The sequence below is a fragment of the Netta rufina genome, assembly GCF_964035555.1.
Source record: "Netta rufina genome assembly, chromosome: 14".
In the NCBI taxonomy this organism is placed as follows: domain Eukaryota; kingdom Metazoa; phylum Chordata; class Aves; order Anseriformes; family Anatidae; genus Netta; species Netta rufina.
Genome location: NC_140137.1, coordinates 8,533,309 through 8,672,017, shown reverse-complemented (window position 1 = coordinate 8,672,017; position 138,709 = coordinate 8,533,309). Strand labels below are relative to the sequence as shown.

Below are 138,709 nucleotides of genomic sequence, written 5' to 3'. Positions count from 1 at the left end.
CTTGGTGATCTTGGGAGGCATTTTCCTGTGCAGAGAGAAGATTGTGCCACATTCACGGTGGCACAGGTGACACCTTTACCAGACTTTCTCTTTGAATGCTTCCTTCTGCTGCTTGTTTGATTTGTTTTTTTTCCTAGTGTTTTGTCTGTGTGTGTAGGTTGAGTGATCAGTAGTAGCACAGAGCCTTGTTGATGAATGTGTTATGTGTACATGGGCCTTGCTCATGTGAACCACCAGCTGAGTATTTGAGTTGGAGCTGGTGTAGAAGAATGGAGACATGAGGGTACTTGTGCATTTTTTTTTTTATTTCTTTGTTTTTGTCTGGGTAGTGGATGTAAACATAATGTTAGTAGAAGAGATGTCTGCATGGAACAGCCCATGCTCTGAAAGGAGAGGGACATTCCTTTACACATATATTTACAAAGATCCAGTATCTGGAGAATGAATCCTCTCTGTCTTTCCCCTTATCTCATTAGTAGGCCTTACAAGCTTGCAGAGAAATGTAGCTCCCTTCATGGTATACTTGGATGGTGTGGTTGTGCGCAGTACTTGATACTGGGAAATGGTCTGTTGAACTTTTCCTTTGATGAGACTTGCTTGCAAATTCTGAGGGTGAAAGTATTGAAATTGTGGAAGTTTTGAGTTGTCAGGTTGGGGGAGCGTTGTGTGAGGGGCTATAGAAGGACAGATGCTCCTTTCTCTGCTACTTTTGTTTATTTCATTCCACACACATCTGTGGTTTATGCACTTTGGAGTCTGTCTACTGATTAGTTTTTGCCTGAGGTATGTTATTGAGCTTGTATTGGGATTTTTGGGTTATCTTCTGTAGAATTCATTCCCTACTGTCTACCTTACATGCTCTAGTACTATGAATACTGAAAAACATCCACGTGTATAACCTAGCTGCATATCATTTATTCTCTTCTTAATGCTTGTATTACATCATGATAACGTGGTAAGAAAAAAATTGTCTGGTGCTATCCATGTTGCATGTGAAGAAATACACTGGGCAATCGGTCCTTTAATTATGTCCTTCAGGCTGTCATGAAGAAGGAAGGCAATCATAGCAGCTGGGAGTAGTTTGGAAATTCTTCCAGCAAGTCCGGAGGAATTGTATATGTTTACGTGGTCTAGTAGCAAATCCTTATCTCCCTTGAGAAGGTATTATAAACCATCTGAAGACAAATTTTTGTGAATAAGGGAAATGAAACAGAAGCTTAAACTGAATCTGTCTTCAGTGCTCGCAAGACTTAGCATGAGTAAGGGTCCCACATTAAGGCCTTTACATTTACAGTTTCATATGGTATGAGCTTGCATTGGGATCTTTGGGAGAGCCTTCTGGAGAATTAATTCCTACTATCTACTTTACATGCCCTACTACTACGAATGCTCAAAAATGTTAATGTGTATAACTTAGTTGCATTTTGTTTATTCTCTTCACAGTGATTATATTACATCCTGATAATGTGATGAAACAAATTGTCTTTTGATGTGTCCATGGTGTAGTCTTTGTGAATGTTGTAAAGAAATGCGCTGGGTAATTCATTCAACCTTTGCTGAAGAGGGAAGGCAATCCTAATAGTTGGAAATAGTTTGGGAATTCTTCCTGTGTGAACGTCTCTTGCTAGCACGTGGAGCCTTAGAGCACTGATCTCTGAAGAATGGAGCTGGAAGTGGTATTGCTGGCAGGCACGTGGTATGCCCAACCTTTTCCCTAGCATTGCTAAGTTCACCATTAACCCATGTCTCTAAGCTTTTTGAAAATCTTCAAGGACAGTGATTCAACTACTTCCCTGGGCATCCTGTTCCAATACTTCACAACCCTTTGAGGAAATACATTTTTCCTAACATCCAGCCTAAACCTCCCCTGGTGCACCATTTAGCCTATTTCCGTCCCCTTAACACTTGGTGCTTGGGAGAAGAGGCCAATCCACACGTTGCTGTGACCCCCTTTAAGGTAATTGTAGATCATGATAAGGTCTGCCCTAAGTCCTCTTTTCTCCAGGCTCAACAACCCCAGGTCCCTCAGATGCTCCTTTTAAGTCTACTTCTCTAAACCCTTCCATAGCTCCGTTTACTCTTATTTGGACATGCTCTAGCAACTCAGTGTCCTTCTTGTAGTGAGGGGCTCAAATGTGAAGACAGTATTTGAGGTGTGGCCTCACCAGAGATGAGTACAGAGGGACAATCACTTCCCTAGCCCTGCTGGCTGGAATATTTCTGGTACAAGTCAGGATACTGTTGGCTTTCTTGGACACGTGAGCATACTGCTGGTTCATATTCAGTCATCTATCAACCAGTCCTCAGTGGTTTCCTTCAGCCTGGCAGCTTTCCAGCCACTCTTCCCCCAGCCAGTAGCACTGCATGGGGTTTTTTGAACCCAAGCACAGGACCTGTCACTTAGCCTCGTTGAACCACATACTGCTGGCCTCAGACAATCAGCCCAACCTATCCAAATCCCTCTGCAGAGCCTTCCTATCCTCAAGGAGATCAAAACTCATGCCAAACTTGGTGTCATCTGGAAACGTAGTGAGGATGCACTCAATCCCTTCATCCAAATCTTGATAAAGATACTGAAGAGAACTGGCCCTGATACTGAGACCTGGGGGTCACCACTCCTGATCAGCTTTCAACTGCTAACCACCCGTTTGAGTGGACCACAACAATTAGCCAGGACTGATGATGGAAAGTGGCTTGGTGAGCGCTTTGGCCAGCTCCCTCTGTACCCTCATGTGGATCCCATCTGGCCCCACTGACTTGCATAGGTCTACGTACTTTAGCAGATCACTGACCATGTCCTTGTGGATTATGAGGGCTTCATTCTGCTCCCTGTCTGTAACTAGCAGGTTGTGAGGGGATGGGGTACCTAGAGAAAAATGGACTTGCTTCTGAAGACCAAGGCCAAAAAGGCTTTAAGGAGATGATTTCTTGTCACTATGTTTCCTCTCACATCTAAGAAAAGATGAAGAGTCTTCTTACTCCACATTTTCTTGTTTGTGTATTTATGAAAACATTTTCATTGTCCTTAAGAGCATTAGGCAGAATGAGTTCCAGCTGGGCTTTGGCCCTTCTAATTTTCTCCCTGCACTGCCTCACAATATCTTTATATTCTTCCTGAGTGTTTCAGGTGCATCCCTTGAATTTCACATAATGTTGGGGCAGATAAAAAAAAAAAAAAAGACATTTGTAGAGTGGCAGTGGGCAGTGAAGTCCTTCACTTTTGTAATTTTCACATTTTTGCCTCATTTTCTGCTTCCGTCTCAACTGGACATCAGTGTGCCAGAGAACCCTAAAAAGATTCTAAGATCATTTAGAATTGTTGGACTGGGGAAGCAGTTTCCTTCCAGACCTTGAATGTTTTTCATCCTGTGGAGAGAAATACTTTGAAATATTTCTCTTTCAATAAAATGTCAGTGAATGATGTGCCTTGTTCTTTCTTGTCTGACAAATGGAGAAAAGTAGGATGTTGTCTGTGGTGCAGATAAAATCTGTGAGTGTAGAGCACAGAGGTTGAGAGGCAGGCATAAAGACTGGAAAATATCTGGGTCAATGTGACTTTGAATGGGGTATGCTTTGGTTTCATACCTGATGCCAAGGCTCACACCATTTCTGTTCTGATCATGGTGTCCCTGTCCTTAGAGGCAATGATGCTTTGCTGAGAATAAACTATTTGGCAAAAAGTGCTTATGTAGTGGAGGTCTCTGAGGTGAAAGGGTGCATCTGGAGTCACCACCCTGTATGAAGGTGAAAGCAAAGAAGAGCATAAAGGTGTTGTGGGAACTGGTGTATTCTGGAAATGCTTAACTAGAGTTGCAACTGATCCCAAGTACTGTTGTTGTCTTACAGCTGCCTGTACCCCTGTATGCTTGTCTCCCATGAGGCTTTGTTCCCTTCCCACCAAGTGTCATGGCATTTTCTTCGCGTGTATGGGTGGGCATTTATTTGGAAATTAAATTGAAATCAAAACATGGCCAGAATCTAGAATCAGAAGTAATTGAGAGAGCCGTGGTACTGCTTTGCACGAATGAAACTGTAGAGAAGACAGGCATGATTTCCTACCAATTGCTGCCTTCAATTAATAGCACAATGTTGTGAAGCACTGCATACAACCATCATGTCTGATCCTCCAGTGCCATGCTGGCTAGACAGAGTTACATGGTAGAAACTGGTGTGGAGTGCTTAATGCCCAATGCCAGCTATCTGTGATGCTGGCAGCACCAGGAGAACTGGTGACAGAAGGCGTGCCTGTCTGTCTGATGTACTACGTTCTGTAGTTCTGGCTGTGCAGAAGGAACTATTACCAAGGAATGTGAATGCTTACTATGTAGAATGAGACCCACTTTTTCTGCATGACATGATCAGGAAAATACGATTGATATTTATTACTGGAGATATTTCCTGGTCTAACTTTTGCTTTTTATGTAATGAATGTACTAATATGTGTTTGATAAGGGATGCCAAGTTCAGCCCCCATCTTACAACTGCAAGACACTACAATACCCTTGCGTGGTCATGTCTCATGAGTCTTTGCTACCTTCACAGTGAATGCCTGGGGGTTTTTTATTTGGTGTATTGGTAGACATTTTTTCTGGAATTCCATTTAAGTGAATGACAGTTAGAAAAGAATCGTCAGCTCTTGTGGTCTCCAAGACTGCATTTATAGTGGGTGAAACCGACCAGTGGTGAGTGCTCCAGCTGGTTTACTCTATAGCAGGGATGTGGAGCGCATGCACAGCCTGCTCAGAGAGCTGAGAGGGGTTGCTGGTTGCTTGCTGCTGCACCCTTACAGGAAGAACTGTATTATATAGTTGTTGACATTAAAACAACAGCACAAATTACAACGAAACTGAATTAGTTGCTCATAGATTGTTGGAAAGCCGAGGAAGCTTTAAACCAAGAAGGAAGGCAAGAATGACATTTGAAATTCGTGGAGTACACAATACTTCTGCAATAGTAAGTTGAGACTAACAACTATTAACAGGCTGAATTAACAAAAAAAATAATAATCTACTTCCCATGCGGAAAAACGAGGACAGCGAGAGGAACACCCTGCCTTCACTCTGCTCCTGAGGGCCCTAAAGACCAGAATGCATTCGATATTTTCCTAGAAGAAGAGAAGGCAAGCGCACCGGCGCTGGGCCATGTCGCAGGGGAATGTGCCGAGGCGCAGTGTCCGCGGGGACCGAAGGTTTCCGCGGAAGAGGCAGGGCGGCGGCGCTCGCTGTGAGCCGTGCGTGCAGTGCCGGGCGGAGGCTGCGGGCGCCGCTGTTCACCACGGAGGAAAGGAGAGGAAAAAGCAGAGCGCTGCAGCCAGCCCCGCCCGCTGCGGCCCGGTTCGCCCGGTCGCTCGCTGTGTCGGCGGCCGTGCGGACTGCGAGCGGCCCCGCGGATCGGAGCCGAGCTCCAGCGAGGCGGAGGGGCCGGCGAGAGCGGGCGACAGCGGGGCCGGAGCCGAAGCGGGAGCCGGAGCCGCAGGCGAAGAGTCGGGGCGGCGGCGGGGAGCTCTCGGCGAGCGTCCGGTGGCGGCGGGGCCGTGTCGGAGATGTGCGCGGCGAGAGAAGGGCGCTGGGGCCGGAGGCAGCGAGCGCTGCTGTGCTGCGTGTTGGTGGCGGCGTGGGAGGCGGCGTGGGGACAGCTGCGCTACTCGGTGCCCGAGGAGCTGCCCAAGGGCTCTTTCGTGGGCGACGTGGCCAAGGACCTGGCGCGGCAGCCGGCGGCGCTCCGCGATCGCGGCGCCCGAGTGGTGTCGGCAGATAGGACGCAGTATTTCTCTCTGCATGCGAACAGCGGCCACCTGGTGACGGCGGAGAGGCTAGATAGAGAGCAGCTGTGCGAGGGCGTGCAGCGATGCGTGCTGCGCTGTGAGGTGATCGTGGAGGGCGAGATGAAAGTTTACAGGATCGAAGTGGAAATCACGGACATTAACGACAACGCACCCAGCTTCCGAGAGGCTGAAAAGGAACTGAGAATGAGCGAGACGACGCCTCCCGGGTCACGGTTTTCCCTGGTCGAAGCTCGCGACCCGGATGTGGGAGTGAATTCCCTGCAGAGCTACGAGCTGAGCGGCGACGAGCACTTCTCGCTGATCGTGCAGGCTGGAGCCGACGGCGAGAAGCGTCCCGAGCTGGTGCTGGCCAAGGCGCTGGACCGGGAGGAGGCGGCGTTTCACGAGCTGGTGCTGAGGGCGAGCGACGGCGGCGAGCCGGCACGGACGGGCACGGCGCGCATCCGCGTGTCTGTGCTGGACGCCAACGACAACGCGCCCGTGTTCAGCCAGGCGGTGTACACGGTGCGCGTGCCCGAGGACGTGCCCGTGGGCTCCACGCTCCTCACCCTCACGGCCACCGACGTTGACGACGGAATTTACGGCAAAGTGATATACTCATTTAAGAAAATCACTGACAAAGCGTCGAAGATCTTCCACCTGGATCCCGAGACAGGATCGATCAGGCTGGTAAGGAGCCTGGACTTTGAGGAAGGCGACTCCTACGAAATGGAGTTTGAGGCCAATGACGGCGGCGGCCTTTCCGATAAGACTGTAGTCGCGATCTCGGTGATGGACGTGAACGACAACGCGCCCGAGATTTCGGTGCGGTCGGCGCTGAGCGAGATCTCGGAGGACGCGCCTTCGGGGACGGTGGTGGCCCTGCTGCACGTGCAGGACCGCGACTCGGGCGCCAACGGCGAGGTGCGGTGCAGCATCGAGGAGAGCGTCCCGTTCCGCCTGGAGCGGGCGCTGGATAATTACTACAGCGTGGTGACGGCGCGGGAGCTGGACCGGGAGGAGGTGTCGGAGTACAACGTGACGGTGTGGGCGTCGGACGGCGGGTCGCCGTCGCTGCGCAGCAGCGCGGTGCTGGCGCTGCGCGTGCTGGACGTGAACGACAACGCGCCGGTGTTCGCGGAGGCGCGCTACAGCGCCCGTCTGCCCGAGAACAACGCCGAGGGCGCGCTGGTGCTGACGGTGCGGGCGTGGGACGCGGACTGGGGGCAGAACGCGCGCGTGCGCTACCGGCTGGCGGAGGGGCGCGTGCGGGGCGCGCCGCTGTCGTCCTACGTGTCGGTGCAGGCGGAGACGGGCGCGCTGTACGCGCTGCGCTCGTTCGACTACGAGGAGGTGCGCGAGGTGGGGCTGTGGGTGCGGGCGGAGGACGGCGGCGCGCCGGCGCTGAGCAGCAACGTGTCGGTGCGGCTGCTGATCGTGGACGAGAACGACAACGCGCCGCAGGTGCTGTACCCGCCGATGGCGGCGGCGTCGGGCGCGGGCTGGACGGGCGTGGAGCTGGCGCCGCGCTCGGCGGAGCCCGGCGCGCTGGTGGCCAAGGTGGTGGCGGTGGACGCGGACGCGGGGCAGAACGCGTGGCTGTCCTACGAGCTGGCCAAGGCGACGGAGCCGGGGCTGTTCCGCGTGGGGCTGCACAGCGGCGAGGTGCGCACGGCGCGCTCGCCGCTGGCCCGCGACGCGCCCAGGCACAGCCTGGTGGTGGTGGTGAAGGACCAGGGCCGGCCGGCGCTGTCGGCCACGGCCACGCTGACGGTGGTGCTGGCCGAGAGCGTGGCCGAGCTGCTGTCGGAGCTGGGCAGCGCGGCGGCGCCGGCCGAGCCCGGCGGCAGCCTGACGCGCTGGCTGGTGCTGGCCGTGGCGGCCGTGTCGTGCCTCTTCGTCGCCTTCCTGCTGCTGCTGCTGGCGCTGCGCCTGCGGCGCTGGCGCCGCTCGCAGCTGCTGCCGCCGGCCAGCGGCGCCTTGCGCGGCGTGCCGGCCTCGCACTTCGTGGGCATCGACGGCGTCCGCGCCTTCCTGCACTCCTACTCGCACGAGGTGTCGCTCACCGCCGACTCGCGCAAGAGCCAGCGGCGCTGGGCGGCCGACAGCTGCTGCAACACCCTCCCGGCGCGGCCGGCGCCCGACAAGGCCGCGCCGCTGCTCGGGGAAGACGCTGCCGGCGCCCGCGGCGCACCGCCCGACGCCCTCCCGGTGAGTCAGTCGCTCCGGACACCCCGACGCCCTCCGTCTCGGCGCTTACCTCCCTTCCCGCTCATTGCCTTTCCCTCCCCGTTCTGCTTCCCTTTGCGATATCCCAAAATGATAAGCCCTTATTATCTGTTGACATACAGTTCGAAGGTGAATATTGAGCATGGTGCAACTGAATGCTATGGATGTAGAGGAGTAAAGTTTAGATCGTGGTTCTGAATTTGAAAAGAAGGTGTGATTAGTGGTGATATAGTTTGGGCAGTGGTACGATTTTATTGTGAATGCCAACTTCTGTAGTATATATTAATTTTGATTTTATAATTTTGACAATGCCTGCAGCATTTTTGCACCATTTGATCCTTGTTTTGCTTTCCTGAAAGGCAATGCTAATCCTCTGATGCCAAAATGTTCTGTACAAAAACTGTGTATGTAGAGGTATGATTCCTTAGTATAATACCTTCTAATACCTGTGAAAATTCTCATTATTCTACCCCTATCTGCATTGGGGTGTAGTGTTTCTTCCTAGTTGTAATTCCATTTTCAGGCCTTTATTTGTAGGAAGGTTGTGCTTCCCATATTTCCAATTTTGCGAGGACTTTTACATTTGAAAATGCAAAATTTGTATTGCAGCAAATCCTTCTCTCCCTTGAGAATGTCTTATAAGCCACCTGAATACAAGATGTTGTGTATGAGGGAAACCAATTGCTCATAACACCTGTCATGAGAAAAGGCCCCATAGTAAGTCGTTTACATTTATAGTTTCATTTTCATTTGAGATATGCAGGGCACAGCATGGAAAAACTGAAGAGAGTTGATGAGCTTGTCCTCCTATGATGTCTCTACTGTACAGTCCAGAGGAAGACTTAAGACTTAAGCCATTTCTTGGTGCTCTAGGGAGGTATTTTCCTGAATGCAGAGAAGACCATGTGGTCTTTCCTGTAATTTCTGTACCACACTTTTTCTTTGAATGCTTTTTTTGCTTGTCTGATTTTAACTTTTCCTGGTCTTTTGTCTACCTGGGTAGGCTGAGTTATGAGCATAGCTGTGTTGAGGAATGTGATATGCTTTCATGGGCCCCACTCTGGTGACAAAATAGGTGGAATTTTCCTTTCCATGTAAGAATATCTGGAAGGCAAGATGCATCTTTCCCTTAACCCATTCAGCACTCACTATTTTTGGTAACAGCAAATTCCAATAGTGAATTGAAATAATGCATGAGAATGCCTGCACGGTGTTTTAGTGGATTGGAATGGTCTTGAAACAATATTCAAGGACCTCACGTTTCCTTTAGCTGCTTTTCCTTTCTACTCTGTGTGACTGTTCTCTTGCTGCATGAAGATGGTTTGAGAAGAGAAATGTCTTTATATTCTTCTGTGCTGCTGTTTCAGTGTGTGTGGTGGAATAATGGCCTGGGTAACGTGTCTTTTTAGGCTTTAATTTGTGCTGCATAATATTTGACTAGGTTTAAAAATGTTGCTTGAAGTTTGAGATTGGATTCTTGTCCGGTTTTCTTGTTCCTTTTCTGTGCTTTTCACATTTTTGCTTTGTTTGTTGTCAATGACAAAATGATGGGGAACCCTGAAAAGGCTGGAAGATCTGTTTTGATTCATGGGACTGTGAGAGTGGTTTGCATTCCCAGTGTGACTGTTTAGTGCTGTCGGGACAGTCTTTAATATCCTCATGTTTCCTAAAAAGGTCACTGGATGAAATGTTCTTGCCAGTGGCCACCATATGGGTAGAACTTGGATGTTGTGAGTGGTGCAACTGAATGCTGTGAATGCAGAGCAAAGATGGTGAGAGGTTTTTGTTTGTTTGTTTGTTTTATTGTTTTTGTTGTTTGGTGGTTTGGTTTGTTTGTTTATTTTTGTTTATTTTTTTAACGTGGAAAATAAGTGGTTCAGTATCATTCAAAGGTTTAACGTTATATGTTGCTCCAATTCCTGTAGCATTTATGCACCATTTTATCCTGGTTTCCCTGCTCTGAAAGGCAACTTTAATTCTCTGACAATAAAATGCTTTGCAGAAAAACTGTGTATGTGGTGTGATGATGCCTGCATATTATAGCTTATAATACCTGTGAGAATCCTCATTACTTCACTCCTATTTATTGTAACTTTTTGCCAAAGAGTTTCTTCATAGCTATAATTCCATTATCAGGTCCTTGTTCTCAGGAAGGTTGTGCTTCATATTTTCCTTTTCTGGCTAGGACCTTTACATTTGAAAATGCAGAGTTTGTACTGCAGCAAGTCCTTATCTGCATTGAGAAGGTCCTATCAGCCATCTGGAGACAAATATTTGTGTATATGGGAAATGAAGTAGAAGCTCAATCTGAGTCTGTCTTCATTGATTACAAGACTTAACATGAAAAAGGTCCTGCTGGTCCAATATTTTCTTTTCCTGGTGTTTCTTTCCTGCATGTAGCTTGTGTTGTCAATAGCAGCATAGCTTTGCTGGGGAATGTGTTATGTGTTCATGTGCCTTGCCCTAGTAAGCCAGGAGGTGCGCATTTCAACAAAGTTAGAACTAGTGCAGAAGACTGGAGATATCAGGTTAGTTGTGTGTTCTCCTCCATTTTTTTATTAATTTATTTTTTGTCTGGGTGGTAGATGTAGACATGATGTTAGTAGAGGAGGAATGTCTCTGTGGTGCAGAGGGGCATTCACTTACCAATATATTTACGATGACCCAGTCCCTGTTGGAGAACAGCTCCTCTCTATCCCTTACCTCATTAGAAGGCATTAGAAACTTGCAGAGAACTGTACCTCCCTTATTGGTATACCTTGATGGTGTCATTGTGCACATTACATGGTATTGAGAAATTGTCTGTTCAACTTTTCCTTTGGTGATCTGTGCTTGCAAATTCAAGAGGTGAAAGGAACGCATTGAAGTTATGAAGGTTTGAGGTGACATGTTGGGGGAATGTTGTGTGAGGGGCTGTAGAAGGACTGACACTCCTTTCTCTACTTGTTTTAGTTATTTCATTCCACATACAGCTGTGGTTTATGCACTTTGAAGTCTGTCTGCTGAATAGGTTTTGCTTGAGAAATGTTACTGAGCTTTTTGGGGAACTTTGGGAGAGCCCTCTGGCTCTCTGGAGAGTTCCTTCCCTACTATCTACCTTATATGCTCTACTACTATGAATACTGAAAGATATCCATGTTTATAAACTCGCTGCATACCATTTATTCTCTTCACAATGTTTTTATTAGGTCATGTTAATGTTATGGAAAAAAAAATGTCTTTGGAACTGTCCAAGGTGAAGACTGTGTGCACGTTGTGAAGATGTGGACTGGGCAATTGGTCTTTTGGTGAAGTCCTTCTGCCTGTTATGAATAGGGAAGGCAATCATAACAGTTGGGATACTTTGGGAATTCTTCATGTGTGAAAGTCTTTTGTTGGAAAGAGGAGCCTTTGAACACTGACCTCTTAAGGATGCAGCTGAAAGTGGCTTTTCTAACAGATGTCCTATGACATCAGTCATGGTCATAGAATCCTGGAATCATTTGGAAAAAAATCATTGCAAAACACCTCTTACATCATCTGTCCCAACCTTTAACCTAGCACTGCCAAGTCTCACATTAAGCTATGTAACTAAGAGCTACATGTAAATACTTTTTGAAGACCTCCAAGGATGGTGATTCAACTACTTCCCTGGGCAGCCTGTATGAAAACTTCACAACCCTTTCAGTGATTTTTTTTCCTAATGTCCCATGTAATCCTCCCTTGAAACAATCTGAGGTGTTTTCCTAGTGTTTTATCACATGGTTCTTGGGAGAACAGGCCAACTCCCAGTTTGCTCTAGCCTCCTTTAAGGTAATCATAAAGGAATTTTATATCTGCCCTGAGCCTCCTTTTCCCTAGGCTAGACAACCCCAGCTCCCTTATCCACTCCTATTAAGACCTGTTCTCTTGACACTTCAATGGCTCCATTGCCCTTCTTTGGACCTGCTTCAGCACCTCAGTAACCTTCCTTTAGTGATGGGTCCAAAAGTGAACTCAGCATTTGACATGCAGCCTCACCAGAGATGGGTACAGAGAGACAACCATTTTCCTAGTCCCTCTGGCCAGACTATTTCTGATACAATTCAGGATGCTGTTGGCTTTCTTGGCCCCCAGAACACACTGCTGGCTCGTATTTAGCCAGCTATCAACCAATACTCAGAGATCCCTTTTGGCTAGCCATCTTTTAAGCCAGTCTTCTCCCAGCCTGTAGCACTGCATGGAATTACTCTGACCCAGACAACGGACTTGTCACTTAACCTTGTTGGACCACATGCTGCTGGCCCTGTCTTATTGGTCCAGCCTATCCAGATACATCTGTAGGACCTTCCTACCCTTGAGCAGATCAACATTTGTGCTTAACTTGGTGTCATCTGAAAATGTGCTGAGGGTGCACTGAGTCCCCTTATCCAGGTCATTGACAAATGAATCTGAAGAGAACTGGCTCCAATATTGAGTCTTGGGGGGCACCACTTGAGACCGACATCCATCTCCATTTAACGCCATTCACAGTGACTCTTTGGGCTTGACTAACATGCCAGTTTTCAAGCCAATAAAGTGCCCACCTGTCCAAGCCATGAACAGCCATTTTCTTCAGGAGAATTCTGTGGGAAAGAGTGTTCAAAAGTTTACTGAAGTCAAGGTAGACCAGATCCAAAGCCTTTCCCTCATCTACTTGGCACATCACCTTGTACAGATGGAGATCAGATTCATGAAGGGGAGGACCTGTCTTTCATTAAGCCCTGTTGACTGAACCTGATCACCTGGTTACCCTGTAAGTGCCACATGATGGCACTAAAGCTGTTTTGTTCCACAAGCTTCCCCAGCACTGACAGGCCTGTAGTTTCCCGGATTGTACTTTGGGCCCTTCTTGTAGACGGGCATCACATTTGCTAGCCACCAGACAACTGGGACCTCTCAAGATAGCTGTGACTTCAAATAAATATTGGAAAGTGGCTTGGTGAACACTTCCACCAGCTTCCTCTGTACCCTTGGGTGGACCCTTTCTGGCCCCATAGACTTGCATCTGTCTAAGTAGTTTAGTAAGTTGCTAAAGGCTGACACCAAAAACACATTAGGGAGATCATCTCTTGTCAATGTGTTTTCCCTCCACATCCAGTAAAAGATGGAGCTTGTCTTTGGTCCTCCTTTTCTTGTTTATGGATTTATAAAATCATTTTCGATGTCTTTAAGAGCTGTAGCCACCTTGATCTCCAGTTGGGCTTTGGCCGTTCTAAATTTTCTCCCCACAGAACCTCAAACATATCCTCAGTAAAAGAATGAAATTCAAGGGGTATACTTCCATCTAATGTTGATGCAGATGAAAAAAGAACATCTGTAGAGTGACAGTGAAATCCTTCGTTTGTGTAATTTTCACATTTTTGCCTTGTTTGCTGTGAATGTTTGAACTGGGCTTGAGTGTGGCAGAGACCCCTAAAAAGGTTGGAAGATCTGTCAGAATGGTGGGACTGGGGGAGCAGTTTCCTTCCAGACCTTGAATATTTCCTTCTGTGGAGAGAACTACTTGGATATATTTCTCTTTCAGTAAAGTGTCAGAAAATTATATGCCCTTTTATTTTTTCTCTGATGGATAGTGAGAAGTAGGATGTTGTCCATGATGCAGATAAAGACTGTGACTGCAGAGTACAGTGGCTGAGAAGCAGGCTTAGAGCCTGTAAAATAGTTGGGTCAGTGTGTCTTTGGCTGGGGAATGCTTTGGTTTCATGCCTGATGCCAAGGGCTATGCCATTTCTGTTCTGATCATGGTGTCCCGGTCCTTAGAGGCAATAATGTATCCCTGAAAATAAAGTATATGGCAAAAAGTGCCTATGTAGTAGAGGTGTCTGAGTTGAAAGGGTGCAGACTGAAGTCACCACCATGTATGAAGGAGAAGTCAAAGAAAAGCAGAAGGATGCTGTGGGAACAGGTGTTCCATGAAAGCACTAATGTAGTGCTGTAACTGATCCCAAGTCTTTCTTTGGCTTTTTCTCAGATAAATGTATTGTACATGTTTGATAACTGATGCCAAATTCTGCCCTCTTCTTACACCTCTGTGTACACTGCCATGCTCGTGTCTCATGGTTCTCTGATACACTCAAAGTGAATGCCCTGGGGTTTTCTTCTGTTTTATGTGTAGGTATTTTACCAGAAAACCATTTAAGTGAATGAAAGTTAGAAAAGCATCTTCTGCTGTTGTGATCTCCAAGACTGCATTTATAGTGGGGGAAACTAATAAGAGGTGAGTGCCCAGACTGGCTTGCTAAATAACACGGATGTGGAGTGAGTGCAAAGGCTTGTCAGAGAGCTGAAGACCTGTTTATTTCTTGGTGCTGCACCCTTACAGGGGGAAATGATTTGTATCAGTTGTTGACATTGGAACGACAACAATAATTATAAATGAATGTACAAATTAAAGTGTTGAAAAGAGAAGAAAATATCCATTCAAGGATGAGTGCAAGAATGATCTCTCCAGTTCGTTCAAGTGAATATCGTTCTGCAAGAAGGTGTAATATTTATGAATAATTTAAGGCCTAATTAACACGAGTAATTTTACCTGCTATGCAGTAGAACTAAGATATCAAGAAGAGGACACTACCTTCATTCTGATCGTAACCGCCGTGAAGACCAGAATGCATTCGACCTTCTCCTCGAAGAAGAGAAGGCGTTGCAGAAGCAAACGAAAAGAAACATCTGGGCCGTGTCGCAGGGGAATGTGCCGTGGCGCCGTGTCCGCGGGGACCGAAGGTTTCCGCGGAAGAGGCAGGGCGGCGGCGCTCGCTGTGAGCCGTGCGTGCAGTGCCGGGCGAAGGCTGCGGGCGCCGCTGTTCACCAAGGAGGAGAGGAGAGGAAGGAGCGGAGCGCTGCAGCCAGCCCCGCCCGCTGCGGCCCGGCTCGCCCGGTCGCTCGCTGTGTCGGCGGCCGTGCGGGCTGCGAGCGGCCCCGCGGTACGGAGCCGTGCTGCACCGAGGCGGAAAAGCTGGCGTGAATGGGCGGCGGCGGGGCCGAAGCCGGGCACGGGAAACGAAGCGTGAGTCAGAGCGAGAATCTGATCCGGAACAACAGGGGAAGAGTCGGGGCTGCGGCGGAGAGGTGTCGGCGGGTGTCCGGTGTCGGCGGGGCCGTGTCGGAGATGTGCGCGGCGAGAGAAGGGCTCTGGGGCCGGAGGCAGCGAGCGCTGCTGTGCTGCGTATTGGTGGCGGCGTGGGAGGCGGCGTGGGGGCAGCTGCGCTACTCGGTGCCCGAGGAGCTGCCCAAGGGCTCTTTCGTGGGCGATGTGGCCAAGGACCTGGCGTTGCAGCTGCCGGCGCTCCGTGACCACGGCGCCCGCATCCTGGACCGAGGTAAGACGCGGTATTTCACACTGCATGCGAACAGCGGCCACCTGGTGACGGCGGAGAGGCTAGATAGAGAGCAGCTGTGCGAGGGCGTGCAGCGATGCGTGCTACGCTGTGAGGTGATCGTGGAGGGCGAGATGAAAGTTTACGAGATCGAAGTTGAAATCACGGACATTAACGACAACGCACCCAGTTTCGGAGAATCAGAAAAGGAACTGAGAATGAGCGAGATGACACCTCCCGGGTCGCGCTTCCCTCTGACCGTGGCACACGACCCGGACTTAGGAAGGAATTCTTTGCAGAGCTACGAGCTGAGCGGCGACGAGCACTTCTCGCTGTCCGTGCAGGCGGGAGCCGACGGCGAGAAGCGTCCCGAGCTGGTGCTGGCCAAGGCGCTGGACCGGGAGGAGGCGGCGTTTCACGAGCTGGTGCTGAGGGCGAGCGACGGCGGCGAGCCGGCACGGACGGGCACGGCGCGCATCCGCGTGTCTGTGCTGGACGCCAACGACAACGCGCCCGTGTTCAGCCAGGCGGTGTACGCTGTGCGCGTGCCCGAAGACGTGCCCGTAGGCTCCACCCTGCTCACCCTCACGGCCACCGACGCCGACGAGGGACTGTACAGCGAGATTAAGTATTCGGTCATAAAAGTGACAGCAGCAAAAACAGACAAATTTTTTCTGGATCCCGAGACGGGATCGATCAGGCTGTTGAGGAGCCTGGACTTCGAGGAAGGCGACTCCTACGAAATGGAGGTGCAAGCCCATGACGGTGGTGGCCTTTTTGACACAGCTACAGTCTCGATCTCGGTGACCGACGTGAACGATAACGCGCCCGAGTTGACTGTGTCGTCGGCGCTGAGCGAGATCTCGGAGGACGCGCCTTCGGGGACGGTGGTGGCCCTGCTGCACGTGCAGGACCGCGACTCGGGCGCCAACGGCGAGGTGCGGTGCTCGCTGGTCGGCGACGTGCCTTTCCGTCTGCGGAGCTCGGTGGGCAGCTACTACAGCGTGGTGACGGCGCGGGAGCTGGACCGGGAGGAGGTGTCGGAGTACAACGTGACGGTGTGGGCGTCGGACGGCGGGTCGCCGTCGCTGCGCAGCAGCGCGGTGCTGGCGCTGCGCGTGCTGGACGTGAACGACAACGCGCCGGTGTTCGCGGAGGCGCGCTACAGCGCCCGTCTGCCCGAGAACAACGCCGAGGGCGCGCTGGTGCTGACGGTGCGGGCGTGGGACGCGGACTGGGGGCAGAACGCGCGCGTGCGCTACCGGCTGGCGGAGGGGCGCGTGCGGGGCGCGCCGCTGTCGTCCTACGTGTCGGTGCAGGCGGAGACGGGCGCGCTGTACGCGCTGCGCTCGTTCGACTACGAGGAGGTGCGCGAGGTGGGGCTGTGGGTGCGGGCGGAGGACGGCGGCGCGCCGGCGCTGAGCAGCAACGTGTCGGTGCGGCTGCTGATCGTGGACGAGAACGACAACGCGCCGCAGGTGCTGTACCCGCCGATGGCGGCGGCGTCGGGCGCGGGCTGGACGGGCGTGGAGCTGGCGCCGCGCTCGGCGGAGCCCGGCGCGCTGGTGGCCAAGGTGGTGGCGGTGGACGCGGACGCGGGGCAGAACGCGTGGCTGTCCTACGAGCTGGCCAAGGCGACGGAGCCGGGGCTGTTCCGCGTGGGGCTGCACAGCGGCGAGGTGCGCACGGCGCGCTCGCCGCTGGCCCGCGACGCGCCCAGGCACAGCCTGGTGGTGGTGGTGAAGGACCAGGGCCGGCCGGCGCTGTCGGCCACGGCCACGCTGACGGTGGTGCTGGCCGAGAGCGTGGCCGAGCTGCTGTCGGAGCTGGGCAGCGCGGCGGCGCCGGCCGAGCCCGGCGGCAGCCTGACGCGCTGGCTGGTGCTGGCCGTGGCGGCCGTGTCGTGCCTCTTCGTCGCCTTCCTGCTGCTGCTGCTGGCGCTGCGCCTGCGGCGCTGGCGCCGCTCGCAGCTGCTGCCGCCGGCCAGCGGCGCCTTGCGCGGCGTGCCGGCCTCGCACTTCGTGGGCATCGACGGCGTCCGCGCCTTCCTGCACTCCTACTCGCACGAGGTGTCGCTCACCGCCGACTCGCGCAAGAGCCAGCGGCGCTGGGCGGCCGACAGCTGCTGCAACACCCTCCCGGCGCGGCCGGCGCCCGACAAGGCCGCGCCGCTGCTCGGGGAAGACGCTGCCGGCGCCCGCGGCGCACCGCCCGACGCCCTCCCGGTGAGTCAGTCGCTCCGGACACGCGGACGCCCTCCGTCTCGGCGCTTGCCTCCCTTCTTTCTCCTTGCCTTTCCCTCGGTGTTCTGCTTCCCCTCACGATGTTCCAGAATGATAAGTCCTTATTAGTTGTTGATATACAGTTCGAAGGTGATTAGTGAGCGTGGTGCAACTGAATGCTGTAAATGTAGAGGAGTGAAGTTGGGACGTTGGTTCTGAATTTGAAGAGAATTTGTGATAAGTGGTGATATTGTTTGGGCAGTGGTACGATTTTATTGTGAATGCCAACTTCTCTAGCATATATTAAGTTTGATTTCATAATTTTGACAATGCCTGCAGCATAATTGACCATTTGATCCTGGTTTTGCTTTCCTGAATGGCAACGCTAATCCTCTGATGCCAAAATGTTCTGTACAAAAGCTGTGTATGCAGGGGTTTGATTCCTTAGTATAATACCCTCTAATACCTGTGAGAATCCTCATTAGTCTACCGCTATCTGCATTGGGGTGTAGCGTTTCTTCCTAGTTGTAATTCCATTTTTAAGAATTTGTTTCAATGAAGGTTGTGCTTCATATTTCCCTTTTTTGAGAGGATTTTTACATTTGAAAATGCAAAGTTTGTATTGCAGCAAATCCTTCTCTCCCTTGAGAAGGTCTTATAAGCCATCTGGAGACAAGAGGTAGTGTATAAGGGAATTGCTCACTAGATTTATCATGAGAAAAGGCCCCATAGTAAGTCATTTACATTTATACTTTTGTTTTCATTTGAGATAAGCAGGGCACAGCATGGAAAAACTGATGAGAGTCGATGAGCTTGTCTTGCTATGATGTCCCTACTGTAAAGTCCAGAGGAAGACTTGAGACCTGAGCCATTTCTTGGTGCTCTCGGGAGGTGTTTCCCTGCATGCAGAGAAGACCATGCCATCTTTCCTGTAAATTTCTCTACCACACTTTCTCTTTGAATGCTTTTTTTGCTTGTCTGATTTTATCTTTTCCTAGTCTTTTGTCTACATGGATAGGCTAAGTTACGAGTAACAGCATAGCTGTGTTGAGGAATGTGATATGCTTTTATGGGCCTCGCTCTGGGGAGGGAATAGGTGGAATTTTCCTTTCCATGTTAGAATATCTGGAAGGCAAGATGCATCTTTCAACCCATTCAGCACTCGCTATTCTTGGTAACAGAAAATTCCAATAGTGAATTCTAATAATGAACGAGAATGCCTGCGTGGTGTTTTAGTGAATTGGGATGGTCTTGAAACAATATTCAAGGACCTCATGTTTCACTTAGCTGCTTTTCCTTTCTTTTCTGTGCAACTGTTCTCTTGTTGCATGAAGATGGTTTGAGCATAGAAATGTCTATGTATTCTTCTATGCTGCTGTTTCAGTGTGTGTGGTGGAATAATGGCCTGGGTAACACGTCTTTTTAGGCTTTAGTTTGTGCTGCATAATATTTGACTAGGATTTAAAATGTTGCTTGAAGTTTGAGATCGGATTCTTGTCCTATTTTCTTGTTCCTTTTCTGTGCTTTCCATATTTTTGCTTTGTTTGTTGTCTATGACAAAATGCCAGAGAACCCTGAAAAGACTGGAAAATGTGTTTTGATTTATGGGAGTGTGAGAGCTGTTTCCATTCCCAGTGTGACTGTTTAGTGCTGTCAGGACAGTCTTTAATATCCTCATGTTTCCTTAAAATGTCACTGGATGAAATGCTCTTGCCAGTGGCCTTAATATGGATAGAACTTGGATGTTGTGAGTGGTACAAATGAATGCTGTGAATGCAGAGCAATGATGGTGGGTGGAATTTTGGTTTGTTTGTTTCTGTTTGGTTTTATTATGTTGCTGTTGTTTTTTGCTTGGTTTTTTTTTTTTTGTTTGTTTGTTTTGTTTTGTTTTTTGAATGTGGAAAAGAAGTAGCTCAGCAGTGATATCGTTCAGTCAAAGGTTTGACTTCCTAATTTGTGCCAATTCCTGCAGCATTTATGCACCATTTTATCCTGGTTTTCTTTCCCTGAAAGGTAACTTTAAATATCTGGTAATAAAATGCTTTGCAGAAAAACTGTGCATGTGGTGTTATGATGCCTGCATATTATGGCTTATAATACCTGTGAGAATCCTCATTACTTCACTCCTATTTATTGTAACTTTGTGACAAAGAGTTTCTTCATAGCTATAATTCCATTTGCAGGTCTTTGTTCTCAGGAAGGTTGTGCTTCATATTTTCCTTTTCTGGCTAGGACCTTTACATTTGAAAATGCAGAGTTTGTACTGCAGCAAGTCCTTATCTGCCTTGAGAAGGTCCTATCAGCCATCTGGAGACAAATATTTGTGTATATGGGAAATGAAACAGAAGCTGAAACTGAATCTGTCTTCATTGGTCACGAGACGTGGCATGAGAAAGGTCCCCATAATACGGCCTTTCCATTTCCATTTTCATATTCTTTGACTATGAGCAGGCCACCTCATGAAAATCAGATGACAGCTGATGAACATTTCTTAAAATGAAGTCCAGATGAACTCTCTAGGGCTTATCTTGCAGCTTAAAACCTCAGTGATGTCTTGGTGGTTTAGGGAGGCCTTTTCCAGTGCAGACAGAAGACTGTGGCCCAGGTCCAGTGATTTTCTCTACCACACTTTCTTTTTGAATGCTTCTTTTTACTGCTGGTCCAATATTTTCTTTGTTGCAGAAAGAATCCTCTCTGTCCCTTATCTCTTTAGGAGGCTTTAGATACTTGTAGAGAAATGTAGCTCCCTTCATGGTACACTTTGAAGGTGTGCTTGTACATTGTGCATGAGATTGGGAAAAGGTTTGTTGAACTTTTCCTTTGGTGAGATTTGCTTGCAAATTCTGATGGTGAAAGAAAAGCACTGAAGTTATGAAGGTTTGAGGTAACGTGTTGAGGGAATGTTGTGTGAGGGGCTGTAGAAGGGCTGGTGGTCCTTTCTCTTGTTTTGGTTATTCCATTCCCCACAAAGCTGTGGTTTATGCTCTTTGAAGTCTGTCTGGTCAATAGGTTTTTCCTGAGAAATGTTATTGATATTATTGGGATCTTTCAAAGAGCCTTCTGTAGAATTCCTCCCCTACTGTCTACGTTATGTGGTCTACTACTATGAATACTGAAAAATTTCTAAATATAAAAAATATAAATGTGTATAAAGAAGCTGCGTAAAATTTATTGTCTTCACAATGTTAGGTCATGTTAATGTAGTGGAAAGAAATGTCTTTAGAGCTGTCCATGGTATAGTCTCTGTGCACATTGTGAAGAAGTGGGCTGGGCAATTGGTCTTTTAATGTCCTTCTGCCTTTTAAGAATAGAGAAAGCAATCCTAACAGCTGAGAGCAGTTTGAGAATTCTTTGTGTGTGATGTTCTCTTGGTAGAAAGAGCAACTTTGAACCCTGACCTCTCAAGAATGGAGCTGGAAGTAGCTTTCATAACAGACACGTGCTATGACAACAGCTGTGTTCATAGAATCCTGGAATCATTTAGGTTGGAAAAGAGCTCTTAGATCATCTAGCCCAACATTTACTCTAGCACTGCCAAGTCTACCGTTAAACCACATCACTAAGATCTCCATATACACACCTCTGAAGACCTTCAATGTTGGCAACTCAACTACATCGATGGGCAGCCTTGGTGAATATTTCACAGTCTTTTCAGTGAAACACAATTCCCTAGTATCCAATGTAAACCTCCACTGCAGCAATCTGAGGCCATTTCCTATTGTTTTATCCCATGGTTCCTGGCAAAAGGCTAATTCCCACTTTGCTGTAGCCTCCCTTTAAGGTAATTGTAGAACACGATAAGATCTGCCCTGAGCCTCCTTTTCTCTAGGCTAAACAACCCCAGCTCCATCAGCCGCTCCTAATGAGATCTGTTCTCTAGACCCTTCAACAGCTCCGTTGCCCTGCTTTGACCTGCTTCAGCACCTCGGTAACCTTCCTGTAGTGAGGGGTCCAAAACTGATCACAGTATTTGAGGTGCAGCCTCACGAGAGCCGAGTACAGAGGGACAATCATTTTCATAGTCCTGCTGGCCAGACTATTTCTGATACAAGTCTGGATGCTGCTGGATCTCTCGGCCACACTGCTGGCTCATATTCAGCTGGCTACTGACCAACATTCAGAGGTAGCTTTCAGCCAGACAGTTTTTCAGCCAGTCTTCTTTCCCCAGTCTATAGCACTGCATGGGATTGCTGTGACCCAAACAAAGGACCTGTCACTTATCCTTCTGGCCCCATAGACTTGCATATGTCTAAGTAGTTTATCAGGTTGCTGAACCTTTTCTCGTGGATTATGAGGTCTTCATTCTGCTTCCTGTCCCTATCTACCAGGTAGTCAGGAGATTGGGTACCCAGAGAAAAATAGGTCTTGTTGCTATAGACTGTGACGAAAAACGCATTAGGGAGATCATCTCTTGTCATTGTGTTTCTCCTCCACATCCACTAATGGACGGAGCTTGTCTTTGGTCCTCTTTTTCTTGTTTTTGCATTTAGAAAACCATCTTAGATGTCTTTAAGACTAATAACCAGCTTGAGTTCCAGCTGGGATTTGGCCTTTCAAATTATCACCACACACAGCCTGAAACATCTCCTGAGGAATGGAAGTACATCCCTGGAATTTCATTCTATCTAATGTTGAGGCAGATCAAAAAAAGAAGATCTGTAGAGTGACAGTGAAGTCCTTCATTTATGCAATTTTCACATTTTTGCCTTGTTTACTGTGAACTGGGCCTGAGTGTGGCAGAGACCCTTAAAAGGACTGGCATATGTACTAGAAAAGAACTACTTTGATATATCTCTCTTTCAGTAAAGTGTCAGAGAATTATATGCCATTTTCCTTCTGCTCTCACCAATGGTGAGAAGTGGGATGTTGTCCATGACGCAGATAAAGACTGTGACTGCACAGAAGAAAGGGTGAGAGGCAGGCTTAGAGCCTTGACAATAATTGGATCAGTGTGTCTTTGGCTGGGGAATGCTTTGGTTTCATGCCTGATGCCAAGGGCTATGCCATTTCTGTTCTGATCATGGTGTCCCTCTCTTTAGAGGCAATGATGTTTCCCTGAGAATAAAGTATTTGGCAGAAAGTGCCTATGGAGTAGAGGTGTCTGAGGTGAAAGGGTGCAGACTGGAGTCACCACCATGTATGAAGGTGAAGTCAAAGAAGAGCAGAAGGGTATTGTGGGAGCAGGTGTTCCATGAACGCAATAATCTAGGGCTGTAACTGATGCCAAGTACTGATGTAATAACCATTAGCCATGAATGTGAATGCTGACTGTGTAGAATGAGATCCAGTGATTCAGCATGACAGAATCAGGAAAATATGATAGATGCTTAATACTCGAGATATTTCATGGTCTTCCTTTGGCTTTTTCTCAAATGAATGTATTGGACATGTTTGATAAGGGATGCTGAGTTCTGCCCTCATCTTACTCGTCTGTGTACCCTGGGATGCTCGTGTCCCATAGTTCTCTGATACATTCAAAGTGAATGCCCCGGGGTTTTCTTCTGTTTTAGGGGTAGGCATTTTTCTGGAAAACCGTTAAAGTGAATGAAAGTTAGAAAAGCATCTTTTGCTCTTGTGATTTCCTGGACTGTATTTATAGGGGGGAAACTGATCAGAGGCGAGTGCCCAGACTGCTTTGCTAAATAACAGGGATGTGGAGAGTACCCAGTCTTCTCAGAGCTGATGGGACCTGTTGGTTCCTTGATGCTGCACATGTACAGGGAGAACTGTTTTATATCAGTTGTTGACATTGGAACGACGGCACAAATTATCAACAAATGTAAGATTCAAATGAATATAAATTGTTGGAAAGACAAGAAAATACTCATTCAAGAAGGACTGCAGAAACGGTCTCTGCAATTCCTTGAAGTGACTGTCCTGCACACATGGTGTAAAAGCAATAATTACTCCGAGGTCAAATTAAAACGTATAATTTTACCTGCCATGCGGTAGAACTAAGACATCAAGCAGAGGACACTACCTTCATTGTGATCATGACCACGCTGAAGACCAGAATGAATTCGATCTTCTACTCGAAGAAGAGAAGTCGCCGTGTCCGCGGGGACCGAAGGTTTCCGCGGAAGAGGCCGGGCGGCGGCGCTCGCTGTGAGCCGTGCGTGCAGTGCCGGGCGGAGGCTGCGGGCGCCGCTGTTCACCACGGAGGAAAGGAGAGGAAGGAGCGGAGCGCTGCAGCCAGCCCCGCCCGCTGCGGCCCAGCTCGTTCGCTCTCTGTATCGGCGGCCGTGCGGGATGCGAGCGGCATCGCAGATCGGAGCCGAGCTACATAGAGGTCCAGCGAGGCGGAGGGGCTGGCGATAGCGGACGGCGGCGGGGCCGGTACCGGAAAAGGGAAAGGGAGCAGGAGCGGGAGAAGGAGTCTGATCCGGAACCAGAGGCGAAGAGTCGAGCGGCGGGAGCTGTCCGCGGGCGTCCGGTGGTGGTGGGGCGCCGTATCGGAGATGTGCGCAGCGAGACAAGGGCGCTGGGGCCGGAGGCAGCGAGCGCTGCTGTGCTGCGTATTGGTGGCGGCGTGGGAGGCGGTGTGGGGGCAGCTGCGCTACTCGGTGCCCGAGGAGCTGCCCAAGGGCTCTTTCGTGGGCGACGTGGCCAAGGACCTGGCGCTGCAGCCGGCGGCCCTCCGCGACAACGGCGCCCGAGTGGTGTCGGCAGATAGGACGCAGTATTTCGCACTGCATGCGAACAGCGGCCACCTGGTGACGGCGGAGAGGCTGGATAGAGAGCAGCTGTGCGAGGGCGTGCAGCGATGCGTGCTGCGCTGTGAGGTGATCGTGGAGGGCGAGATGAAATTTTATGAGATCGAAGTGGAAATCACGGACATTAACGACAACACACCCACCTTTAGCGAAATTCAGATTGAGGAAACGCTGAGCGAAACGACGGGACTCGGGACGCGTATGCCCCTATCTAAGGCTCACGACCCGGATGTGGGAGTGAATTCCCTGCAGAGCTACGAGCTGAGCGGCGACGAGCACTTCTCGCTGTCCGTGCAGGTGGGAGCCGACGGCGAGAAGAGTCCCGAGCTGGTGCTGGCCAAGGCGCTGGACCGGGAGGAGGCGGCGTTTCACGAGCTGGTGCTGAGGGCGAGCGACGGCGGCGAGCCGGCACGGACGGGCACGGCGCGCATCCGCGTGTCTGTGCTGGACGCCAACGACAACGCGCCCGTGTTCAGCCAGGCGGTGTACGCTGTGCGCGTGCCCGAAGACGTGCCCGTGGGCTCCACGCTCCTCACCCTCACAGCCACCGACGCCGACGATGGAATGAACGGGAACGTGAAATACTCCTTTAAAGAAATTTCCACGAAGGCTTCCAAGGTACTTGACCTGGATCCGGAGAGGGGATCGATCAAGCTGTTGAGGAGCCTGGACTTCGAGGAAGGCGACTCCTATGATCTCCAAGTGATGGCACGTGACGGCGGTGGCCTATCCGACAAGGCTACGGTCTCAATCTCAGTGACAGACGTGAACGACAACGCGCCCGAGATTTCGGTGCGGTCGGCGCTGAGCGAGATCTCGGAGGACGCGCCTTCGGGGACGGTGGTGGCCCTGCTGCACGTGCAGGACCGCGACTCGGGCGCCAACGGCGAGGTGCGGTGCTCGCTGGTCGGCGACGTGCCTTTCCGTCTGCGGAGCTCGGTGGGCAGCTACTACAGCGTGGTGACGGCGCGGGAGCTGGACCGGGAGGAGGTGTCGGAGTACAACGTGACGGTGTGGGCGTCGGACGGCGGGTCGCCGTCGCTGCGCAGCAGCGCGGTGCTGGCGCTGCGCGTGCTGGACGTGAACGACAACGCGCCGGTGTTCGCGGAGGCGCGCTACAGCGCCCGTCTGCCCGAGAACAACGCCGAGGGCGCGCTGGTGCTGACGGTGCGGGCGTGGGACGCGGACTGGGGGCAGAACGCGCGCGTGCGCTACCGGCTGGCGGAGGGGCGCGTGCGGGGCGCGCCGCTGTCGTCCTACGTGTCGGTGCAGGCGGAGACGGGCGCGCTGTACGCGCTGCGCTCGTTCGACTACGAGGAGGTGCGCGAGGTGGGGCTGTGGGTGCGGGCGGAGGACGGCGGCGCGCCGGCGCTGAGCAGCAACGTGTCGGTGCGGCTGCTGATCGTGGACGAGAACGACAACGCGCCGCAGGTGCTGTACCCGCCGATGGCGGCGGCGTCGGGCGCGGGCTGGACGGGCGTGGAGCTGGCGCCGCGCTCGGCGGAGCCCGGCGCGCTGGTGGCCAAGGTGGTGGCGGTGGACGCGGACGCGGGGCAGAACGCGTGGCTGTCCTACGAGCTGGCCAAGGCGACGGAGCCGGGGCTGTTCCGCGTGGGGCTGCACAGCGGCGAGGTGCGCACGGCGCGCTCGCCGCTGGCCCGCGACGCGCCCAGGCACAGCCTGGTGGTGGTGGTGAAGGACCAGGGCCGGCCGGCGCTGTCGGCCACGGCCACGCTGACGGTGGTGCTGGCCGAGAGCGTGGCCGAGCTGCTGTCGGAGCTGGGCAGCGCGGCGGCGCCGGCCGAGCCCGGCGGCAGCCTGACGCGCTGGCTGGTGCTGGCCGTGGCGGCCGTGTCGTGCCTCTTCGTCGCCTTCCTGCTGCTGCTGCTGGCGCTGCGCCTGCGGCGCTGGCGCCGCTCGCAGCTGCTGCCGCCGGCCAGCGGCGCCTTGCGCGGCGTGCCGGCCTCGCACTTCGTGGGCATCGACGGCGTCCGCGCCTTCCTGCACTCCTACTCGCACGAGGTGTCGCTCACCGCCGACTCGCGCAAGAGCCAGCGGCGCTGGGCGGCCGACAGCTGCTGCAACACCCTCCCGGCGCGGCCGGCGCCCGACAAGGCCGCGCCGCTGCTCGGGGAAGACGCTGCCGGCGCCCGCGGCGCACCGCCCGACGCCCTCCCGGTGAGTCAGTCGCTCCGGACACGCGGACGCCCTCCGTCTCGGCGCTTGCTTCCCTTCCTTCTCATTGTCTTTCCCTCTCCGTTCTCGTTCCCGGGTATGGACGTTAGCTGCTGATGAAGGCCCAGCTTCGTTCGGCAGTGGCTTGTGCGTGGTTGCCCTTGTCTCAGGGGAGGCAAGTGCGGGCTTTGCTGCCAGCGTTATACTTTTTGCGGGGGGCAGGATACGAGAGGTGGCTTTTGCATGCATCTCCACTCTGGCTAGGCTTATCTTAGTTTCACACTTGCCATCTGTTTGTTTATTCTGTCTCCTTATGTTTATCACGAAGGATTTCATTTTTTCCTTCAGTTCTTTCTTTTCTGAATCCTTCTTGCTCTCATTCCTGAGCGGGTAGATTGGTTTCTCAGCAATGCTCAGCTTTGTTGTGCAACGGGTTGTGGATGGCTGCCTCTTGCTCGAGGGAGTGAAGCACAGTCTCTGCTGCCAGCCTTATCCTTGGTGTGGGAGGCAGAGATGAGTGGGGCCTTTTACTTGCAATTCTGCTCCAGAGGAACTTTTTTCTTACTTGCCATATGGTTGCTCATTTCTTACACAGATATGTATCGTGCAGGTTTTCCTTTTTCTGCATCCTGAGTAAATGTTCACTTTAGGTTATCAATAGTTTAAAATATATCACACCAATAATCTGTGTGCCTGGTCAGTTGTGTGTGGTTCCCTGCAAACAGAATCTTAATGGCCCCATGTTTCACTTCATTGCTCATGCTGTATACTCTAAGCAACTTTAGTGTTGCTGCATGAAGATTAATAGAAATGTATTTATATGCATCCGTGGTGCTTTTTTTTTTGTTCATGTGATGTGATAAGGGCCTGTTCAACTAGTCCTTTTAGGAAGTCTGTTTGGTCATTATAGAGATGAAGAATTAGAAAAAGACTTGTGTTTGAGAGGTGCTGTGTGTGAAACGCTGTTGGAGGAAAAAGGAGGTGCTGTGTGTGAAAGGCTGTTGGAGGAAAAAGGAGTGTGTGAGCATTGGCTTCTCAAGAAAGGAGCAGGCTTTACTAGCAGGCACGTACTATGGCAACAGTTTTGTTGTGGCTTCCTCACTTAAATTTGTGTTGTGTAATATTTGAGTAGGTTATAAAATGTGGTTTGAAGAGTAAGAGTGAAATCCATTTCAGGTCCTGCAGTTTTTGTATTTTTGTCTTGTTTGTTGTCAATGTCAAAAGTAGTCCTCAGTGTGGCTGAGAACCCTCAAAAGACTTGGAGATGTTATTAATTGTTGGACTGAGCGAGCTCTTTTCATATATACATGTAATTTGAAAGATTACTGCTATGTGATGAAAGGCTTTGATATCCTTATGTTTCCTTAAAACGTCACTTACAAATAAGCCCTTATCAGTGACTAACATACAATTAGGAGTTGGTTATTGACAGTGGCATAACTGTATGCTGTGAATGTAGTGGACTGAGGATGAGAGGATGGTTATGATGTTAGGTAATAGACGTGTCAGCACTTAATTTGATTGGGCACTCCTTTGATTTCATTTTTAATGCCAATTTCTGTAGCATCTGTTACATTTGATGTCATAATTTTGACAATTCCTGCAGCATTTATGCATGACTTTATACTGGTTTTGCTGTTCTGAAAGGCAATGCTAATCTTCTGATGCTAAAATGTTCTGCACAGAAACCGTGCATGTAGAGCTATGGTATCTAAGTATAATGGCTTTTATTACCTGTGAAAAGCCTCCTTAGTCCACCCATATCTGCATTGTCCTGCAGCATTTTTCCTAAGTTGTAATTACATTTTCAGATCTTTGTTTTCAGGAAGGTTGTGCTTCATATTTCCCATTTATGAGAGGGTTTTTTTATTTGCAAATGCCAAGTTAGTATTGCAGCAAATCCTAATCTCCCTTGAGAAGGTCCTATCAGCCAACTGGAGATAAATTTTTGAGTATAAGAGAAATGAAACAGAAGCTAAAACTGAATATATCCACTAGATCACAAGACTTGTCATGAGAAAAGGTCCCATAGTACAGCCTTTACATTTACAGTTTCATTTTCATTGGAGATAAGGTGGTCACATCATGGAAAAACTGATAAGAGCTGATGAACTTTTCTTAATATGTCCCCTACAGTATAGTCTAGAAGAAGACTTCAGAGCCCTGCATGCAGTTTAAGACCTGAGTAATTTCTTGGTGCTCTATGGAGGAATTTTCTTGCACACAGGGAAGACCATGCTGCCCTCCTAGTGAGTTTCTCTACCAAGCTGTCTCTTTAAATTCTTCCTTTTGTTTTGCTTTTTTTTTTTTTTTTTTTTTTTTTTTTTTTTTTTTTTTTTCCCTGATCTTTTGACGGGTTGTGTAGGTTTAGTTATCAGTAGCAACATAGCTATCTTGAGGAATGTGTTATGTGTTCATTGGTCTTGCTCATGTAAGCCACTAGCTGGGTATTTCATCAGAGTTGGAGCTTGTGTAGAAGGCCAGAGATATGAGGGTGTTCTCATGCATGTTTGTTTCCCGGGATTGGATGTAAATATGATTTTAGTAGGAGAGGCATGTCTGTGTGGAGCAGTGCATGTTCTTAAAGAAGAGGGACATTCCCTTACAGATATACTAACAATGACCCAGTCTCTGTTGGAGAGCAGCTCCTCTCTGTCTTTTTCCTTGTCTCTTGAGTAGTCTTTAAAAAGTTGCAAAGAAATGTAGCTCCCTTCTTGGTATACCTTGATGGTGCAATTGTGCCGGTTTGTGGTATTAGGAAATGGTCTGTAGAACTTGTCCTTTGGTGAAATTTGCTTGCAAATTCTGAGGGTGAAAGAAAAACATTGAAGTTGTGGAAGGTTTGAGGTGTCAGGTTGGGGGAAGTTTGTGTGAGGGTCTTTAGAAGGACAGATGCTCCTTTCTCTGTTATTTCATTCTACACACATCCGTGGTTTACACACTTTGAAGTCTGTGTGCTGATCAGGTTTTGCCTGAGGAACATTACTGAGCTTTTATTTTTTTTTCACAGTGATTATATTACATCCTGATAATGTGATGAAAAAAAAATGTCTTTTGGTGTGTCCATGGTGTAGTCTTTGTGAATATTGTGAAGAAATGTGCTGGGTGATTCATCCTTTAATGATGTACATGTATGTCCTTTTTGGCTTTCGTGAAGGGGGAAGGCAATCATAACAGTTGGGAGTAGTTTCAAAATGTGTGAAGGTGTCTTGTTGGAAAGAGGAGTCCTTGAACACTGACCTCTCATGAATGGAGCTGGAAATGGCCTTGCTGGCAGACACATGGTACGCCCAACATTGCTACTTTACCCTAGCAATGCAAAGTCCACCATTAACCCATGTCACTAAGCTCTACACCTACATGCTTTTTGAAGATCTCCAAGGATGGTGGCTCAGCTACTTCCCTGGGCAGCCTGTTCCAATACTTCACAACCCTTTGAGGAAATACATTTTTCCTAATATCCAAACTAAGCCTCCCCTGGTTCAACTTGAGCCTATTTTTGTTCATCTTAACACTTGGTGCTTGGGAAAAGAGGATGATCCCCACTTTTCTGTAGCCCCCTTTAAGGTAATTGTAGATAATGATATGGTCTGCCCCAAGTCCTCTTTTCTCCAGGCTCAACAACCCCAGGTCCCTCAGATGCTCCTTGTAAGTCTACTTATCTAAGCTATTCAAGAGCTCTGTTTACCCTTCTTTGGACATCCTCTAGCACCTCAGTGTCTTTCTTGTAGCGAGGGGCTCAAACATGAAGACAGTATTAGAGGTGTGGCCTCACCAGAGATGAGTACAGAGGGACAATCACTTCCCTAGCCCTGCTGGCTGGAATATTTCTGGTACAAGTCAGGATACTGTTGGCTTTCTTGGACACGTGAGCATGCTGCTGGTTCATATTCAGTCATCTATCAACCAGTCCTCAGTGGTTTCCTTCAGCCTGGCAGCTTTCCAGCCACTCTTCCCCCAGCCAGTAGCACTGCATGGGGTTGTTTGAACCCAAGCACAGGACCTGTCACTTCGCGTTGTTGAACCACATACTGCTGGCCTCAGACCATCAGCCCAACCTATCCAGATCCCTCTGCAAAGCCTTTCTATCCTCAAGGAGATCAACCCTTATGTCTAACCTAATTTGGTGTCATCTGAAAACGTAGTGAGGATGCACTCAATCCCCTCATCCAAATCTTGATAAAGATACTGAAGAGAACTGGCCCTGATTCTAAGCCCTGGGAACACCAGCCTTCAACTGCTTGCACCTCACCTGTTAGACAGGACTGCTGATAAATGGTGGAAAGTGGCTTGGCAAGAACTTCCATCAACTCCCTCAGTACCCTCAAGTGGATCCCTCCTGGTCCCATATACCTGTATATGTCTAAATAGTTTTTCAGGTTTGTGACCATTTCCTCATGAATTATGACTGCTTCATTCTGCTCCCCATGCCTGTCTACCAGGTGGTCAGAGGATGGGGTACCCAGAGAAATGTAGGTCTTGCTTCTAAAGACTGAGGCCAAAAAGGCATTAAGGAGATGATCTCTTGTCACTGTGTTTCCCCTCACATCCAATAAAGGGTGGATATTCTCTTCAGTCCTCTTTTTCTTGTTTATGTATTTACAAAATCATGTTTACTGACTTTAAGAGCATTACACAAATTGAGCTCCTGTTGGGCTTTGGCCCCTCTAATTTTCTCCCTGCATAGCCTCACACTATCTTTGTAGTCCTCCTGAGTGTTGCAGTTGCATCCCTTGAATTTCATTTTAGATAAATTTAGGGCAGATCAAAAAAGGATGTCTGTAGAGTGATAGCAAAGTCCTTCGCTTGTGTAGTTTTCACATCTTTGCCCCATTTTCTGCTGCTGCCTCAACTGGGGGTCAATGTGTCAGAGAATCCTAAAAAGACAGGAAGATCGGTTAGAATTGTGGGACTCGTGGAGCAATTTTTTTGCAGACCTTGAATGTTTTTCCTCCTGTGGAGAGAACTACTGTGATATATTTTCCTTTCGTTAAAAATAGTGTCAATAAAAATGTCAGTGAATTATATTCCCCTGTCTTGTCTGACATAAGATAAGAAGTAGGATGTTGTCCATGTTGCAGATGAAGTCTGTGAATGCAGAGTACAAAGGCTGAGAGGCATGCTTAGAGCCTGGAAAATAGCTGGGTCAATGTGGCTTTGAATGGTGAATACTTCGGTTTCAAATCTTGTGCCAAGGCCTGTGCCATTTCTGCTCTGAACACGGTGTCCCTGTCCTTAGAGGCAATGGTGTTTTCCTGAGAATAAAGTCTTTGGCAAAAAAAGTGCCTGTAGGGTGAGTGTCAGAACTGAAAGGGTGCAACTGGAGTCATCACTACTTATGAAAGTGAAGACAAAGAAGAGTAGAAGGGTGATGTCCTCTGGAAGTGCTGAACTAGAGCTGTAACTCATCCCAAGTACTGTTGTTGTCTTACACCTGCATTTGTGCCTGTGGGCTTGTCTCCCATGAGGGCGTATCCCAACTGAAAAGAAAGGAAAGCAAGTCCAGAATCTAGAATCAAAAAAATAAAAACCAAACCAACCAACCAACCAACAACAACAAACAGAGAGCCATGCTACTGCTTTGCAGGAAAGAAACTATGGGGAAGACAGGCATGATTTCCTACCCATTGCTGCTTTTAAGTGATAGCAGTAGATCCTGAAGCACTGCATACCTACATTACCTCTGATCCTCCAGTGGGATGCTGGTTACACAAAGGAACATGGTACGAACTGGTGTGGAGTGCTTCAGGCCAATGCCAGCTACCTGTGGGATGTTCTCAGCTCCAGGAGGACTGGAGACAGAGGGTCTGCCAGCCTGTATTATGTCCTGTGTTCTATAGTGCTGGCTGTACAATAAGATCTATTAGCCATGAATTTCAATGCTTACGATGTAAAATGAGACCCACTGATTCTGCATGACAGAATCAAGAAAATATGATTGATGTTTAGTGCTGGAGACATTTCCTGGTCTAACTTTGGCATATTCGCAAATGAATGTACTGGGAAGTGTTTAACAGCTGACGCCAAGAACTGCCCTCATCTTACATCTCTGCATACACTGGTGTGGCCAGGTCTTTGCTACCTTCATAGTGAATGCATGGGGTTTTCTTTTTGTGTATGAGAAGACATTATTCTGTAAATTGATTTAAGTGAACAAAAGCAATACCAGGTGTTCAAGTGTTATGGTCTCCAAGATTGCATTATAGTGGGGTAAACTGATCAGTGACAAGTGCGCAGAGTGGTTTGCTCAGTAACAGTGATGTGGAGTGGGTGCACAGCCTTTTCAGAGAGCTGAGGGAAGCTGCTGGTTCCTTGATGCGGCACCCTGACAGGGGGAACTGTTTCATATCAGTTGCTGACATTGAAACAACAGCACAAATTACAACTGAACGTAGATTTTACATGATCATACATACTGTGAAAGCCGAATAAACTTTCAATACAGACAGAAGGCAAGAATAAAGGTTGGAATTCATGAAAGACGTGGTGCTTCTGCAATACGAGGTTGAGTCTAACGACTATTTTAGAGATCGAAATAATATGAATTCTACTTGCCATGCGGTAGAACGAAGACTACAGAGGATTCCTCCGCCTTCACTCGGATCATGACCGCTGTGAAAACCACAATGCATTCGATCCTCTCCTCGAAGGAGAAGGCAAAAACACCGGGGTTGGGCAATGTCGCGGGGAATATGCCGTGGCGCCGTGTTCGCGTGGACGGAAGGTTTCCGCGGACGAGGCAGGGCGGCGGCGCTCGCTGTGAGCCGTGCGTGCAGTGCCGGGCGGAGGCTGCGGGCGCCGCTGTTCACCACGGAGGAGAGGAGGGGAAGGAGCGGAGCGCTGCAGCCAGCCCCGCCCGCTGCGGCCCGGCTCGCTCGCTCTCTGTATCGGCGGCCGTGCGGGCTGCGAGCGGCCCCGCGGTACGGAGCAGAGCTCCAAAGAGGCAGATGGGTCGGAGAGAGCGGGAGACGGCGGGATCAGGCACCGGAGAAAGAGCCGGAGCGACAGTGTAAGCCGAAGCGAGTGTCCTGGAGGTGGAGACTGGAACCGGAGCGAGAGACAGAGCCAGAGTCGAAGGTCAAGAGTCGGGTCGGCGGCGGTGAGCTATCTGCGGGCGTCCGGTGGCGGCGAGGCCGTGTCGGAGATGTGCGCGGCGAGAGAAAGGCTCTGGGGCCGGAGGCAGCGAGCGCTGCTGTGCTGCGTGTTGGTGGCGGCGTGGGAGACGGCGTGGGGGCAGCTGCGCTACTCGGTGCCCGAGGAGCTGCCCAAGGGCTCTTTCGTGGGCGACGTGGCCAAGGACCTGGCGCTGCAGCCGGCGACGCTACGCGATCGCGGCGCTCGCATTCTGGATCGGCGTAGGACGCGGTATTTCGCTCTGCATGCGAACAGCGGCCACCTGGTGACGGCGGAGAGGCTAGATAGAGAGCAGCTGTGCCGGCTGGTGGAGCGATGCGTGCTGCGCTGTGAGGTGATTGTGGAGGGTGAGATGAAAGTTTACGAGATCGAAGTGGAAATCACGGACATTAACGACAACGCACCCAGCTTCCGAGAGTCCGAGATAGAACTGAGAGTGAGCGAGATGACTGCTCCCGGGTCGCGCTTTCCCCTGGCCGATGCTTACGACCCGGACGTGGGAGTGAATTCCCTGCAGAGCTACGAGCTGAGCGGAGACGAGCACTTCTCGCTGTCCGTGCAGGCGGGAGCCGACGGCGAGAAGCGTCCCGAGCTGGTGCTGGCCAAGGCGCTGGACCGGGAGGAGGCGGCGTTTCACGAGCTGGTGCTGAGGGCGAGCGACGGCGGCGAGCCGGCACGGACGGGCACGGCGCGCATCCGCGTGTCTGTGCTGGACGCCAACGACAACGCGCCCGTGTTCAGCCAGGCGGTGTACGCTGTGCGCGTGCCCGAGGACGTGCCCGTGGGCTCCACCCTGCTCACCCTCACGGCCACCGACGCCGACGACGGACTCAATGGCAAAGTGAAATACTCACTTAAAAAAGCAACGGACCTAGCATCGGAAATTTTCTACATGGATCCCGAAACAGGATTGATCAGGCTGTTGAGGAGCCTGGACTTCGAGGAAGGCTACTCCTACGAAATGGAGGTGCAGGTACAGGACGGCGGCGGCCTTTCCGACACAGCTACCGTCTCGATCTCGGTGACCGACGTAAATGATAACGAGCCCGAGCTGACTGTGTCGTCGGCGCTGAGCGAGATCTCGGAAGACGCCCCTTCGGGGACGGTGGTGGCCCTGCTGCACGTGCAGGACCGCGACTCGGGCGCCAACGGCGAGGTGCGGTGCTCGCTGGTCGGCGACGTGCCGTTCCGTCTGCGGAGCTCGGTGGGCAGCTACTACAGCGTGGTGACGGCGCGGGAGCTGGACCGGGAGGAGGTGTCGGAGTACAACGTGACGGTGTGGGCGTCGGACGGCGGGTCGCCGTCGCTGCGCAGCAGCGCGGTGCTGGCGCTGCGCGTGCTGGACGTGAACGACAACGCGCCGGTGTTCGCGGAGGCGCGCTACAGCGCCCGTCTGCCCGAGAACAACGCCGAGGGCGCGCTGGTGCTGACGGTGCGGGCGTGGGACGCGGACTGGGGGCAGAACGCGCGCGTGCGCTACCGGCTGGCGGAGGGGCGCGTGCGGGGCGCGCCGCTGTCGTCCTACGTGTCGGTGCAGGCGGAGACGGGCGCGCTGTACGCGCTGCGCTCGTTCGACTACGAGGAGGTGCGCGAGGTGGGGCTGTGGGTGCGGGCGGAGGACGGCGGCGCGCCGGCGCTGAGCAGCAACGTGTCGGTGCGGCTGCTGATCGTGGACGAGAACGACAACGCGCCGCAGGTGCTGTACCCGCCGATGGCGGCGGCGTCGGGCGCGGGCTGGACGGGCGTGGAGCTGGCGCCGCGCTCGGCGGAGCCCGGCGCGCTGGTGGCCAAGGTGGTGGCGGTGGACGCGGACGCGGGGCAGAACGCGTGGCTGTCCTACGAGCTGGCCAAGGCGACGGAGCCGGGGCTGTTCCGCGTGGGGCTGCACAGCGGCGAGGTGCGCACGGCGCGCTCGCCGCTGGCCCGCGACGCGCCCAGGCACAGCCTGGTGGTGGTGGTGAAGGACCAGGGCCGGCCGGCGCTGTCGGCCACGGCCACGCTGACGGTGGTGCTGGCCGAGAGCGTGGCCGAGCTGCTGTCGGAGCTGGGCAGCGCGGCGGCGCCGGCCGAGCCCGGCGGCAGCCTGACGCGCTGGCTGGTGCTGGCCGTGGCGGCCGTGTCGTGCCTCTTCGTCGCCTTCCTGCTGCTGCTGCTGGCGCTGCGCCTGCGGCGCTGGCGCCGCTCGCAGCTGCTGCCGCCGGCCAGCGGCGCCTTGCGCGGCGTGCCGGCCTCGCACTTCGTGGGCATCGACGGCGTCCGCGCCTTCCTGCACTCCTACTCGCACGAGGTGTCGCTCACCGCCGACTCGCGCAAGAGCCAGCGGCGCTGGGCGGCCGACAGCTGCTGCAACACCCTCCCGGCGCGGCCGGCGCCCGACAAGGCCGCGCCGCTGCTCGGGGAAGACGCTGCCGGCGCCCGCGGCGCACCGCCCGACGCCCTCCCGGTGAGTCAGTCGCTCCGGACACCCCGACGCCCTCCGTCTCGGTGCTTGCCTCCCTTCCTGCTCATTGCCTTTCCATCCCTGCTCTCCTTCCCGGCCGGGGATGTTTGGTGCTGAGCAAAGCACAGCTTCATTAGGCAGTGGGTTTTGGGTAACTCTGAAAGGCAATGTGGAATGTGGGACATGAGCACGGGCTTTTGACGTCAGCTCTGCTCCAGATGAACTCCTATTTTTTTCCTGTATGCCAGGTGGTTGCTCCTTTCATTCCCTGACATGTATCATGCAGGATTTCCTTTTTGTCTTCACTTCTCTTTGTTTTTCTGAAAATTTACCACTCTCATTCCTGAGTGGGCAGGTTTCCTTCTCAGCAAGGCACGGCTTTGTTTCGTATCAGGTTGTTGTCCTTTTTTGTGAAGGGAGCCAAGTGTGGGCTCCACTGCCAGCGTTACAGATGTTGCGGAAGTCAGGAGACAAGAGGGGGTCTTTCCCTGCAACTCCGCTCTACATGATCTTCTAACTTTTTTCCCACTTATCTGCTGGTTGTTCCTTTCATCCCCTGGCATATATCATGCAGGTTTTCGTTTTGTTTTTCACTCTTCTGTGTTCATGTACACTTGAGACTACCAGGAAGTTAAAAGGTAGCCTCCCAATAGCTCACATGCAGTAGTTTGCGCTTATCTTTAAATAAAATCTTAATGGCCAATATGTCATTTGGCTACTTCTCATCCATACTTCCATACTCTAAGCAACTTTTCTGATGCTTCATGAAGATGGATTATGCAAAAAGATGTCTATATGAATCTGTGCTGCTGTTTTTGTGTGTGTGGTGGAATAATGGTCTGGGCAACACGTCCTTTTAGTCTTCATCACTTGAATTTGTGTTGCAAAATATTTGGCTTGGTTAATGTTGTGTGAAGTGTGAGATTGGATTCTGTTTCTTGTTGTGCAGTTTTCACATACTTGCCTTCTTTGTTGTCAGTGACAAAACGTGGCCTCATGTTCCAGAGAACCCTGAAAAGACTGGAAGATGTGTTATGAGTTGTTGGACTGTGGGAGCTGTTCCCATACACAGCATGAATATTTGCTGCATTTGGCACAAAGTCTTTGATATCCTCATGTTTCCTTAAAATGTCACTGAATGAAATGCTCTTGATAGCGGCCTTAATATGGCTAGAATTTGGATATTGTGAATGGTGCAACTGAATGCTGTGAATGTAGAGCAAAGATGGTGAGTGGTTGAGTTTGAATGTGGAAAATACGTGGATCAGCAGTGATATTGTTTGGTCGGAGGTTTCATTTCATAGTTTGTGCCAAGGCCGGCATCATTTATGCACCATTTTCTCCTGGCTGTGCTGCCCGTAAGCACAATTTTAATTCTCCAATGACAAAATATCTTTCAGAAAAACTGTGCATGTGGTGTGATGATGCCTGTGTCTAGTGGCTTATAGTTCCTGTGTGAATATCTTTAATTCACTGCCATCAATTATAACCCTGTGACTTGGATTTTCTCAAAAGCCAAAAATGTGTTTTTCCTCACTTGCCAGGTTGTTGCTCATTTCGTCCCCTGTCGTGTATCATGTGGGTTTTCCTTTCGGTATTAGAATACCAGGAGCTTAATGTATATCTTTCCAGTAGCCCATTCAGCACTCCTTGTTCTGATTAATAGTGAATTCCAATAGGAAATGCTAATAGCGAATGAGGTTGTCTGCAGGCTGGTTTACTAGACTGCGATGGTCTGGAAAGACAGTCTTACGGATACCACGTTTCATTTGGTGCTTCTGCTTTATACTTTATGCAGCTTTTCTGTTGTTGCATGAAGATGGCTTGAGCAAAGCCAAATTGTCTTTGTAGCAATCCATGCTTCTGTTTTTATGTGCTTGATGGGAAAATGGTCAGGTTCCTAGTCCTTTTAGGATTTCTATTTGGTTGTTACAGAGATTACAGTCAACTGTAAAAGTTCTGTTTGAGATTGCTATGGAGGTGTTGTGTGTGAAGGGCTGTTGGAGGAAGGAGGAGTGTGTGAATATTGACAAGAAAGAAAGGAAAGGAAGGAGCAGGCTTTGCTAGCAGGCACAGGATGTGGCAGCAGCTTTGTTTTGGCTTCATCACTTGAATTGGTGTTGCATAATATGTGATGAGATTGATGAATGGAGTCTGAAGAGTGAAAGTGATGTTCTTTTCTTGTCCCGCAGTTTTTGCATTTTTGCCTTGTTTGCTGCCAATGTCAAAAGCAGACCTCAGTGAGGCAGAGAACCTTGAAAAGACTTGGAGATCCATCATTAACTGACAGTGCAAACAGCTGGAGCTGTTTGCATACATACCTTGAAAGTTTACTGCTCTGAGCTGAAAGTCTTTGATATCCTTACGTTCCCTTAAAATGTCCCTGAATGTTAAACCCCTATCAGCAGCTGACATACAGTTAGAAGCTGGTTATTGAGAGTAGTGCAACTACTGTGAATGTAGAGGAATGAGGGAAAGAGTTTAGCTATAAATGTGGAAAATCAGTGTGTCAGCAGTAATATTTTTTAAGCAGTGCTTTGATTTCATTGTGAATGCCAATTTCTGTAGCATTTATGCACCATTTGATCCTGGTTTCACGATCCTGAAAAGCAATGCTAATCTGATACCAATGTTCTGCACAGAAACTGTGCGTGCAGAGCTGTGATGTCTGAGTATAATGGCTTCTTCTACCTGTGACAATCCTCATTAATGACCTCATATCTGTATTGGGTAGAGTGTTTTTCCCTAATGACCCGGTTTCTTCTGGAGGATGTCTCCTCTCTCTTTCCTCTTAGACCCTTGCTGTGTTTTAGAAAATTTTTGAGTAATGCACCTCCCTTCTTGGTATACCTTGATGGTGTGGTTTTTCGCAGTGAGTAGTGTTGGGAAAACTCATTTTTCCTTTGGTGAGATATGCTTGGAAATTCTGAGGTTCTGAGGGTAAAATAAATATTTTGAAGGTGCGGAAAGTTTGAGAGGAAACAGTAAGTAAACTCTTTATGAGGTGCTGTAGAAGAACAGACGTTTTTCTCCCAGCTTGTGAGTGCTCCATTAGGCACACAGCCGTGGTTCATGTACGTTGAAATCTTCCTGGTGAGTAGATTAAACATTAGAATTGCTATTTTTCCTGTGTTGGGAGCTTCAGGAGGACCTTCCAGAGAATTCATTCCCTGCTATCTACCTTACATGCACTTCCACTCTGAATAGTCAAAAATGTCCATTTAGCTGCATATCATTTATTCTCTTCACAGTGCTTATCTTCTACCATGATAATGTGGAAAAAAAAAAAAAAAGTCTTTGGATCTGTCTACGGTGTAGTCTTTGTGCCCGTTATGGAGAAAAGGGCTAGGCCATTGATCCTTTGATGATGTCCTTCTGGACGTCATGAAGAGGGAAGGGAATCATAATAGTTGGGAGTAGTCTGGGAATATTTCATGTGTGTAATGGCCTTGGAGGCTTTGATTTCTCATCATAATCTTTGAACATTGATATCTCAGGAATGGTTCTGGAAGTGTCTTTTCTAACGGATACATGTGATGAGAGCAGTGGTGTTGCAGTTCCGTCACTTGAATCTCATTAAGCATAATGCTTGCACAGCCCAAATAAATTTGCCTGTAAACTTATCATGAAGTCCTTCACTTCTGTAGTTTTCCTGTTTTTTTTTTCCTTGTTCATCATTACTGTCTAAGCTAGGCCTCAGTATGGCAGAGAATCTTTAAAAGACTGGAGGATCCACAAGAATTGTGGGGCTGGGGTAGCTGATTCCATACAGAGATTGAATATTTACAGCTGTGTTATGATTCCTTTAAATGACACTGTATGGAATCCCCTTGGCAGTGTTTGACATTCTGGAGAAGATAGAATGTTATGTACACCAAAAATGAAACACAAGCTAAAACTGAATCTCTCTTCATTGCTCACAAGAAGTAGCATAAGAAAGGGTGCCATGTTAGGGCCTTTACAGTTTCATATTCATTGGAGATGAGTGGATTGCATCATAGAAAAATTGAGCTGATGCACTTTTCTTACAATGCGCAGTTGCAGGAAAGACCTCCTTGACTTCCATGTGCCCTGGAGAGGAAATTTTGTGCCTGCAGAAACTCTGACAGCCTCCTGGTGTGTTTCTCTACCACACTTTCTCTTTGGGTGCTTCCTTGTGTTACTTCTCTGATTTTATCTTTTCCTGGTCTTTTGTCTATGTGTCAGTTAAGTTATCACAAAATCACAGAATCACAGAATCATCTAAGTTGGAAGAGACCTCCAAGATCACCTAGTCCAAGGAGTAGCACCTAGTAACAGCATAGCCGTGTTGAGGAATGTTTTATGTGTTCATGGGACTTGGTCATGCAAACCACTGGCAGAGTATTTCAACAGAGATAGAGCTTGTGTGGAAGGATGGAAATGTCAGAGTGTTTGTGTGTTCTCCTCCACTTTTTTTTTTTTTTTCGTCTGGGGAGTGGATGTAAATATGATATTAGTAAAAGAGACGTGTCTTTGTGGAGCAACTCATGCTCTTACAGGAGAGGGACATTCCCTTACAAATATATTTACAATGACCCTGTCTCTGTTGGAGAACAAATCCTCACTGTCTGTCCCCTTATCTTTTTAGTATGCTTTAGAAACTTGCAGAGAAATGTACCTCCCTTCTTGGTGTACCTTGATGGTGTGGTTGTGAGCCTGTGTTATAAGGAAATGGTCTGTTGAATTAGTCCTGTGGTGAGATGTGCTTGCAAATTCTGAGGGTGAAAGAAAAGTATTGAGGTTGTGAAAGGTGTGAGGTGACATGTTCAGGGAATGTTCTGTGAGGGGCTATAGAAGAACAGATGCTCCATTCTATGCAAGTTTTAGTTCTTTCATTCCTCACATAGCTGTGGTTTATACACTTTGAAGTCTGTCTACTCAATAGTTTTTCCTGGGAAATGTTATTGAAATATTTTGGGATCTTTGGGAGAGCATTCTGTACAATTCATTCCCTACTGTCTACCTCACGTGCTCAACTACTATGAATACTCAAAAATATCTATGTGTATAACCTAGATGAATATGGTTTATTATCTTCATGATGTTTTTATTATGTCATGTTAATGTGATGAAAAGAAGAAATGTCTTTCCAGCTGTCTATGGTGTAGTTCTTGTACGTGTTGTGAAGAAATACACTGGGTGATTGGTGCTTGGATGATGTCCTTCTGCCTGTAACAAAGAGGGAAGGCAATTATAACAGCTGGGAGCAGTCTGGGAAATCTTCATGTGTGAAGGTCTCTTATTGGAAAGGGGAGCCTTTGAACACTGACCTCTCAAGAATGCATCTTGAGGTGACTTTGCTAGCAGATGTCCCATGAAAACAGCCATGTTCGTAGACTCCTGGAGTCATATAGGTTGGAAAAGACTTAGAGCATCTAGGTCAACCCTCAAACTAGCACAGCCAAGTCTGCCATTAAACCATGTCACTCAGGACTACATCTATGTGCTTTTTGAAGACCTCCAAGTATGGTTACTCAACTACATTGAAGGGCAGCCTGTTGAAATACTTTGCAACCCTTTCAGGGAAGAAATTTTTCCTTATGTCCAATGTAAAACTCCCCTGGAACAGTCTGAGGCTGTTAACTATAATTTTATCACATGGTTCTTGGGAGAAGAAGCCGATCCCCACTTTGCTGTAGCCCCTTTTAAGGTAATCATAGAGCACGGTAAGATCTGCCCTGAGCCTCCTTTTCTCAAGGCTAAACAACCCCAGCTCCATCAGCTGCTCCTAATAAGACCTGTTCTCTAGGCCCTTCAAAAGCTCCGTTGCCCTACTTTGGACCTGCTTCAGCACCTCAATAACCTTTCTGTAGTGAAGGATCCAAAACTGAACTCAGCATTTGACGTGCAGCCTCACAGAGATGGGTACAGAGGGACAATCACTTCTAGTCCCACTGGACAGACTATTTCTGATACAAGTCAGGATGCTGTTGTCTTTCTTGGCCACCTGAGCTCATATTCAGCCAGCTATCGATCAATACTCAGAAGTCCCTTTCAGCCAGCCAACTTCCTAGACAGTCTACCCTCAGCCTGTAGCACTGCATGGGATTACTGTGACCCAAGTACAGGTCCTGTCACTTAGCCTCATTGAACCACATACTGCTCACCAGGGCCATTGGTCCGACCTATCCAGATAAATCTGCAGGGCCTTCCTATCCTTGAGCAGATCAACACGCATGTCTAACTTCATATGATCTGAAAACTTACTGAGGGTGCACTTGATCCCTTTGTACAGATTTTGATAACGATACTGGAGATAACTGGTCCCGACCCATATTGTAGATGGGCAACACATTTGCTAGCTGCCTGTTGGCATGAACCTCCTGGATATCCAGGACTTCTGTTAAATGATGGAGAGTGTCTTGGTGAGCACTTCAGTTAGATCCCTTTGGATGTATCCCTTCTGGACCCATAGACTTGCATATGCCTAAGCGGCTTAGCAGGTTGCTGACCATTTCCTCATGGATTATGAGGGCTTCATTCTGCTCCTCATTCCTATCTGAAGCAGATTTAGAGCCTGGAAAATACTTGGGTCAATGTCGCTTGGGTTAGGGTATTCTTTGGTGTCATAACTGGTGCCAGGGCCTGTGCCATTTCTGTTCTGATCATCATGTCCCTGTCCTTAGAGGCAATGAAGTTTCCCTGAGAATAAAGTATTTAGCAAAAGGTTTCTATGTAGGAGAGGTCTCTGAGGTGAAAGGGTGCAGCTGGAGTCACCACCATGTATGAAGGTGAAGTCAAAGAAGAGCAGAAGGTTACTGTGGGAGCAGGTGTCCCCTGGAAGTGCTGATCTAGAGATAACAGATCCCAAGTATTGATGTAATAACTACTAGGCATGAATGTAAATTTCTACTGTGTAGAACAAGATCCACTAATTTTCTGGAAATCCATTTAAGTGAACAGAAGCAAAAACAGGTCTTCAGCTTTTCTGTTCTCCAAGACTGCATTTCTAGAGGAGGAAACTGATCAGCGGACACTGCCCCCACTAGTTTCATCAGTAGTAGTGATCTGGAGTGCATACACAGCCTGTTCAGAGACCTAAGGGGAGCTGCTCATTCCTCCCTAAGGGTGCTGCTGCTCCCTTTCATACCTGCTACACTGTTTCGTATCATTTGTTGACATTGAAACAACAGCAAAAATTACAACTGAACTGAATTGAGATGATCATATATTGTTGGAAAGCCGAGGAAACTTTCAATAAGGGGAGGACTGGCAAGAATAACATTTGAAATTCATGAAGGATATGCTGCTTCCGCAATACTGGGTTTAGAGGTCAAATTAATATGAATAATTCTACGTGCACGTGGTAGGGCGAAAACAGCCAGAGGAACCGTCCACCTTCACTGTGCTCATGAGCAGTCTGAAGACCAGAATGCTATCGGTCTTTTCCTCGAGGATGACAAGGTGTTGTGGAAACAAACGGACTGAGTCCGGGCCGTGTTGCAGGGGAAAGCGCCGTCACAGCATTTCCGTGGAGAAGATTTCCACGGAAGAGGCAGGGCGGCGGCGCTCAGTGTGAGCTCTGCGTGCATTGCCGGGCAGCGGCTGCAGGTGCAATTAAAGCAATAATCTGGAGCTGTAACTGATGCCAAGTACTGATGTAATAACCAGTAGCCATGAATGTGAATGCTGACTGTGTAGAATGAGTTCCAGTGATTCAGCATGACAGAATGAGAAAAATATGATTGATGCTTAATGCTCGACATATTTCATGGTCTTCCTTTGGCTTTTTCTCAAATGAATGTATTGGACATGTTTGATAAGTGATGCCAAATGCTGCCCTCATCTTACACCTCTATGTACACTGGCATGCTCATGTCCCATGGTTCTCTGATATGTTCAAAGTGAATGCACTAGGGTTTTCTAACGTTTTATGGGTAGGCATTTTTCTGGAAAACCGTTTAAATGAATGGAAGCTAGAAAAGCATCTTCTGCTGTTGTGATCTCCTGGACTGCATTTATAGTGGGGGAAACTGATCAGAGGCGAGTGCCCAGACTGCTTTGCTAAATAACAAGGATGTGGAGTGAGTGCCCAGGCTTCTCAGAGAGCTGAAGGGAGGCAGCGCTCGGTGTGAGCTGTGCGTGCAGTGCCGAGCAGAGGCTGCGGGCGCCGCTGTTCACCACGGAGGGGAGGAGAGGAAGGAACGGAGCGCTGCAGCCAGCCCCGCCCGCTGCGGCCCGGCTCACTCGCTCGCTCGCTCTCTGTGTCGGCGGCCGTGCGGGCTGCGAGCGGCCCCGCGGATCGGAGCCGAGCTACAGAGAGTCGGAGGGGCTGACCAAATCGGGCGGCGGCGGGGCATGAACCGAAGCGGGACGGAAGCGGAAGCCGAAGCTAGACCCTTATCCGGAGCAGCAGACCGAGCTCGAGAGGTGGCGGCGGGGCCGTGGCAGAGATGTGCACACCGAGAGAAGGGCGCTGGGGCCGGAGGCAGCGAGCGCTGCTGTGCTGCGTGTTGGTGGCGGCGTGGGAGGCGGCGTGGGGACAGCTGCGCTACTCGGTGCCCGAGGAGCTGCCCAAGGGCTCTTTCGTGGGCGACGTGGCCAACGACCTGGCGCTGCAGCCGGCGGCCCTCCGCGACCGCGGCGCCCGAGTGGTGTCGGCAGATAGGACGCGGTATTTCGCTCTGCATGCGAACAGCGGGCACCTGGTGACGGCGGAGAGGCTAGATAGAGAGCAGCTGTGCGAGGGCGTGCAGCGATGTGTGCTGCGCTGTGAGGTGATCGTGGAGGGGGAGATGAAAGTTTACGAGATCGAAGTGGAAATCACGGACATTAACGACAACGCCCCCAGCTTCCGAGAGGCAGAAAAGGAACTGAGAATGAGCGAGACGACAGCTCCCGGGTCGCGCTTTCCCCTGATCGAGGCTCGCGACCCGGACGTGGGAGTGAATTCCCTGCAGAGCTACGAGCTGAGCGGCGACGAGCACTTCTCGCTGTCCGTGCAGGCGGGAGCCGACGGCGAGAAGCGTCCCGAGCTGGTGCTGGCCAAGGCGCTGGACCGGGAGGAGGCGGCGTTTCACGAGCTGGTGCTGAGGGCGAGCGACGGCGGCGAGCCGGCACGGACGGGCACGGCGCGCATCCGCGTGTCTGTGCTGGACGCCAACGACAACGCGCCCGTGTTCAGCCAGGCGGTGTACGCTGTGCGCGTGCCCGAGGTCGTGCCCGTGGGCTCCACCCTGCTCACCCTCACGGCCACCGACGCGGACGAGGGACTGTACGGCGACGTGAAATACTCTTTTGAGAAAATCACTGACAAAGCCTTGAAGATCTTCCACCTGGATCCGGAGACGGGATCGATCAGGCTGTTGAGGAGCCTGGACTTCGAGGAAGGAGACTCCTACGAATTCAGGGTGCAAGCACGGGATAGCGGGGAGCTTTTCGACACGGCTACGGTTTCGATCTCGGTGACCGACGTGAACGACAACGCGCCCGAGCTGACTGTGTCGTCGGCGCTGAGCGAGATCTCGGAGGACGCGCCTTCGGGGACGGTGGTGGCCCTGCTGCACGTGCAGGACCGCGACTCGGGCGCCAACGGCGAGGTGCGGTGCTCGCTGGTCGGCGACGTGCCTTTCCGTCTGCGGAGCTCGGTGGGCAGCTACTACAGCGTGGTGACGGCGCGGGAGCTGGACCGGGAGGAGGTGTCGGAGTACAACGTGACGGTGTGGGCGTCGGACGGCGGGTCGCCGTCGCTGCGCAGCAGCGCGGTGCTGGCGCTGCGCGTGCTGGACGTGAACGACAACGCGCCGGTGTTCGCGGAGGCGCGCTACAGCGCCCGTCTGCCCGAGAACAACGCCGAGGGCGCGCTGGTGCTGACGGTGCGGGCGTGGGACGCGGACTGGGGGCAGAACGCGCGCGTGCGCTACCGGCTGGCGGAGGGGCGCGTGCGGGGCGCGCCGCTGTCGTCCTACGTGTCGGTGCAGGCGGAGACGGGCGCGCTGTACGCGCTGCGCTCGTTCGACTACGAGGAGGTGCGCGAGGTGGGGCTGTGGGTGCGGGCGGAGGACGGCGGCGCGCCGGCGCTGAGCAGCAACGTGTCGGTGCGGCTGCTGATCGTGGACGAGAACGACAACGCGCCGCAGGTGCTGTACCCGCCGATGGCGGCGGCGGCGGCGTCGGGCGCGGGCTGGACGGGCGTGGAGCTGGCGCCGCGCTCGGCGGAGCCCGGCGCGCTGGTGGCCAAGGTGGTGGCGGTGGACGCGGACGCGGGGCAGAACGCGTGGCTGTCCTACGAGCTGGCCAAGGCGACGGAGCCGGGGCTGTTCCGCGTGGGGCTGCACAGCGGCGAGGTGCGCACGGCGCGCTCGCCGCTGGCCCGCGACGCGCCCAGGCACAGCCTGGTGGTGGTGGTGAAGGACCAGGGCCGGCCGGCGCTGTCGGCCACGGCCACGCTGACGGTGGTGCTGGCCGAGAGCGTGGCCGAGCTGCTGTCGGAGCTGGGCAGCGCGGCGGCGCCGGCCGAGCCCGGCGGCAGCCTGACGCGCTGGCTGGTGCTGGCCGTGGCGGCCGTGTCGTGCCTCTTCGTCGCCTTCCTGCTGCTGCTGCTGGCGCTGCGCCTGCGGCGCTGGCGCCGCTCGCAGCTGCTGCCGCCGGCCAGCGGCGCCTTGCGCGGCGTGCCGGCCTCGCACTTCGTGGGCATCGACGGCGTCCGCGCCTTCCTGCACTCCTACTCGCACGAGGTGTCGCTCACCGCCGACTCGCGCAAGAGCCAGCGGCGCTGGGCGGCCGACAGCTGCTGCAACACCCTCCCGGCGCGGCCGGCGCCCGACAAGGCCGCGCCGCTGCTCGGGGAAGACGCTGCCGGCGCCCGCGGCGCACCGCCCGACGCCCTCCCGGTGAGTCAGTCGCTCCGGACACCCCGACGCCCTCCGTCTCGGCGCTTGCCTGCCTTCCCGCTCATTGCCTTTCCCTCGGTGTTCTGCTTCCCCTTACGATGTCCCAGAATGATAAGCCCTTATTAGCTGTTGACATACAGTTCGAAGGTGAATATTGAGAGTGGTGTAACTGAATGCTATGAATGTAGAGGAGTAAAGTTGAGATCTTGGTTTTGCATTTGAACAGAATGTGTGATAAGTGGTGATATTGTTTGAGCAGTGGTACAATTTTATTGTGAATGCCATCTTCTGTAGCATATATTAATTTTGAATTTATAAGTTTGACAATGCCTGCAGCATTTTTGCACCATTTGGTCCTTGTTTTGCTTTCCTGAAAGGCAACGCTAATCCTCTGATGCCAAAATGTTCTGTACAAAAACTGTGTATGTAGAGGTATGATTCCTTAGTATAATACCCTCTAATACATGTGAAAATTCTCATTATTCTACCCCTATCTGTATTGGGGTGTAGTGTTTCTTCCTAGTTGTAATTCCATTTTCAAGCCTTTGTTTGTAGGAAGGTTGTGCTTCCCATATTTCCAATTTTGCGAGGACTTTTACATTTGAAAATGCAAAGTTTGTATTGCAACAAATCCTTCTCTCCCTTGAGAATGTCTTATAAGCCACCTGAATACAAGATGTTGTGTATGAGGGAAACCAATTGCTCATAACACCTGTCATGAGAAAAGGCCCCATAGTAAGTCATTTACATTTATAGTTTCATTTTCATTTGAGATATTGTCCTGGTTTCAGTTAGCACAGAATTAATTTTCTTCCTAGTAGCTGGTGGAATGCTGTGTTTTGGCTTAGAATGAGAAGAGTGCTGATAACACCCCGATGCTTTAATTGTTGCAGAGCAGTGCTTATACTAAGCCAAGGACATCTCAGCCTTTGCTCTGTCCTGCCAACGGGCAGGCTGGGGGGTGCAGTAAGAGCTGGGAGGGGACAGACCCAGGACAGGTGACCCAAACTAGCCAAAGGGGTATTCCATACCATCTGACGTCATGCTAAACAATATATAGGGGTGGCTAGCCGGGGGGAGGGGGCCGGACTGCTCGGGGTTAGGCTGGGCATCGGTCAGCGGGTGGTGAGCAATTGCATTGTGCATCACTTGTTTGTACATACTATTATTACTTTCGTATTATCCCCATTGTATCATCATTATTATTATTGTTATTATTATTTTTGTTATTTTTTTTTTCCTGTCTTATTAAACTGTCTTTATCTCAACTCACGGGCTTCACTTTCCATTTCTCTCCCCCGTCCCAGAGAGGGAGGGGGGAGGGTGAGCGAACGGCTGCGTGGTGTTTAGCTGCCGGTCGGGTTAAACCACGACAGTCTTTTTGGCGCCCAACGTGGGGCCCGAAAGGTTGAGATAACGGCAGATCTGATCAGAGTGTGTTAAACTAAAATTGGTGTAAGGATTAGACCTGCTTAATAGTCACTTGTCATGATGCTGATTGCTTTAATCACAACTCTGCTGCGCCTGTTTTCCAAATTGAGTATTATAGTACATTATTTTCCGTATTTGCTCTCTGTAGTGTTGTTTCTCCTCTCCGGACCCTGGTTTCAGACCATTATGGTACTAAGTGTTATAGCAATGGCTTATGAGACGATAAGATATCTGGTCATGACTCTAACTTGGTATTTATACTCAGTAACATCGTGGACTCTGTACTTTGGAAACAGCATCTTGGGAACTATTAGCAATTATACCTATTGTTTTTCTCCATTAGAGAGTCAATCTGTGGAGGGGAAAGGGGAGGATATTTTTCCTTACTTGCTTACTCTCCCTTTCTCCTTCACCACCCCTGTATCCTCCTGGGTCACTCTGCCTTCCTCCTTCACCACCCTCTTATCCCCTGAGCTTGTCACAATAGCTCTCCAAGATATTGAATATTTCTGGAATACTCAGAATACCATAGTCTTGTTGTTCTGCCTCATGAATGCACTTCAGATTCTGCTTAAAGTTAAACAACTACTTATGAAGCTCATCCGGAGATCTGCCCGGAGGCAGTATAGCTGTGGGTGGCAGGGAGTATGGGTGGATATGGGCAGGCATCTAGAGCAGTTGGCACCCCCAGTGTGTTGGAAATTCACCCCTGAACAATGGCAAAATCCTCAAAAACTGGCAGAATGCTTGAAAAAAAGGTGTAATGATTCTGGCAGTTCCAAAGTAACACAAATCATTGTAACGTGCTGGGGCCTGGCTCATGCCTATCGAGCTGCCATTGATACTGCTGTCAACTTAGTGACAGACCCTGCGGCCACTCCAAACCCTGTGACAGATCCAACGGCCACTGTGACCCCTACGGTGGATTCTGCAGCCGCTCCAGTCCCAGCTCCTGCAGCCGCTCCAGTCCCAGCTCCTGCAGCCGCTCCAGTCCCAGCTCCTGCAGCTGCTCCAGTCCCAGTTCCTGCAACTGCTCCAGCTCCTGTAGCCGCTCCAGCTCCTGTGGCCGTGTCAGAGAAACGAGCTGTAGCAGTGCAAGTTGACCCTGCAGAGGGCATTCCAACCCCTGTGGCAGACCCTGTAACAAAGTCAGAGAAACGAGCAGTAGCAGTGCAAGCTGCCCCTGTAGAGAAGGTGAAAATATGGTACAGAAATTCAAGTCGTTTAGAACGCAGAGAGTCTTCTGCCAATCCAGGTAAGGCTTCTGCCAAAACTAAGTATAGAGATGACGAAGATGATGACGACGCTGGGCCGTCAAGGATTCAGGAGGAGGAAGATGAGGATGCCGAAAGAGCAACAGTAACTACCCGAAGCCTAAACGAGCGCGAGCTACGAGATGTGCGAAAAGATTTTGGTCGCTGTATAGGTGAGCAGCTTGTCACCTGGCTGCTCCGGTGCTGGGACTCTGGAGCCAATTGTGTGGAATTAGACGGCAGGGAAGCCAAGCGGCTGGGATCCCTTGCTCGAGACGCCGGCATTGACAAAGCAATTGCAGATGGAGCACGACCCACCAGCCTCTGGAGGCGTCTCCTCTCAGCTGTGAGGGAAAGGTATCCCTTCAAGGAAGATATTTTATGTCTACCAGGCAAGTGGACCACTATGGAGAAGGGAATCCAGTACCTGAGGGAATTAGCCGTACGGGAAGTGATTTATGAGGATCCAGACCTCAAACAAACATCCACAGATCCAGATGAAGTCAAGTGTACACGACCCATGTGGCGGAAGTTTGTACGGAGTGCACCATCATCATATGCCAGCTCATTGGCAATAATGGCCTGGAAAGAGGATGAGGAACCCACAGTGGGTGAAGCGGCTAAACAACTCCGGCAGTACGAAGAAAGTCTCTCCTCTTCCTTACAGGCCTGCGTCTCAGCTGTGGAGAAACTTTCTGAAAAGGTTCACCAACTTGAAGAGAATCTATTGTCCTCCCCACCTGAACCAACCAGTGCCCACCGACCAAAGGAGAACACTTGGGAGAAACTTTCTGAAAAGGTTCACCAACTTGAAGAGAGATTATTCTCCTTCGCACCTGTACAAAGCAGTGTCTCAGCTGTCAGGGGTAGGCGTTCACCCACACAAGGAAGACGATATGGTGGGTACTCACCCCGTGCCACCCTGTGGTTTTACTTACGAGACCATGGAGAGGACATGAGAAAGTGGGATGGAAAATCTACCGCGACCCTAGAGGCACGGGTACGTGAGTTGCAAAAGAAAACAGTCAGGAAAAAGGGATTCTCCGAAAAGTTTGCTGCTCCAACTTCCAGCAGACAGTCCTTCAAACACAGAAACGAGGAAGATTCTGACCAGGATTAGGGGGGCCCTGCCTCCAGCCAGGGGGAGGAAAGGGACAATCGAGTTTATTGGACTGTGTGGATTCGATGGCCTGGCACATCACGCGCACAGAAGTATAAGGCTTTAGTAGACACCGGTGCACAATGTACTATAATGCCATCGAGCTATAAAGGACCAGAGCCCATCTATATTTGTGGAGTGACAGGGGGATCTCAGCAGTTGACTGTATTGGAGGCTGAAGTGAGTCTGACTGGGAATGAGTGGGAAAAGCACCGCATTGTGACTGGTCCGGATGCTCCATGTATCCTTGGCATAGACTATCTTAGAAGAGGATACTGCAAGGACCCAAAAGGGTTCCGGTGGGCTTTTGGTATTGCTGCCTTAGAGACAGAGGGCATTAAACAATTATCTACCTTGCCTGGTCTCTCAGAGGACCCCTCTGTTGTGGGGTTGCTGAGGGTCGAAGAACAGCAAGTGCCAATTGCTACCACAACTGTGCACCGGCGGCAATATCGCACCAACCGAGACTCCCTGATTCCCATCCATAAGCTAATTCGTCAATTGGAGAGCCAAGGAGTGATCAGCAAGACTCATTCACCTTTCAATAGTCCCATATGGCCAGTGCGAAAGTCTAATGGCGAGTGGAGACTAACAGTGGACTATCGCGGCCTGAACGAAGTCACGCCACCACTGAGTGCTGCAGTGCCGGACATGCTGGAACTTCAGTATGAACTTGAATCGAAGGCAGCCAAGTGGTACGCCACAATTGATATCGCTAATGCATTTTTCTCCATCCCTCTAGCAGCAGAGTGCAGGCTACAATTTGCCTTCACTTGGAGGGGAGTCCAATATACTTGGAATAGGCTGCCCCAGGGGTGGAAACACAGCCCTACCATTTGCCATGGGCTGATCCAGTCTGCACTAGAGCAGGGGGAAGCTCCTGAACACCTGCAGTACATCGATGACATTATTGTGTGGGGTGACACAGCAGAGGAAGTTTTCGAGAAAGGGAAGAAAATAGTCCAAATCCTTCTGAAAGCCGGTTTTGCCATAAAACAAAATAAAGTCAAAGGACCTGCACGGGAGATCCAGTTTTTAGGAATAAAATGGCAAGATGGACGTCGTCAAATCCCAATGGATGTGATCAACAAAATAACAGCTATGTCTCCACCAACTAACAAAAAAGAAACACAGACTTTCCTAGGTGTTGTGGGGTTTTGGAGAATGCACATCCCAAATTACAGTCTGATTGTAAACCCACTCTACCAAGTAACTCGCAAGAAGAATGAGTTTGAATGGGGCCCTGAACAACGACAAGCCTTTGAACAAATCAAGCAGGAAATAGTCCATGCAGTAGCCCTTGGGCCAGTTCGAACAGGACCAGATGTAAAGAATGTGCTCTACACTGCAGCCGGGGAGAACGGCCCCACCTGGAGCCTCTGGCAGAAAGAACCTGGGGAAACTCGAGGTCGGCCTCTGGGGTTTTGGAGTCGGGGATACAGAGGATCTGAGGCCCGCTATACTCCAACTGAAAAGGAGATATTGGCAGCATATGAAGGAGTTCGATCTGCTTCGGAGGTGGTCGGTACTGAAGCGCAGCTCCTCCTAGCACCCCGATTACCGGTACTAGGCTGGATGTTCAAGGGAAGGGTCCCCTCTACGCATCATGCAACTGATGCTACATGGAGCAAGTGGGTTGCACTGATTACTCAGCGGGCTCGAATAGGAAACCCCAGTCGCCCAGGAATATTGGAAGTGATCATGGACTGGCCAGAAGGCAAATACTTTGGGATATCATCAGAGGAGGAGGTGGGTCGTGCTGAAGAAGCCCCACTGTACAACCAGTTGCCAGAGAATGAAAAGAAATATGCCCTGTTCACTGATGGGTCCTGTCGTATTGTGGGGAAGCATCGGAGATGGAAGGCTGCTGTATGGAGTCCTACGCGACGAGTTGCAGAAGCTGCTGAGGGAGAAGGTGAATCGAGTCAGTTTGCAGAAGTGAAAGCCATTCAGCTGGCTTTAGACATTGCTGAACGAGAAAAATGGCCAGTTCTCTATCTCTACACCGATTCATGGATGGTAGCAAATGCCCTGTGGGGATGGTTACAGCAATGGAAGCAAAACAACTGGCAGCGTAGGGGCAAACCTATCTGGGCTGCTGCATTGTGGCAAGATATTGCTGCTCGGGTAGAGAACCTGGCTGTGAAAGTACGCCACGTAGATGCTCATGTGCCCAAGAATCGGGCTACTGAAGAACATCAAAACAACCAGCAGGTGGATCAGGCTGCTAAGATTGAAGTAGCTCAGGTGGACCTGGATTGGCAGCATAAAGGTGAATTATTTATAGCCCGATGGGCCCATGACACCTCAGGCCATCAAGGTAGAGATGCAACATACAGATGGGCTCGTGATCGAGGGGTGGACTTGACCATGGACGCTATAGCACAGGTTATTCATGACTGTGAAACATGTGCTGCAATCAAGCAAGCCAAACGGTCAAAGCCTCTTTGGTATGGAGGACGATGGCTGAAATATAAATATGGAGAGGCCTGGCAGATTGATTACATCACACTCCCTCAAACTCGCAATGGCAAGCGCCACGTACTTACAATGGTGGAAGCAACCACCGGATGGCTGGAAACATATCCTGTGCCTCATGCTACCGCCCGGAACACCATCCTGGGCCTTGAAAAGCAAGTCCTATGGCGACATGGCACCCCAGAAAGAATAGAATCAGATAATGGGACTCACTTCCGAAACAACCTTATAGACACTTGGGCCAAAGAACATGGTATTGAATGGGTGTATCACATCCCCTATCATGCACCAGCCTCCGGGAAAGTTGAACGATACAATGGCCTGTTAAAGACTACCTTGAAAGCAATGGGCGCTGGGACGTTCAAAAACTGGGATACGCATTTGGCAAAGGCCACCTGGTTAGTCAATACTAGGGGATCTACCAACCGAGCTGGACCTGCCCAATCAAACCTGTTACGTACTGTAGATGGGGATAAAGTTCCTGTAGTGCATGTAAAAAATATGCTGGGTAAAACAGTCTGGGCTACTCCTGCCTCAGGAAAAGGCAAACCTATTCGTGGAATTGTTTTCGCTCAGGGACCTGGATATACTTGGTGGGTGATGCAAAAGAACGGAGAGGTCCGGTGTGTACCTCAAGGAGATTTAATACTGGGTGAGAATAGCCCATGAACTGAATTGCACCATGTTAAATAGTATATTATACTGTATGTTATCACTACCATGATTACTATAGGTGACTAATTAGAATGTATGGAAAAGAGTGTAACCTGAGCATGACATAAATGGTATGGAATAAGGGGTGGATAGATGTCCTGGTTTCAGTTAGCACAGAATTAATTTTCTTCCTAGTAGCTGGTGGAATGCTGTGTTTTGGCTTAGAATGAGAAGAGTGCTGATAACACCCCGATGCTTTAATTGTTGCAGAGCAGTGCTTATACTAAGCCAAGGACATCTCAGCCTTTGCTCTGTCCTGCCAACGGGCAGGCTGGGGGGTGCAGTAAGAGCTGGGAGGGGACAGACCCAGGACAGGTGACCCAAACTAGCCAAAGGGGTATTCCATACCATCTGACGTCATGCTAAACAATATATAGGGGTGGCTAGCCGGGGGGAGGGAGCCGGACTGCTCGGGGTTAGGCTGGGCATCGGTCAGCGGGTGGTGAGCAATTGCATTGTGCATCACTTGTTTGTACATACTATTATTACTTTCGTATTATCCCCATTGTATCATCATTATTATTATTGTTATTATTATTTTTGTTATTTTTTTTTTTTCCTGTCTTATTAAACTGTCTTTATCTCAACTCACGGGCTTCACTTTCCATTTCTCTCCCCCGTCCCAGAGAGGGAGGGGGGAGGGTGAGCGAACGGCTGCGTGGTGTTTAGCTGCCGGTCGGGTTAAACCACGACAGATATGCAGGGCACAGCATGGAAAAACTGAAGAGAGTTGATGAGCTTGTCCTCCTATGATGTCTCTACTGTACAGTCCGGAGGAAGACTTAAGACTTAAGCCATTTCTTGGTGCTCTAGGGAGGTATTTTCCTGAATGCAGAGAAGACCATGCCATCTTTCCTGTGAATTTCTCTACCACACTTTCTCTTTGAATGCTTTTTTTGCTTGTCTGATTTTAACTTTTCCTAGTCTTTTGTCTACCTGGGTAGGCTGAGTTATGAGCATAGCTGTGTTGAGGAATGTGATATGCTTTCATGGGCCCCGCTCTGGTGAGGGAATAGGTGGACTTTTCCTTTCCATGTAAGAATATCTGGAAGGCAAGATGCATCTTTTCCTTAACCCATTCAGCACTCACTATTTTCGGTAACAGCAAATTCCAATAGTGAATTGAAATAATGCATGAGAATGCCTGCACGGTGTTTTAGTGGATTGGAATGGTCTTGAAACAATATTCAAGGACCTCATGTTTCACTTAGCTGCTTTTCCTTTCTACTCTGTGCAACTGTTCTCTTGCTGCATGAAGATGGGTTGAGCAGAGAAATTTCTTTATATTCTTCTGTGCTGCTGTTTCAGTGTGTGTGGTGGAATAATGGCCTGGGTAACGTGTCTTTTTAGGCTTTAATTTGTGCTGCATAATATTTGACTAGGATTGAAAATGTTGCTTGAAGTTTGAGATTGGATTCTTGTCCGGTTTTCTTGTTCCTTTTCTGTGCTTTCCACATTTTTGCTTTGTTTGTTGTCAATGACAAAATGCTGGGGAACCCTGAAAAGGCTGGAAGATCTGTTTTGATTTATGGGAGTGGGAGAGCTGTTTCCATTCCCAGTGTGACTGTTTAGTGCTGTCAGGACAGTCTTTAATATCCTCGTGTTTCCTAAAAAGGTCACTGGATGAAATGTTCTTGCCAGTGGCCACCATATGGCTAGAACTTGGATGTTGTGAGTGGTACAAATGAATGCTGTGAATGCAGAGCAAAGATGGTGAGAGGTTTTTGCTTGTTTGTTTGTTTTATTGTTTTTGTTGTTGTTTGGTGGTTTGGTTTGTTTGTTTCTTTTTGTTTATTTTTTTAACGTGGAAAATAAGTGGTTCAGTATCATTCAAAGGTTTAACGTTATATGTTGTTCCAATTCCTCTAGCATTTATGCTCCATTTTATCCTGGTTTCCCTGCTCTGAATGGCAACTTTAATTCTCTGACAATAAAATGCTTTGCAGAAAAACTGTGCATGTGGTGTGATGATGCCTGCATATTATGGCTTATAATACCTGTGAGAATCCTCATTACTTCACTCCTATTTATTGTAACTTTGTGCCAAAGAGTTTCTTCATAGCTATAATTCCATTATCAGGTCCTTGTTCTCAGGAAGGTTGTGCTTCATGTTTTCCTTTTTCTGGCTAGGGCTTTCACATTTGAAAATGCAGAGTTTGTACTGCAGCAAGTCCTTATCTGCCTTGAGAAGGTCCTATCAGCCATCTGGAGACAAATATTTGTGTATATAGGAAATGAAATAGAAGCTCAATCTGAGTCTGTCTTCATTGATTACAAGACTTAACATGAAAAAGGTCCTGCTGGTCCAATATTTTCTTTTCCTGGTGTTTCTTCCCTGCATGTAGGTTGTGTTGTCAATAGCAGCATAGCTTTGCTGGGGAATGTGTTATGTGTTCATGTGTCTTGCCCTAGTAAGCCAGGAGGTGCGCATTTCAACAAAGTTAGAACTAGTGCAGAAGACTGGAGATATCAGTTTAGTTGTGTGTTCTCCTCCATTTTTTTATTAATTTATTTTTTGTCTGGGTGGTAGATGTAGACATGATGTTAGTAGAGGAGGAATGTGTCTGTGGTGCAGAGGGGCATTCACTTACCAATATATTTACGATGACCCAGTCCCTGTTGGAGAACAGCTCCTCTCTATCCCTTACCTCATTAGAAGGCATTAGAAACTTGCAGAGAACTGTACCTCCCTTATTGGTATACCTTGATGGTGTCATTGTGCACATTACATGGTATTGAGAAATTGTCTGTTCAACTTTTCCTTTGGTGATCTGTGCTTGCAAATTCAAGAGGTGAAAGGAACGCATTGAAGTTATGAAGGTTTGAGGTGACATGTTGGGGGAATGTTGTGTGAGGGGCTGTAGAAGGACTGACACTCCTTTCTCTACTTGTTTTAGTTATTTCATTCCACATACAGCTGTGGTTTATGCACTTTGAAGTCTGTCTGCTGAATAGGTTTTGCTTGAGAAATGTTATTGAGCTTTTTGGGGAACTTTGGGAGAGCCCTCTGGCTCTCTGGAGAGTTCCTTCCCTACTATCTACCTTATATGCTCTACTACTATGAATACTGAAAGATATCCATGTTTATAAACTCGCTGCATACCATTTATTCTCTTCACAATGTTTTTATTAGGTCATGTTAATGTTATGGAAAAAAAAATATGTCTTTGGAACTGTCCAAGGTGAAGACTGTGTGCACGTTGTGAAGATGTGGACTGGGCAATTGGTCTTTTGGTGAAGTCCTTCTGCCTGTTATGAATAGGGAAGGCAATCATAACAGTTGGGATACTTTGGGAATTCTTCATGTGTGAAAGTCTTTTTTTGGAAAGAGGAGCCTTTGAACACTGACCTCTTAAGGATGCAGCTGAAAGTGGCTTTTCTAACAGATGTCCTATGACATCAGTCATGGTCATAGAATCCTGGAATCATGTGGAAAAAAATCATTGCAAAACACCTCTTACATCATCTGTCCCAACCTTTAACCTAGCACTGCCAAGTCTCACATTAAGCTATGTAACTAAGAGCTACATGTAAATACTTTTTGAAGACCTCCAAGGATGGTGATTCAACTACTTCCCTGGGCAGCCTGTATGAAAACTTCACAACCCTTTCAGTGATTTTTTTTCCTAATGTCCCATGTAATCCTCCCTTGAAACAATCTGAGGCATTTTCCTAGTGTTCTATCACATGGTTCTTGGGAGAACAGGCCAACTCCCAATTTGCTCTAGCCTCCTTTAAGGTAATCATAAAGGAATTTTATATCTGCCCTGAGCCTCCTTTTCCCTAGGCTAGACAACCCCAGCTCCCTTATCTGCTCCTATTAAGATCTGTTCTCTTGACACTTCAATGGCTCCATTGCCCTTCTTTGGACCTGCTTCAGCACCTCAGTAACCTTCCTTTAGTGACGGGTCCAAACGTGAACTCAGCATTTGACATGCAGCCTCACCAGAGATGGGTACAGAGAGACAACCATTTTCCTAGTCCCTCTGGCCAGACTATTTCTGATACAATTCAGGATGCTGTTGGCTTTCTTGGCCCCCGGAACACACTGCTGGCTCGTATTTAGCCAGCTATCAACCAATACTCAGAGATCCCTTTTGGCTAGCCATCTTTTAAGCCAGTCTTCCCCCAGCCTGTAGCACTGCATGGAATTACTCTGACCCAGACAACGGACTTGTCACTTAACCTTGTTGGACCACATGCTGCTGGCCCTGTCTTATTGGTCCAGCCTATCCAGATACATCTGTAGGACCTTCCTACCCTTGAGCAGATCAACATTTGTGCTTAACTTGGTGTCATCTGAAAATGTGCTGAGGGTGCACTGAGTCCCCTTATCCAGGTCATTGACAAATGAATCTGAAGAGAACTGGCTCCAATATTGAGTCTTGGGGGGCACCACTTGATACCGACATCCATCTCCATTTAACGCCATTCACAGTGACTCTTTGGGCTTGACTAACATGCCAGTTTTCAAGCCAGTAAAGTGCCCACCTGTCCAAGCCATGAACAGCCATTTTCTCCATGAGAATTCTGTGGGAAAGAGTGTTCAAAAGTTTACTGAAGTCAAGGTAGGCCAGATCCAAAGCCTTTCCCTCATCTACTTGGCACGTCACCTTGTACAGAAGGAGATCAGATTCATGAAGGAGGACCTGTCTTTCATTAAGCCGCGTTGAGTGAACCTGATCACCTGGTTGCCCTGTAAGTGCCACATGATGGCACTAAAGCTGTTTTGTTCCACAAGCTTCCCCAGCACTGACAGGCCTGTAGTTTCCCAGATTGTCCTTTAGGCCTTTCTTGTATATGGGCATCACATTTGCTAGCCAGCAGACAACTGGGACCTCTCCAGATAGCTGTGACTTCAAATAAGTATTGGAAAGTGGCTTGGTGAGCACTTCCACCAGCTCCCTCTGTACCGTTGGGTGGATCCTTTCTGGCCCCATAGACTTGCATCTGTCTAAGTAGTTTAGTAAGTTGCTAAAGACTGAGACCAAAAACACATTAGGGAGATCATCTCTTGTCAATGTGTTTTCCCTCCACATCCAGTAAAGGATGGAGCTTGTCTTTGGTCCTCCTTTTCTTGTTTATGGATTTATAAAATCATTTTCGATGTCTTTAAGAGCTGTAGCCACCTTGATCTCCAGTTGGGCTTTGGCCGTTCTAAATTTTCTCCCCACAGAATCTCAAACATATCCTCAGTAAAGGAAGCATATCCCTGTAATTTCATTCTATCTAATGTTGAGGCAGATGAAAAAAGGACATCTGCAGAGTGACAATGAAATCCTTCATTTGTGTAATTTTCACATTTTTGCCTTGTTTGCTGTGAATGTTTGAACTGGGCCTGAGTGTGGCAGAGATCCCTAAAAAGATTGGAAGATCTGTTAGAATGGTGGGACTGGGGGAGCAGTTCCCCTGCAGAACTTACTTGAATATTTCCTTCTGTGGAGAGAACTACTTGGATATATTTCTATTTCAGTAAAGTATGAGAAAATTATATGCCCTTTTCATTTTCTCTGATGGGTAGTGAGAAGAAGGATGTTGTCCATAATAAAGACTGTGACTGCAGAGTCCAGTGGCTGAGAAGCAGGCTTAGAGCCTGTAAAATAGTTGGCTCAGTGTGTCTTTGGCTGGGGAATGCTTTTTTTCATGCCTGATGCCAAGGGCTATGCCATTTCTGTTTTGATCATGGTGTCCCTGTCCTTAGAGGCAATAATGTATCCCTGAAAATAAAGTATATGGCAAAAAGTGCCTATGTAGTAGAGGTGTCTGAGGTGAAAGGGTGCAGACTGGAGTCACCACCATGTATGAAGGTGAAGTCAAAGAAGAGCAGAAGGGTACTGTGGGAGCAGGTGTTCCATGAAAGCAATAATCTAGGGCTGTAACTGATGCCAAGTACTGATGTAATAACCATTAGCCATGAATGTGAATGCTGACTGTGTAGAATGAGATCCACTGCCCTCATCTCTACCCCTCTGTGTACACTGGCATGCTCATGTCCCATGGTTCTCTGATACACTCAAAGTGAATGTCCTGGGGTTTTCTTCTGTTTTATGGGTAGGCATTTTAATGGAAAACCATTTAAGTGAATGGAAGCTAGAAAAGCACCTTCTGCTATTGTGATCTCCAAGACTGCATTTGTAGTGGGGGACACTAATAAGAGGTGAGTGCCTAGACTGGGTTGCTAAATAACAGGGATGTGGAGTGAGTGCCCAGGCTTCTCAGAGAGCTGAAGGGACCTGTTCATTTCTTGATGCTGCACTCTTACAGGGGGAAATGTTTTATATCAGTTGTTGACATTGGAACGACAACACTAATTATAAATGAATGTACGAACTAAAGTGTTGAAAAGAGTAGAAAACGTCCATTCAAGAATGAGTGCAAGAATGATCTCTCCAGTTCGTTGAAGTGAATGTCCTTCTGCAAACGTGGTGTAAGAGGGATAATTACTTTGAGGAAGAAATAACACGAATAATTTTACCTGCCATGCAGTACAACCAAGATATCAAGAAGAGACCTCTACCTTCATTCTGATCGTAACCGCCGTGAAGACCAGAATGCATTCGACCTTCTCCTCGAAGAAGAGAAGGCGTTGCAGAAGCAAACGAAAAGAAGAATCTGGGCCGTGTCACAGGGGAATGTGCCGTGGCGACGTGACCGCGGCGACCGAAGGCTTCCGCGGAAGAGGCAGGGCGGCGGCGCTCGCTGTGAGCCGTGCGTGCAGTGCCGGGCGGAGGCTGCGGGCGCCGCTGTTCACCACGGAGGAGAGGAGAGGAGAGGAAGGAGCGGAGCGCTGAAGCCAGCCCCGCCCGCTGCAGCCCGGCTCGCTCGCTCGCTTTGTCGGCGGCCGTGCGGGCTGCGAGCGGCCCCGCCGTGCGCGGCTGTGCTGCACCGAGGAGGAAAGGCTGGCGTGAATGGGCGGCCGCGGGGCCGAAGCCGGGGACGGGAAACGAAGCGTCAGTCGGAGGGAGAATCTGATCCGTAGCCGCAGGCGAAGAGTCGGGGCTCCAGCGGGGAGGTGTCCGCGGGCGTCCGGTGTCGGCGGGGCCGTGTCGGAGATGTGCGCGACGAGAGAAGGGCGCCGGGGCCGGAGGCAGCGAGCGCTGCTGTGCTGCGTGTTGGTTGCGGCGTGGGAGACGGCGTGGGGACAGCTGCGCTACTCGGTGCCCGAGGAGCTGCCCAAGGGCTCTTTCGTGGGCGACGTGGCCAAGGACCTGGCGCTGCAGCTGGCGGCACTCCGCGACCGTGGCGTCCGCATCCTGGACCGAGGTAGGACGCAGTATTTCTCTCTGCATGCGAACAGCGGCCACCTGTTGACGGCGGAGAGGCTAGATAGAGAGCAGCTGTGCGAGGGCGTGCAGCGATGCGTGCTGCGCTGTGAGGTGATCGTGGAGGGCGAGATGAAAGTTTACGAGATCGAAGTGGAAATCACCGACATTAACGACAACGCGCCTAGTTTCGGAGAGCCTGAAGATGAACTGAGAATAAGCGAGACGACTGCTCCTGGGTCGCACTTCCCTCTGGCCGTGGCACACGACCCGGATTTAGGAAGGAATTCTTTGCAGAGCTACGAGCTGAGCGGCGACGAGCACTTCTCGCTGTCCGTGCAGGTGGGAGCCGACGGCGAGAAGCGTCCCGAGCTGGTGCTGGCCAAGGCGCTGGACCGGGAGGAGGCGGCGTTTCACGAGCTGGTGCTGAGGGCGAGCGACGGCGGCGAGCCGGCACGGACGGGCACGGCGCGCATCCGCGTGTCTGTGCTGGACGCCAACGACAACGCGCCCGTGTTCAGCCAGGCGGTGTACGCGGTGCGTGTGCCCGAGGACGTGCCCGTGGGCTCCACGCTCCTCACCCTCACGGCCACCGACGCCGACGAAGGACTGTACAGCGAGGTCAAGTATTCGGTCATAAAAGTGACAGCAGCAAAAACAGACAAATTCTACCTGGATCCCGAGACGGGATCGATCAGGCTGTTGAGGAGCCTGGACTTCGAGGAAGGAGACTCCTACGGATTCAGGGTGCAGGCACAGGACGGCGGCGGCCTTTTCGACACGGCTGTAGTCGCGATCTCGGTCGCCGACGTTAACGACAACACGCCCGAGCTGACTGTGTCGTCGGCGCTGAGCGAGATCTCGGAGGACGCGCCTTCGGGGACGGTGGTGGCCCTTCTGCACGTGCAGGACCGCGACTCGGGCGCCAACGGCGAGGTGCGGTGCTCGCTGGTCGGCGACGTGCCGTTCCGTCTGCGGAGCTCGGTGGGCAGCTACTACAGCGTGGTGACGGCGCGGGAGCTGGACCGGGAGGAGGTGTCGGAGTACAACGTGACGGTGTGGGCGTCGGACGGCGGGTCGCCGTCGCTGCGCAGCAGCGCGGTGCTGGCGCTGCGCGTGCTGGACGTGAACGACAACGCGCCGGTGTTCGCGGAGGCGCGCTACAGCGCCCGTCTGCCCGAGAACAACGCCGAGGGCGCGCTGGTGCTGACGGTGCGGGCGTGGGACGCGGACTGGGGGCAGAACGCGCGCGTGCGCTACCGGCTGGCGGAGGGGCGCGTGCGGGGCGCGCCGCTGTCGTCCTACGTGTCGGTGCAGGCGGAGACGGGCGCGCTGTACGCGCTGCGCTCGTTCGACTACGAGGAGGTGCGCGAGGTGGGGCTGTGGGTGCGGGCGGAGGACGGCGGCGCGCCGGCGCTGAGCAGCAACGTGTCGGTGCGGCTGCTGATCGTGGACGAGAACGACAACGCGCCGCAGGTGCTGTACCCGCCGATGGCGGCGGCGGCGGCGTCGGGCGCGGGCTGGACGGGCGTGGAGCTGGCGCCGCGCTCGGCGGAGCCCGGCGCGCTGGTGGCCAAGGTGGTGGCGGTGGACGCGGACGCGGGGCAGAACGCGTGGCTGTCCTACGAGCTGGCCAAGGCGACGGAGCCGGGGCTGTTCCGCGTGGGGCTGCACAGCGGCGAGGTGCGCACGGCGCGCTCGCCGCTGGCCCGCGACGCGCCCAGGCACAGCCTGGTGGTGGTGGTGAAGGACCAGGGCCGGCCGGCGCTGTCGGCCACGGCCACGCTGACGGTGGTGCTGGCCGAGAGCGTGGCCGAGCTGCTGTCGGAGCTGGGCAGCGCGGCGGCGCCGGCCGAGCCCGGCGGCAGCCTGACGCGCTGGCTGGTGCTGGCCGTGGCGGCCGTGTCGTGCCTCTTCGTCGCCTTCCTGCTGCTGCTGCTGGCGCTGCGCCTGCGGCGCTGGCGCCGCTCGCAGCTGCTGCCGCCGGCCAGCGGCGCCTTGCGCGGCGTGCCGGCCTCGCACTTCGTGGGCATCGACGGCGTCCGCGCCTTCCTGCACTCCTACTCGCACGAGGTGTCGCTCACCGCCGACTCGCGCAAGAGCCAGCGGCGCTGGGCGGCCGACAGCTGCTGCAACACCCTCCCGGCGCGGCCGGCGCCCGACAAGGCCGCGCCGCTGCTCGGGGAAGACGCTGCCGGCGCCCGCGGCGCACCGCCCGACGCCCTCCCGGTGAGTCAGTCGCTCCGGACACCTCGACGCCCTCCCTGTCGGCGCTTGCCTCCCTTCCTTCTCCTTGCCTTTCCCTCCCCACTGTCATTTCCGGCTGGGGAGGTTTGGTGCTGAGCAACGCTCAGCTTCATTAGGCAGTGGGTTTTGGGTAACTCTGAAAGGTAATGTGGAATGTGGGACTTGAGCGCGGGCTTTTGACTTCAGCTCTGCTCCAGATGAACTCCTATTTTTTTTCCCACATGCCAGGTGGTTGCTCCTTTCATTCCCTGACATGTATCATGCAGGATTTCCTTTTTGTCTTCACTTCTCTTTGTTTTTCTGAAAATTTACTGCTCTCATTCTTGAGTGGGCAGGTTTCCTTCTCAGCACGGCACGGCTTTGTTTCGTATCACGTTGTTGTCCTTTTTGTGAAGGGAGCCAAGTGTGGGCTCCACTGCCAGCGTTACAGATGTTGCGGAAGTCAGGAGACAAGAGGGGGCCTTTCCCTGCAACTCTACTCTACATGATCTTCTAACTTTTTTTCCCACTTATCTGCTGGTTGTTCCTTTTATCCCCTGGCATATATCATGCAGGTTTTTGTTTTGTTTTTCACTCTTCTGTGTTAATGTACTCTTGAGACTACCAGGAAGTTAAAAGGTAGCCTCCCAATAGCTCACATGCAGTAGTTCGAGCTTGTCTTTTAATAAAATCTTAATGGCCCAGTGTGTCATTTGGCTACTTCTCCTCCATACTTCCATACTCTAAGCAACTTTTCTGATGCTTCATGAAGATGGATTATGCAAAAAGATGTCTATATGAATCTGTGCTGCTGTTTTTTTGTGTGTGGTGAAATAATGGTCTGGGCAACGCGTCCTTTTAGTCTTCATCACTTGAATTTGTGTTGCAAAATATTTGGCTTGGTTAATGTTGTGTGAAGTGTGAGATTGGATTCTGTTTCTTGTCCTGCAGTTTTCACATACTTGCCTTCTTTGTTGTCAGTGACAAAACGTGGCCTCATGTTCCCGAGAACCCTGAAAAGACTGGAAGATGTGTTATGAGTTGTTGGACTGTGGGAGCTGTTCCCATACACAGCATGAATATTTGCTGCAGTCGGCACAAAGTCTTTGATATCCTCATGTTTCCTTAAAATGTCACTGGATGAAATGCTCTTGCCAGTGGCCTCCATATGGCTAGAACTTGGATGTTGTGAGTGGTGCAAATGAATGCTGTGAATGCAGAGCAAAGATGGTGAGTGTAATATTTTTTTATTTGTTTCTTTTTAATTTTATTGCTTTTTGTTTGTTTGTTTTTTGAATGTGGAAAAGAAGTAGCTCAGCAGTGATATCGTTCAGTCAAAGGTTTGACTTCCTAATTTGTGCCAATTCCTGCAGCATTTATGCACCATTTTATCCTGGTATTCTTGCCCTGTAGGGTATCTTTAAATATCTCTGGTAATAAAATGCTTTGCAGAAAAACTGTGCATGTGGTGTTATGATGTCTGCGTATTATGGCTTAAATTCCTGTTAGAATCTTCATTACTTCCTTCCTATTTATTGTAAGTCTGTGCCAAAGAGTTTCTTCATAGCTATAATTCCATTTTCAGGTCTTTGTTCTCAGGAAGGTTGTGCTTCATATTTCCCTTTTCTGTCTAGGACCTTTACATTTGAAAATGCAGAGTTTGTACTGCAGCAAGTCCTTATCTGCCTTGAGAAGGTCCTATCAGCCATCTGGAGACACATATTTGTGTATATGGGAAATGAAACCAAATCTGAAACTGAATCTGTCCTCATTGTTCACGAGACGTGGCATGAGAAAGTTCCATATAGTATGGCCTTTCCATTTTCATATTCTTTGACTATGAGCAGGCCACCTCATGGAAAATCAGATGACAGCTGATGAACATTTCTTAAAATGAAGTCTATATGAACTCTCTAGGGCTTTGCTTGCAGCTCAGGACCTCAGTGATGTCTAGGTGGTTTAGGGAGGCATTTTCCAGTGCAGAGAGAAGACTGTCCCAGGTCCAGTGATTTTCTCTACCACACTTTCTTTTTGAATGCTTCTTTGTACTGCTGGTCCAATATTTTCTTTTCCTGGTGTTTCTTCCCTGCATGTAGGTTGTGTTGTCAGTAGCAGCATAGCTTTGTTGGGGAATGTGTTATGTGTCCATGTGCCTTGGCTATGTTAGCCAGTAGGTTTGTATTTCATCAAAGTCAGAGCTCATGTGGAAGACTGGAGATACCAGGGTGTTTGTGTTCTCCTTTTTTTTTGTCTGGGGAGTAGATGTAAACATGATTTTAGTCGAAGAGACGTGTCTCTATAGTGCAGCACATATAGTTAAAGCAGAGAGACATTTCCTTAGTGATGTATTGAAGAAGACCAGTCTTTGTTGCAGAAAGAATCCTCTCTTTCTCTTATCTCTTTAGGAGACTTTAGATACTTGCAGAGAAATGTAGCTCCCTTCATGGTATACTTTGAAGGTGTGCTTGTACATTGTGCGTGAGATTGGGAAAAGGTTTGTTGAACTTTTCCTTTGGTGAGATTTGCTTGCAAATTCTGATGGTGAAAGAAAAGCATTGAAGTTATGAAGGTTTGAGGGAATGTTGTGTGAGGGGCTGTAGAAGGGCTGGTGGTCCTTTCTCTTGTTTTAGTTATTCCATTCCCCACAAAGCTGTGGTTTATGCTCTTTGAAGTCTGTCTGGTCAATAGGTTTTTCCTGAGAAATGTTATTGATATTATTGGGATCTTTCAAAGAGCCTTCTGTAGAATTCCTCCCCTACTGTCTACGTTATGTGGTCTACTATTATGAATACTGAAAAATTTCTAAATATAAGAAATATAAATGTGTATAAACAAGCTGCGTAACATTTATTGTCTTCACAATGTTAGGTCATGTTAATGTAGTGGAAAGAAATGTCTTTAGAGCTGTCCATGGTATAGTCTCTGTGCACATTGTGAAGAAGTGGGCTGGGCAATTGTTCTTTTAATGAAGTCCTTCTGCCTGTTATGAATAGGGAAGGTAAATATAACAGCTGGGAGCAGTTCAAGAATTCTTTGTGTGTGATGTTCTCTCGGTGGAAAGAGGATCCTTTGAACCCTGACCTCTGAAGAATGGAGCTGGAAGTAGCTTTGATAACAGACACGTGCTATGACAACAGCTGTGTTCATAGAATCCTGGAATCATTTAGGTTGGAAAAGAGCTCTTAGATCATCTAGCCCAACATTTACTCTATCACTGCCAAGTCTACCGTTAAACCACATCACTAAGCTCTCCATATACACAACTCTGAAGACCTTCAATGTTGGCAACTCAACTACATCGATGGGCAGCCTTGCTGAATACTTCACAATCTTTTCAGTGAAACACAATTCCCTAATATCCAATGTAAACCTCCACTGCAGCAATATGAGGCCATTTCCTATTGTTTTATCCCATGGTTCCTGGCAAAAGGCTAATTCCCACTTTGCTGTAGCCTCCCTTTAAGGTAATTGTAGAACATGATAAGATCTGTCCTGAACCTCCTATGTTGTAAGCTAAACAACCCCATCTCCATCAGCCACTCCTAATGAGATCTGTTCTCTAGACCCTTCAACAGCTCCGTTGCCCTGCTTTGACCTGCTTCAGCACCTCGGTAACCTTCCTGTAGTGAGGGGTCCAAAACTGATCACAGTATTTGAGGTGCAGCCTCACGAGAGCCGAGTACAGAGGGACAATCATTTTCATAGTCCTGCTGGGTGGACTATTTCTGATACAAGTCTGGATGCTGCTGGATCTCTTGGCCACACTGCTGGCTCATATTCAGCTGGCTACTGACCAACATTCAGAGGTAGCTTTCAGCCAGACAGTTTTTCAGCCAGTCTTCTTTCCCCAGTCTATAGCACTGCATGGGATTGCTGTGACCCAAACAAAGGACACGTCACTTATCCTTCTGGCCCCATAGACTTGCATATGTCTAAGTAGTTTATCAGGTTGCTGACCCTTTTCTCGTGGATTATGAGGTCTTCATTCTGCTTCCTGTCCCTATCTACCAGGTAGTCAGGAGATTGGGTACCCAGAGAAAAATAGGTCTTGTTGCTATAGACTGTGACGAAAAACGCATTAGGGAGATCATCTCTTGTCACTGTGTTTCTCCTCCACATCCACTAATGGATGGAGCTTGTCTTTGGTCCTCTTTTTCTTGTTTTTGCATTTAGAAAACCATCTTAGATGTCTTTAAGACTAATAACCAGCTTGAGTTCCAGCTGGGATTTGGCCTTTCAAATTATCACCACACACAGCCTGAAACATCTCCTGACTAATGGAAGTACATCCCTTGAATTTCATTCTATCTAATGTTGAGGGAGATTTTTTAAAAAAGAAGATCTGTAGAGTGACAGTGAAGTCCTTCATTTGTGCAATTTTCACAGTTTTGCCTTGTTTGCTGTGAACTGGGCCCGAGTGTGGCAGAGACCCCTGAAAAGACTGGAAGATCTACTAGAAAAGAACTACTTTGATATATCTCTCTTTCAGTAAAGTGTCAGAGAATTATATGCCCTTTTCCTTCTGCTCTCACCAATGGTGAGAAGTAGGATGTTGTCCATGATGCAGATAAAGACTGTGACTGCAGAGTAGAAAGGGTGAGAGGCAGGCTTAGAGCCTGGAAAATAGTTGGATCAGTGTGTCTTTGGCTGGGGAATGCTTTGGTTTTATGCCTGATGCCAAGGGCTATGCCATTTCTGTTCTGATCATGGTGTCCCTGTCTTTAGAGGCAATGATGCTTCCCTGGGAATAAAGTATCTGGCAGAAAGTGCCTACTGAGTAGAGTTGTCTGAGGTGAAAGGGTGCAGACTGGAGTCACCACCATTTATGAAGGTGAAGTCAAAGAAGTGCAGAAGGGTACTGTGGGAGCAGGTGTTCCATGAAAGCAATAATCTAGGGCTGTAACTGATGCCAAGTACTGATGTAATAACCATTAGCCATGAATGTGAATGCTGACTGTGTAGAATGAGATCCAGTGATTCAGCATGACAGAATCAGGAAAATATGATAGATGCTTAAATGCTCGAGATATTTCATGGTCTTCCTTCGGCTTTTTCTCAAATGAATGTATTGGACGTGTTTGAGAAGGGATGCCCAGTTCTGCCCTCATCTTACCCCTCTGTGTACAATGGCATGCTCATGTCCCATAGTTCTCTGATACATTCAGAGTGAATGCCCTGGGGTTTTCTTCTGTTTTATGGGTAGACATTTTTCTGGAAAACCGTTAAAGTGAATGGAAGCTAGAAAAGCATCTTTTGCTGTTGTGATCTCCTGGATTGTATTTATAGGGGGGAAACTGATCAGAGGCGAGTGCCCAGCCTGCTTTGCTAAATAACAGGGATGTGGAGAGTGCCCAGGCTTCTCAGAGAGCTGAAGGCACCTGTTGGTTCCTTGATGCTGCACATATACAGCGAGAACTGTTTTATATCAGTTGTTGATACTGGAACGACGGCACAAATTATCAACGAATCTAAGATTCAAATGAATATAAATAGTTGGAGAGACAAGAAAATACTCATTCAAGAAGGACTGCAGAAACGGTCTCTGCAATTCCTTGAAGTGACTGTCCTGCACACATGGTGTAAGGGCGATAATTACTCTGAGGTCAAATTAAAATGTATAATTTTACCTGCCATGAAGTAGAACTAAGACATCAAGCAGAGGACACTACCTTCATTGTGATCATGACCACGCTGAAGACCAGAACGAATTCCATCTTCTACTCGAAGAAGAGAAGGCGTTCCGGAAGCAAACGCACCGGCTCTACGCCATGTCGCAGGGGAATGTGCCGAGGCGCCGTGACCGGGGGACCGAAGGTTTCCGCCGAAGAGGCAGGGCGGCGGCGCTCGGTGTGAGCCGTGCGTGCAGTGCCGTTAGGGGACTGCGGGCGCCGCTGTTCACCACGGAGGAGAGGAGAGGAAGGAGCGGAGCGCTGCAGCCAGCCCCGCCCGCTGCGGCCCGGCTCGCTCGCTCGCTGTGTCGGCGGCCGTGCGGGCTGCGAGCGGCCCCGCGGTACGGAGCCGAGATCCAGAGAGGCGGAGGGACTGGCCAAAGCTGCCGGCGGCGGGGCCGGAGCTGGAAAAGGGAAACGGAGCAGGAGCCGGAGAAGGACTCTGATCCGGAGCCAGAGGCGAAGAGTCGAGCGGCGGAGCTTTCCGTGGGCGTTCCGTGGCGGCGGGGCCGTGTCGGAGATGTGCGCGACGAGAGAAGGGCGCCGGGGCCGGAGGCAGCGAGCGCTGCTGTGCTGCGTGTTGGTTGCGGCGTGGGAGGCGGCGTGGGGACAGCTGCGCTACTCGGTGCCCGAGGAGCTGCCCAAGGGCTCTTTCGTGGGCGACGTGGCCAAGGACCTGGCGCTGCAGCTGGCGGCGCTCCGCGACCGCGGCGCCCGAGTGGTGTCGGCAGATAGGACGCAGTATTTCTCTCTGCATGCGAACAGCGGCCACCTGGTGACGGCGGAGAGGCTGGATAGAGAGCAGCTGTGCGAGGGCGTGCAGCGATGCGTGCTGCGCTGCGAGGTGATCGTGGAGGGCGAGATGAAAGTTTACGAGATCGAAGTGGAAATCACCGACATTAACGACAACGCGCCCAGCTTTCGGGAAGGAGAAAATGAAGTGAGAATGAGCGAGATGGCACCTCTCGGGTCGCGCTTTCCCCTCTCTAAGGCTCATGACCCGGACGTGGGAGTGAATTCCCTGCAGAGCTACGAGCTGAGCGGCGACGAGCACTTCTCGCTGTCCGTGCAGGCGGGAGCCGACGGCGAGAAGCGTCCCGAGCTGGTGCTGGCCAAGGCGCTGGACCGGGAGGAGGCGGCGTTTCACGAGCTGGTGCTGAGGGCGAGCGACGGCGGCGAGCCGGCACGGACGGGCACGGCGCGCATCCGCGTGTCTGTGCTGGACGCCAACGACAACGCGCCCGTGTTCAGCCAGGCGGTGTACGCTGTGCGCGTGCCCGAAGACGTGCCCGTGAGCTCCACGCTCCTCACCCTCACGGCCACCGACGCCGACGACGGAGTCAACGGCAAAGTGAAATACTCATTTAAAGGGATATCTACGAAAGTCTCTAAGATCTTCCACCTGGATCCCGACAAGGGAGCGATCAGGCTGTTGAGGAGCCTGGACTTCGAGGAAGGAGACTCCTACGAAATGGAAGTGCAGGCACACGATGGCGGTGGCCTTTTCGACACGGCTACGGTCTCGGTCTCGGTGACCGACGTGAACGACAACGCGCCCGAGATTTCGGTGCGGTCGGCGCTGAGCGAGATCTCGGAGGACGCGCCTTCGGGGACGGTGGTGGCCCTTCTGCACGTGCAGGACCGCGACTCGGGCGCCAACGGCGAGGTGCGGTGCTCGCTGGTCGGCGACGTGCCGTTCCGTCTGCGGAGCTCGGTGGGCAGCTACTACAGCGTGGTGACGGCGCGGGAGCTGGACCGGGAGGAGGTGTCGGAGTACAACGTGACGGTGTGGGCGTCGGACGGCGGGTCGCCGTCGCTGCGCAGCAGCGCGGTGCTGGCGCTGCGCGTGCTGGACGTGAACGACAACGCGCCGGTGTTCGCGGAGGCGCGCTACAGCGCCCGTCTGCCCGAGAACAACGCCGAGGGCGCGCTGGTGCTGACGGTGCGGGCGTGGGACGCGGACTGGGGGCAGAACGCGCGCGTGCGCTACCGGCTGGCGGAGGGGCGCGTGCGGGGCGCGCCGCTGTCGTCCTACGTGTCGGTGCAGGCGGAGACGGGCGCGCTGTACGCGCTGCGCTCGTTCGACTACGAGGAGGTGCGCGAGGTGGGGCTGTGGGTGCGGGCGGAGGACGGCGGCGCGCCGGCGCTGAGCAGCAACGTGTCGGTGCGGCTGCTGATCGTGGACGAGAACGACAACGCGCCGCAGGTGCTGTACCCGCCGATGGCGGCGGCGGCGGCGTCGGGCTGGACGGGCGTGGAGCTGGCGCCGCGCTCGGCGGAGCCCGGCGCGCTGGTGGCCAAGGTGGTGGCGGTGGACGCGGACGCGGGGCAGAACGCGTGGCTGTCCTACGAGCTGGCCAAGGCGACGGAGCCGGGGCTGTTCCGCGTGGGGCTGCACAGCGGCGAGGTGCGCACGGCGCGCTCGCCGCTGGCCCGCGACGCGCCCAGGCACAGCCTGGTGGTGGTGGTGAAGGACCAGGGCCGGCCGGCGCTGTCGGCCACGGCCACGCTGACGGTGGTGCTGGCCGAGAGCGTGGCCGAGCTGCTGTCGGAGCTGGGCAGCGCGGCGGCGCCGGCCGAGCCCGGCGGCAGCCTGACGCGCTGGCTGGTGCTGGCCGTGGCGGCCGTGTCGTGCCTCTTCGTCGCCTTCCTGCTGCTGCTGCTGGCGCTGCGCCTGCGGCGCTGGCGCCGCTCGCAGCTGCTGCCGCCGGCCAGCGGCGCCTTGCGCGGCGTGCCGGCCTCGCACTTCGTGGGCATCGACGGCGTCCGCGCCTTCCTGCACTCCTACTCGCACGAGGTGTCGCTCACCGCCGACTCGCGCAAGAGCCAGCGGCGCTGGGCGGCCGACAGCTGCTGCAACACCCTCCCGGCGCGGCCGGCGCCCGACAAGGCCGCGCCGCTGCTCGGGGAAGACGCTGCCGGCGCCCGCGGCGCACCGCCCGACGCCCTCCCGGTGAGTCAGTCGCTCCGGACACCCCGATGCCCTCTCTCTCGGCGCTTGCCTCCCTTCCCGCTCATTGCCTTTCCATCCCCGCTCTGCTTCCCCTTGCGATATCCCAAAATGATAAGCCCTTATTAGCTGTTGAAATACAGTTGGAAGGAGAATATTGAGAGTGGTGCAACTGAATGCTATGAATGTAGAGGAGTAAAATTGAGATCTTGGTTCTGAATTTGAAAAGAAGGTGTGATAAGTGGTGATATTGTTTGGGCAGTGGTACGATTTTATTGTGAATGCCAACATCTGTAGCATGTTTGATTTTATAATTTTGAGAATGCCTGTAGGATTTTTGCACCATTTGATCCTGGTTTTGCTGTCCTGAAAGGCAACGCTAATCCTGTGATGCCAAAATGTTCTGTACAAAAACTGTGTATGTAGAGGTATGATTCCTTAGTATAATACCCTCTAATACCTGTGAGAATCCTCATTAGTCTACCGCTATCTGCATTGGGGTGTAGCGTTTCTTCCTAGTTGTAATTCCATTTTTAAGCATTTGTTTCAATGAAGGTTGTGCTTCCCGTTTTTGAGAGGATATTTACATTTGAAAATGCAAAGTTTCTATTGCAGCAAATCCTTCTCTCCCTTGAGAAGGTCTTATAAGCCATCTGGAGACAAGATGTTGCGTATAAGGGAACAAATTGCTCAAAAGACTTGTCATGAGTAAAGGCCCCATAGTAAGTCATTTACATTTATAGTTTCATTTGAGATAAGCAGGGCACAGCATGGAAAAACTGATGAGAGTCGATGAGCTTGTCTTGCTATGATGTCCCTACTGTACAGTGCAGAGGAAGACTTAAGACCTGACCCATTTCTTGGTGCTTTAGGGAGGTATTTTCCTGAATGCAGAGAAGACCATGCCATCTTTCCTGTGAGTTTCTCTACCACACTTTCTCTTTGAATGCTTTTTTTGCTTGTCTGATTTTATCTTTTCCTAGTCTTTTGTCTACATGGGTAGGCTGATTATGAGTAACAGCATAGCTGTGTTGAGGAATGTGGTATGCTTTCATGGGCCCCGCTCTGGTGACAAAATAAGTGGAATTTTCCTTTCCATGGTAGAATATCTGGAAGGCAAGATGCATCTTTCCATTAACCTATTCAGCACTCACTATTCTCAGTAACAGCAAATTCCAATAATGAATTATATTAATGACTGAGAATGTTTTAGTTTAGCACAGTGTTTTAGTGAATTGGGATGGTCTTGAAACAATACTCAAGGACCTCATGTTTCACTTAGCTTCTTTTACTTTCTACTCTGTGCAACTGTTCTCTTGCTGAATGAAGATGGGTTGAGCAGAGAAATGTCTTTATATTCTTCTGTGCTGCTGTTTCAGTGTGTGTGGTGGAATAATGGCCTGGGTAATGTGTCTTTTTAGGCTTTAATTTGTGCTACATAATATTTGACTAGGTTTAAAAATGTTGCGTGAACTGTGCGAATGGATTCTTGTCCTGTTTTCTTCCTTTTCTGTGCTTTCCACATTTTTGCTTTGTTTGTTGTCTATGACAAAATGCCGGAGAACCCTGAAAAGACTGGAAGATGTATTTGAGTTATAGGAGTGGGAGACCTGTTTTCATTCTCAGTGTGACAATTTAGTGCTGTCAGGACAGTCGTTAATATCCTCATGTTTCCTTAAAATGTCTCTGGATGAAATGCTCTTGCCAGTGGCCACCATATGGCTAGAACTTGGATGTTGTGAGTGGTGCAAATGAATGCTGTGAATGCAGACCAAAGATGGTGCGTGGAATTTTGGTTTGTTTGTTTCTTTTTGGTTTTATTGTGTTGTTCTTGTTCTTGTTTGTTTGTTTGTTTTTGTTATTTGAATGTGAAAAACTAGTAGCTCAGCAGTGATATCGTTCAGTCAAAGGTTTGACTTCCTAATTTGTGCCAATTCCTGCAGCATTTATGCACCATTTTATCCTGGTTTACCTGCCCTGAAAGGTAACTTTAAATATCTGATAATAAAATATTTTGCAGAAAAACTGGTTGCAGAAAGAATCCTCTCTGTCCCTTATCTCTTTAGGAGGCTTTAGATACTTGCAGAGAAATGTAGCTCCCTTCATGGTATACTTTGAAGGTGTGCTTGTACATTGTGCGTGAGATTGGGAAAAGGTTTGTGGAACTTTTCCTTTGGTGAGATTTGCTTGCAAATTCTGATGGTGAAAGAAAAGCATTGAAGTTATGAAGGTTTGATTTGACGTGTTGAGGGAATTTTGTGTGAGAAGTTGTAGAAGGGCTGGTGGTCCTTTCTCTGCTTGTTTTAGTTATTCCATTCCCCACAAAGCTGTGGTTTATGCTCTTTGAAGTCTGTCTGGTCAATAGGTTTTTCCTGAGAAATGTTATTGAGGTTTCTGGGATCTTTGGGAGAGCTTTCTTGAGAATTTATCCCCTACTCTCTACCTTATGTAATCTACTATTGATGCAGGAAGAATGGCCAAAAGCACAACTAACACCAGTATGGTCAGATCATGTTCCATTTTATGACCCGAATAGCCTGACATTTATAGTGAACTTAACAGGGTTGGATAGTGTCTCACACAAGATTATTGGTCAAAAGCACGCTGACAAACAACTACAAGGAAACAACCCCACCTGCAAGAAAACATCCCCCTTGTGATTAGCAGTCATGTAGAGCTTGTCCTTGAAGCCAGCTGCTGGCAACAATATTTCTCTAAATTCCTCAATTGGGAGATGTGGCAACATTGTCATGAAAACTTCTCAGAGGCGTTCTTGGTAGCTTTGTTTGCACAGTTTCAGCAAGCCATGGGATCATTGCTGTTTCAAAAATCACTCACCACACTACTATGAATACTGAAAAATATCTAAATAAAAAAATATCAGTGTGTATAAACTAGCTGCATAACATTTATTTTCTTCACAATATTAGGTCATGTTAATGTAGTGGAAAGAAATGTCTTTGGAGCTGTCCATGGTATAGTCTCTGTGCACGTTGTGAAGAAGTGGGCTGGGCAATTGGTCTTTTAATGAAGTCCTTCTGCCTGTTATGAATAGGGAAGTCAAACATAAGAGCTGGGAGTAGCTTGAGAATTCTTTGTGTGTGATGTTCTCTTGGTAGAAAGAGCAACTTTGAACCCTTACCTCTCAAGAATGGAGCTGGAAGTAGCTTTCATAACAGACACGTGCTATGACAACAGCTGTGTTCATAGAATCCTGGAATCATTTAGGTTGGAAAAGACCTTTTAGATCATCTAGCCCAACATTTACTCTAGCACTGCGAAGTCTACTGTAAAACCACGTCACTAAGCTCTCCATCTACACACTTCTGAAGACCTCCAATATTGGTGACTCAACTACATCGATGGGCAGCCTTGCTGAATACTTCACAATCTTTTCAGTGAAACACATTTTCCTAATATCCAATGTAAACCTCCACTGCAGCAATCTGAGGCCATTTCCTATTGTTTTATCACATGGTTCTTGGCAACAGGCTGATTCCCACTTTGCTGTAGCCCCCATTAAGGTAATTGCAGAACACAGTAAGATCTGCCCTGAGCCTCCTTTTCTCTAGGCTAAACAACCCCAGCTCCATCAGCCACTCCTAATGAGACCTGTTCTCTAGACCCTTCAACAGCTCCGTTGCCCTGCTTTGACCTGCTTCAGCACCTCAGTAACCTTCCTGTAGTGAGGGGTCCAAAACTGATCACAGTATTTGAGGTGCAGCCTCACGAGAGCCGAGTACAGAGGGACAATCACTTCTGTAGTCCTGCTGGGTGGACTATTTCTGATACAAGTCCGGAAGCTGCTGATCTCTCGGCCACACTGCTGGCTATTGACCAATACTCGCAGGTGGCTTCCGGACAGCCAGCTTTTCAGCCAGTCTTCTTTCCCCAGCCTTTAGCACTGCATGGGATTGCTGTGACCCAAACAAAGGACCCATCACTTAGCCTTCTGGCCCCATAGACTTGCATATGTCTAAGTAGTTTATCAGGTTGCTGACCCTTTTCTCATGGATTATGAGGTCTTCATTCTGCTTCTTGTCCCTATCTACCAGGTGGTCAGGGGATGGGGTACCCAGAGAAAAATAGGTCTTGTTGCTTAAGACTGAGACCAAAAACGCATTAGGGAGATCATCTCTTGTCACTGTCACTGTGTTTCCCCTCCACATCCAGTAATGGATGGAGCTTGTCTTTGGTCCTCCTTTTCTTGTTTTTGTATTTATAAAATAATTTTCGATGTCTTTGAGACCAATAGCCAGCTTGAGTTCCAGCTGGGCTTTGGCCCTTCTGATTTTCACCCCACACAGTCTGAAACATCTCCTGCGGAATGGAAATACATCTCTTGAATTTCATTCTATCTAATGTTGAGGCAGATTAAAAAAAAAAAAAAAAAAAAAAAAGATCTGTAGAGTGACAGTGAAGTCCATCATTTGTGCAATTTTCACATTTTTGCCTTGTTTGCTGTGAACTGAGCCTGAATGTGGCAGAGACCCCTAAAAAGATGGGAAGATCTACTAGAAAAGAACTACTTTGATATATCTCTCTTTCAGTAAAGTGTCAGAGAATTATATACACTTTTTCTTTCTGCTCTCATCAATGGTGAGAATTGGGATGTTGTCCATGATGCAGATAAAGACTGTGATTGCAGAGTCTAAAGGGTGAGAGGCAGGCTCAGAGCCTGGAAAATAGTTGTGTCTTTGGCTGGGGAATGCTTTGGTTTCATGCCTGATGCCAAGGGCTATACCATTTCTATTCTGATCATGGTGTCCCTGTCCTTAGAGGCAATGATGTTTCCCTGGGAATAAAGTATCTGGCAGAAAGTGCCTACTGAGTAGAGTTGTCTGAGGTGAAAGGGTGCAGCTGGAGTCACCACCATGTATGAAGGTGAAGTCAAAGAAGAGCAGAAGGGTACTGTGGGAGCAGGTGTTCCATGAAAGCAATAATGTAGGGCTGTAACTGATGCCAAGTACTGATGTAATAACCATTAGCCATGAATGTGAATGCTGACTGTGTAGAATGAGTTCCAGTGATTCAGCATGACAGAATGAGGAAAATATGACTGATGCTTAATGCTCGAGATATTTCATGGTCTTCCTTTGGCTTTTTTTCTCAAATGAATGTATTGGACATGTTTGATAAGTGATGCCAAATTCTGCCCTCATCTTACCCTTCTGTGTACACTGGCATGCTCGTGTCCCATAGTTCTCTGCTACGTTCAAAGTGAATGCCCTGGGGTTTTCTTCTGTTTTATGGGTAGGCATTTTTCTGGAAAACCGTTAAAGTGAATGAAAGTTAGAAAAGCATCTTCTGCTGTTGTGATCTCCTGGACTGCATGTATAGGGGGGAAACTGATCAGAGGTGAGTGCCCAGCCTGCTTTGCTAAATAACAGGGATGTGGAGAGTGCCCAGGCTTCTCAGAGTAGTGAAGACACCTGTTGATTCCTTGATGCTGTACATGTACAGGGAGAACTGTTTTATATCAGTTGTTGACATTGGAACGACAGCACTAAGTATCAACGAATATAAGATTTAAATGAATATAAAATGTTGGAGAGACAAGGCAATATCCATTCAAGAAAGACTGCAGAAACGATCTCTGCAATTCGTTGAAGAGACTGTCCTGAACACATGGTGTAAGGGCCATAATTACTTTGAGGTCAAATTAGAACGAGTAATTTTACCTGGCATGCAGTAGAACTACGATATGAAGAAGAGGAGACTACCTTCATTCTGATCATGACCGCCCTGAAGACCAGAATGAATTCGATCTTCTCCTCGAAGAAGAGAAAGTGTTTCAGAAACAAATGCACCAACTCTGTGCCGTGTCGCAGGGGCCGAAGGTTTCCGCGGAAGAGGCAGGGCGGTGGCGCTCGGTGTGAGCCGTGCGTGCAGTGCCGGTAGGGGACTGCGGGCGCCGCTGTTCACCACGGAGGAGAGGAGAGGAAGGAGCGGAGCGCTGCAGCCAGCCCCGCCCGCTGCGACCCGGCTCGCTCGCTCTCTGTATCGGCGGCCGTGCGGACTGCGAGCGGCCCCGCGGTACGGAGCCGAGCTACAGAGAGTCGGAGGGGTTGGCCAATGCGGGCGGCGGCGGGGCCGGAGCCTAAGCGGGACGGAAGCGGGAGCCGAACCTAGACCCTGATCCAGAGCTGCAGACGGAGCTGGAGAGGTGGCGGGGCCGTGCCGGAGATGTGCGCAGCGAGAGAAGGGCGCCGGGGCCGGAGGCAGCGAGCGCTGCTGTGCTGCGTGTTGGTGGCGGCGTGGGAGACAGCGTGGGGGCAGCTGCGCTACTCGGTGCCCGAGGAGCTGCCCAAGGGCTCTTTCGTGGGCGACGTGGCCAAGGACCTGGCGCTGCAGCTGGCGGCGCTCCGCGACCGCGGCGCCCGAGTGGTGTCGGCAGATAGGACGCAGTATTTCGCTCTCCATGCGAACAGCGGGCACCTGGTGACGGCGGAGAGGCTGGATAGAGAGCAGCTGTGCGAGGGCGTGCAGCGATGCGTGCTGCACTGTGAGGTGATCGTGGAGGGCGAGATGAAAGTTTACGAGATCGAAGTGGAAATCACGGACATTAACGACAACGCACCCAGCTTCCGAGAGGCTGAAAAGGAACTGAGAATGAGCGAGACGACAGCTCCCGGGTCACGGTTATCCCTTGTCGAGGCTCGCGACCCGGACGTGGGAGTGAATTCCCTGCAGAGCTACGAGCTGAGCGGCGACGAGCACTTCTCGCTGTCCGTGCAGGCGGGAGCCGACGGCGAGAAGCGTCCCGAGCTGGTGCTGGCCAAGGCGCTGGACCGGGAGGAGGCGGCGTTTCACGAGCTGGTGCTGAGGGCGAGCGACGGCGGCGAGCCGGCACGGACGGGCACGGCGCGCATCCGCGTGTCTGTGCTGGACGCCAACGACAACGCGCCCGTGTTCAGCCAGGCGGTGTACGCTGTGCGCGTGCCCGAGGACGTGCCCGTGGGCTCCACGCTCCTCACCCTCACGGCCACCGACGCCGACGATGGAATGAACGGGAACGTGAAATACTCGGTTAAGAAAATTACTGACAAAGCGTCGAAGATCTTCCACCTGGATCCCGAGACAGGATCGATCAGACTGTTGAGGAGCCTGGACTTCGAGGAAGGCGACTCCTACGAAATGGAGTTTGAAGCCCATGACGGTGGCGGCCTTTCCGACAAGGCTGTAGTCACGATCTCGGTGATGGACGTGAACGACAACGCGCCCGAGATTTCGGTGCGGTCGGCGCTGAGCGAGATCTCGGAGGACGCGCCTTCGGGGACGGTGGTGGCCCTGCTGCACGTGCAGGACCGCGACTCGGGCGCCAACGGCGAGGTGCGGTGCTCGCTGGTCGGCGACGTGCCGTTCCGTCTGCGGAGCTCGGTGGGCAGCTACTACAGCGTGATGACGGCGCGGGAGCTGGACCGGGAGGAGGTGTCGGAGTACAACGTGACGGTGTGGGCGTCGGACGGCGGGTCGCCGTCGCTGCGCAGCAGCGCGGTGCTGGCGCTGCGCGTGCTGGACGTGAACGACAACGCGCCGGTGTTCGCGGAGGCGCGCTACAGCGCCCGTCTGCCCGAGAACAACGCCGAGGGCGCGCTGGTGCTGACGGTGCGGGCGTGGGACGCGGACTGGGGGCAGAACGCGCGCGTGCGCTACCGGCTGGCGGAGGGGCGCGTGCGGGGCGCGCCGCTGTCGTCCTACGTGTCGGTGCAGGCGGAGACGGGCGCGCTGTACGCGCTGCGCTCGTTCGACTACGAGGAGGTGCGCGAGGTGGGGCTGTGGGTGCGGGCGGAGGACGGCGGCGCGCCGGCGCTGAGCAGCAACGTGTCGGTGCGGCTTCTGATCGTGGACGAGAACGACAACGCGCCGCAGGTGCTGTACCCGCCGATGGCGGCGGCGTCGGGCGCGGGCTGGACGGGCGTGGAGCTGGCGCCGCGCTCGGCGGAGCCCGGCGCGCTGGTGGCCAAGGTGGTGGCGGTGGACGCGGACGCGGGGCAGAACGCGTGGCTGTCCTACGAGCTGGCCAAGGCGACGGAGCCGGGGCTGTTCCGCGTGGGGCTGCACAGCGGCGAGGTGCGCACGGCGCGCTCGCCGCTGGCCCGCGACGCGCCCAGGCACAGCCTGGTGGTGGTGGTGAAGGACCAGGGCCGGCCGGCGCTGTCGGCCACGGCCACGCTGACGGTGGTGCTGGCCGAGAGCGTGGCCGAGCTGCTGTCGGAGCTGGGCAGCGCGGCGGCGCCGGCCGAGCCCGGCGGCAGCCTGACGCGCTGGCTGGTGCTGGCCGTGGCGGCCGTGTCGTGCCTCTTCGTCGCCTTCCTGCTGCTGCTGCTGGCGCTGCGCCTGCGGCGCTGGCGCCGCTCGCAGCTGCTGCCGCCGGCCAGCGGCGCCTTGCGCGGCGTGCCGGCCTCGCACTTCGTGGGCATCGACGGCGTCCGCGCCTTCCTGCACTCCTACTCGCACGAGGTGTCGCTCACCGCCGACTCGCGCAAGAGCCAGCGGCGCTGGGCGGCCGACAGCTGCTGCAACACCCTCCCGGCGCGGCCGGCGCCCGACAAGGCCGCGCCGCTGCTCGGGGAAGACGCTGCCGGCGCCCGCGGCGCACCGCCCGACGCCCTCCCGGTGAGTCGCTGTAGCGGATTCTCTCGAGTCCCTCCCTCTGAGCTCGCTTCTTTCTCGCCCGTTTTGCTCTCTCGCTGTCCGCGCCTCTTATAGAGATGAAAGACATATATGTGGGATTACCACCGAGGTACTGGGTCTGACAGAATATCTTAGTAATGATTGTGCTTGAACACTGAGCTCACAAGAATGGAGCAGTGTTTACTAGCAGGCATACTGTATGGCAACAGAGCCGTTTTGTGTTCATCATTTCAATTTCATGTTGCATAATTTTTGCTAAGATAAAATAATGAGATCTGAAGGGTGAAAGTGAAGTCCTTTTTGTGTTCTGTGGGTTTCATGATTTTGCCTTTTGTGTTGACAGTGTCTATATTGGGCCTTAGTATCATAGAGAACCCTGAAAAGTCTCTTATGTATGTTACATTTCATATCGGGAGAGCTGTTTTCATAAAGAACAGGGACTTTGGTTGCTTTCACAGCAATAAATTTGTTATACTTAAGCTTCCTTAATATGTCACGCTATGAGCCGTTCTTGGCAGCAGCCAAGATATGGTAGAATGTTATTGTCTGTGGTGCAAGTGGAGGCTGTAAATGCAGAGCAAAGATGGTGAGCAGCTGGTAGTGGATGTGGAAAACAGGTGGATTAATGGATATTTTCTTTGGGCAAAGGTTTGGTTTTATAGTTAGTGCAAAGGTCTGCAACACATATACACATTTTTTTTTTCTGGGATTGTTGCCTTGAATGTCAGTTGTAATCCCCTGATGATATCATGGTTTGCAGAAAAACTATGTGTGCTGATGCCTGTGTATAATGGTTTATAATTCTTGTTTGAATTCAGATTTATCCATCCATATCTAAGTTGTGAAATAGAGTTTCTTTGTAGTAATATTTCAGTTTTTAGGCCTTTTTCTAAATAAGGTTGTGTTTCATATTTCCCATTTCTGGGTACACCTTTTTCTTTTGAAAACACCAGTGTTGCATTTCAGGAAATCCTTACCTCCCTTAACAAGATCCTAACAACCATCTGAAGTTTTTTTTTATATTAGCGAAATGAAAAAGAAGCTAAAAGTGAATCTCTCTTCATTGCTCTGAAGACTTGGCATGCAAAAAGGTCACAAAGTAAGGACTTCATATTCACAGTTTCATATTTATTGGAGACAATAAATATGGGACACTTCAAAGAGAAATTAAAGAGAACTGATTAACTTTTCCTAAAATTTCCTAAAAAGAGCCAAAGAGTGTGTAGTCCAGGGGAAGACTTTAGGGCCTTGCTTGCAGCTTAAAACCTTGGTGTGTTTCCAGTGCTCTGGGAAGGAATTTTGGTGCCTGCTGAGAAGACCATGCCACCCTCCCGGAGAAATTCCTTACTATGCATTCTCTTTGAATACTTTCTCATGCTGCTTGTCTGATTGCATCTTTTTATCTGTGTATGTAGGCTGACTTCTATTTAGCAGCATAGCTGTGTTGAGCAATGTGCTACATGTTCTTGGGCCTTGCTCCCGTGAGGCAATAGCAGGGTATTTCAATAGAGTTGGAGCTGGGGTGGAAGGCTGGAGATGTGAGAGTACTTGTGTGTTCTCTTCCATTTTGGTTTCCCCAGAATGGATGTATACATGATGTTAGTGGAAAAGAAATGTTTGTGTGGAGCAGTGCATGTGCTTATAGGAGGGGGAGATTCCCCTCCAAAAGTTTCTGATGACCCAGTCTCTGGTGGAAGCTCCTCTCTCTCCTCTTAGATCATTAGTATGCTTTTGGAACGGCTGTGCACATATCCCTTCTTGGTATTCCTTGATGGTGTGGCTGTGGTGTGTGATATAGGGAAATGGTTCATTGAACTCGTCTTTTGGTGAGATGTGTTTGCAGATTCTGAGGATGAAAGTAAAGCACTGAAGTTGTGAAAGGTTTGAGGTGAGAGTGTACGGGTACTGTGTCTGGAGCTTTAGAAAAACAGATGCCTATCTCCCTGCTTGTTGTAGTTATTCCGCTAGGCATACAGCTGTGGTTCATGCAATTTGAAGTCTTTCTGATGAATAGGTTTTGCATTTGAAGTGCTATTTTTCCTGTGTTGGAAGCTTCAGGAAGACCTTCTGGGGAATTCATTCCCTACTATCTACCTTATATGCCCTACTACTATGAATACTCAAGAATGTCCATGTGTGTAACTTAGCTGCATATTGTCTAAAATAAAATTTTATTTGGAGCCATCCATAGTGTAGTCTTTGTGCACATTGTGGAGAAAATGGGCTGGCCAATTGGTCTTTTGATGATGTTCAGGCTGTCATGAAGAGGGAAGGCAATCGTAACAGTTGGGCATAGTTTGGGAATTGTTCATGTGTGAAGTGCTCTTGGAGGCTTTGACTTCTCATTATGACCTTTAAACATTGACCTTTCAGGAATAGAGCTGGAATTGTCTTTGCAAGCAGACACATACTATGAGAGCAACCGTGTTGCAGGTCCATTACTTGAATCTCATTAAGCATAATGCTTGGGCAGAGCAAAGAAGAACATCTGTAAAGTGATTGTGAAGTCCTTCACTTCTGTAGTTTTCACATTCTTGCTGTGTTCATTGTTACTGTCTAAATTGGGCCTCAGTGTGGCAGAGAACCTTTAAAAGATTGTAGGATCTGCAAGAAATGTGGGCTTGAGGTAGCTGATTCCATACAGAGCTTGAATGTTTACAGCTTTGTTAAGTTTCCTTAAAATGTCACTGAATGGAATGCCCTTGGCAGTGTTTGAGTTCTGTCGCTGCTCTGAGAAGATACTGCCGGTGCCTGTTGTGTACACCCTAATACCCTCCTGGTGAATCACTCTCACGGTGCCTCTTGAGTCCCTCCCTTCACACTCTCTTTCTCGGGCTTTTTTTGTCTCGCTTCCCATGTGTTTAGCCTTCTGCACTCTTCCTCTAGGTGTGGGCATAGACTGTTGGCAGGAGAGCTTTGCCCCTACACTGGAACAGGCTGCCCAGGGAAGTGGTGGAGTCACCATCCCTGGAAGTCTTCAAAAGACGTTTAGATGTAGAGCTTAGGGATATGGTTTAGTGGGGATTGTTAGCGTTAGGTAGAGGTTGGACTCGATGATCTTGAGGTCTCTTCCAACCTAGAAATTCTGTGATTCTGTGATTCTGTAATTCACTCAGAGTATTGCTGTGCTCTCTGCTTGGCAGTGTTCCAGATGGGGTGGCACTGCAAGTTATGTTGATATGTTCTCACCATGAAGGGTTAATCATTTGCATGTTGACTGCCACTCTACAGCTTGTTTTCTGTCCTTGTCCACTTCTGCCTGTAACATCACGTGATCTGCCTTTGCTAAGGATTGAATGTTGATGCCAGCACTGTGTGAGGTGCACAGTAGCATGCATTCCTATTAGCGATACAGCTTAGAAGTGTTATGTTTTGTTTTTTTTTTAATGTAGTCTTCACCAGCTGGTTGAGGCTTCAGATATGGACTAGAAGACTAATAGAGGTGTTACCTTATAGAGCTTGATAGCTGAAGCACTTTTTGCAAGTCTGGCTTTTGGTTGTCTAATCATCAGTTAGTCAAAGTACAAATTTTGAGCAGCAGGATGCCTTGCTTTTGACATCGATACAGTGGATGTTAAACCAAGTTGCCTTTCCTTTCCCATGTGAGGTAACAGTTGTATTTTTTTAACAGCATTACCACTGGTGTCCTTCACTTTCATGTCATTTCATAATGGTTGGACAGGTGAATATATGACGTCTCTGTAAAGACAAAGCAGATGACAGAGTTCACTCTACTTTTATTTTACCTGTATAGACCAGAGGTGCCCTAGCTCCTCTCCTCTCCTCTCCTCTCCTCTCCTCTCCTCTCCTCTCCTCTCCTCTCCTCTCCTCTCCTCTCCTCTCCTCTCCTCTCCTCTCCTCTCCTCTCCTCTCCTCTCCTCTCCTCTCCTCTCCTCTCCTCTCCTCTCCTCTCCTCTCCTCTCCTCTCCTCTCCTCTCCTCTCCTCTCCTCTCCTCTCCTCTCCTCTCCTCTCCTCTCCTCCTTATTACTGTATGTGTAAGTACCTAGCAGCATAACCTGAAACTGATTATTTCACTTCTGTAGGTTTCATGTTTATTTGTTTTGTTTTGTTTTGTTTTTCTTTCTTTCTTTCTTTGTTTTCAAGGACTAATGCTGGGGCTTCAATGTGTCTGATAATCCTTCAAAGACTGGAAGATCTTTTATAACTTTAGGACTGGGGAAACAGTGTTGCAGGTCCATTATTTTATTTTATTTTATTTTATTTTATTTTATTTTATTTTATTTTATTTTATTTTATTTTATTATTTTTTTTTATTTTTTTTTTGCACAATGTCATGGTAAACCAAAGAAGAATGTCTGTAGAGTTATAGTGAAGTCCTTCACTTGTGTAGTTTTCACATTTTTGTCTTGTTTGTTGCCAGGATCTAAACTGGGCTTCAGCATGGCAGAGAACCCTTAAAAGACTGGAAGATCTGTTAGTATTGTGGAACTATGGGAGCTGACTCCATATGTACCTTGAATGTTTGCAGCTGTCATGATTTTGATATACTTAAGTTTCCTTAAAATACCACTGAATGAAATGCTGTTGCTGTGTCTGACGTGGCCAAAAGCTGGATACTGGCTGTGAATGCTGAGCAAGGAGGGTGAGAGGCTGGTGTCGAACTTGGAGAATAACTTGATCAACATAGTTTGGGCTGGACAACCCTCTGATTTCATAATTAATGCCGAGGCCATTGCCATTTATGCTACGATCCTGGTTTTCCTGTGCTGGAAGGCAAATAATCCTTTGATAATAAAATGTTTGAATAAAAACTGTGCATTTAGAACAATGATGCATAGGTAGAATGGCTTGTAATTCCTGCATGAAACCTCATTTCTCTATTCATCTCTTTCAATAATATTGTTACACAGAGTATTTTCTTTGTTGTAGTTACATATCTAGGCTGTTTTTTCCAGGAAGTCTGTGTTTCATGTTCATGTCTATAGTGCAGTCTTTGTGCATGTAGTGGAGAAACAGGCTGGGCAATTGCTCCAATTGCTCCTTTGCTGATGTTAGCAGAGCCAGGTATCTTCCTGATAGCACATGTGCCTGATGAGTCAGGTGAGACTGTCTTGAAACAGAATCTTAATGGCCTTCCATTTAACTTAACTACTTCTCCTTTACAATCTTCTTGACCTTTATGATTCTTCATGATAAAGCGTTGAGCAAAGAAATGTCTTTGCATCTGTCCATGTTGTGGTCTTTGAGACTGTTTCTTCTTGGTGGAGAAACAGTCTGCACAACTGGTCCTTTGACAATGTTTGCCTGCTATGAAGATGAAAGGCAATTGTGAATGTTGTGAGGATATGAGAATGCCTCAGTGGTGCTGTGTGTGATGGGCTCCTGGAGGAAACAGATGTATTTTGCTGCTTCACAGTCTTTTAACATTGACCTATCAAGGATGGATCTGGACATGCATTTACTGACAGACACATGCTGTAGCAGCAGCCATGCTGCAGGTTCACCACTTTCATTTCTTGTGCTGTCTCTGGACAGATAGAAGGCTGATGTCTGGAGAGAGACAGAGCATGTGAAAGAGTTCATTGTGTTTTACTTTTAAACACATAGAAGGTAGGTGTTAACATTATCATAGTTGTTATATTGCAGTTTACATTTTGTCTTGTCCAAATTACTTTGACTACCTCTGGCTAGGAAGGAACCTCTGGAAGGATCCTCCTGTGACTTTGCTGTCTACTGGTTACCCTTATTATGCTCATATATTCCTACTGACATAATCTGCAATAGGAAACTGATTCCTTCACATCTGCAGGTTTCAGGTTTTGGCCTTGATGTTGTCAGGGTCTAAAACTGGTCCTCCATGTGGCTGATAATCTTTCAAAGCTTGGAAGACCTATTATAACTGCAGGCCTTGGGGGAGCAGTCCTATGGGGATACATATTTTGAATGTTTACAGCTATCAAGACAGCTCAATATAGTCTGATATACTTATGTTTCCTACAATGTCACTAAGTGAAATGTTCTTGCTGAGGGGTGACATATGGCCAAAAGATGTCCATGGCCAAAAGTTGTCCAACTAAAAGCTGTGCATGCAGAGCAAGGAAGGTGAGAAACTGACTTTGAATCTGGAAAATAGGTGGATCTACAGTGATGCTGTTTGGACAGTGGTTTGATTTTGTACTGGTATCAAGGCCTGTTCCATTTACAGTGTGATCCTTGTTTTCCTGACCTGAAAGAAATGTTAATTGGTTATTGGTGTAAAAACCATGTATATACAATGATGCCTTAATGGGTAGAACTGCTTACAATTCCGTTGTGAAAAGTTGTGTATCCATCCATATCTCATCATAACATTGTGATGGATAGCTTTCCTGTAGGCGTAATTATGTGTTCTGATCTTTGTTTCCAGGAAGGTTGTGCTTCATGTTTCCCATTTCTGGATAGGGCTTTGGTATTTGAAAATGCTGGAGTTGTACTGCAGGAAATCTTTACCTCCTTTGAAAAGGTCCTTCCAGACATCTGAAGACAAATTTTTGTGTATGAAGGAAATGAAACAGAAGCTAAAACTGAATCTCTCTACATTACTTGCAAGAGTTAGGATGAGAAAAGACCCTGTATTAAGGCCTTTCCATTTATAGTTCTATAATCTATAATCTGAGCAGGCCACAGAGTAGAAAAATTGATGAGAAAGGATGAATTTTTCTTAAAATGAAGTCCCCTCCTGTGTAGTCCAGAGGAAGACTTGAAGGCTTTGCTTGCAGCTTAAGACCTCAGTGAGTTCCAGGTGATCTGGGGATGAACTTTGGTGCCCACAGTGAAGACTGCGATGCCCTGGTGACCTTCTGTGTTGAGTCTCAAGTGTTTCAACAAAATCTCTGTTTGTGTATCAATGATGCAGGGGTCACTTTCTTCATTTAACATTCTTTAGGATGTATATAAGCCATTATATGAAGTGAATGCAGAACCTCATTTGTCTGTGCCTGCTTTAGGCAAGTGTCCAACTTATTTTATGGGTAAATGTTCTTCATACAATGTGTTCCTCAGCCAGTTGTGACAGAAGGGTGATTCTCAGAACACGTATGTTTTCCACAGGGGACTTGGTGCTTTCCGCAGCCACGAGACCATTCCCAGGCATTACTGTGAGTTCCTTGTTGTCTGTGGGAATTCCCCAGTTTTGGTCAAAAGTGAGCTCCAAGCTCTGCATGGAGGAAGAGGGTGGAAGAACAAAATTACTTGTTGGCAGATGTAAAATTCTAAGATACTTGTGGTTGAGTATGGTTGCGCTTCTTGACCTTGATGGCAACTCAACAGTGTGTTCTCCCAAAGGTGCTTAACTGTGGTTCTGTGGTGTTCAAAGGTGCTTAAGTGGATTCAAAAAACTGCATGTTTGTACACTAAATGTTGTGGTTATATAAGGCTACTAGCCTCTTCTCAGTCCTTGAAAGTGGGTTGAAGTGTTAGGAATCGAGACAGGGGACTTAATTATTTTCCTATTTCACTGAATCTCTGAGGTCTTGCTTGAAAATGAGGTCATGGAAGATATTTCAGTTTGAGAGGTTACCAGCACTGAACAAGCCCTTGCACATCTCTCCCATTTTTGTCAATCCCCACATCCTTGGGGAGCAGTCAAAGCTAGCATCCGTGGCATCCATAGAGCAGGAGACAGTGTACTTTATTGTTGGGGCAATGTCCATACACCAGAATAATCCAGCAGTGGGTTTGACCTTTGGTGGTGTCTGGGTCTAAACCCCAGAGTCGTGAAGCTGTGTGATATATCTTGTATGTGGGACTGTGCTCCAGAGAGCTGAACAATTTAGGAATGGAAGTGATGCAGAGTATTTTTGCAGTTTCTCTTGGGCAGCATTACAGGTTACAGATGGAGTGGCACTGCAAGGCATGTGGAAATACTCTTACTGTGAAGGGTTAATGATTTGCACTTTGCCACCTTGCAGCTCTTTCAGTATCCTCGTCTACTCTTACCTGTAGTAACATGTGATCCATTAATGGTAAGGATTGAAAATTGATGCAAGCGATGTATGAGGCATACTCTAGCATACATTCTTAATAGCATTGTGGGTTGTGAGTATTTCTTCCTACTTCTGTGCTCCTCACCAGCCAGTGAGGAGCCCCTTTATGTGGTTACAGGAATGGCCTTGCTGATGGAAGAAGCCTGTCTACACAGCGACCTTGTTGGTAGTTTTGTCAAAGCAGGTTAAATCTCCCAGGGATCATTACTGTGACCCTCTTGTGTGTTTCTCTCCAACTGAAGAAGAGTGTAATATTTCTTTGTGAAAATGGTCCTGTTTGCCGGAAAGAGTGTGTTCACACAGTGGCGTTGTGGCCTCTTCTACGATAGAAGGATTACTCCACAAGCACTTGTTTCTTGATCACTGTGGAATAGTCTCATGAAGGAGGAACTGAGTCCTGCAGCCTGCATCTTTAAATCTTGTAAGGGTGCTGCAAGAGACTCTCTTTTAAGATATAAATCAGGAAATGAGTTATCACTGGGACCCTAAAAATGAGCACAATAGTCACTGATGGAGTCATGTTTTAGAGCAATCTCAGTACGCTTGTTTAGAACAATAGGAGAGTCAGGAAAATCCATTGTATTTGTAGTTTTCCAAATTTGTGGTCTGTATGGAGTTGAGATTATTCTCTTGGTTATATTGTGTCGAGGCTCATGAACCAAGCTTTGCTGGCTTTCAGAGCCTTCCATTCCATAATTTCCTTTGATTTCTGATAAGAGGCAGTGCTATCATAAAAATGGGTTTTGAGGAAGATTAAATACTTTTTCATAAATGTTGCACTCAGGTGAGTTGAATCCTTTCCGTTTTCAGAGCCCCCCATCCCAGAATGCTCTATGTCTTTTTGGTGCAAATTGCATGTCACTGTGTTTATGTCATCAATAAAAGTCCTTCTTTAGTGTTGCCTGTCTTCAAAGCCTTTCTCAGACTTTGTCTTGTGACTTTTTTTGCCATCTTCTTTTCTACAAGTGTCTGACCATGCTTGGAAAGGTAGCTGACATATTGCATACACATCAGGCACCATCACAGGGTGGTATACAATTCCTTTTCTTCACAACCACTGAAACAGCACACTGGTAATTGAAGTATGCCAGTACATTGGGTACATTTTTGCTGACCACCTATGTTTCTACATCAACTTTCTCACTCTGTTCACAAAGAGAGGCACTTTTGAAAACCAGATTTAACAGGGCTGTCTTCATGCTGCTGGAGTAGGAAGTGGTGGTGATCTCACTGATTTGTAAAACTGGGAGCAAGTGCTGATGCTGTTTTTGTAGAGAATAAAGCCGTGTTCTCCCGTAGTCCCAGTCACTATGACAGATATATAAAATGAAATGGATGTAACCAAGAAACTCCTAAAAGAAAACAGCGTTCACGGTGGATCTGGTGCTCTCTTTCTACAACACTTTTTCTCCAGAAGCACTTTGTCGCTGCTGCTAGTCATAGCTGAGAAAAATGAAATGCGAGAGCTGGGGGAAGATCACCCCCAGCAGTAGTGGAAACTCCTGAAAGGTGTCGGCTGCTTCCCTTACAGTGCGTCTGGCTGTTCTTACCTGTGCTCTGCTGTGCGATGTCCGCGCGCGCTGCTCCGATACTCGGTAACGCGCCCCCCAGCCAGACTCCTAACTTCCACAGCCGAACAGAGCTGCTCGCCTCGCCTCGCCTTCCGCGCGGTGGCAGAAAACCGGCAGAGCCCGACGATGAATCGCGCTCCCGCTAGCTGCCGGCGCCGTCTGCCGGGCGGCTGCTGTCAGCGCTCCTCGGCGAGCAGCGGCCGGGACCCGAGGTGCGCGGGAAGCCGCCGGCTGCGGTGGCGCCGCGGGGCCTCCGGGTGCCGCTGTTGGCCGCCGCCGCCGCCGCCTCCTGCCCCCGCCGGCTGCTCGCTCGCCCGGCGCCGCCAGAGCAGGAGAGGCGCGGGCAGCAGAGAGACGGGGAGCGGCGGCCGAGGCGGTGCCCAGATCGCTGCGCTCCGGCGGCATCGGCGCTCGGGGCGGGCAGCGGCTGGCAGGAGCGGCGGCGGGGGCGGGTGGAAGGAGAGCGGCGAGCGCTGCTGCGAATGGCAGGCGGGCGGCGGAGGAGCCGGCGGCGAGCGGGCGGGCAGGGGCTGCTGCCCGCTTTGCTCCTGTGCTGCTGCTGCTGCTGCTGCCGGGCGGCGCCGGAGCGGCTCCGCTACGCGATCCCCGAGGAGCTGAGCAGGGGCTCGCTGGTGGGGCCGCTGGCGCGGGACGTGGGGCTGAGCCCAGCCGAGCTGCCGGCACGCCAGCTGCGGATCAGCTCGGAGAAGCACTACTTCACCGTCAGCGGCGAGAACGGGAACCTGTACGTGAGCGAGAGGCTGGACCGGGAGGAGCTGTGCGGCGAGTCGGCGTCCTGCTCCGTCAGTTTCGAGGTGGTGGTGCAGAACCCGTTGAACGTTTTCCACGTCGAAGTGGACATCCAGGACGTTAACGACAACGCGCCGCGCTTCTTGCGAGACAGCATCCAGCTGGAAATCAACGAACTGACTTCTCCCGGCGCCCGCTTTTCCTTGGGTATTGCCGAAGATCCGGACGTGGGCCCGAACTCCCTGCAGGGCTATGAGCTGGAGGCCAACGGGTACTTCGCGGTGGAAGTGAGGGAGAGCCAGGACGGCAGCAAGTTCGCGGAGCTGGTGCTGCGCCGCGCGCTGGACCGGGAGCGCGAACCGAGCCTGCGCCTGGTGCTGACGGCGCTGGACGGCGGGGAGCCGCCCCGGAGCGGCACCGCCCAGCTCTGCATCAACGTCACCGATGCCAACGACAACGCGCCTGTGTTCGCGCAGGAGCGGTATCGGGTGAGCCTGCGGGAGGACACGCCGCCGGGCTCCGTGGTGCTGCATGTCTCGGCCTCTGACAGCGATGAGGGCAGCAACGCCCGCATCACTTACGGCTTCGCAGAAATGCCGGCCAAGGTGCTGCAGAAGTTCGCGGTGGCCGCAGAGAACGGGACGGTGACGCTGCAAGAGGCGCTGGACTTCGAGGACACGCGGGGCTACACGCTGCTGGTGGAGGCGCGGGACGGGGGCGGCCTGGTGGCGCACTGCAAAGCGGAGCTCGAGGTGCTCGATGTGAACGACAACGCGCCCGAGGTGACGCTGACGTCGGTGTCGAGCCCGGTGCCCGAGGACGCGGCGCCCGGCACCGTCGTGGCGTTGCTCAAAGTGCGGGACCGGGACTCCGGGGAAAACGGTCAGGTGTGGTGCGAGCTGTCGGGCGAGGCGCCGCTGTCCATCGTGGCGTCGTCGGGCGGCTCGTACAAGGTGGTGACGGCGGGCGCGCTGGACCGGGAGCAGGCGGCCGAGTACCGGGTGACGGTGGTGGCCAGGGACCGCGGCATCCCGGCGCTGTCGAGCCGCGCGGCGCTGGTGCTGGAGGTGTCGGACGTGAACGACAACGCGCCGGTGTTCGAGGAGGCCGCATACAGCGCCTACGTGGCCGAGAACAACGCGGCGGGCGCGCTGGTGCTGCGGGTGCACGCGCGGGACGCGGACGCGGGCACCAACGGGCTCGTGAGCTACTGGCTGGAGGGCGACGGCGCGGGCGCGGCGGCACCGTACGTGTCGGTGGAGGCGCGGAGCGGCGCGGTGTACGCGCAGCGCTCCTTCGACTACGAGCAGTGCCGCGAGTTCGCCGTGGCGGTGCGGGCGCAGGACGGCGGGGAGCCGGCGCGCAGCGCTACGGCGACGGTGCACGTCTTCGTGCTGGACCGGAACGACAACGCTCCACGGGTGCTGTGGCCAGCGGCGGCGAGCGGGGCAGGGAGCGGCGGCGCGGGCGCGAGTGCGGTGCCGTTCGAGGTGGTGCCGCGCTCGGCCGAGGCCGGCTACCTGGTGGCCAAGGTGGTGGCGGTGGACGCGGACGCCGGGCGCAACGCGTGGCTGTCCTACGAGCTGGTGCAGGCGCCGGAGCCGGGGCTCTTCCGCGTGGGGCTGCACAGCGGCGAGGTGCGCACGGCGCGGGCTGTGTCGGAGCGGGACGCGGCGAAGCAGCGGCTGGTGGCCGTGGTGAAGGACCACGGGCAGCCGGCGCTGTCAGCCACGGCCACGCTGCACGTGGTGCTGGCTGAGAGCTTGCAGGAGGCGCTGCCGGAGCTGAGCGACAAGGCTGTCGAATCCGAGCTGACTTCAGATCTAAACCTCGTTCTGGTGGTGGCGCTCGCTTTGGTGTCCTTGCTGTTCGTTTTCACAGTCATGTTGGTAGTGTTCTTCAAGTGCCGACGGGCCAGGAGCCCCCCCATTTTCCTAACTTCCGATGAGGAACTCTATTCCAGCCTTGGCCCCAAAGCACCCTACAACTACTGCAGCAGCACGTTGCCCTTGCCCTACTCCTACGAGGTGTGTTTGGCCTCTGAATCGGGCCAGAAGGACTTCACGTTTCTGAGACCGGGCGCGGCAGCGCTGCCTGACCATGTCTTGGCGGGGGATCTTGGCCCAGGAGGCCCCTCCGGGAAGGACCCTCCCAGCTCAGAGAGCACGGCAGAGGTGAGCTGCTGTCCCGGGTCCTTTTCTGTTTGCTCGTGCGGTCTTTCTCCTTCCCCTGTCGCTCTGTTCTGCCTTGGGTGTGAGTTTCAGTGAGCTGGGGTGGTAGCGTGAAGGTTGGAGCGATGCGTAAGGGTCCTGGGGCACAAAAGCTGAGACAATCCTTTCATCTGGGTTTAGTGAATGCTTCATTTAGTGTCTCTAAAGAGCACTATGTGAGTATTTCTTTGTGAAATTGATGCATGGTCATGTAATTGATGTATTGCGGGCTTTGCACTTAGTGAGGGCAACAACTCCAGTCGTCTTGTCTGTTTTCCTTTCCAGCTCCATTCTTTGCTCTCTCTCAGCCATTCTTAAGGAAGATGTTGTGCACACGTATGAATTAATTCTCCTCTGTCCTGCATTCACCGGGGACCCGGGGCTGTTGCTCAGAGCCCGGAGCCGAGCAGAAAGCGTTTTGTGTCTGCTGCTGTCGCAGGCTCCTCCGGAGCCCCGGTGTGACCAGAAACAAGGACAGGCTGAGCTGCTCTGCCCGGGATTTCTCTTGAACTCGCCCCTGAAGTAATTCCCTGTGCAGGGGGAAGGTGCCTTCCCCTTTGCTGCCGCATAGTTCTGCTTCTCTTCCTTCAAATGGTGTTTTCAGGAGCTCCGAGGATGTCGCTTTTAATAGTCTGGTTTCCCATCAAAGTGAAGGGGATGCAAGGTCCCCAGATCACTTGAAATATGAAAGATGAAAATGCTGAGTCTTCAGCGCCTTTCCTGGATAGGGAGATTTCTTGGAAGTACTCGGCACTCTGCATCTTGGCTGACTACTGCCAGGACAAAATACTTTGGGTGGGCTCGCATGTGTACCCATATGAGGAAAAACTTTTTACGAATTACGATATATATGTTAGAAAAATTGCTCAGCGAGAACTTATGAAAGACTTGAATGTATTAGGAAAAGAGGCAGTAGGGAGGAAAAAAAGAAGATTCAGAACTTATTTCAAAGTAAATAAGTGGCTGCAGACTATTTCAGGGTTTAGCTCGAAGGAAGCCGTGGATTTTCTACGTTTTAGATTATGTGTAAGAAAGATAATTGGAATTTGATTGCATAAGGGCTAGAGAAGAAAGAAATCTGCTTTCAGCAGTGAGCCTGCAGACACGGCCTGGTGGAGGCGCTCCAGAAGGCATAGAGTGGCAAAACTGTTGATACTTACATGCACGATACAGCTGCGGTGGGTAATGCATCTCATTTTCCTTGGAAGCCTTTCAATTGCTTTAGAATTCATTTCTGTTAAACTATTGATTTCTAACGTTGGATTTTATTGACTCGAGGCGTATACTTTTATCAAATTCTGTGGACAGGCGATAAGAGTGAGCTAGGAGTAAGTAGCGCCGGTACGTTTTAACTTCCGACAATTACGTTAATTGCGAGAATGATTGTTGGGTGGGAAAGTCTGAGCCGATCCGTTTGATTCCGTTGGTGCCGCGTATAAACGCTGAAACATTGCGCATCTGGGTGTGCTCCCGGCAGTTACCAGCAGTTCGCAGGGCGAAAACGCGCAGACAGAGGCGAGGTCCCTCCCTTTCCGGAGGGTGTTGGGTCCCCCACGTTGGTGAGCGCGATTTGCAGCCCCCGCACACCGCCCTCAGGCACGGCAAACTTCGGGACGGCAGCTCATCAGGTGCAACGATTCCGAGCAGATTATTCAGGGAGCAGAGGTCCTTGCAGTTTCCCTCGACAAACAGCTGTGGGCGCTGGTTTCTTTTCCTTTCGTTCGTTATCGGCTGTGGGAAAGCGTCTGGTGCTGCAAGATGCTGTTTCTCTGCCACAGCCCGATTTCGACAGGGCTCCTGGCGCTCCCGTGTCTAGCTCCATTCTTCCCTTCCTATTCCACCGGGACATCTGAACAGTTCCGTGGGTGACAGAAAATGAATTCCAACACCGCGGTAGTTTGCGTCCGTTTGCAGGCTCTAAACGTCGGAAACCCGCAGTGTCGAGTGGTGCAACAACCCGAAAGGCAGCCCGAGAACCGGCCGGTGCTCGGCAAGGTGCAGAGATCTGCACGGTGCCGCGACCCGCGGGGCTGCTGCAGCAGGGGGTGGGGAGGGTGCCCCAGCTGCCAGCACGACGCCGGCCGTGAGTTCGCTGCGTCTGGAGGAATCGAGCACCGGGGGAGCAAGCCGGGAGGCGGCGGGGAGGGAGGAAGGGAGTGTCAGGACGAGGGTTCTGCGATTTGTCGGGGAGGATCCCCCCCTGGGACAGTGGTGGCGACGATGAGCGGGGCGGGGGCGCGGCTGCCGGGAACCCCGGCGGCTGCCCGCCGGGACAGCGGCAGCACGAGAGCGCTGTCGCTTTGTCGGCGACGCTGCTTTGCCGGCACACGGCGGCGCGCCGTCGCGACGCTGTGGGACGCTCGGAAGGGGCTGGACTCTTGGCAGGACCGGGAGCCAGAAGGTCCCGTGAGACCCCCTCCTCCGCCTCATTCCGCCCTCCCTCTGTCTTCCCCCCGCCCCTTCTCTGTCCTGCTGCCTGACTCCAACGAGGGTTTGTTTTCCCGGGGGACACCCCCTCGTTTTCCGGGGGCCCCTTTCGGCTCCATCCCCTCTGCTAACTCTCACACCTTCCTGCCGGTGTCTGACCGGCCCCGTACGTGGGGAAAGGGACGCGTGCTTTTTGGGCTGGGTGTCAGCCGGCTGGAGCCCCGCTGCTGTCGGTGGGGCGGCCGCGCTCCCTCCCGGCCGCGGGGCTCCCAGCGCTCCGTGCAGTTATTGGCCGGGACTCTGTGTGCCGCTGTCGGCCAATGCTGGAGCGGGGGATCGGGCGGCCCGGCCCCGCTCGGAGCCGGGACGAGGCACAGAGAGACTGAGAGCGAGCCGGGGAGTGAGTCAGTGCCGTGCCGCCGAGCAATGCCCCTCTCCCCGCCGCACGCCGCGTCCCGGGGCGCCGGGCAGCGGCAGGAAGGGGCGAGCTGAGGATTTCTAGGGGGGGCCAGGCGGGGAGCGCTGCCGTCCTGTGCGATGAACGGCGTCGCCGCACGGAGCCGCGGGGTGACGACGGGGAAGGTACTGAGCCTCTGGCTTTTGCTCGGCGCTTCCTCCTGGGCTTCCGCCGCCATCCGCTATGCGATTCCCGAGGAGGCGCGGAGAGGCTCCGCCGTGGGGAACGTGGCGGCCGACCTGGCGCTGGACCCGGCGCGGCTCCCTGGGCGCCGGCCGCGGGTGGTGTCCGGCGGCAGCAGGAGGTTCTTCGCGGTGGATCCCGGGAGCGGCGCGCTGCTGGTGAGCGAGCGGATCGACCGCGAGGAGCTGTGCGGAGCGCTCTCCCCCTGCTCCCTGAGCTTTGAGATCGTGCTGGAGAAACCGCTGGAGCTGTACAGCGGCGCCGTGGAGATACAGGACATCAACGACAACGACCCGGTTTTTCCCAGCAGCCAGGCGAGGCTGGAAATCAGCGAGTCGGTGGCGGCCGGGGCGCGCTTCCCGCTAGAGAGCGCGCAAGACCCCGATGTGGGGATTAACTCTTTGCAGACCTACCAGCTGAGTGCCAACCCGCACTTCGTGCTGGATGTGCAGACGAGGGGGGATGGCAGCAAGTACGCCGAGCTGGTGCTAGAGAAGGAGCTGGACAGGGAGGAGCAGCGGGAGCTGCACTTGGTCTTGACTGCGCTGGATGGAGGCAGCCCGCCACGCTCAGCCCACGTGCAGATCCACATCGACGTCGTGGACTCGAACGATAATGCCCCGGTCTTCAACCAGTCCACCTACAAGGCAAGCGTGAGGGAAAACACTCCCAGTGGCACCCTGGTCGCCAAGATCAGTGCCTACGACCTGGACGATGGGCCCAATGGAGACATCATCTACTCCTTCAGCAGCCACACGCCAGCCAAGGTACGAGAGCTCTTTGCTCTGGACTCAGCCACAGGGGAGCTGAGGGTCAAGGGGCAGCTGGACTATGAGGAAACAAAGCTGCACGAGGTTTACTTACAGGCTAAGGACAAGGGTGCTGTTCCTGGCGTTGCTCATTGCAAAGTGCTGGTGGAAGTCGTGGATGTGAATGATAACGCTCCAGAAGTGACGGTGACTTCTGTGTACAGCCCTGTGCCTGAGGATGCTGCCCCAGGGACGGTCGTAGCTCTTCTGAGTGTAACAGACTTGGACTCCCGAGACAACGGTCTGGTGAACTGCTTTATTTCCCCTGGGATCCCATTCACGCTCAGCTCCTCTCTCAAAAATTATTACACATTGAAAACCAAAGCAGCTCTGGACCGGGAAGAGGCATCTGAGTACAACATCACTGTCACAGCCAGGGACTCGGGCTCACCACCCTTGTCTGTGGTAAAACAGATTCTGGTGCGGGTGTCAGATGTTAATGACAACGCACCCAAGTCTTCCCAGGACTTCTATGATGTGTACGTGCTGGAGAACAACGTGCCCGGCATCCCCATTCTTAACGTGAGCGCCACAGACCCTGACCTGGGGCGCAACGGCCACCTCACCTATTCCCTCCTGCAGGGTGACACCACTGTGGGTCATCTCTTCTCCATCAACCGGGAGAGTGGCACCCTCTATCTGCTGACTTCCCTGGACCATGAGGACCAGGTGGAGTTCAGCATGACAGTGCAGGTCCAGGATGGTGGCTCTCCACCTCTGGCCACCAACCTCTCGGTCAGTGTGTTTGTCACTGACCTCAACGACAATGCCCCCACTGTGCTGTACCCTCTCCCCAACTCCACCTCTTCCTACACTGATGTGGTGGCACCAGGTACTCCTGCGGGCCACATGGTCACCAAGGTGGTGGCGGTGGACGCAGATGCAGGGTACAATGCCTGGATCTCCTACACCCTGTTGCAGGCCACTGACCCAACCCTCTTCTCAGTTGGGCTGCACAGTGGGGAGATCTTCACAACCCGCCAGCTCCAGGAGGATGAGGCTCCTCAGCATACGTTGGTCATCCTGCTGAAGGACCATGGGGAGCCTGCACTGTCTGCCAGTGCCACTGTCTCCATCTCCGTGGCTGAGAGGGTCAAGGAGGCGCTCACCGACCTCACTGACATGGTGCCTGCACACGACCCCAGGAGGCACGTGACTTTCTATCTCATCTTGGCTGTGATTTTGGTCTCAGCTGCTTTCTTCATCACCATAGTGTCGGTGGGCATCTTCAAGTGCTACAAGTGGAGGCAGTCAAAGGAGCTGTTCAACAGCTCCAGGAGCACCCTGTACAGGACACCAGGGCCCTTCCACCACGTTGATGCGGTGCGAGGTGGTTTCATGCCGCCCAACTTCTACCACCAGGTCTATCTCACCACAGACTCTCGACAGAGTGATCTCCTGTGTAAAAAACCCTTCACTTCCAGCCCGCTGGGGAGCCGCCAGAACACCATGAGGAATGGTGAGCCAGGACCATACCACCAGATTGTGGGCACCACCAGCCGGCTCCCCACACCCACTGAGGTAATGTAGCCCCTTTCTGGGCATGTCCCAGTGCTGGGCTGGTCCATGCTATGTGCCCATGGCAGCAGATTGGGGCTTGGGGAGGGATATCCAGTTGCGCCGTGTCTCTAAAGGGTGGTTGACTTCTTCAAAATCGAATGAGCCATCCTGTGCGTCGATGACATTTGCACTGCGGCAAGCGGGGTCAAGTTAGTCTGTTCATTCCGGGTAGTGAGCATGTGTCTTTTGGATGCAGTTTTGGGTATGCCTTGCATGTCTAGCCGGTGGAGGCCAAGGTCAGCTTGCAACCATTTACAGAAAGTCTGTTGCTCGTGGGTTTTCCTTCCCTGTTTAAAACAAGAACTGAGTCCTTGCAGGTCCAGGCATCAAGGGGGGCCCGCAGTCCCTCTGCGCTGTGCCTTGGTGTGGGACAGCAGATGTGGGCTGCAAGCCACCAGCTGCTTGTGGGGCACCAGCACGTCGCATCCCACCATGTAGCACTCAAAGCTGAATGATGATGCTATTCCCCGATTGTGGCTGTAGAGCTGTCCCTCCTGTCCGTGTCTCACTTTGACTCCTTATTGTTCCGGTTTTATTTCCATTTAAGCACTGTGAGGATGCTTGTCTCGGGGCGGTGGGGTAGGACTGCAGGCTTCCACAGCTGCTCTCAGGGCTCCTCTGAGCTGGATGCTGGTTGGTGAGCGCACCATCCAGGTCTTGCTTTAGCAGCCCTATTGCAGTTTGTAATAATGCTGTCTCAGGGTGATGTCGAATGTCTAGGCTGAATAAACTGCAGACAGGAAAATGCTTGCGCATGGCAGGCAGCTCCTGTGCTTCTTCCCTGGTGGGAATTGTGCAGCTTAATTTGAGAGCTTTCAATTACGGGAATGCTGTGATCCTCAGGGATGAGGCCGGGTGGTGGATCCAGTAGAGGTGGGGGGATCTGATGGTTTTCCAAGGTGGTTGGTGCCGGTCTTGTGTCCCTTCCTGGGAGGCTGTGAGTAGGATCAAGTGGTTCGTCAGGGCAGAAGGGAATGAGATGCAGCAGAAGCTGTGCACAGGCACAGTGCTGTGTGTGCTGCCTGCTCGCTGCGGCTGAATCACAGGCAGAAGCAGAAACCTCCCAGAGTTATTTTATGCCTTTTATTATTTTTTTTTCCCCTCTTGCGTCGCTGCTCACACTCAGCACTTATCTGCAGCAGGCAGGAACGGCTGCGGCAGCTGCCAGAGCAAGTGTTCCTCTCCCTTTGTGCAGGTTGTGTTGCAGCTGGGGACAAGGATGTGTGTCCCCCCTCCTCTCCCAGGCTTCTGGCAAGAAGCTAGGGGAGGTGGGCAGTAACTGATTTGAGCTTGGGGATGGGGATCACCCAGGTGGTAACAGGCAGGGGGGAAGCTTCCCAGCCCCCCAGTGCTGCCAGAAACCAGCTGGGCCAGCATCGGGCTGTGGATTTTCAGGCTTTGTGGTAACAGATCCAACCCACTGCTGCGGACTGTGTCGTGCCCACCAAGGCTTTGCACCCCTGCAGGGCAGCAGCCAGCCCCCAAAACTGCTGCGGTGGGGACGGTGCAGCCCACCAGGGACCAGCCTCAGTGCTGGCCCTGTCCGGGGCAGGCGCTGTCTCGTGCCATGCAGGATCCCACCCTGCTCCCTTCATCTGGCTGTGTCGGAGCCCTGGAATGGGGGCACCTCCTCCTCCGTCCCTGACACCCCGTTCCCCTCTTGGCTTGTCGTGGTCCCCCAGATCCCCCAGGGGAGCTGCCTGCCACTTGCTCCATCCTCCTGGGACCCTGTAAGTGGATCCCCCCGGGGCCGTGTGGGCTTCACCAGACCCCTGCCCGCGGCAGCAGCGCCCCGCGGTGCTGGTGGCAGTGTCTGTGCCCCCATTACCCTGTCCGGGGTGGGGACAGGGCACACGGCAGGGCCACGGTCACGGCGAGTGGCACCGTCGGGAGCCCTCGGGGTCGAGCGGGCTGCGCGGCGGGGAAGCGGCTCGTCCAGCGTTTTGCCGTGCTGGCCCTTTAAGAGCTTCTCCCCCACCGCGGAGCGGGCAGTAGGCGGGACCTTGGCGGCGCTCTGCGCCAATCAGAAGCCAGGACTGGGGAGTCTCTCCCTGATTGGCAGCAGGCCGTCCCGCCCTGTGGCTCTGGGAACGGGACGGGAGGGGCCGCGGGGGGGGGGGTTGGGACGGAGGCTGAGCCCAGGCTCCCTCGACGGCGGGGCCCTGGGCACCGGGACCAGCCTCGGCCCCGTCCCCGGGGCCCCCTGGGGGCCCAGGCGGGGGGGTCCGGCAGGGTCGGAGCCGCCCCCCCCCTCCTCAGCCCCACAGGCTCTGGGTGCACCCAGGGGAGGTCAGGGGGTCCCAGGTGCTGCCCCCCGACAGGGGCTGAGACCTCTGTGGAGCTTCGATGCCTGTGTCAGCCGGGTGCGAGGCCTGGGCTTCCTTCCCCGTCTAATATCTTGGCCTAATGCTGAGATCTGGGGGTGACCTGGGGGGTTGTCGGCTGGTTCCGTGCTTTCACAGTGACTTGGGCACTGCGGAGATTTACCTCGTCCTGGGGTCAGGTCAGGGAAGGGCTGGCTGGGCAGGTGGGCATGGCCAGCACTTGTCTTCAGGCACAGGCCTCCCCTCTGATCCCTGCCTCTGACAGCCCCAGGGGCTGGCAGCCGTGGGCATCCCTTGGTGCGAGCCCTCCCGGCTGGTGGTGGCCCCGGTGTCAGCCTCGCTTGCAGGGCTGATGCTGGATGTGGGCACCAACCAAACGGGCAAAGCATTTGCTGGGGAGAGAAGGGGCGGGAGAAGAGCCCCTGGCACCTCGGGGCTCAAACAAGCACCTTTTCATAGGGCATGAAAAGTCCTTTGGCCCGCGTTCCCTACAGCTGCCCTTTGTCTGCGGGCGCGATGTGAAGCCACCATTGTGGGAGCGGGAGGGAACAGGGAGGGCTTGTACCTAGCGGGCTTCCAGGACGTGCAGTTTCCCAGAGAACGGGAAGCGAGCCGCCGGAGCAAGTGACTCAGGCTGGAGGCCGGGGGTGGCAGCCCCGCTGACGCGGGCTCGGGCCCCCGCTTCCCGCAGCTCCACGGAGCCCCCATTGGGTGAGCGGGGATGGAGCTCTCGGCCAATTGGGTGCTGATCTGAAGCGGGGGGATCTGCTGCTCCCCCCACCCCACCCCCCCCTTCACGCTGGGGCTGTGATTCAGCTCCCCTCCCCCAGCCCACCCCCTCCGCTCGGATGCTGGCAGCCAGAGCTACAGCCTGCTACAGCCCCGGAGCTGCTTCCCGAGCTGTGGAAGAGAGACCTGGGGATTTTTAGCAGCTCCCTGGTGCTGGTTGTGTCCCGTGTCCGGCCTTGGGCCAGATGCGTGTGAACATGGAGAGCATCAGCCTCCAGCGACCCGCCTGGAAATGGCAAGTACTGAGTTTGTTTTCGCTCTGCGGCTGGGGCTGGGTCTCCGGGCAGATCCGCTACTCGGTGGTTGAGGAGTCAGACGTGGGGACCGTGGTGGGGAACATGGCCCAGGACCTGGGCTTGAAGGTGGAGGAGCTGCCAGGCCGCAGGCTGCGCCTGGGCTCGGAGGAGAACCTGCGCCACTTCGCCGTGCGCCTGGACACCGGTGCACTGGTGGTGAGCGAGCGGCTGGACCGGGAGCGCCTGTGTGGAGCTGCTGCCAGCTGCGTGCTGTCAGTGCAGGTGGTGACAGAGAATCCCCTGCAGCTCTTCCGCCTCGAAGTGGAGATCCTGGACGTGAATGACAACTCCCCCAGCTTCCCCACCGCCCACCGCAGCCTGCGCATCGCCGAGTCCGCCGCAGTGGCTGCGCGCTTCCCCTTGGAGAGCGCGCAGGACCCCGACGTGGGCACCAACACCGTGGGCTCCTACCGGCTGAGCCCCAACTCCCACTTCTCCCTGGACGTCAAACAGCTGCAGGATGGCAAACTCTTCCCGGAGCTGGTGCTGGAGCGTGCCCTGGACCGGGAAGAGCAGCCAGAACTGCAGCTGGTGCTGACGGCCGTGGACGGGGGCAGCCCGTCCCGCTCTGGCACAGCACAGATAACAGTCCAGGTCCAGGACATCAATGACAACGCACCCACTTTTGACCGTGCCACATACAAGGTGCAAGTCCTGGAAAACACACCTGTGGGGGCCCTGCTCCTCCGGCTCAATGCGTCGGACCCTGATGAGGGCCCAAATGGGGAGACACAGTACTCCTTTGGGGTGCACACCTCCGACACGGTCCGGAGGCTCTTTGCCCTGGACCCCCACAGTGGTGAGGTGCGGGTGAGTGGGGCGCTGGACTTTGAGGAATCACCCTTCTACGAGATCCACGTGCGAGCCCGCGATGGTGGTGTGCCGGAGATGGAGGGGCACTGCGTGCTGCGGGTAGAGGTGGAGGATGCCAACGACAACCCCCCGGAGGTGCTGCTCACCTCCCTGCTGAACCCAGTGCCAGAAGACACCCCACTGGAGACCGTCGTGGGGCTCTTCAATGTACGGGACCGAGACTCAGGGGCCAACGGTGTTGTGAGCCTGGAAATCTCCCCCAATGTGCCATTTGCCATCAGGTCCCTGCAGAACCACTACTCCCTGGTCACCCGGGAGTACCTGGATCGAGAGTCCACCTTGCAGTACACAGTGGAGCTGACCGCCCAGGACGGAGGGTCTCCTCCCCTCACCACAAGGCTCACGCTACTCCTCAACATATCCGACGTGAATGACAATCCACCACGCTTTCTGCAGCCCTCCTACGATGCCTTCCTCCCGGAGAACAGCCCGCCAGGCTCCCTGCTCTGCACGGTCTCCGCTTCCGACCCCGATGACGGGGACAACTCGCGTCTTGTTTATTCCATAGAGGGTGGCCACGTGCAGGGTGCCCCTGCCTCTTCCTATGTCCACATCAACCCCGACAATGGCAACCTCTATGCTCAGCGCACCTTCGACTTCGAGCTGCTGCAGGTTCTGCCGGTCTCAGTGGCCGTGCGAGACTCGGGGTCCCCCCCTCTCCGTGCCAACGTTACAGTCTACATCTTTGTGCTGGACCAGAACGACCACCCCCCCACCATCCTGCACCCAGCCAGCGATGGCGATGTCCCAGCACCCCAGAGGGTCCCGCTGTCTGCCCCACCAGGCTACCTGGTGACCAAGGTGACAGCGGTGGATGCAGATGCTGGGTACAACGCCTGGCTCTCATACCGCCTGCTGCCTCAGTCCACCGACCCCTCCTTGTTCCACGTGTCCCTGTACACCGGGGAGGTGCGGACGGCACGCAACCTGCGGGACACCGACGTGGCGGCGCAGCAGGTCCTCGTCCTGGTGTCTGACAACGGCGAGCCACCGCTCTCCACCACTGTCACCATCAGTGTGGCCCTGGAGGAGGAGACCCTGGAGGAGAGCTACAAGCCTCGGGATTTCCTGGCTGGTACCAAGGAGAAGCCGGACCTGACCCTCTACCTGATCATCGCACTGGCAGCCGTTAGCACCGTGGCACTCGCCACCGTCACCCTCCTTGCTGCCCGGTGCCTGCGCCGCAGGGGCCGTGCCGCCGCCTCGCCCTGCTGCTGCTGGCTGAGCGAGTCACCGTCCCGGGACTTCTTCAAGCACTCCAGCCCGAAGCTGCAGCTTAGCTCCGATGGCACCCTCAAGTACATGGAGGTCACCCTGCGGCCCACCGACTCCCAGAGCCAGTGCTATGGCACCTGCTTCTCTCCCGGCTCCGACCGGAGCGACTTCACCTTCCTGCGACCCTGCCCGCCCCCCGCCACCCTCCCGAGGGAAACCGGGGCTTTCCTCTCCGCTACCGGCACCCTGCAGGACCCCGGCCAGGTGAGCGCCCCGGGGCCGGGGGATTGCGGTGCCGGGCCGGGGCCGGACGGCGCCGCCCCCCGGGGCCGCTCCCTCGGGGCTCGGCGGGGCGGGGGCCGCCTTTGTCCCCCCGCCTCGACGTGAGGGGCGCGGGGGGGGGCGGCGGCCGCCGTCGCTCGGGTTCGCGCCGCTCGGCAGCCGTTGCGCGCCGCGATTGGTGCCGGTGTTGCTGTCCTGGGGAAGGAGCGCGGCGATTGGCGGAGCGCCGAGGCACTCGGAGCCAATGGCGGGGCGGCTGCGCGGCGCCCCCCCCGTCGAGCCGCGGCCGCCCCAAACAATGAATGGGAGCGGTGAGCGCTGAGCGCGGCCCCGCAGCGCGGGCGGCCTCCGCCGAGGGCATCGCTCCCCGGCCGCCGGCCAGGATGCTGGGGGCAGGGAAGGCGGGCCGGTGCCTGGGGCTGCCCCGCGTCTTCTCTTTCTGTTTGTTCTTGCACAGCTCCTCAGCCCAGATCCGCTACACCATCCCGGAGGAGCTCACCCGGGGCGCCTTCGTGGGCAATATCGCGAAGGACCTGGGCACCGATGTGGCGAAACTGGCGGCAGCTAATCTGCAGGTACTGTCCGATTCGGATTCCCAGTACTTCTCGGTCAATGTGAACACCGGGGTTATAATGGTCAGTGAGCGGATAGACCGGGAGCAGCTCTGCGGGCAGAACGCCCGCTGCTTCCTCCACCTGAAACTCGCCATTGAGAACCCCGTGGAGTTTTACCGCATCGAGGTGGAGATCCTGGATATCAACGACAACCCCCCGGAGTTCCCCAGCGATGACGTGTCCTTGCGCATCTACGAGCTGGCGTCCCTGGGTGCCCGCTTCCCCATCCAGCCTGCCCAGGACCCCGATGTGGGCACCAACACCTTGCAGACCTACCACCTGAGTGCCAACGAGAATTTCAACCTCAATGTGAAGGCTCGCACAGATGGTGGGAAGTTCCCCGAGCTAGTACTGGAGAGAGCCCTGGACCGGGAACTCAGAGCTTTCCACCGCCTTGTCCTGACCGCCGAGGACGGGGGCTCCCCTCCCAAGTCCAGTAAGATGCACATCACTATTCAGGTCCTGGATGCCAATGACAACCACCCGGTCTTTGACAGACCATCATATGGAGCCCGCTTGGTGGAGAACTCGCCACTCGGCACCCTCGTGGTGAAGCTAAATGCCACCGACGTGGATGAAGGGCCCAACGGAGACATCCGCTACTCCCTCAGCAGCCACAACTCAGCTGCCTTACGCCAGATCTTTGCCATTGATGAGCAAACTGGGGAGATCCGTGTCCAGGGCAATCTGGACTTTGAGGAGGCAACAGTGTATGAGATCGAAGTGGAAGCCAAGGACATGGGGTCGCCCACGATGGAAGAGCACTGCAGTGTGGTGGTGGAAATCACTGATGTGAACGACAATGCCCCCGAGGTCATTCTTACCTCCTTCTCCAGCTCCCTGAGTGAGGATGCACCGCCAGGCACAGTGGTGGCTGTCATACACGTCAGAGACAGGGACTCCGGTGAGCAGGGCAAGGTCCAATGTCATGTGTCTCCAGATCTTCCCTTCCAGCTGCGCAAGGACTACGAGCACCAGTACTCACTGCTAACCAGCAGCCGGTTGGACCGGGAGCACGTTGCCTACTACAACGTCACTGTCTCAGCCTCGGATCTGGGCAGTCCCCCACTCTCCCGCCACACCATCTTGCCCATTGCCCTGGCAGATGTCAATGACAACGCGCCCCAGTTCGAGCAAGCATCCTATGAAGTGCTGGTGGCAGAAAACAACCCGGTGGGCAGCATGCTGGTTACCATCTCTGCTGTTGACCCCGACTCGGAGCAGAACTCCCGCCTCTCCTACTCCATCCTGCGAGCTGGTGGGACAGATCCAGGCCTGGATCCAACTCGCTACCTCTCCATACACCCCACAAGTGGCCAGATCTCAACCAAACTCCCCTTTGACTATGAGCAAACCACCTATCTCCAGTTCCACGTAGAGGTCTCTGATGGTGGCTCCCCGGCCCTGAGGAACAGGACATTGGTTCACGTTTTTATCGCGGACCAGAATGACAACGCCCCACGGGTGCATTTCCCCAGGGTCGGGGAGGACTCCACCACCCAGTTGCGAATCTCCCCCTCCACTGCCCCTCCTGCTCTCATCACCAAGGTGGTGGCCATTGATGCGGACTCGGGGCGCAATGCCTGGCTCTCCTACCACCTCGTGGAAGCCACTGAGCCGGGGCTCTTCAGCGTGGCCCTGCGCTCTGGGGAGATCCGGATCACCCGGGCCCTGCAGGAGACGGATGCTTCTGCACATGAACTGCTGGTGGTGGTCCGGGACGCCGGGGAGCCCCCACTCTCCACAGCCGTCACACTGGTGGTGCTGGTGGAGGAGCGGGGCCCCGAGGCCCTGCAGGGCTCCGAGGCTCAGGGCACAGACGGCGGGGGCTTGCCTACCATCACGCTTTATCTGATTGTTTCCCTGGTGCTCATCTCCACTGTCTCACTGGTGGGACTGGCGGTGCTGGGTGTGCGGTGTCTGCGGCGGGGCCCCGTGCCCACCACCCAGGGCTGCTGCGTGGAGAGCGTGGCCACGCTTCATCCCCCTCCCAGCCACATTTTTGGGCACTTGCACTACGAGCCCAAGCAAGGGGACACGGTGATGGGCGTCCAGGTGACAGCCACGGCACCCCCTGCCCCGCGTTACCGCTCCTGCTTTTCGCCCGTCTCTGACATCAGCGAATTCGTGTTTGTGAAACCCTCCGTGGGTGCAGCCGGTGCGAACCCGCCGGAGCCCAGCGAGGTGAGCTCGGGAGCGGGCAGCGCCGTCCCCAGCCCCACGGCAGCCCCGGCACCTGCGGGGCTTGCATCTCCCCCGCCCCCCCAGCTCGGGACGCGGCCCCCCGGCCGCTTGGGGGGGGGCGTGGGGGGTGGATTTTGGCGGCCGGTGCCCGCTCTCAGCTGCCGGGAGTCCCCGGTTCCCGGTGCCGGGAATCCCCGGCGCCCTCCCGGCGCGGCGGGGGCGGAGTGGAGGCGGCGGCGGGAGCGGGGAGGGGGGGGAGGCAGCTCCGTGCGTATTTTGGGGAAGGCGGTGGAGGAGGGAGAGGAGGAGGGAGCGAGGGAGGAGGAGGAGGAGGAGGGGGCTGTTGAGAGACGTAGAATTGTCACTCGGTCCATCCCCTCCGCTCGCCGACTTTGTGCGCCTTCTGTGTGCCGGGGAGCCGCTCAGCCGGCCGGGCTGCAGCCGCCCCCCCGTCCCCTTCCTCCCCCCCTTCCTCCCTTCCTCCCTCTTTCCCTCCCTTCCTCCCTTCCTCCCACCCTGCCCCGTTCCCGTGGCTCCGGCGGCAGCTTCGCCCCGGCGCAGCGCGCTCAGATCCAGCCGGGGCGCGGGGGGCTCCGGCGGCGGCGGCGGCGGCGGCGGCTCCCGGGACCGGCAGCGTGGGGAGGCTGCTCGGAGCCGCTTCCTCCCGGCTCGCACAGCCGGCTCGGCATGCCGAGGGGCCGGGCTCTGCCATGGCAGCTCCCGCTGCTACTCGCAGCCTTCTCCAGCCTGCAGCCGCCCGGCAGCGCCCAGCTCCGTTACTCCGTGCCCGAGGACCGAGAGCCGGGCTCGCCGGTGGGCGACGTGGCCAAGGACCTGGGGGTGGAGGTGCGGAGCCTGGCAGCCCGCAACCTGCGCCTGGTGAGCGAGGGTGAGCGGCGGCACTTCCAGGTGGACCTGGTGGCGGGCGTGCTGCTCCTCGACAGCCGGCTGGACCGCGAGGCGTTGTGCGGGCAGAGCCCCGAGTGCTCGCTGCACCTCCAGCTCGTCCTGGAGAATCCCCTCCAGCTTCACCGCGTCGAGGTGGACATCCTCGATGTCAACGACAACGCGCCGCAGTTCCCCAAGCCAGTGGTGGTCTTGGAGATCACTGAGGTGGCCAACCCCGGGACTCGGCTGCCACTGGAGGTGGCAGAAGACCCGGATATGGGCTCCAACTCCATCTCCACCTATGAGCTCAGCCCCAGCGAGCATTTTGCCCTGAGTATCAACGTGAGAGGGGATGGTGTTAAAATGCCCGAGATTGTACTCGAAAAAGCACTGGATAGAGAAAAAGTGGCTGTTCATCACCTAACACTGACAGCCCTGGACGGAGGGAATCCGGTGAAATCTGGCACTGCTAAGGTCACCATCCACGTCCTGGATGCAAATGACAATCCTCCTGTTTGCGACCCGCCCATATCCAAGGTATATCTGGAGGAGAATGTGCCAGTGGGCACTCTGGTCACCAAGCTGAATGTCACCGACCTGGATGAGGGTCCCAACGGGGATGTGGAGTATTCTTTCAAAACCAGCAATAATGCACCTGGTAAATTCACCAGGCTGTTCACCTTAGATCCCCGGACAGGGGAGATCAGAACCAAAGCCCCGCTGGATTATGAGGAATCCAGTGCTTACGAGATTGCGGTTCGAGCCCGGGACAAGGGGTCCCCGGCCATGGAAGGACACTGTCACCTGCGAGTGGAATTAATTGATATCAATGATAACAGCCCAGAGATTGTCCTGACCTCGCTCTCCAGCCCAGTGCAGGAGGATGCGACCCCAGGAACGGTGATTGCCCTTATTGGTGTCAAGGACAGTGATTCTGGTGACAACGGGCAGGTCCGTCTGCAGATAGCAAAAGAGCTCCCATTTAAACTGGTGTCGTCTTTTAAAGAGCATTTCTCACTGGTCACAAATGGTCCCCTTGATCGGGAGAAGGCCAGTGGATACAACATCACTGTGAGGGCTACAGATTCAGGGTCCCCACCCAGGGCCACACAAAAAACCTTCTATCTCCAAATTGCCGACATTAATGATAATGCACCAAACTTCTCCACCCCTTTCGATACAGCTCATGTTCAGGAAAACTCTCTTCCTGGAACATCTGTCTTTTCAGTGTCGGCATCTGATCCTGATGAGGGTAGTAATGCCAGGCTGTCTTACTCCATCCTGGACAGTGGCATGCAAGACATACCTATCTCGAGCTATTTTCGAATAGACCCAGACAACGGTACTATCTATACCGTGCGGGCTCTGGACTATGAGCAGGACAAGATGTTCCAGGTGCCCGTGGAGGTGAAAGATGCTGGGTCTCCTGCTCTGAGCAGCACTGCTGTGGTCCACGTGTTCATCCTGGATCAGAATGACAACGCCCCCACCATTGTCTACCCGTCCGTTCCCAAGGGTTCTGCCTTCCACCAAACCATCCCCTCCGTGGCAGAACCCGGCTATCTGGTTACCAAAATTGTAGCTGTGGACGCCGATAGTGGCCATAATGCCTGGCTGTCCTACCAGCTGCAGGAGACCGCTGAAGCTGTGCCTTTCCTCGTGGAACGCCGCTCGGGGGAGATAAGGGTCGCAGAGGCTCTCAGGGATACAGAAGTCCCCCACCGGCTGGTGGTCGAAGTGAGGGACAATGGGACACCGTCCCTCTCGGCCTCTGTGGTGATAGTCATTTCTCCAGAGGAAGACGGCGTGCAGGACTTTGCCAAGTCCTTGGACCTCCCCAAATCTTCTCCTAAGGATACCAACCTAACACTTTACCTCATCATCTCGCTGGTGTCCATTTCCCTCGTGTCCTGTGTGATGTTTGCCGTGGTGGCCGCCCGGTGTCTGAAAGCGGGCTCTGGCAGCTGGACCTTTGTGGGCTGCTGTCGAGGGTCTGCCCGCAAGCCCACCTCCCATTTCCATGGGCAGCTGAAGCCAGATGGCTTCATCAAGTACCTGGATGTGGGAGGAGCGGGCCTGACCTCCCAGGGACGGAATTACACCTCTTGTTTCTCCCCCATGTCTGAGCAGAGCGATTTCCTCTTTGTGAAACCTTTCAGCCATTCTAGCACTGCGGAGACCATGGCTGCCTACGAGCAGGTGGCCAGCACCTTAGCAAGTCCCTGCGATGGGGTAAGAGATAGGGGGGGTTCTTACTGTCCTTGCTACATGCAGCCATCAGCACGATGCGGGCTGCCTGGCTGCTCTCGGGCTGTCCTGCTGCTGCAGGAGGTGGCTGCAGGGCACGAGTGTGACTGTCCCCTCCTGGGAGGTGGCAGGGGAAAGGTTTGGCTCTGCTGGAGGTGGGGGAAGGGGCTGGGCATCACCGTGAAATCAAAGCCTGAGAGCTTTGTCTTGGCCCCGTCCGTGCTCTTTTCTTTTTAAAGTGATTCCTGGCACGTTTGGGAAAGTGGGGTTGTGGGTGCTGAAATCCTTTATTCTGTTTAAGCCCTTTATTCTCTCCACCGTATGGAAGCAGAGGCAGGAGGTGACCTGAAAGCAAAGTTGCTCGGTGTTTCTTTTGCTCTATTTTAGAGGTGTTTTGTGGATGTTTCTCACTTCTTGACTCTCAAATGTTATTAATTACTGATGGTGCTCTGGCAAGGGATTACTTTCCAGCCTGGTTGTTTCAAGTGAGGGGTTGAGTTCCCTGCTCGGCACTGAAATCGGTGTCATTTTTTGCAAAGATTCTGGTGACCTTACGTGCCCTTGGACTTGCAGAGACTTGGGCAGCGACGTGCTGTGAAAACTTTAGCCATATGTATTCAGATGTCTAAAAACAGATATAAGTGACTGCATTTAGCTGTAGCTTTTTTAACTTTGGGATATAAAAAGTAAAGTCACTTTGTGTCATAAATGCCTGCCCTAAATTTGAAAGTAGTAATTGCAACAGAAATTCAAAAAATAGATTGGGAAGGGCTTATCTAGTGGAGGGGGGGGGGTTGTGTGTCAGCGTGTGCAAAAACACGTGGATCTAAAATCTGGAGGGCAAGTGTTCAAACAGGGTGATTTGCATGCAGCACGGGTAGCAGTGGCGTCTTTATTCTAGGGGATTCAGTAATTTATTCTAATGTATTCTTTCATGAGAATCATCAAAGCTGTGGCGAAATTAGTAAAATCACATCTGCTGAAGAAAAATCTAGGTCAGCTGTACCCATTTTCACTTTGCCTTAGTAATTGCATGTACAAGCAGAATAATCCTATAAAACTTATGTTCCACTGTATAGGCTGTGATCTGCTCCTTCCTAAGGTAACTGAGAGAAGTGTTGTCCTTTCCAGGTAGTGTATTATCATTCTGGAGTTAATTAAGAAGATTATGATTTTCGGAAGTATGCGTCTTCCAGACAGCAAACAGTTCTGCTATTTAGTGCTCTTCACAAAGGCGTGATTCAAACAAGAATATGCAGGCCTGCTTCATGTCCTTCCTTATTTACAAAATGCCCATTGTCTGATGCTAAAATAACAGGAGCAGCAAGTGATGCAAGGCTTACTAATGAAGTTGTAAAGTATGCTGCTGTGTCTGAAGTTTATTGTGCCTCCTAAACAAATACTGTCTTTTTTTTTTTTTTGCTGTCGGAAGTTCATTCTTTTCTCTGAGGACAGAAAAATATTGTAATGCTCCAAGGCTACAGCATCTAGGAAAAGTCATTCAAATACAATGTGTGAAATCAAGATCTCAGGCAGGCCTTGTTAAGGACAGAAGAAGGACAGATTAGGAAGGTCTGTTATCATTTTACCTTCTGGCATTAAAAGCATCTTTCTAGATATCAATTAGCTCTGCCTCCCCCACTCCTCCAAGCTCATTACTTTGGTATGATTCCTCCTGCTGGATTGATGCCCTTATCAGTTTATTTCATGCTTCATTTCTTTCACAGCCTGGTTTCCTGAGCTGCTCCAGAAGATTATTTGCTGAATAGTTTTTGTCATGCTTTTTTAGTATTCATGCTGGTTCAGAAATACTCAGAAGAAAAAGGCGGGGGGGGGGGGGGGAATGTTTTTTTTTTCTTTGTTCTAATTGATTTGTTTTACTTCAAAAGAATACACTGATATTCCAGGCTGAAATAATCCAGGATTGGTTCCCTTTCATTTTCAAAGGCAAGAATAGAGGTATTAAAACTCTTTTCTATTTTCTCTGCAGCAAGCTCAGCCTAACACAGACTGGCGCTTCTCTCAGACCCAGAGACCTGGAACGAGTGGGTAAGTGCATCCTTCTCCGTGCATGTGTCGGGCAAAGATTTTGTTCCTTTCCTTGTTGCTTTCAGTGCTGGGAAGTCCTCAGTGGGCAGCTCTGAGGATGGGGTTTCCCTGTTGCTGGTAGAATTGCCCAGCCAAAGGGCCAGAAATAAGGGATGTTTCTGTGTCAGCTCTGTTTGATGGTGGTGCAAAAGCTCTTTGATAAGGTGTCTTGTGTTGGTGTCTAAAAGGACGGTCAGGAACGGGGGGGAGATGGAGTTGTGAGATGGTTAAAGGACTGGAAAACATGCTTCACATAGACAGGCTTGTTATCTAAAGCACATTTTGAGCATTTTGTCTCGATTTCTGCGTATCTGGAGTCCAGTATCATGATTTCTACCCCTGCTTAGAGGCCAGGGGAAATCATTGTGAGTCGTTTTACCAGCTGCTGAAGTGCGTTGCTTGCTCTGACTTGAGCATCTCATGTCCTACTGCTGTGTGAGCCTCTATGGCAGCCAGAGATTGTGTGGATAGGCTCCAGGTCTCCAAAGGCCCTGTTAGAGAAATGTGCCCCTGCTCCATTTAACTGAGCTTCGTTTTGTTTAGGTGTTTGGACCCTGTCCTGCATTCCTTGGGAAGTGCCATCACCAGCACAGGGCGGTTCCTTGCTCTGTCTGGGTGCAGAGCTGTCTGTGCTCCCTGGAGCTGGGCAATGGGGCAGAGTGACTAAGGAAAGCGAAATTAAAGACTGGCCTCCCAAATGAGCACCCGTCCCCTGATCTATTTCTCTTGCCTCCGGCCCAGAGAAGTTTGCTCTTTGTGGTCCACAGGGAGAAAGCAATGATGGAAAATGTTGAACAAGTGCCCTTCACCTCTCCTGTCTTCCCTCCTAGTGCTTAGGCATGGGCAGAGGTCCTCCTGAAGGAGGGAGCTTCCTGGAGGACCGTCAGGGGAAGAAAGGACTTACCTTGGGGGACCACCTTCCTCTGCAAATACCCCAGCCACAGGTTATTGTGTATGAGGAGACTGGCTCCAGGATAACTCCTATGCTAAAAGATTACAGCAGCAGGAGGAAATTTGGGTGCTGTGCTGCCTTGGCTGGCTGGTTCAGGCCCCGTGTAGCTGCAGGGGGGAGTCACCACGTCCCCATGCTCTCTGGTTCCTGGTGGCCTCCTGGGATGTGACCATGCCATAGTGCCATCCACTGGGTCCTGGATTTCGGTGTCGGAGCTTGCAGTTAAACACTGGTGGCAGCTGGTTATGTCTGAGTGTTTCCCTGGCTCGGCTCAGTCTTTTAGCTTAGCAGAAAGAAAGTTAAGAGACTGCTGGTAGTTGTAATGAGCATTGTAGCAATTAAACTTTGTCATTAGCCTCTCCTGGCCGACAAAGGTAAAATGGATTGAGGATTTGATGTAAAGCTAAATGTATTCCTACCAGAAACCAAGCATGGGCTTTAAAACAAGGCTATTGCTGGAAAAGTTTTCTCAGAGGTCTGTTGAGTCCCCAGCACTGAAAACTTTTTAATCAAGAAAAATCTTCCTAGCCCTTTATGCTCTAGTTCAAATGACAATTAACTGGCAAACCATGTTAACGCAGAAGCACTTGAGAGTCACTGTAATAGTTTTGCTGTGAGAAGAGGGCAAATGAGCCCTGTCAGAAGAGCATTACTGCTCCCTTCTCCAGCATCACACCAGAGCTCAAGGCACGGCGCTGGTGCAGTGCAGACCTACTTGTATCAGGGCCCTTTTCTCAGGTCATGGGACAGTGGCCTTCAGTCCCCAGGCTTAGATCAGGAGAAGTGTTTTTAGTCTAAACCTGTGTTAAAACGTCAAACTGTAGGAGAAAAATTATCAAATGCTCAGTGCCCAGGGTGATCAAACAAGCTGCTCCCCCTGTGCCGTTCCCGTGCTCTGCCATGCATTTCCATGTCTGGTGTGTGAACCCCCAGCTACTGAGGAGGGTGCAAGGGCAGCTGCCCCAGCCCTGCCCACTGTTGCTGTCCCCGGTGTCAGCCCGTGTGCAGGCAGGTCACCTCCTGCTGACACATGTCCCTCTCTGACACCCATTTGCTTGGGGAGCACAGGCAGCTGGAAAAAAAAAAAAAAAAAGAGAGAGAGAGAGAGAGAAAAAAAAAGATATGTGCTCATAACTGCATTTGCCTGCTCCAAATTAAATAGCAATAAAGGCAAGGCGGCTTAGGCTGAAGTTTGAATTGGTCCCGGCGGGAGCCCAGCACTGACCCTAAGCTGGAAAGAAGGCTAAAAACCCATGTTTTGATTTCTCCTGTGCTGTCTCCGTGTCAGTTGGAAGAGGGAACAGTGCTGTCTTTTCTCAGCATAGCCCTGCCACCGAAACAAACCCCATGTGCCTCCGAGCACCTGGAAGCAGCCGAAACTCAGGGTGAGGTCAGTAAAGCAGGGACCATCTTCCAGTCTCGTACGTCACTGCATTCAGAGCACACTGTTATGGGACAACAGAGAGGGATTGTTCCTTTGTGATCTGACACACGGGCAAGCTCTGGTTGCACATGCTCAGAAAATAGAGGTCAGACAGCATCCTTTAAAAACACAGTAGGGAGTCAGTCCTGTAGCTGAGTAGAGCGAGTTTCAATTAATCTAATTTGTGAGAAAATGGAGGATAAATTGATTTGTATAATCATGTTTTTATTTTATTGCCTAAAAAAAAAAAAGAACAGAAGAAAGAAATGCACCTTTGCTGTCTCCGGGCAAATGTTAATGAATACAGAATAATGCTGAGCAGCAAAAGCAATTCCCAAACAAATCAGACCAGCGGCTGTAGTGGGGATTACGGTGCCGAATGGTCCAAGTGGTGCAGGCGTGGAGCCTGGCAGCACCGCAGGGCATCCCCTGGGGCTGGCAGCGTGGAATGTCCCTGGACGTGGCGAATGAGGGACAGCACAAGGGCTGGGACTGGTACAGGGGTAATTAAAATCAGCCCTGTGCATCTGTGGTACTTCCCCAACAAGCATCTTCGTTGGCTGGATCTCTGTGCATCGGTGTGTTCAGCAAAGCGCTGGCCTCGGGTCAGGGTCTGGAGCAGGGGAAGGCTCTGGGTTGCAGAAGAGTTGGGGAATCTTCCTGTCATGGGATGATGGGGACAAGCCCAGAGAGACCATTGGGGGGGGGGCTCGCTGGGGGGTGGGGGGCAGTGTGAGAGCCCCGTGTGCTGCTGGGGGAGGGGGGAGCAAAGCTACAAAGGAGGGTGGAGGGCTCTAACCCGTGCCACTGGTTTCCAGTGCTCCCCCTCCCAGGCTGGACGTGATATGTGGATGCTCACTTCACTTGCCTGTTAAACAGCACCAGCAGCACCTTGGCTGCCTCGAGGGGGGGTTGCAGCTGGCTGTGGAGATGCTGCAGCAGTGCTGATGGCAGAGCTGCAAAGGATAGGAAGGGTCTTCCTTCCTTCCTTCCTTCCTTCCTTCCTTCCTTCCTTCCTTCCTTCCTTCCTTCCTTCCTTCCTTCCTTCCTTCCTTCCTTCCTTCCTTCCTTCCTTCCTTCCTTCCTTCCTTCCTTCCTTCCTTCCTTCCTTCCTTCCTTCCTCCCTCCCTCCCTCCCTCCCTCCCTCCCTCCCTCCCTCCCTCCCTTTCTCCCTTTCTCCCTTCCTTCCTTTCTTTCTTTTCTTTCTCTTTCTTTCCCTGAGCTCCAATACTCAGGCTTTCAGGAGTAAAGGGAACCTCCCTGGGAAAGGTGGAGGACCACAATGGAAAAAAACTGTCCCAAGAATATTCCCTAAAGCGCACAGAGGCTTTGGTTCCCTAGCGTCTGCAGAGCCTGCAGGTGATGCCAAAGGCTGGCAGCAGAAGGAGAGAGCTTCTGGTGTGTGGTCAGGATGTGCCTGTGCAACCCCAGCATGGCAGGACAGGGAGGTGGCACGCAGGTTGTCCCACAAACCTAGGTGAGACTTCCCAAAGCAGCGGGACGAGTGGCTTCTGCAACCTCCAGCCACCATACAATGATGGGCAAGCTGGTGGGGTGGCACAGCCAGTAACCGAGCCCTTTCCCAGCAGAAGACAGCAACGAGGGGCTTGCTTTGCTGATTTCTGTGTGAGTGGCAGAAGTGTAGCATATCAGAAACTTCCACCTGGCCATCAGCTCTGGTTGGAACCACACAGCAGGTTCCAGAAGCCTGGTGCTGGAATGAGCAGATGGATAGCATGGGGGAAGCAGGCTGAAAAAGCAAGCAGGACACGGTGTTTGAGGTGGTATCACCCGGAGAACATGTGCCTAATGGGGCATGGGTATCACAGCAGTTTCTGTGGATGGCCTCTGGCACTTCTGGGAAGTTTTAGGAAATGGGGTCTGATCCGCGGGTATCTGTCCCGAAGGCACCCAGGGGTTGAGGCCACCGGCTGTGACAGTGGTGTTCGCTTCTGGGTGGGAGGTTTCACAGGTCCTGCAGGTGAATCAAGGTGGCAGCCTTGGGGCCAGATTTGCTGCTGCTTCTGGCTGTTTTTCATCCTTCTCCCTGTGCAGACACTGGAGCCTCGAGTGATTCCTCAGCGCCTCCTGCAGCACGCAGACCATGGGGCTGCTCTCAGCCTCTCGGCTGCGTGGGGCTGCAGAGCTCGGACACCAGCCTGTGCCACGTCCTGGGCTGCCCAGGAGAGGAGCTGCATTTTGGTGACTGTTTGAGGTTGCTGTGCAGTCTTTGCCCCCAGCCTGGCTGTCTTTTGCTCAGCAAACACCTGGGAGGGAGCCACGTAAGCCCACCAGGGGCCGGGCAGCTTCATTTGTGAAGTGAGGTGTTGCCCTGGTGGATGTAGAAGCAGGAAAGGTTGAAGACCACGGAGCCGCTCCCAGCTTTAGCTGGTTCTCTGGTTTCCTATCGATTGCCATGGTGACAACGCTGCTTTCATGCATTACAAGGCTGCTCAGAGCCTGCCTTGGCTCCGAGCGGGTGCTGCGGTCTGTGGTGCTGTTGGGTGCTGGGACGGGGATAGGAGGGAGAGACCCCGCAGGAGCTGACCTGGTGCTGGGGGCAGGGGTGGTCCTGCCAGGCAGGGACAGGAGGTGGGGAGCCCTGCGTGGGGACAGGGACATATCCCATTAACGGGATGTGTCCCTCTCTCTGGACAGTCCCCAGCGCATCAGGAGTTACGTCATCACAGCGTTATGTATAGAAACGTTATTTTAGGGAATTTAGCAGGTGTGACATGTATTAGTTTAATTTTTCTCTCTCCATCTGCTTCCTGCGCAGCTGAGCACATGCCACGCTTGGCTGCAGAGGCTCCAGGATCCGACAAGCAGGCGCAAGAACATTTCCAAAGAATTTCTCTAAATAGCTTCCCCGGCATCTTTGTGGCATGGGAGGGGGGTGACAGGGCAGGGGGTGATGGGCTGTGTAGCACAGGCACTGCTTTTGGGGGGGGGCTGGAAGAGCCGTCTTGGTGAGGGGCTCCCCCTGCCCCCCATTCTCCACCCGCAGAGACATCGTGGTCTTTGTTCTGCCCCTGCCACGCAGAGCAGCATTTCAGCGCCTTGGCCAGCATCCCTCTCGCTCTGTCAGGCTTTGAGCCTTCCCCCCACCTTGCTGCTAAAATTTGGCGATCCCCTTTGCAAAGTCAGGGCCTGAAATCTGCGCCTTGCCCAAGCCCTCCCCAGCGCCTGTAATTGCATTACAGAAGAGGCAGGGAATGTGCAGAGCATGGGGGAAGGGCGGGCGGCATCCTCTGCTAGAGGAGAAGGAAAAAAGGAATTGCAGCAATTTTTGAGCCGGTGCTGTAATTTGGGAGGGCTCTGGCTCTGGCAGTGGGACCGCTGGAGGATGGGGCTGCAGGGAGGGGGATGCTGGCCCCAGGGCACAACCGTGTCCCCAGCACACCTCCAGAGCTGGCTGTGACAGATCCTTTCCCTGCTGCTTGTCACCGTGCCAGCATGAAAACGCTGGAGGCTGAGATTTTATTTCTGGTGCTGCCTCTGGCTGGGGCTGGGTGTGGGAGGCAGCTTGGGGGGGTGGGGGGCTGGAAAGGAGACAGACGGAGCGGGGAAAGACAGCAGTGCAAGGGGAGGGGGACAGGCTGGGGTGCAGGCTGGGAGCATCAGGGCTGCTTGGGAATGGGGCTGGGAGAAGGGGCTTGGAGAAACTGCCCAGCCCTGGAGGCAGGGAGAGGGATGCTCCAGCTGGTCCTGCCCCTGCAGGGAGGTGATGGGAGGCTGGGGAAGGAAAGGGGAAGGGGCTGGGGGGTGAGGTGGACCCCAGTCATATTCCCTCCCCCCCCACAACAGGGAAGCCTGGGGGTGGCTGGGGCTGTGGGGTGGGACCAGCACTGGCACAGGGGCTGGTGCTGGAGAAGCTGGAAAACCCCAAAGGTGAGAGGTGGCTGAGGGTGGCACCACCCTGCCTGGCACCCTTGGGGAGACAGAGCCTCATCCTTGGGGTATGGGGCACCCATTGGCCACTCGAGCCCTGGCAGCACCCTTCTGGCACAAATCAGCTTCTCCATTTTCCTGTGGCACTGCTACAGCCTGGCCTTCCAGCTGCAGAACGAGGAAAACAATTTTTTTTTTTTTTTTTTTTTGGAATTTCACCGGGCAGTTGTGCAAATAAATGTTTGTGAGGGATTTGGATGCCATAGTAACAAGATCCATAGAAACCCTGCAAGGAAATGAATAATTCTGTACTGGAAGTGAAAGTTAAATAGGGACAACATGTTGGTCAGGGGAAGCAGAAAACAGCCGGTCAGCAAAGCACTGGGGTCCACCCCATGCACGGCTTGGGCAGATGCTTGTGGAAAGCCCCTGCCCTGCTGTGTAATTAGCCAGCCGTGTGATTTGGAGCCGTATCAAAGGCTGCAGGACAGACCTTTAATTTTGGCATTTCCTAACGTCCACGCATCCCATTTGGCTGGGCTTGATGACATCCAGATCGACCTGGCTGTGTGCGTGCACCTGTGGGCGCCCACATCCCCATGTGCTTCCCCTGCTCCATGTGTCCACTACGCTCTGATCCCCCTCGGATGCAGCATCAATGGGTTCCTCTTTGTCTCAAATGCAGGCTTGCTTCCTTCCCTCCAGTCCTAGTGCTGGATGCCTTCCCAAAAACAAAAGCCAGCTATTTTCTGAGCTTTGAAGCGTGGAATAGAATTAAACAGGAAAAAAAAAAAATCTGTCCTCTGTAGGATGGGTTTTTATAAAAAGCCTATTGAGTCAACACCATTTGTATTAAAAACTGCGAGTCCTTGCAGTCATTTCCATAGGAACCAGCCTCCTGTTCCGGGCAGCGTCCCCGCAGCAGCCGGGGGGAGTGGGATGCTCGCTGCTGAGCTGTGCACCAGCCATTCAGGGCTCCGTCCTATAGCCCTGGCAGACAGCCAGCTCTGGTCATCAGCTGTGTGCCTGGCTGTTTTTCTTTTTTTCAGTGCAAGAAGTTATTTTAGGGTGTTTTTAGATTACTGCATTTATTTTTCCTCTGCTTCTGAATTCTGAATGATTGCACTCGTAAGTAATTCAGCACTTGAATTTCCTGCTTGCAGAGATGAGCTCAATACCATTTCTGCAACTCAGGCATTTCTAAAATAGCTTTTCTGCATGACACCATGGGGAGCAGGGACATGCTTTGGGCCTGTTTGTGCAATTAGGGAGTGCTGGGTGCAGCAGGCTTGGGGGAAAGGACCTGGGGACGTCAGGTTGAACAGGAGAACAACTGGGTTGTACTGGCAAGGCTGTGATGTCACATTAAAGAGGGGTCAAACCTCAGTCTCTGACTCCAAAACAGAGGTCAAACCACCAGAATGCTACAATTTAAAAAATTTGTCACTTTCTTCTGCTTTTCCTTTCCTCCATCCCCAGATCCCATCGTTGTTTAGGGGCTGCCCTGAGAGGCAGCACCAGGAGGGATGTGTGGAGCTGCCCACTCCCAGCATTTCGGGACTGGGTTCTGGCAGCACTAGGAAAGCTGGGACTGCCGGCTGGGGAGGGGGTGGGGAGCACTGGGGTTAAGCAATGGCTGCACGGGCTGTGGTTTGACATGGGGTTTAGGTTCCTAAGCCCTTTATAGGATCTAGCCTGGGGCTCTATTCCCAGCCCGGACATGCCCCTGGTCCTCAGCTGTCCTCTGGCCTGCGGAGTTAGGGCACGGCCCTGGTACGAGCACCGAGATCAGCCGGTGAGGCAGGCAGACCTCACTGCTGGCCGTCCTGAAACCGTGCCACCACACGCGCAGCAGGGGATCGATATAAATAGGTTTTGGGATGCCCTGGGTTGCAACAGATGGCAGGTATTTCGGCAGCCTGGCAGGGCAGCCTCCGCTACATCGGGGACTGCTCGCATCCCACGCAGACAAAGCCGGGCTGTGAGAGCAGGAACGTTTGTGCTGCTTTGTGCAGCAAGGAGCTGCAGGAAGGGCAATTTTGTGGGGCTGCCACAGGTCCTGTGTTTCTTCAGGCACCTTGCTTAAGACCAGCTCTGCAGTTGGGTACCCAGGAGGGTCCAAATGCCTGTCTCCGTTATGCTCACCTCTCCTTGAGTTTCGGAGGGACTTTGCAATGTGGATACCTGTCACTGGGCCTGTACCAGGTGTGTGACAGAGCAGGGCTACCTGAGGTAGCCCAGAGCTCTCCAACACACTCAGCCAAGCATCTGCTTTTCTAAAATTCTGGTGTACAGGACACTGGTACACCAGGGAAAGCTGGTGTGCATTTGGGACTTCCCTCCTTGAAAAGCTTTGATGCAGCTGCGGCAGGGACCCAAGCACCAGACCCAGGTCCCCGTGGTGGATCTGTGCCATGGTCACCTGGCTGGTGGCATTTTGAGGTCTCCATGCTGGAGGCAGGGCTGTGGGAAAACATCCCTGGCCGCTCTGGAGGGAAAGTGAGGCCGCGAGTGAAGGGTGGCTGAGCACAGCTGCCGGGCACCTGGCAGGCATCAATGCAGAGCTTGTTAGGCAGTGCACAGAGCGCTGATTGTAACCTCACCACAAAATCTCCTCCTGGACCAAAGCCTGGTGGCACCCCCAGAGCTTTCCCAGGCAGACCCGTGGTGCTCAGGCCCTGTCAGCCTGCCCCAGGGAACCACGGTGGTTGCTCACCTCCTCTTGTGGCTCCTGGTGGCTGCTCCTGGCCTCCCTTCAGGGCAGGAGCCGCAGAGATGGGCAGCTGCCTCCCTGCTGATCCCCAATCCCCTGGCTCTGTGGGATTTTCTCACCCTCAATCCCATGAATGAAGCTGCAGAGTGGAGTCATAGCTTGAAACAACTTGGAAGGGCAGCCACCTCATGTGGCCTGCTAAAGGAACCTGGTCATACAGGGGCGTGTGCTGCTCTGTGGCTCTAGGGCTGGCATTTCTTGTGGTCTCTAACTGGAGGGAAGGCACTTAGGGGGATTTCAAGGTCCTTAGGTGCAGGCTGTCTCAACCAGCAGGAGTTAGGAAGGCATTCCTGGAAGTGCCACTCAGCTCCAAGTACTTTTGGTGTTGGTGGTTATTCGTCAAAAGCCTTGGAGAGGGATGGAGACTTCTGAGAGTGTTTAGACTCCGGAGGGTTATTTAATAGAGGGATTTAAAGCCCACAGCCTCCTCTCTGCCAGCGCTGCTCTCAGAGCTGCTCAATGCATCCACAGCCTTGGCTTCTGAAGCCCACTCCTCCTCACCCAGCCAGGGTAACTTTCTGCTTCCTTTCTTTTCCTGTAGCTCCCAGAATGGAGAGGAAGGTGGAGCCTGGCCGAACAACCAGTTTGACACGGAGATGCTGCAAGCCATGATCCTGGCGTCGGCAAACGGTCAGTGTCCTTTGCGTGCGGGGAAACCACGGCCCTTGCCTCACAGGGGCTTCTCAGATGCGTGCCATTAGGTCAGATGCTTGTGGGATTGACGTGAGCGGGTTAGCTGGAGTGGATTCGGGTGGATGAGCTGAACAGAGGCCGTCTGCATTACCCTGCGGGGGGGCAGGCAGGGGAGGTGCCATCGGCAGAGTGCAGGCAGGGCACCCAAACTGTGCTGCCCGTGCACTGGACAGTGTCATCTGCCCTGTGATGGGACTGTGATGAACAAATGAGCCGGTCTTGGGATGTATTACGAGCTGTTTTATTCCAGAAGGCTGCAGTAAACAAAATACCTGCCGTGGTCTTGTGGCTGCCGGTGGCCAGAAGCAGGCATTCAGGCAAAGCTTGGGAGCAGGAGGCTGCTGTAGAGAAGCGGCTCCTTTACATCCCCACGGCGAGGGGGAGCTCACTGCAGCAGGGATGCTCTGAGGGTAGACCTGGGGGTCGTCAGAGCAGGACCCCCAGCACGGCTCCCGTCCAGCACCCCGCTGGGGCTCACCGGGGTCAGCCGGGGGCTGTGGCTGTGCCCCCGGGCTGCAGTCGCTGGGCTTCCTTTGGGGTAATTCCCCTATTTCCTTGGGTTGTCCTGTTTTACGGCTGCATTGTGTGAAAGCAGCAGACGGGGAGGAGTGTTCTGTGCGCCCGCGATCTCCCTGGCTTTGTGTAAGTGCAATTACCACTCTACGCAACACTCCGGATAAAGAGCCCGGTTTTCATAAAGCCTTTATTTATAAATACCTCCAGGCTTCCCCCCCCCCCCCCCCCCGGGTTTAAAAATAGAAACAACAGCACAGCCATAAAACCCTGGGTAAAATGCTTTGGATGTTTTCTTTGAGCTCTTGGGAGAGAAGGAATCTGGGGGAGGAGGGTAGTGCTCGATGCTGCTTTCTCGGAAAGCCGCTGCAGCCCTCTGCAGCCACCAGGCAGCCCTGAGCCACAGCTGCCAGGGAAGGGGACGAAGGAATTGGGCAATGGAGTTGTTTACGCTCAGGGGTAAAAAAGAAACGATGTGAAAATGGGACTCTGCTCTGAAAAACGGCCCTGGAAAAAAAAACTGCCTGCGGGGGCCCATGTGGTTATCATCCCTGGTGCCTCCAGATCCCGTTTCCTTGCTCACAAATAACCTGGTTTTCTGGCTGCGTCAGGACCTGAGAGCCATGCAGGTCCCTTCCAGGTCAAGCTCTGGCTCCTGCGTAGCCCCAGGCCCTATTTAGGCAAATCTCCCCCGGTCCACATGTCTCTGAGGGCCCTAACCTCTCCTCAGGGGGCTGCATTAAAGCAGAGCCCCCCAGGAGAGGAGGGCGAGTGGCTTTCCCTGTAGCAGCACAGCGAGAGGCATCTCGGAGGTGTCTCCTTCCCCTGAGACACAGCCCCAACTCTCTCTCTCCACCTTCAGTGCAGCATAAGTCCTCAAAAGTATTTTGTTGTTGTTTTCATTGTTTTTTTCCCCACTGGAGCTGTATTTTCATCAGTCTCCTCTGCTCTCTGCTTTGCTGTTCTCACTCATTAAGTTAATAGTGCTGATTGGAGCAGGCTTTGATGAGGGGCAGGGCTAATTGCCCACTAAGCCTTGTGTTGCTCATCCTCGGGTAATGTTTCCTGGCTGTTTAAATGGTTCTCGTCTCTTAATGTCCCCTGCTGGGCTCTGGTTGAGCTCCAAAGGGGAGGAAGCTCCTATGAGCCTGAGCTGCTCCATGCTGGAGACCTCCAGGGGCAGGAGCTCCTCTGATGCTGCCCTGCTCCACCAGCTTCTGGAAAGGGCTGGTGCAGTCCTACCCGCATCTTTACCCTGTGCCATCTTTGTGCTTCGTTTCAAATCCTCTGGCTCCTCTGCCCTCGGAGCTGGGAGCCTGGGAAGTTTGAAAATCCAGTATTTTTTTATCAGTCTGCAGGGACAGAGGCAGCTGCTAGGACAGACCAAGGAGCAGGGATGCTCCAGGAAACCAGATACTGAAAGGGCAGGCGTATGAGGCACACTGTCCTTAAAATACTTCATTTTTTTTTGTCAAGAATTTATAGGGGTGCTGTGAGACAGCGAGGGAGCCCGCAGACAGCGAGGCGGCCCGGGCAGCCTCACTATATCGGGTCTCCAAAAGCCCCAGCAGCAGCTGCAGCAGCAGCAAGTGCTCCAGAGCTGCCTCCCCCGACCTCCTGTCCCCTCTGCTTATGGGGGAGTGGAGCCAGAAGGTGGTTATTTTTGCCAAAGCCTTGTTTTCTTCCTCACCATGTGGCTGCAGGGGCCTCAGGGCTTCTTTTGGCTAACGGCTGGCCACTGGTGGAGGCTGAGCATAACCTTTCCAGCAAGAAGAAGCGAAGTGCCCTGCTTGGCAAGAGCAGCTCAGTGCTGAGTTATAAACCTCTTTTGTCCCTGTTCCCTCTTCTTTTCAGCCCTAATGGCAATGTTACCTAGAAACAGCCCTTTGCTCTTGTGCTGGACCAACTGGAGGGCTGGGAATCTCACAGGAGGCATTTTCTCCTGGAAAGCTGTGCTGTGACTGCAAACGAGTTCGTGGGGACCAGTTGTGCTGGGTGCTGCCGGGAGCCCCCAGACCCTTCCTGCACAAAGCATCTGGGATGCTCCTCAGGCACGGGACACTGTTCCCAACCCCCCAGGCCCCCACCCAGGCTGTCACAGGCTAAATTGCAGCAATGGACGAGACCACAAAAAAGATCTGCCCGGCTGCAGCCTGGCCTGGGCAGAGCTCCAGGCATCCCAGCACAGCTCAGAACCCCCCAGTGGGTGTGGGGCTGGGCTGGGTTTAATGAAATGAGATTCTGCTGGGACCAGGGATCACAAACCTCTGCGAGATGTTTTAAAATGAGAAGGTAGTGAGCAGTAAAACCCTGAAACAGAGAGTGAGCACTGAGCGTTGCAGCAGATGTAATCGCCTGGCCCTGCACGTCTTCCCCAGCCCATCTGCCTGCCCCAGGTCCCCAGAGCCCCCAGATTCTGGGACCCTTCCAGGAGGAGCTGTCCCCAGCCTGTCTCTGAGCTCGTGCTGTGTTTTCCTCCCTCTGCTCCAGCGGAGCAGCTGTAATTTTTCAAGCTGTGATTGCTCAATGCCCCTGACCTCTCCGAGGAGGCACGTGCGCAGGAATATTTCAGGGCACTGGGGGGCTCGGTGCCCTGCCAGAAGGATGGATCAGCCGCCTCTGCCTGCTGGGGGCAAAGCCAAGGCAACACAGAGGCGTGTGTGGGTCTGATCCAGAGAGGCGATGCACGAGGGGACCAGCCCCTGACTTCTGCTGGTGGTTTGCCTCTACTCCTGCAGGCTGGGGAAGGAGGGACGAGCAGTGCTGGGCTCTGCCTTGGGCCCTTCAGACACCCAGGGTTTCCCAGCCCTCCAGGAGAGCAGTTAAAAGCCCCCTGCATAAGAGGGGGGGCAGGATTTCAGCAGGCTGCTTCCCTGTGAGGCTGTGTGGGGATGCTGGCTGGGGCTGCACATGTTGGAGATGATGGTACAGGGCTGCTGGAGGAGCACTGCTCGTGCTCTGCCCTCCCTCCCCACTTGTTTCTCCCCCCTCCCCCCCGTTTCCATCTGGTCTCTGCCTCCAGCATCCTAGGGGAGCCCTGCTCTCTGCAATCCCGTTCCCTTCCCTTCCCTTCCCTTCCCTTCCCTTCCCTTCCCTTCCCTTCCCTTCCCTTCCCTTCCCTTCCCTTCCCTTCCCTTCCCTTCCCTTCCCTTCCCTTCCCTTCCCTTCCCTTCCCTTCCCTTCCCTTCCCTTCCCTTCCCTTCCCCCAGCACAGCTCACTCCCAGATCTGCACTAGCGCAGCGATCGCTTTGTGCTCGGCTTCCTGGAGCCATTTTGCAGTACTGCAAGGGAGGGATTTCTCTTTATTGATCTGTCTGCTCCCAGAATAAACCTGGCTGGGAAAACGCTGGAGTCAGGGGTTTAGATGCAGGGGCAGGGGAAAAAAAAAAATAAAAAAATGTAGAGCTCGGTATTGGATTTGCCGTAATGCACTGCTAATGGTTGGGGCTGCTCGGTGTATACTTTGGGCTGCTGGGGGTGCGGGGTTGGTCTCCGGGGAGCGGGGCAGAGCAGGAGAGGTTGTGTCCTGCCCTGGCATCCCCCATCCCCAAACCCCAAGGGCTCAGCCTGGCCTTCCTCCCGTGAGATGCCAGGAGGGAGGAGGAGGATGCTGGGAGTCATCTCCCCCGTGCGATAGCGATGAAGAAGGATTTGGGGGGCAGGCTGACCACCTGTGCTAACGCCCTGCCCTTCTCTCTGCCCCGCAGAGGCTGCTGATGGCAACTCGACGCTCGGGGGGGGCACAGGCACCATGGGCCTGAGCGCCCGCTACGGCCCCCAGTTCACCCTGCAGCACGTCCCCGATTACCGGCAGAACGTCTACATCCCGGGCAGCACCGCCACCCTCACCAACGCTGCCGGCAAGAGCAACGCCAAGGGGTCCTCGGGCGGCAACAAGAAGAAATCCGGGAAGAAGGAGAAGGAGAAGAAGTAGAGAGGAGACCTCAGAGCGTCAGGGCAGCGCGCTCCAGCACTCCCCCAAAACACAGGAGGACGAATGTGGATTTTATTTTTTTTTTTTAAACGATTTTATTTTTTTTTTGGTGATGCAAAAGTTAGGAAGCGCTGCGAATGTATCGTCATCATCAGAGCTAGGAGCAGGGTGTCTCTGCTGTTAGATCTCATGATGAAAACCAATCCGGAAAATGAAAGCTAACGCAAACAAGTGCCCTGTTAATACTAGCCAACGTTTTATACGACCCCTCGGGTATTAGAATATGCAAGGTGGAAGGGCTTCTGCCATGTCTTCGGATTTGATTTGCTCCAAGATTGTCCAAGAAAGGCACGAGGCTTGTGCTCGGCTTTGTCCAGTGTAAATAATTTTAACAGCGATCTTTTAATTTATAGACCTTGATCATTTTTGGAAAGAAAAAGCAACTTCCTAGCCTAGAACCCATGCTCCAGATTTTTTGCTCTTTAGCTTTCTTTTAGCAAAATTCACCCTGAACTAGTCATAGCAGTGGATTTGTTGGTAGGGAGTGCTTCGGTTCCTGTTTACCTGTTATCTGAAAAAAAAAAAAAAAGAAAAAAAGTAAGTGTTTATATTGCATGAATCAAAGGGAACAATGCAGAGCTGCATCCTAAACATTTATTTTTTTTTAAGTGCAACCAGCGATGGCCTGAAAAATGAGATAAAAACTCCTGGTGTCTGAGCAGGAGGGGATTCAGCGCGGGGCTCCTGAGGTGCGCGCAGCTGCCCCGGCGGTTCTGGGGGTCTCTGAAGAGCAGACACATCTCATCCCTCTTTTGCAGTAAATATTTATATGTACAGTAAATGTCCTTTTGGAATTAAAGCTAAGGGAGTCACAGCCCCCCCACGGCGGGCTCCTTCCACCTGTGGGGGGGCTGGGGGTCTGCCCACGTCTCCCCCCATCACTCCTGCATGCCTGTCACTAGCGTCACGCCATGCTCCACGGACCCTGGGGTGTCCTCGCATGCCCACACAGCTTGGGGTGAAGGCGCCAGTGGAGGTGCCGTGTCTGTCCGGGGCTGGGGGATCACCGTTTTGTACTGGGGGAGCTTTGGGTACTGAGTAAGTGACAATTGGCGTGGTGGCACCTGAGGATACAACCTGGGCCAGGGACCTGTGAGCTGGGAGTGAGTGCGCGGTGTCCCTGCAAAGGGGGGTGCAGCTGGCACCAGTTTGGAGGAGATGGTGCTGGCTTTGGGATTGCCACCCCATAGAGGGAACAGAAGGATGAGGAATAGGATTTCTCCACGCTGAGCACATTTCAAGCAAACCCAGCCTGGAGAAGGGTCCCGGTGGCCTCAGCAGCACTGCCCGTGCCACCCACTGTTTGGGGCACCCCAGGCTTCCCATTTCAGAGCAGTCGTGGGTGCCCATGCGGGCAGAGAGGGGCTTTTGGTACCCAGAGGTGGAGAGGCAGTGGCCACCCTGGGGTCCGCTCGGTTTCCTGCGGGTTCCTTTTTCTCTTTTTAATCACTAACACATAACTCACCCGAGCAGGTCCAGCCCCGCACAGGATGCTCACAGCGCCCTGTCCACCTCCACGGTGGCCGCAGGGAGCAGCCCCCACCCCTAGTGCCGCTTCCACAGGCCCACGTAGCTGTCACGTCCCCTCTAGAAACGCTGTAGATGAATCGTAGTCTTTATATTTCTTTTTAATCTGCAAGCTGAAGGTAGTGTAGTGAGTGTCGTGTATTTAGTGGCGTGTTATTTTTATCTCGGTAACTAACTTGTGGACACCAGTATTTTCGATTTCTCTGTATCTTCTTTCCATGTGGTCTGTGCTCCGAGTGTACGTGAGATGAAACACGTTTGCCCTCTCAATGTGTCTAATATTGAATTATACTTATATATTATATATATGCTTATATCCTTCTTATACCCATATAGACCAACGTCAATGTGTTACACGCAAGTTTTATACTCTAATATTTATATTGCTTTTTTTCTTTGGGAAAAAAAAATAATAAAATGGTTTCTTCTGAATCACTGGTGGTCGTTGCTGTGTCAAGGGATGGGGGGGGCAGGACGGGGTGCCAGGGCCTCCAGCGAGAGGTGGCCAAGCGTGGTCCAGGGATGCTCTCGGGTCCCCCCAGTCCTGGGGTCCCCCCCTCCTCTGGTGGTGTGGCTCCCCACGGAGGAGCCCCCGGGGTCCACTGCTGCAGCCCCTTCCCCAGCACCGGGGGGGTCCGTTCCCGTCCCGGGCTCCCCGCCTGCGATGGGGGGAGGCGGAATGGGGAGGGGGGGGGCTGGGGCTGAGCCCTGCGGGGGGGCAGCGCCCCGTGGCTTGGGGTGTCGCAACCGCGGAGGGACAAAGCCAGATCGGGGGTGGGGGGGACAGAACAGCCCCGGCAGGCATCAACACCCCCCCACACCCCCTTTCTCCGTCCGGGGGGGCTGTGACCGCCCCCCCCCTCCCATCCTTTAGCAGCACGCAGGAGGCTCCAGCCACAGCCCCCCCTCCCCGTCCTCCCCCCTCCATCCCCGCCGGGCCGCGGGCGCCCCCGCAGGAGCGCGGCCGCACAGCACGGGAAGGGGGAGAGGAAGCTTTATTTTGGGGGGGGGGGGGGAGCCGTGGGCAGCCCCCCTGCACCACCATCGGATTCTGCCCTCGCACACAGTTCACCCCCCCCCGGCACCTCCCTGCAGCGCACAAGACCCCAAGCCCCCCGGCGCCCCACAGGGACCCCCCCCCCCGAAATCCTGTTACACCCCCCCACCGAGACCACCCCCACCCAAATCCATTTGCACACCCCCCCCCCAGAGCCCGACGAGCCTTTAATTCCCATTTATTTCTCTTTTTCTGCTGCACGGAAATTTCCTACGGGCGACGGGAGGACGGGGAGGACAAAGGCGCTGAGATGCAAGTTGGACACCACTGGCCCCGGCTAATTAGCGCTGATGAGGGAAAGGCGCTCAGGGTTAATTGCCGGGGGCTGGGGGGGTGGGAATGGCCCAGCGGGGCTCGCTGCTGGAGGAGGGGAGGGGAGAAAAGGGTGGACGAGGAGTCCCACCGGGCAGCGCCCGCAGCCGGGACCTCGCCCTGCAAAAAATGCAGAATAAAAGCTGAGGGGAGAGAGAAAAAAAAAAAAAAAAAAAAAGGAAAAAAAAAAAGCGGTTTCGGGCATTGACCTCTGGCCGGCTGCAGCCCCTTCCCACGGGCTCCAGCATACCCCGGCAGTTTACTTCCCATCCCCCGAATAACGGAGCCGGCTCCTTTTACTGCCTCGCATACCCGGGGGGGTTGAGAGGCATTTACCGATCCTCCGCATCTCTTCCTGCTCCATAAATCCGCTTCCTGACGCTTTATTTATTTATTTATTTATTAATTTATTTTTAAAGCTTAAGCCCGGTGTTGGGAGGCAGAACAGATTCGCCTTCTCATTGCCTAAACCTTGTGAGCGCCGTGCGGGGGGTGCCACAGCTCGGGGCACGCAGGGGGTCCCTGTCCCTGTCCCTGTCCCTGTCCCTGTCCCCTCCCTGGGGACACAAGCCGGCTTAGCCTGGGCTTTGCGATATGCACAAAATGCATCCCAATACAAGTGCATCAATAAAAAATGTACGGGGGGTGGGGAGGGATCAAAATGTTTTAACTGGTGGGGAAGTGAGATCAAAAAGGTTTGGAGGCGGCTGCTCTCACCAATGCCGCGGGCTGCCCTGTGTTGTTGGAGGATGGAAAGAGGGAAAATGGAATGGAAATTGGAGGATGGAAAGTGGAGGATGGGCCCAGCAGCCCCCCAGGACATGCTGCCCCCCCCACCAGTACCCAGTTTTGGGGCATCGTGCTCCCCAAATAGCAACTTGTCCTTGTCTCGCTAATCAAAAAAAGAAACCACTTTGGGAGAGTTGAGACAAACTGGGGCACTAACGAGGTCTCTGCCCTCATTTTAAAAATTATCCTGGCTGTCCCCTGTGCCTGTGCCTGCGGGGAGCAGCTCCCTGGCTCATCCCTCCCGATGCAGCAACAGGAACACCTCGAACAGGAAGGGGGCTGGGGATGAGGCAGGGACAGCTGATGGCTGCGTGCCCCCAAGCAAGGGACAAGGGAGGTGAGGAGGACAGCGTTGGGGAGATGCTGGTGGCAGTGTGCTGAACCTGGAAGGGAAAAAAGCATCCTCAGGAGGCTCCAAGGACCCCCTTGGTCATGCCCCCCCAGCACCTTCTCACCCCCTGCCATCTCCTTTCTGCTTCAGGAACTTGTTTCATTGCTGCCATGCTCAAGCTGCTCCAGGCTCCTCCAATGATGATGGGTCCACGGAGGTGGCTTTGGGCTCCCTTTGTCCCAGCTCATTTGGTCCCCAATGCCCTGACCTCCCCGTGGGTTCTCCTCCTCCTCCATCCACCAGTGGATGCCACTGGGATATCAGCAGCTGCCGAAATATGCGCTTGGCCCCATGATGGGTGGCCACACACGATGGAGCGCTGCACATTGTCCCCTTGCCCCATGTACAGAACTGCTCGCAAGGACAAACAGCTCCCGTGACAAGAAGCCAGGGACACCAGCACGTGGCAAAGCATTTGCCCAACTATAGCGGCCATCTGGCCACGACAGTCGTGCAGCCGGCAGGGAGCTGCTGCTTGCCCGATTTCTGGCAGCCTCTAGGCTCACCCAAATCCTGCCCAGACACAGCCATGCTGGTACATGGACACCTTTGGGGACAAGAAAGGCTCGAGCTGCGTGGCCAGGGCCATGCCTCCTGGTTTATCCCCAGGGGACGGGTGGATGTCAAGGAATTCTTCGGTGCAGGGAGTGGGAGGGTGGCAGCACCCAGCCAGCAGCAGCGCCCAGTGGTCCACCCGCAGGGACGGCTCCAGCCTGGGTGAGGCCCTGTGACTCAGTGCCACAAGGCTCCAGGCTGGTCTCTGCATGAAAATTATGATATGGAGGCAAAGACGCTCAAGATCACGTTTATTTTGTACCAAAAATAATGTTTATTTCTACATAAGCTGCATTGGTAAACCCTGATGGTATCACGATGCTGCCACAGCATCGATTGTCCACAGCTGCAAAGCCACACAAAAGAAGTGACTTTATATAGAAGGAACCATTACAATTAAACGAAAGCCTTTGGGCAAGACTCCAGCTCATATATCCTGATGTCTCTCTCATTTTGCAACTTCCTGGAGCTGCTGAATGCAGCCACTGGCATTTAGCTGTGCAAGGGCAACTCCTCCCTGCCCACGCAGTCACCAGCCCGGCAGCGCCCGCTGCCGCCCTGACCCGAGGGTGACACGTCTGGCAGCCCTGCAATGCCCCAAGGACCGAGAAAACAGAGCACAATGCCTGAGCTGCCCTACCCGCAATCTTTGACCCCCTCATCCCTCCCCGGGGGCAGTGGCTGTCAAGGGAAAGGTCCAAGCCTTGCTTCTAGCAGGCTCGCGGAGCACCCAGCCCTGAGCATGGCGGTGCCACCACCTCTGTCCAGCACCCTGCTGCCCCTCTGCTGCTGGAGGCTGAGCAGCAGCCCTTCCTCCCCCCTCTGCAATCAGTGTTTCCCTCTTCCAAGTGAAAACCTCTTGCATGCAGGCACCTCTATCTGTTCCCAAGGGCCCATCCGCAGCGCACCAGCTCCCCAGCTGTTATTGTCTCCGGTTCACGCACCGCTGGGTTTGTACGCCAGAGCTGGGACCTGAACCAGGACAGAGCTAATGGACACGAAGCGAAGCAGTGAGCAGACGTCAGGTCCTGCACAAAGTGCCCGACTGAGCGCACATGCTGCCGCACGGGCTGACCTGGCTCAGGGAGGGACATGTGCTTGCCCGTGCTGTCCCAAATCCTTATTAGCATTTGCAGCCCATAATGGCCTAACAAGCCCCAGAAAGACCCAGAACGACCCAAAAACAGTGTTTTCCTTTACTAAGTGTACTAAAATTAGAGTCAAATGTAAAAGCTGGGAGGCTCAGCGTGACCTGAGCCAGAAGCACCGTGAGGGGACAAGCTTTGCAGACCCACAGCCTGGAGCAGGCAGTGCCCCGCGGGCAGCCTGAGTCCCTGCCCAGCGCCTGACCCCGCACCGCACACGCCTGCCAAGCGCCGTCCACGCAGGATGGAACATTTCTGCTCTTGGGTGCGACAGCAGCCAGGCTGTTATGGACGGCTCCATTACCTCACCGCTACAAATATGCTGAGTTAAAGCAACAACAAAACGCAGCGCCTGGGAGCTGCGGAGCTGTACCATGGATGCAGGGCACAGAAGGTGCTGACAAGGGGGGATATGAGCAGAGCAGAGCCCGGGTGTTGTGCCAGGATGGAGAGCCCCTGCAGGGCAGCTCCTCCAGCTGTGGGGCTGGGGGTGTGGGCAGGCAGCCCCCCGCTGCCCATGCAGCTGAGCACAGTGCGATGCTCCAGCCCCGGCTTCCTTCCCTGCACAAGGGAAGCAAGGTGCACCCGAAGGTGCCGATGCAACAAAGCTCCAGCATTCGGAGGAGCACGAGCCCAGGTTAACTGACCTGTGGGTTTCCCCCCACAGGGAGGCAAGGATGGAAGAGGGCAGGAGCCACCAGCACTGCTGGAGGAGCCACCTGCGGCAGCAGAGCTGGGGCTGTCCCGGCTCAGCAGCGCATCCTGAAGTACCCAAACAGGTCGGGATTGAGGCAGCTTCCAGCACCCCTGCTCCGCACCCCAAAATGAGCTGGGGGTGCCAGGCTCTGTCTCTACCCTCTGCCCTATTTGCTCACCCCAAGAACAGGAGGGCTGCAGATGATGGCCTTGCCCTTGGATACAGCTTTTGGCCCTTCAGTCGTCTTCAGGGGCACACTGAAGGTTGGCCATGGGAGCTGGAACACAAAAACTTGCCCCGAGAGCAAGAACGACAATAAATTACCCTTCCTAGCCAAGCACAGGTCCCAGAGTGAAGCTCTGTTTTACTTACTCTGGCAGTCCAACTGGCTTCTGCCTTTGCCCAGGCACAATGTCCTGCTTGAGCAGCTGACGATCTTTGTGGTCTCCTCAAGGATGCCTCTGTCTCTTGGTTTCTCACTGCCCTTGCAGACCTCACTTGGTTCTGAAAACAAGGCCACATCTTTCATCTGCTCAGAAGTCAGTAAAAGTCTTCATTTTGCTGCAAGAAGAGAAATTGTTAGAAAAAGTGGAGACAACCCCCTGCAGGCCAGCTCTGGCAGAGCCCACCTTGCCCTGGGCCAGCTGGATGGGGTCTCTGCTCAGCCTCAAGACACTGGGGACCAAAAAATTCCCTCGACACAGCCAGGGTTGCAAAAGGCAGCAAACGTCCAGGGAGGTCTGTCAAAGTCCTGCTTGGGGCTGCCAGGGCCAATAGGGTGGGATTGAGGAAAGGAAAAGGCAAAATTGGCTCCTGGGAATGTCTCCCCATGTAAGGGTTATGGTGTGCAGAGCAGTTCCCTGGAGGAGGATTGGACGAGTTAGGCTAGAGCCTAGAACAAACACCAAGGTCACAGCAGCCCCAAATTAGAGGAGGTGCTGCGCCCCTCAGAGCACCCATGGGCACACAACAAGCAAGGAAGAGGTAGCCCTGCATTTGGGAGGGGATGGCATAAGGGACGGGGGCTGAGGATTATAAAGCAGCAGCTGAATTGCTGCACAGACACGAGGAATTAACTGTTTCAGAGCTGAAAGCCTTTTGTGAGCAATTCGTCACGCAGCCTTCTGCAGCAGACTTCTGAAATACCGAGGGGAGCGATGCAAAGCCATGCAGGGGGGGCAGGCAATAGGCTTCTGTACAGGATTTAGAGACCTTTCAGAGACTCTGCCAATTAGCTATTGCGAGCCCAGCACCTCCCGCTGCGTGCCCTGGAGCTCCCCTCGCTGCAGGGGGCACAGAAATGGGGCAGCAGCTCCGGGGCTGGCGCAGCCTCCTCCACGCCAGAGGGACAGGAGCCAGACCAGCAGAGGCTCACCAGGCAGACCGACACCCTCCAAGCCCTGATATTTTCCACCTCCCTTTCACATCTGCCAGCCAGACGTCCTCTGCACAGCGTGGGCACCTTTGGGTGCTGGATGCGGGTGCCAGCTGTAGCCCACCCTGTGCAGATGCTGTCCCAGAGGGGTGCTGCTGCTGCTGGGCTGCCCGGGCGCTGCTCTCCCATCTTGAGTGGGCACCAAGTGCGTGGTCTGGGCAGACAACACAGGGAGCATTCACAGCTGTTGGGCTTTGTGTGCCGATCCCCTCGGGGCTACGGCAGAGGACTGTAGGGTGAGAGATGTCCCAGCAGCTGCCGGCTGGACCACAGCACAGCATGAGATCAGAAAGAAGGCAGGAGCCTGTATTCAATGGGCCTCTTGTCTCCATCTTCCCTCTGCTTCCTTCGCACAGCCCCCCTCCCTGCCATCTCCCCTCCCCAGGCCAAAGCCAGCGAGCCCTCCCACATCCTGTCCTAGCAGGCCCCAAATCCTCCCTCGCCCCCTCCAACACTCTCATCCTTCTCCACCAGTGAGTTTTCTCACATCCTCCCGCCCTTTTCTTCCATAAATGTACTCTGCTGCTTTTTTAAGCCACATAACCCATAAGCACCCCCAAGCATCCTGTAAGGAGGAGTGCTGTGAAATTACAGCTTTGCATTTCAGCCTGCTCCTCCCGGCTTCATTCACGCCTCAAAGGGTCTGTGGCAGACACACAAACATCTCCAGTGAATGATTTCATGCAGGTCCTTCACATCCCTCTGCTGGGTGAAGCAGCCCCAGGTCTCCCCAGTCATTCTTGTTGCATCTCTCTGCATCGTTTCAAGCTCATTACATCCCCCCTCAGGCAGGGGAAGCAGCACTGCAGGCAGCATCCAAGATGCAGTCACACGACACATTTAAAACCAAAAAAAGCCACTGCTGTGCCACGCTCTGATTGTTTTTCCTTCCTCTCCTTCCTTTCCCAGGGATTTCTAGATCTCAGATGGAGCTTTTGAGGTTGAGCCAGCACAGGTCACTCAGCTGACATTGTCACAGACTCCCCATAAAGGCTCCAAGTGGCAATGGTCAGCTCGGAGCATCACCATCCATCAAAGGGTGAAAAGGCAGCAAGATGACCCCTTTGATACTGTATAAGCCACGGAGTATCTGTGTGAGGTCCTTTTTTTTTCTTCCTACTCAAACACTAGAAGTGTTCCTACTATTCACTGTCTTCCCAAAGTATTTATTTCCCTGCCTTTTAGCCTGACAAATAACGGGCTAACAGCTATGAATGACCTCTCCCCTCATCCCATGGGAGCTTCTTTAGGAGACCGGTGAGAGATCCCTTTGGAAATCCAGGTGGAATTCATCAGCTGGCTCCTCAAACCTCTTCATCATCAGTAAGACAAGAGGAAAACACTGAATATTAATGGTGCTTGAGTCTTTATGGCTGGGCTGAAGGACCGGGAGGCTGGAAAGCCAAGCTCAGAAATGCATTTTTGGGCCTTCTGTGCTGACCTGGTTCAAGATTACAGTGTCTCTGTAGGTGACTCGCAAAACATCTCAGGAGGACTTGGAAAGGATCAGGCAATGGGGTCACCTCTAGGCTCCATGCACTGCAGCTTCACCCCCTCTGAGGAAGAAGAGGCCCCTGCACGGGGCCCTTGCCCTCCTTCCTGCTGGGCCACAGCTCAGGGCGTGCAGGATGGATTCGCCATTGATTTGCTGTGTTCACTGTGCTGTGCCACGGGGAGCAGATGGCTCGTGTGTGATATCGAGGCGACAGGAAAGGAGCCGGGTTGAGTCACTGCAACCACAAACCAGCCCCAAATCACCGGGCTGAAGCTTGGACTGAGGGACAATCGCAGCGCTGGACCGGAGGACACTGAGCTATTGTGCGCGCACCCGCCGTGGTCTGCAGGCGATGAGCTGGCTCCAGCGATCCCCTTTTGCTGACCCCTCTACCCCACAATGAGCCCTTTAAGCCATTAAGCAGAGTCCCGCCAGCGTTTCCCATTCCTTTACGGGTTTGCATGAAGCTGCTGGTGGCTGAGCTGATGCAGCTGCCTGGGCGGGCAGGAGTCAGATCGGCGCTGACAAGTCCTGAGCCTTGCAGCCACCACCGGGCGGGTGAGCGTGGTGGGGAGGAGAGCTGCTGGTGCCTGGCAGTGCAGCGATGGAGAGACGATCACATCAGCACGATGTGACCTGCTGGGAGAGCTCCTGGGGACCACAGGGCATCTGACAGGGGGGTTGTGGGGAAAGAGCTGCGAGAGGCAGTGCCTGCCCACTGCCCAGCCCACAGGAGAGCGCAGGGTCCAGCGGCAGCCTCCCAAAACACACGCTCTCCATTGCACTCTGTGGCAAAGCCAAAGCTGGCTTGGGACTGTGTGGGTGCTGTGCCCTGAAGTACTTGCCCTTAAAGCACCTTAAAAAGAACCAAAAAGGGGAAAAACCCCACTGGGCTGAAAGACATCCCTTGGTAAAACAGAGTGCCTGGGACTTACCCGACCTCTACCCCAAGGGCAAGGTGCAAAGGGAGCTCTGCCACCCCGGCAGCCTGGCTACTGCAGCAGAAGGAGCCTGGCGTCACGGATCTGAGGGAGCCTGGAGGCTTCTCTTACAGCTACAGGTCCCACCAATGCCCCAGCCCCTTCCATCCTTGTCCTGCCCAGGACCACAATGACTGCCTGAGCCATGAGCTGCCCCACGTCTGTGGCTTCTCCAGCAGCACTGTGCCTGGTACATGAGAGGCAGTGAGCAACGGCCCCTTCTTTGTGTAGGTATGCAAAGGGACCCCCACCCCTGGAGAGGAAACGTCAGTCCCGGTCCTTCTTGCCACCTTGCAGGGTACCCTGTAACTCTAAATCCCTGACCCTTGCTGCAAGTAAAAGAAGAGCAAGCATCCCACTGCTACTGTGGGCTGCTGAAACAGAATTACAGGTTTCTCTCGATGCTCCTCCTGGATGTGAGACAGGAGAGTTGTAGCTTTCTCTCCTATATCTCTATTTGGGTTTTCATTTTCCAAAGGCCTGGCTTAGAGATCTCCCTCCCCCACTCTTCTGTCTGGCCACCAGCTTGCAGCCGCTGCTGTGGCACAGATCCGGCACCACGTGTGTGTCCTCATTTCTGCTTTCCTGGGTCCTGTCTCTCTCTTCTTCCTTTCCCACTGAGTGCACCACACACCCTGTGCCCAGAATCTCCCATAGTTTCAGCACTGCACGAGCTGTGCTGACTGTAGCCATCTCTTTCACACTGTTCTCCTCGAATCCTGACATTTCTCAACCTGCTTCCAAGCTCTTTCCCTTTTCCCAACCCCTTTGATCTCTTTCCCTTCTGCCCTTAGCATGGCACCAGCTCCTTTTCTCTATCTTGTCCCGTAGCTTTTGGCACCTGGGTCTACCTCCGCACATCTCAATACAACCTCAAGTCTTTCCACCTCTTTGAGAGTATTTCTCACAGAAATACAATAGTAGCTTGGCCACATTTGCACAGGTAAAAGGCCCAACTCTACCTGCTCAGCCTGCAGGAACAAATCTGGAATTTGGATGCTCCACAATGCTGGGCAGGACAGACGCCAGCACACAATACAGAGCGCTGCGTTAGCCAGCACTAATGGAGTAGTGGAGAAGCTATTTTGGAAATAGATTAAAAGGATGTAATGCCTCAGCAGCTGCAGCAATACCAGCTGGGTATCTGAACTGTGCCATGGTTTCCTTGACAGCTGGTAGGAACAAACTCCAGGCCCTAATGGGAGGCACAGCTTCTCCTTCCCGGACCAGCCCCGAGATGCCTCGTGCCGGGCAGCCCCTGCCCTGTCCTGCTCCCCATCTGCAGCAGCTCCCAGGGACATGGTCACGCCAGTGTCATCGCCATCTGCAGAGAAAACATGGGACCCCGTGAAATCCATGTGGCAGAAACAGGGAACGGGCCCCAGCATCTGGACTCCCTGACACACTTTCTGAACAAGAGCCTCACGCCTGGTTTCTGGGCAGAAAAGAGTGCCTTTTGCGCTCGTGCCAGGGAAAAGAGGCAGTGAACACTTCACCTCCTGCTCCTCCACGTCTGGCAGGTGTGGGGCAGACCCCAGCAGCTTTACTCTCCCCCCCCCCATGCTCTTTGACTGATGCCTTCATGCTGGTGGTGCAGCGGGGGCGAGAAGGGCAGGCGGGGATGGATTAGGACCCAGACTGCCTGGCAACACCTTCCTCCCCAAGGAGAAGGGGGGCACGGCTCAGCCAGGATTTTTGGCGTGTTTTC

At 52.7% G+C, this 138,709-nt stretch overlaps 6 protein-coding genes across 6 annotated transcripts; all 6 read left to right on the top strand.

Moving 5' to 3' along the window:
• Positions 1-5,542: 5,542 nt before the first annotated feature.
• Positions 5,543-14,957, top strand: LOC311214691 (protocadherin gamma-A9-like; the record flags this gene model as incomplete). Its single annotated transcript, XM_084295417.1, has 4 exons — positions 5,543-7,975; positions 8,116-8,122; positions 10,461-10,521; positions 14,537-14,957. The coding sequence occupies 4 exons, from the start codon at positions 5,543-5,545 to the stop codon at positions 14,955-14,957; spliced, it is 2,922 nt and encodes a 973-aa protein (XP_084151543.1).
• Positions 14,958-15,101: 144 nt separating this feature from the next.
• Positions 15,102-18,565, top strand: LOC311214690 (protocadherin gamma-A2-like; the record flags this gene model as incomplete). The annotated part of the gene is made up of 2 exons (XM_084295416.1): positions 15,102-17,534; positions 18,530-18,565. 2 exons carry the CDS (start codon positions 15,102-15,104, stop codon positions 18,563-18,565), a joined length of 2,469 nt encoding a protein of 822 aa, XP_084151542.1.
• Positions 18,566-23,989: 5,424 nt separating this feature from the next.
• Positions 23,990-128,571, top strand: LOC311214689 (uncharacterized protein; the record flags this gene model as incomplete). Its single annotated transcript, XM_084295415.1, is given in 9 exon segments — positions 23,990-26,422; positions 33,070-33,243; positions 33,246-33,289; positions 33,291-33,378; positions 33,380-33,466; positions 33,468-35,996; positions 112,281-112,339; positions 121,959-122,047; positions 126,332-128,571. Coding segments are annotated over 9 exon segments (5,730 nt in total). The 3' UTR covers positions 126,559-128,571.
• On the top strand, positions 44,408-47,004 carry LOC311214678 (protocadherin gamma-A10-like; the record flags this gene model as incomplete). Its single annotated transcript, XM_084295405.1, has 2 exons — positions 44,408-46,846; positions 46,954-47,004. 2 exons carry the CDS (start codon positions 44,408-44,410, stop codon positions 47,002-47,004), a joined length of 2,490 nt encoding a protein of 829 aa, XP_084151531.1.
• LOC311214676 (protocadherin gamma-A2-like) lies at positions 60,934-67,647 on the top strand (the record flags this gene model as incomplete). The annotated part of the gene is made up of 2 exons (XM_084295403.1): positions 60,934-63,372; positions 67,543-67,647. The coding sequence occupies 2 exons, from the start codon at positions 60,934-60,936 to the stop codon at positions 67,645-67,647; spliced, it is 2,544 nt and encodes an 847-aa protein (XP_084151529.1).
• LOC311214675 (protocadherin-16-like) lies at positions 95,932-110,935 on the top strand (the record flags this gene model as incomplete). The annotated part of the gene is made up of 6 exons (XM_084295402.1): positions 95,932-98,539; positions 101,877-104,367; positions 104,694-107,336; positions 107,701-107,790; positions 107,892-110,275; positions 110,864-110,935. The coding sequence occupies exons 1-6, from the start codon at positions 96,107-96,109 to the stop codon at positions 110,933-110,935; spliced, it is 10,113 nt and encodes a 3,370-aa protein (XP_084151528.1). The 5' UTR covers positions 95,932-96,106.
• Positions 128,572-138,709: the final 10,138 nt, after the last annotated feature.